The 123582-nt window shown below is 41.8% G+C and overlaps 6 protein-coding genes across 15 annotated transcripts in view; all 6 read right to left on the bottom strand.

The window, feature by feature from the left end:
• Positions 1-2384: 2384 nt before the first annotated feature.
• ahdc1 (AT hook, DNA binding motif, containing 1) lies at positions 2385-23480 on the bottom strand. 5 transcript variants are annotated; one of them, XM_059350730.1, is made up of 6 exons: positions 22949-23480; positions 22199-22370; positions 8525-9817; positions 6683-8406; positions 4341-6087; positions 2385-2606 (listed from the first exon to the last, which is right to left on the bottom strand). In XM_059350730.1, the coding sequence occupies exons 3-5, from the start codon at positions 9722-9724 to the stop codon at positions 4347-4349; spliced, it is 4665 nt and encodes a 1554-aa protein (XP_059206713.1). In that variant the 5' UTR covers positions 9725-9817; positions 22199-22370; positions 22949-23480; the 3' UTR covers positions 2385-2606; positions 4341-4346. The 5 variants fall into 5 exon arrangements, with proteins under 5 accessions (XP_059206713.1, XP_059206714.1, XP_059206711.1 ...); XM_059350731.1 differs by lacking the exon at positions 22949-23480 and adding an exon at positions 22739-22879; XM_059350728.1 differs by lacking the exon at positions 22199-22370.
• A 761-nt stretch (positions 23481-24241) lies between these two features.
• Positions 24242-43905, bottom strand: yrk (Yes-related kinase). 4 transcript variants are annotated; one of them, XM_059349972.1, is made up of 14 exons: positions 43676-43905; positions 36307-36350; positions 34526-34786; positions 33936-34038; positions 31916-32014; positions 31594-31697; positions 31239-31388; positions 29588-29752; positions 28801-28956; positions 28055-28234; positions 27217-27293; positions 26971-27124; positions 26664-26795; positions 24242-25482 (listed from the first exon to the last, which is right to left on the bottom strand). In XM_059349972.1, the coding sequence occupies exons 3-14, from the start codon at positions 34761-34763 to the stop codon at positions 25274-25276; spliced, it is 1767 nt and encodes a 588-aa protein (XP_059205955.1). In that variant the 5' UTR covers positions 34764-34786; positions 36307-36350; positions 43676-43905; the 3' UTR covers positions 24242-25273. The 4 variants fall into 4 exon arrangements, with proteins under 4 accessions (XP_059205955.1, XP_059205952.1, XP_059205954.1 ...); XM_059349969.1 differs by lacking the exon at positions 28801-28956 and having other exon boundaries at positions 24243-25482; XM_059349971.1 differs by lacking the exon at positions 29588-29752 and having other exon boundaries at positions 24243-25482.
• Positions 43906-44788: 883 nt separating this feature from the next.
• On the bottom strand, positions 44789-55811 carry sesn2 (sestrin 2). 2 transcript variants are annotated; one of them, XM_059350582.1, is made up of 11 exons: positions 54967-55811; positions 53034-53099; positions 52337-52525; positions 48927-49109; positions 47983-48210; positions 47657-47789; positions 47452-47567; positions 47240-47323; positions 45961-46067; positions 45711-45855; positions 44789-45442 (listed from the first exon to the last, which is right to left on the bottom strand). In XM_059350582.1, exons 1-11 carry the CDS (start codon positions 55303-55305, stop codon positions 45356-45358), a joined length of 1677 nt encoding a protein of 558 aa, XP_059206565.1. In that variant the 5' UTR covers positions 55306-55811; the 3' UTR covers positions 44789-45355. The 2 variants fall into 2 exon arrangements, with proteins under 2 accessions (XP_059206565.1, XP_059206566.1); XM_059350583.1 differs by lacking the exon at positions 54967-55811 and adding an exon at positions 53745-54120.
• Positions 55812-57493: 1682 nt separating this feature from the next.
• On the bottom strand, positions 57494-62995 carry matn1 (matrilin 1). Its single transcript, XM_059349206.1, has 9 exons — positions 62801-62995; positions 60991-61175; positions 60740-60904; positions 60098-60320; positions 59100-59222; positions 58831-59003; positions 58508-58739; positions 58247-58399; positions 57494-57594 (listed from the first exon to the last, which is right to left on the bottom strand). Exons 1-9 carry the CDS (start codon positions 62886-62888, stop codon positions 57494-57496), a joined length of 1443 nt encoding a protein of 480 aa, XP_059205189.1. The 5' UTR covers positions 62889-62995.
• A 6586-nt stretch (positions 62996-69581) lies between these two features.
• On the bottom strand, positions 69582-81983 carry LOC131985558 (homeobox protein NOBOX-like). Of its 2 annotated transcripts, none has more exons than XM_059350734.1 (9): positions 81753-81983; positions 78299-79026; positions 74999-75158; positions 74789-74895; positions 74405-74559; positions 74176-74312; positions 72926-73187; positions 71052-71368; positions 69582-70225 (listed from the first exon to the last, which is right to left on the bottom strand). In XM_059350734.1, exons 1-9 carry the CDS (start codon positions 81781-81783, stop codon positions 69768-69770), a joined length of 2355 nt encoding a protein of 784 aa, XP_059206717.1. In that variant the 5' UTR covers positions 81784-81983; the 3' UTR covers positions 69582-69767. The 2 variants fall into 2 exon arrangements, with proteins under 2 accessions (XP_059206717.1, XP_059206718.1); XM_059350735.1 differs by lacking the exon at positions 81753-81983 and adding an exon at positions 81519-81671.
• An 11223-nt stretch (positions 81984-93206) lies between these two features.
• The window catches only part of sdc3 (syndecan 3), a 37824-nt gene continuing 7448 nt past the window's right edge, over positions 93207-123582 (bottom strand). Inside the window, exons 2-5 of the mRNA XM_059349936.1 lie at positions 102768-102861; positions 98504-99375; positions 96556-96745; positions 93207-93711 (exon numbers count right to left, since the gene is read on the bottom strand). Coding sequence (XP_059205919.1) covers positions 93545-93711; positions 96556-96745; positions 98504-99375; positions 102768-102861 — 1323 coding nt within the window. The 3' untranslated portion in view covers positions 93207-93544. The remainder of the gene's footprint in view (positions 93712-96555; positions 96746-98503; positions 99376-102767; positions 102862-123582) is intronic.

Below are 123582 nucleotides of genomic sequence, written 5' to 3'. Positions count from 1 at the left end.
TTGTTGTATTTTTTTTCTATAACATTTAATATGTTGATTCCATGTATCCATTTCTTTATATTCCTGTCTTATGCTGCTGTAAGATTTCCCCTTGTGGATTAACAAAGCAAGCTGACAGGGAGCATTCTGCTAATTAACTAATTAATTGCAATTACTATTTTTTCTATCAGCTTAGGACCTCAGCTGGTGTAATGGATATTTGTCTCTAAATGTGAAACTCATGGGTAGCCAAAGAACCCATTTTCATTCTGATATCTTGAGGTCAGAGGTCAAGGAATCGCTTTGAAAATGGCCAGGCCGGTTTCTCCTTGTCAAGTGTCATTTATATCACAAAATAGATTCTACCAATGGATTCCTTAGCTCTAGTATGATATGATAACTGCATCCTTAAAACTCAGCCTACTACAGCCTGCAACTCTTATTTTGCATTCATTTTTTTCAAAATGTTTTCAATATTTCAAATTAATGGTGAAAATTTAATTCAACAGCACAAATGCTTTTATTTTAAAAATCGCTTGAATGCAGGAGAATGAAACGCTGTTTTTTTGTCTAGTGCAAAAGAAGCATTTAGAAAAAAGCTCTGCACCCTCTTCCTGCCTGTCTGTCATGTAGCGTTGTTGACAGTGCGTGTTCCCTTCCACCATACAGTGGAATGTCACAGCAAACACATTTCCTCCGGCCATGTCTGAGTCTATTTAGTCAGCCTGTTGACAAACTGTACACAATATGCAGCCAGTAAACTCTCCCCATCTGCTTTCTTTCTCTCTCACTCTCTCGGTCTGTCTGGCACTCACACGCATACACACAAGCTGCAGATGTACAATATTTGCTCTATTATAGCAAGTCTCCCTGTGAGGACATGAAATCAGCACCGGGTCCCATCCTGTCAGCTCTCTGGTACCACCAGCCTTTACACTGTGACGCTATTCCCTTATTTGGATGAGGAATTTTGAAACAGTACATTTTTGTACATTTTGTTTCACTGGCTTTAGGACCTCTCTGACACTCTTTTCTAATTTCCTCAGTCTGGTTTCTTTCTTCCCTCTTCAACACATCCCCACCATCCATTCCTCTCCTCCCCTCCCTTTCACTCCCTGTCGAATTGTGTCCTTGCCTGAACTCTCCTACTCACAGTCCCAGACAGCCTGGGCAAAGCCCAATACTCAGGGAGGCTCTAAAGCGCACACACACAAACAGGCTCACACCTCCCATAATCCCTTAAAGAAGCAGGATACTATAGACAAGATTACCAATGGCAAGAACAGAATGTGTATTTAAATATTTTGCACCTCAGATACATACATGATATGTAACAGACAGATATACAATTTTTTTTCATCACAAAAACCACCAAACAACACAAGACCACAGAAAAAAGAAGGGAGAGAGTGAAAGAAAGAATGAGACCCCGCCAAGACTTTGGTGTCTTGGGAGCTTCACTCCTTTTGACCCCACAGGCACGCACACACGCCCACACGAACATAAATGCACACATACACACAAATACATGCATTACTGCAGTCACGCAAGCACACCCTCCTCTGTCTCACATTCGCACACAGAAAACAAGAGTCTCTTTGGGGCCGTTGTGTGATTTCAATGTCTCATTCCCTTGTAGTTAAAACAGCAAAACACAGGATGTTGGGTCTCCATGCTGCAGTCCTCTCTCCCCCCCCAGAGCAGAGAAACCATGGCAGAACGCTGAGGAGGGCATGTTGATGACGGACCCTCTGAGTGAAGAGGGTGCCTCTGGCTTGGAGCTGGAGTTGTATGTACAGATGCTGGTATTTCAAGAGCAGAAACTGGTTTAGTCCACTTTTCTCTTATGGGACACAACACAAGGAGTGCACAGAGCGCGACATTTGCTAGGCTCATGATTTTAAAAAGTTGATTTGGGCTCAGATGCGGTTCAGGTTAGGGCATAAGACATAAATGCAAGGTTTAGTGTAGGTTGAGTGCAGAACACAGTTGCTGGTTTAGCAGAGGAGGGGAGGTTGAGAGAGAACAGAGGAAGGAAACAAAGAGCGAGAGAGAGCAGTGCGATCGTCCATATTGCAGATGTACAGAACAGGACCAGAAAGATTTGGCAAGATACAGACTTCTGGGAAACGGAGTCCTCTGTGTATCACAGCAAGACTTGAAGGGGTGAGGAAATAGGTTTGTCTCTGTCCATCAGCGTCTGGTATTCATCTGTCAGCTCCTCTTGGCCATTCCCTCATTCCAGCATAGAGTGTGAGTGAGTGTACACATGTATTATTTTATGTGTCCATGTTTAGGTAGTGAATTAATCTGCTCATGCGTGTGTGTTTGTCTATGTGTGTGTGTGTGTGTGTGTGTGTGTGTGTGTGTGTTTGTCTATGTGTGTGTGTGTGTGTGTGTGTGTGTGTGTGTGTGTGTGTACACTTGTGTATGTGCATGCTTGGGTGTTTCAATTGCAGTTGATCTTGATTGTCAATGCTGGAGAATTAAAGCTTTACTGTCCAAAGCTGGCAGCTAAATTCTCACCCTTCATTTCACAGTCTCTCATAAAGAAGTCTCCTTAACAAAAAAAAGAAGAAAAAAAAACAGAACATTTGCAAAGCTGTAAAAGCTTGGATTGAATGCACCTGGAAGAAAAACAGAGGGAGAGGGAGAGAAAAGGAGGGTGAAGAGAGATGGAGTAAAATGAGACTCAGATAATAAAATGAAAAGCATACTATGAATTGAACCTTGACACTACTTTATAGACCATTAATTGATTTGGTGCTAAAAGACATGCTGTAAGTAATGTGTGCATGATGGTGCAATTGCTCTTTTACTCTGTTTTTATCTATTTTAATTTTTTTCAGCTAAGCAAGGCATGGCGGTATTCTCAAACAGACAAAACAAAATTCCACCGTAGTGGTGAGCCAATATTAACATGTGGTTCATCGCATTTACTGTCAGAGTCTCTTTAAGACTCAACTTTTGACACATCCATCTTCCATTTTTTTGGGTTGCTTTCCAGTGTAGCCAGTTGCCAATGCTAGAATAGTAACTTTTCCTGCAGGATTTTCGATGGGGAGCCATTGAATGAGGCTTTCACCATCTGCATGGACGTGCATGCACATCCATGTTTGAAGAACATCACCTGTGATTGGCTCCTGTCACAAGCTATTTTTCCAAAGCCTAAAAGAGGAACAGAGCCAAGAGGAGGTGCAAAAGTCCAGTTTTCTTCCAGACCACTTAAATTACAGCATGTTTTTTGTTTTTTGCCCAATGATACAAAATTAAAAAAGCTTGAATGCCATAAAAGCCCACCAAGCAGTGGCCAAGTGTATCTTGTGGTGAGCTTCCATGTAATGTCTATAGAAAGCTGCAGCTGCTGCTACAAGCTCAGTGCACTGTGGCCATTTGATTCTGTGGCGAAGTACGGCAAAGTAAAAGTTGTGAATAGTTTACTTGACTTTTGGCAGTAAAGGGAATACCCACAGCTAATCATTAAACAGAGTCCTGTGCCTCCTGTGACATGTTGACCTATTTTACAAAGATTTTTTTTCCATCTGAAAGATACAAAGATCTCCCGGCCGCCAAAAAATACAATAATAGTGTAATTATATCTGTGCTGTATGGAGAGTTTTCAGCGTAAAGTTTCCACATTCCGTATTTTACTTGAACATGTTTTCAGACACAAAATATCATAAAACACGTTCTAATGATCCTAATCCTAATCCTAATTTGCAAACATGGACCTACAGAGAACATAGTAGTACCTAGGAGTATTGCAAAAGCAATAAATAAAGTTACTTAACCAATATAGCAGTTAAATAAAGCTGTTTTGTGAAACTGATGCAAAAAATTACAACTACAAATAGTGCTTCATCATCCAATTAAAGATCTAGTAATGCTCAGCTTTACACTTGTTTTACAGTCATGGAAAAAAAATATTATACCATTGTTTTCTTCAATTTCTTGTTCATTTTAATGCCTTGTACAACTAAATGTATATGTATTTGGACAAATATAATGATAACAACAAAATAGCTCATAGGAGTTTAATTTAAGAGCTGATATTTGAAAGCTGGAAGTGGCTAGATATCAGCTCTTAAATTACACTCTTATAAGCTATTTTTGTTGTGACCATTATATTTGTCCAAACAAATGTACCTTTAGTTGTACCAGGCATTAAATTAACAAGAAAGCAAGGAGAAAACAAGGGTGGTCTAATAATTTTTTCCATGACTGTATCTTTTGGTGGATTCATTTTTCTCACTCATTTTTAATGTCCATAAAAGTATCAGTAATAATGCTCCTATAGAAATTTCTACTAGATTTCCAGGTTTCAGAATAGTCTTGTTTCTACATAGGTTCAATTAACTCACCTGCTGTTACAGGCTGGTGACGCTGAAGCTGTCATCGCTGGCTGTGTCCAGGAGCTGGCACAGCACCCCACCTCCCTGAGCTGACTGGGAGGGGTAGCGGTGTCCCATGCCCTGGTAGGATTGGTGGGACAAGGAGAAGCCACCAGTCTCCTCCTGATGCGGCGAGGAGTCCAGGGAAGGTTTGGGGTAGGGGGAAAGAGGCAATGGGCCCTGGCGGAGGCCTGTGCTCATAGCGTGGGGGGTCAGATCCCGCTTGTGGGGGGGCACGGTCGAGGGAGGGCTGCACTCCTCATAAAGCACAGGTGTTGAGTGGGAGTGGAGGCTTGTGCTGGGGTTGGAGTGTGTATGGGTGGGGAGGTGAGAGTTGGGGTTGGTGTGTGTGTTGTGGTGGGGCTGGTTGTTGGTGTGAGGGTTTGAGTGGGAGAGGGGGCTGCTCTGGAGGAGCGAGGTGGGATGGGTGTTGGAGTGTGAGCTCAGGTTTGCGTGGGGCTGCGTGTTGTGATGGTGTGTGTCATGGGGAGTCGGGTTCATGTGCGTGTGTGTGCTCGCATTTGGACTAGCGAGCGGATTGCCGTGTGTATTTCCGTGGGGACTTGTGTGCGGGTTGCTGTGTGAGTGCACGGCTGTATTTGAGTGTGTGCTGTGAGAATGCGGGCTGGGGCTGCCGCTGTGCGATGTCTGTCCGTACCAATAGGGGGAGCTGCAGTAGCTGGGAGAGTCATACTGTGAGAACTGTGGGTCTTTCGGAGGGGGGCGATGAGAGGGACTCAGTGCCGTGGCACAGAGGGGTGTCATCCGTGGTGACGGAGAGCAAGAGGGAGAGAATGTCCTAGAGGGGACAGGGTGGTAAGTCTGGGGTGGAGGAGGGGTGGGCTTGGGAGGGTAAGGGGGAGAGGAGACACTGGGTGAGAGGGAAGAGGAGGACTCTCCAGGGTATAAGGCTGGATACCGCTCCTCAGAGGAAGGTGTGGAGGGGTGGGCAGAATAAGGGGAGGGGTACTCACAGGGGTCCTGGAGGTAGCTAGAAGCTGGTGCAGGATTGGGAGTGGCCAGGGGAGAGAGGCTACTACTGTCTCCACTGTAATAGTCCAGCCCCTCCTGGAACAGCCCAGACCCCTCTGGACCTCCGGCAGTCACTGCTCCTCCCGCTCCTGATGCAGCAGCAGCCTTTCCCCTGCCTTTGGCTCTCTGACATGGAGACAAACCGCCTCTGCCTCCTCTGGACCCTCTGCCCCGTCCTCCAACCCCTCCCCGCTTAGGTCCAGGAGTAGGCGTTGGGGAGGGACTGGATGGGGAATCAGAGTGTAAAGCAGACCCCCCTTCTTTTTCTGTTTGTGGTTCGGTCCGTTTCCGTCGACCACGACCGGGTTTGCTGGTTCCCCCGCCCTGGAAGAGGACGTTTTGGCTCCAGTTATACGAGGGTCCCGAAGCGCTCTCGTGCCAGTCCATCATCAACTTCTCCAGGCTGGACAGACTTGACTGACCCCCCTCTCCACTAACAGACGCAGCTTCACTCAGTTTGTATGTGCCGCATGTGGAGCTCGGTCCACTTCCTGTGGCTGCAGAGCCAAGATGTGAAGAGTCAGAGGAGGATTCTGATAGACTTTCAGGAAAAGGTGGTCTCTTGGCCTTCTGGGGGGTGTAGTTTGAGATATCCAAGATGTCTTTGGACTCATTGGAGCCATATTCACTGTAGCCGGGGTACTGAGGCCCAAAGCTGTCTGTTGACCAGCCACCATAACCTTGTCTGGAAAAAGAAAGATAAAGATAGCAACACAAATTAGAAAAAAACACTTGATGAATAATAATTTTTACTCCTATTTGTTGCAGTTCCACCAATCATTAAGAGGACACCGTATATGGGTATTTTTACTGTTTCAGAGTCACAACAACAGAAAAAGTTCATTTCATATATTAAAAAAAGATACAAATGATAAGTGGGTTTTCAGTCACCAGTCATTGTCTATAGAACTTTATAGCTCATGACATCATGTTTTAGATTAATTTCATGTTTCTGGTTTTCATGCAGGTTCTGACTATAGATTCCAACCTTGAGTTAAGTAATGTCCAGTATCGACTGTAAATTAGGACATGGTGGACATGATAAGATTGAAAATGATGTCTAGGATGAACCATTTATTTTAAGTTGTTCTCTTTGATTATGCTGTGGTCAGACTTATATTAGTTTGTAAAAAAAAAATACATACAAAGAAAACGTTTAATCTCTTATTCATCAAATACCCTTTCATACCGAGTCAGATTATGTGTGAAAAGGCCACATTTCTTGAATTAATTGTATTACTTTTTGAGTATTTTTTATGAGGACAGGCCACATAATTTACCTGTAGCTCCACTGATTAGAGTTGAACTGTTTGTAACCTTCTGGAGAAGAGGAGGAGCTGAAGGGGCTGCTTTTGGCCACAGACATGTACCCTCCTCCTGGTGATGTGGGTCCTGTTGAATCTCCACGCACCATGGAGGAATGACCTGCTGCAGAATATCCACTGTAGCCTCGCTTGGCTGCTGACTGGTAGCTAGAATAACCCATCTGACCGACAGACCCGGCCTTGCCACTGCCGTGTCCAGATCCATACGCAAAGCTGCAGTCAGAGGATCTCTGTGACACTGCAGGAGAGGAGGAGGAGTAGCCAGAGGAGTAGTGGCCAAAAGAGGTGGGATGAGGGGAGCTAGGAGAGTGGGAGAGAGATGGAGGAGTGGATTTGGGATAGGTAGAGGTGGTGGGGGATGTCTGGGCCAGGCTGCCATAGCTGTATGGAGGCCTGGCTGAGGAGCAATGTGCCTGCGGTGAACCCTCCACCCCAGAACCTGCACCCTTGGAGCTCCACTTGGGGAATGCAGGGGACCAGCTGTGACTCGTAGCTGGACTGGATGGCTCATAACCAGGGTTGGATGAAGCTTTTCTGGGGTCTGACTGTGGGGACGACATGTCCAACAAGTCTGACGAATCATCCGAGTCGAGGAGTGACCGAAAATACCCAGCAAACAGGCCTTGTGAGTCCTCCCCAGCTGGTCCGACCCCTCTGCTCCCTCCTGGACTGCTGTAGGCACCTCCTCTTCCAACCTCACAGGAGGAAAAGCCTCCTCTTGGAGAGCCACAGAGCTGATACCCACCCAAACCCTTGTCCTTATCCATACCCCCCTCCCCCCAGCCACCTGCCCCATTAGGCCAGTCCTGCCCCATGGTCATCCCCTCCCCTTTGAATGCACCATTTTTTCTCACACGTCTCCTCTTGATTATTTTCTCTCCCCCAGATTCAGTTCCTACGATACCCCCTCCCCTACCACCCCCACCTCCACCCGCACCCTTCCCCCTTTTCCTAGGCAATCCATGCTCAGACAGGGGGCTCAGTTTCCGCTTCTTGCCGATGGATTCAAAGAAGTCACTGAAAGTGCTCTTATTGCGCTCACTGCCCCCAACCCCCCCTGCTCCTCCTCCACCTCTTCCTGCTCCCCCTCCTCTGCCACGCGGGCGTCTGAACCCAGTGAGCCGGTGGAGCAGGGTGGATATTCCAGGGTTTTCCAAGGGGGTATGAAAGCTTTCTGGCTCACTGGGTGTCCAGCAGCGCGGGGGAGAGCAGCGGCCAGTGGCAGGGGGCTGTCGGTTTAAAAAGGCCAGTTTGGACAAAACATCCCCATACTCTGTTTTAACATCATTAGTGTCATTAACATAGGATGGATAAGGAGTAGGGAGTTTAGTCCGCCGCCGCCTCTGGGGCTTCTTGGGTTGGTCTCCAGTACCACCAGCATTCCCCGTATTCGGAAGCTCTCCCGGTATTCCCGGCAGAACTTGTTTAGGTGGTCGTCCCCGTCTGCGTTTGAGAATAACAGGCAGTTCTCCGGGAGGGAACATCACCATAACGCTCTTTCCATTGTTCTTCATTCGGAGAAGTGCGGTCGGCTCTCGAGCTACCTCTGAGCCCTCCACACCACCATCACTGCTTTTTTCTGTCCCTGTGACAGTCTCCAAATTGGAAATCTTGTAGCTCTTCTGTCGGCGGCTCAGGCTGACGGGAATACGAGCCACCTTAACAACAATCTTCCTCACCTGTGAAGTAGAGATCAACATGAAACAAATTTAATAAACATCAGTTTCATGCATGGTATGAAATTGTGTGTTATGTCAAGGACTAACTACAATGATATGCAAATATAATTTAACTTACGCCTACAAATCGCCCACGTCTCCGGTTATTGGAGGTAGGCACGCCTAAATCTGCAACAGCTTCCTTCTTCACAGTGAGCAGAGATGCAGTGATGGTGGATGTGTCTGCAAATTGGAGATGAGCAGCAGCACGTTGAGCTAAGGACTGGGCTGCCTGGCGCTGTTTCACACTTTTAGGAGCTGCTTTATGGACAGATTTTGGTGCGGGCCTAGACCTGGATTTAGGTCCAGGTTTATGCCCAAGTCTGGGCCCAGGTTTAGGTATAGCTTTAGGAGCAGGTTTGGGTACAGTTATAGCAAGAGGGATCTCTGTAGGACAGGGAGGCGTGGGGAGAACAGCCTCAACAGTCAAAGGCTCTTCTTTCACCCCAACTGCCACCTCCTCCTCTTTAACCCTCCAGATTTTCTCTTCCAATACTTCATCCTCCTCCTCTCCTGCTCTCTCCCTTCCTGCTCTCTTCTCCCCATCTTCTAAACTTCGGCGGAGGCGGGAGGATTTGCGCAGGTGACAGGGAAAGCGGGGACGTCCGGAGCTGCGGAGTGCATACTTCTTCTCTGCCTCCACAGGAAGAGGAGAGGAGTCTGTGTTGGGGTTTGGGCCAGTAGGGACTGGACAAAAGGTGGGATTGTCTGTGTCTATGGTGAGGACTGGGGCTGCCCGCTGATTGGTGGAGGCAGGATGATTGCCAAGGGCCAAAGATAGGGGTTGAGGTGAGGTTGTGTGTATGGCCTCTGGTGTGAGAGTTCTGGTGTGTTCGGGCCCTACAGAACCCATATTTGGGTTGATATCCATGTGTCCACAATTATCCATGCGTGCGTGTGAAACAGCCTGTGCATGCACATCTGGGTCTATGTGCGTCTGCATGTTTCTAAGTGTCTCTGCAAATGTATGTGTCTCAGCAGTGCTGTGAGTCTCCGTCTGCCTGCGTCGGCAGGTGCTATGCCCCAGCCTCCTCTGCAGATGGAGGCCGTTGGCCAGGGCGGAAGAAGACGTGGGAAAAAGGTCGGAGGTCACCGATGCCAGTCCATCGTTAGAGGGATCCTGGGACCCCTCCTGGAGCCCGAGCTCCCTGGTCCAGAGCTCAGGTCCTGCCAGCCCCTCCAGCCCTCCCACACACGCTTTTTCCTCTGCTTGAGTCCCACCACAGCCCACTGGAGCCCCAGTTTGGCCTGAATGTAGGTGATCTGACAAGCCACTCATTCAGTGGACAGTCTTGCTGGTACTGAGGGTGAAAATGAGCGTTTCTTCTTTGTAGCTGTCTTCCTCTAACAACAGGCAAGAAGATTCAATGACCTGGGGACAGAAATAAAAACAAAATTATCAAAAACATTATCATCTGGATAGGTAAGTCCAAAAATATGTTAACAATTCATTGTTATGACATTTCATAACGAGTACAGATCTAATGCCAGTGTTTAATTAAAAAGCGACATGCCTCACTGTGTGAAAGTGACTGGGAGCATTCGGCTTGATTTAAACATTGCTTTGCTGACTTTTTAAATGAAAATGTAAAAAAATAAATACATATATTTTAATTTGAACATGTAAAATGAAAAGATTATCATACAAACAAAGAGAAAGAAAAAAAGGAAAAGTCAAACAATGGAAAGCTAAAAATAAATAAATAAGAGAAATAATAAAACACTGCATAAATCAGTTTACATATCCAAAAGTTACTGAATTGTTATTAATTATTAAAATAATGAATTGTTCAAAAGCAACTTAGTAAACAAAATCTTTAAAGGACTGTGAATTACAGTTAAAATGCAAACCTTTTAAATGAAGCAATGAATTGGTCAAAACTTCAACAGGATTCAAAATTCCAGTATATAATGTATATTATATATAAACATTGAATTGAATTCAATAGATTGGCCCCATTGTTACTTATACCTGATTCGGCATCCTTATTTCATATAAACTCCTACAGCTGACTATATTGGTCATTGTAAGGCATCAAACACCGTGCATATAAAAATCAAACAAATTTGCAGCACAGATGAAATTGTGGTTGTGTGGTTGAATTATTGGCAATTGGCCATACAGCTAATTTGTAACGCACTCTGTTCTATTAACTGTGCCACCCACACAGCAGCATTACAACATTAGATTTCATTTACCATTCATACCCTGCTCAATTGGTTGCTTTTACCAAAAGGTTGTGGCGCTGATTCTGATTTTGATTCTGAGTTGAGCCTCACTCTGTCTGCCTGACTGGCTCTGTTCTGCAGGGGATCATTGGGTCATCAATACTGCAGTGGAGAGCTCACATACTTCTCTCTCTCCCCTCTGCTCCTGTCTTTTGCCCATGGTTGCTAGAGTGAGACAGCGAGAGACAGACAGACAGACGGACGGACCGACAGACAGACAGACAGACAGACAGACAGACAGACAGACAGACAGACAGATGAATAGACAGAAAGAGGAAGGGACAGGGAGTTAAAGAAAGTAGGAGAAATGGTGAGTGGGGGAGGAAAAGAAAAAGTGTGGAGTGAGGAGGAGGGTGGAGCAGAAAGAAAAAGAGAATAAGAGATTAGTACATGATGTCACAGCACGCATCAGACCAGACTAGAATCAGTATTTTGGTGAGGGCTGCACCATCTCACATCAGACGCTATTATTTTGGAGGATGACTTGCAATATACATTTTAAACTCTAATCGTAGTTAATATTTCATTTCGATGTGCTCCAACAGATTGTCGGGACACATGTGAGTCACTACAACTACTCTAATGGATTTTCAATATGCGCACAAACATACACTGAGGATTGCCATTACATGATGAAGACCAGACTCACAGAATCATGTGCTGGGTGTGGGACTGAGTGAGTTGTGCCACATTTTTCAATCTCGCCATATTTGAGTCGGTTACATGATGTAAAAATCCACAACTCATAATAAGCAATTGAGCTGTGGTGAAAAGCACACACACTCACACTGCATGCCACATTTCACCAAAACTATTGAAATTCATTACAAAGCACTAGACTTGGAGGGTGCAACAAGAATGAGAATGTGTGAATAATCACAACCACCAGGGGGAAGCAGAGAGGTGATGAACAGAGGTGTTGAGAGGATGGAGAGATGAAGGTGACAGAAAGACAGGAACGATAGAGGGATTACAGAAACCCAGAGCAGAGGAGAACTGGAAGCATGCAGGATGCCAGAACCCACACACACACATACACATATAAGTCTTACGAAATCTGGACGACACGTGCTATCAGACTCACACGTGACTTCACGCATGCACACATTCAAACACAAATACAAGCATGCGTGCCACACTTGCACGCATACACACGCACGGCTTGTACTAACACTGTACCACACTCTGCACATACAACACAATCCTGTCCATCAGATCTCTCTGCCTCCCTCTCCAACATATGGCTCTGATTAGGAGGGAGGGAGAAGGACAGAGAGAAAGAAAGAGGGGGACAAGTAGGGGAGGGGGCGAAAGACACGAATAAGTGCACAAATGCGTGAGAAAGTATGAGAGCGGGTGAGAGACAGAAGAAGAAGTGCAGGGAGGGGAAAGATGTGATTGAGACGGGGAGAGGATGGTGAGTGGAGGGATAGACAGAGGCAGACAGATTTAAGAGAAGCAAAAAGGAGGGAGAAAAAGTTGACGGAGGAAGAAAAGAAGGAGGAGTGTGAGAGTTTTGCTGTAGTTAAGAGCTGCATGCATGAAGCAGACCAACCTCAACGCTCTTAGGAATGACACAACTGGGACAAACACACATGGAGATGAACATACACACACACACACAAAACACATACTTTCTTTAACCCCCTCACCCACTCCCTCCTGTGCCCAGAGCTGCCTCCCTGCCTCTCTTCTCTCCCATTCTCACTTTCTCTCTCGTCTAATTAACAGCATTCCCTAATTAAGGCTCCATCTGACCGGTGTATGAGAGAAGGAGAAGAACACATGCTTTAATTAAACATTGCTGCACATGTGCTTACACATACGTGCACACGCTGTCACTCACAGACACACAAAGAGACATGCAAATATGCCCCCACAGCTTCATCCTCCCACACACTCGCACATCGATTTGCACATAAAGACATACATGTCTCACACGCACACACACTTACAGCCATGCACGATCACACACAAAACAAAGACACACATGCAAATATCTCTCTACTGTGCTCGGCGGGGGGCATTCTGACAGAGCTTAGATGCCAGCCAATAAAACGCTCCCACTATGATTCATTGTTTAAGCAAACACTCCTGGCATCTATCAGATGCCATTCCAATATATTCACCGTCATACGTAGCAAATGCGTTTTGGTGCATTTTACTGTGAATGGCTCTGGGGCTTTGGAACACACAGTGGCATAGTATTGTCTGAGAAAACAGCCGATGGTGTGCACTGCTCCCACATGATGATCTGTTGAATCTGTTTCACAAAGAGCAGCGCTCATATGACTATTGTTTGAGAATGTTTGATCTTTTCCTCATCTGCACGTAAAAGTTTTGCTGCTATTGTGTGCTTTCAAGAAAAAGAAACAACAACATGACATGCCACAGAGTTGATGTGAGCACATGCCAGTGTGAAATCAGAGACGAGAACTTGTCATTTTCCAGTTTGGGCAGTTGCCCTGTTGTGCATAGACTGAGAGGAACAATCATTCTGTACATGGTAGCTGTACAGCATATCTATTCTCTTCCCATCTATCTCACTGCCACAAAGGCTTGCAGACTCACAGGCCTGCCAGCAGCAACCCTCAATGAGGAACTAGACCCTGCGTGTGTGTGAGAGTGTGGATGTGTTTGTGCTTGCACGCATGTGTGTGTGTGTGTGTGTGTGTGTGTGTGTGTCTGCGAGTGTGTGCGTGTGTGTGTGTGTGTCTGTGAGTGTGTGCGTGTATGAGTGTGTCTTTCCTGGGTGTGTTTGTAAAAGCACTCACTGAGCTCTAACGGGTGTGCAGTTGTTGCTAAGAGACAGGCAGCAGCACCGAAACAGCATGGGGGGGTGTAAGGGAGGGGGACATGGAGGGGAGAGAGAGACAGGTAGTGTGAGAGAGAGAGAGAGAGAGAGAGACAGAGAGAGAGAGAGAGAGAGAGAGAGAGAGAGAGAGAGAGGTGGGGAGGGGGAGGGGGGGAGCTCCACAGAGAGGTTTAGACAGATAAGAAGAAGAGGGGATAAAACAGAGAGAGGGAGAAAGTGTATGTGAGGCCAGGAGAGAAAAAGAGGCGGGGAGGGGGGGTCCACAGAGACTGAGTGACACCGTGCAGAAACTCAACTACCATCAGCCTCTCGTTCCTCCACACCACAACCTCAGCCCTGATGAACCTGCAGCCTCTACAGCCTCTACAGCCTCCACTGCCGACATGCATCACACAACAATGCACAACTTTTTCAATAATAAATCATAAAAAGACAACTAATGCAAAAGATAATCAACAAAACTGTGAGACAACTGGATGACTAACTGCAAGTCATCCGTGAGCTGTTTTCAATGGAAACAAGCGTGTCATGTGTGCCAGATAATAAACGTCTGTCTGACTTTGTCAATGAAACATTAGACCTTGCATGGCATTACCCAGCATCACTTTAAAGTGGCCACTGAACTGTAAACACTCACTGCTTTGTAAAGTAATCAAATCAAATACTAAACCATGAATTCTAGGTCTTTGAATGTGGAGCTTTATATTAGTTAAATGCATTAAAATGTATTTGTAATTCATACTGATGTGATAAAAAAAAGACTTTAATCAACTTCAGGAGCATCATAAGAACAAACTTTCATATCTCGTCAACGATATATATCACGCAGCATAACATGTTTTATGGTAATTCAATAAATAAATAGCCTATATGTAAGGCTGGGTTATTTTATTGTCTTTCAGGTGAACCATATTGTGATAAATCCCATATTAAGATATCATGGTACATAATTACTTTATCTACATTAGTAATGACAAGTAACCTCAAATTTCTCCAAAAATCTGATGCACATGTAAATATAGTCAGTATACATGTGGAAATATTTATTTATTTAAACCTTTATGTTCATTTTGCACTGCTCTTAATAAATTAGTGAAAAATTCAGTTCTTCTAAGTTGTATGAGAATTATTATATCGTATTAGTATTTAACTTGCATACTTTACAATGAGGTTATTTAATTTAGACCAGAAAACATGCTTTATCATGATATATATTGTGACATACGTCAAGATATGAAATGACCTGTATCTGGATTTTGGTCTTCCAGCTTTATATCTATATGAAATAACTATGTATTAAAGCCTGTTTTTGTATACTCCATACTCCATATCCCCACTATGGTTCACTCCAGCTTTACTCCCACATGTAACAATTTGAAAGTAACGCAGTTCAGCTGCTGTTTTTTTGACAATGCAATATAAATGTTAGAGAAGATTTTATATTATATTATCTTTATATATTTTTGAAAATATATATCATCACTATATTGCCTGGAGATATTTGCTAATTTCAAAAAGTCTGCCATGATACAATTTCAATTTGATTAAATTCAGGAGTCTGCAATCAATATGAGACAATATTATGTATCAGTTACATTTACATTATCAACTCACAAAAATAAACTAAAATATGGTTATACAAATGTATTACTGAGCTCTTCCAGACATTTAAATGAAATAAATCTATTATCTTTAATTAAATAATTAAAAGAGTAGAGATGTATCTTAAAGATATCGTGACTTTGGAATATTGAATTGTTGATCACTGAATCAATGTATCGATCCAGTCTGATGTATTCTTACGCCCCTGATATCACCCAGCCCGAGCACAAACTAAGCAATACCTAGACATCATCTTAAACTGATACTGTACATCAGGCATACTGGATTTAAAGGCTTATCTATCTTCCCACTTTGGGGAAAAACTTTTTAAACATTTACTCAATACTCAGCCAAACAGTGCAAAGTTTTTACTCAACTAAATGGAAGTTAAAAAAACTGATAAAAATTTAAGTTATAAGGTCTCACCTTCACTGCAGTGCATTGTAGCCCAAAAGGCAGAAACACTGAGCAGCTAGAATTTAAGCACATCCAAGCTCAACAGAACTGGGTTTTTTTGAGAGCTTGAGGTGTGAGTGAGTGTGCCAAAGGGGGCGAGGAATGTTATACACATATATTGCACTACTGGGGCCGACATGCTTGCACAAAGATTACCACGAGCAGCCTTCAAAAACAGAGCTGAACTTTGGGCTTTGCTGGGCTGCAGCTCGATGCACGCTCCCGTCAGTCAAACACAGACAGTCCAACTAACACACTTACATACAGACCCTCAACCCAGCCACCCCACCACCCACTCACACTCTCCTTCACTCTGACCTCTCCTCTCTTTCTAACCCACTCACCCCCATTCTGCTAAGAGCCCACCACCACCACCTCCCCCAGCTGCAGGAAATTCCTAATGATCTCCATCATCAGTGTTCGTGCTGTATCTCCTGCCAAGAGCAAGCATGTGCGTGCACACGCGCAACAAACACGCACACAAAGCATATAAATGAACAGAGAGCAACACATAAACCATATGTGCAGACAAACAAAAAGGCCGACAGACGTTCAGACAGACAGACACACATCTAACGTAAACAGACTTCACACAGACCAGATACTGTGGCGGCTAAGCCAAGGATGCACACAGGGGACTAAGGAAGTAGCTGGAAACACTAGTCAACACAAAACCAGGACCCCCCACCCCCATCTTACTGTCTCACTATCTGACTGTCTCTCTCCTGTTGTTTCTGCAGGAACCTACATGCTGTAGTTATTTTAAGACGAGAGGACTGTATTACCCCTTCCTCTTCCTCCTTCATCCCCCCTCTTCACTTTTCTTCCTCACTGTTCCCTCTCTCATCTCTCACACACACACCTCCCGCCCCCAGTTTCTCTCCCACAACACACGCTCCCACTCCCCAACACGCCTCCCTCATCTTCAACTCAGCCTGACACTGTCTCTCCTCTATCTCTCTCACTCTCTCCTGCAGGCAGTTTCCTGGCGCTGCTGATGGCCGCCCCTCAGTCAGGTCATGTGACCAACCACGCCAGCTGGGAACAGCTAGGAGTGTGCACATGTGCGCACTCAAAAAACACATACGGGATTACACACAAACAGGGATACGTCTGGAAACACACACAAAAACATGCAAATACAGGAAGATGAAACCAACCACTTTGGGTGCAAACACAGAAACGCTCACACTTACAGTTCACACAGGTGCACGCACACACACAAGCACACAAGTGGGGAGAGAGGATGCACGCTCACACTGACACACACTCCACGTAGTCACATTGGCAAGAACTCACTGAAAAACCACACATACCGACACACATAAGCACAGTCCACCTCACACACACAGAGGACACACAAACCAGATGCTTGGACCCCGACACACACTCAGACCTTGAGGCCAGTGTTTTGGAGAGGGGCCTCTGTGCTGCGGCCCTGACTTCCTGACTCCTCCTCCCTCCATACTCCTGCTCCACAGTTGCTGTGGGAGACGCTGCTGCAGCGCCCGTTGCCAAGGAGAAGGCTGCTGGCTGTTTGAACAACAATGGCCGCCTTGTGAACATTCCAACTGTAGGTACTGACAGCTCATCAGCCACAGCCTCAACATACACACCACTCAGAAAGCACACGCAGACACACACATGCGTCTCACAATACACACCGACGCTTCACCAATGTACCTCTCGGATTCTTGGCCTGGAGCCTGAGCGAGGTAACACTCTCACACACAAACACAATCAGGCATGCACACAAAAACACACACACACACACACACACACACACATCTGTGCACGCTCTAAGAAATTATGACTTCTGCTGAGAGGATAAGAAACCCTTCCTTCCCTCAGTGTCTACCTGCATCTCTCGACCATCTCTCTCTCTCTCTCTCTCTCTCACACACACACACACATACACACACACACACACACACACACACACAGTGCGCAGTACATTCATCCATCTTCCCCCTTCTCCCCGACTACTCTCTGTCTTTCTCTCTTATCTCTTTCTCTCTCCTCCCCCTCCACAGCTTTCACTCTCTCACTTGCTCTTCACTCGCTCATCCCTGCCTCTCTCTCCCTTCTCTGTCTCAGGAAGTGTGTGTTCTCACTCTCACGCACACACATGTGGAGGACACACATTCACACAGAGAGACAGAGAGAGAGAGAGAGAGAGAGAGAGAGAGAGAGAGAGAGAGAGAGGTGCACACAATCTCTTTCTCTCCTGGAAGGTAGCGAATCTTTTCGTCCCTTGGGGGCATACACTTCCTCAGAGAAGGAGGGAAAGAAGAAAGAGAACTAGAAACAAGGGTGGAACGGGCAAGAGAGGAAGAGGAGGAGGGAGAGGAGGAGAGGGAGAGAAGATAGGGAGGGAAGAGGGTGAAAACTATATTCACGGCAGGGATTTATAGACAGACCCCTTAGTGCTCTGATTATCTGTTCATATTGATGGGACGACATTGAAGCCACGCTGGTGGAACGTTGAGACGGTGCTGAAGCCAAATTGGGTAGAGTGAGGAGGGAGGGATGGGGGGGTCGGGGGTGTTGAGGAGAATCACTAACAAGTCTCTGCTTATCCTCTGACTCACTGTTTTTAACACACATACCCAGACACATGTATACGCACACTCACACGCCGCTAAAAACAAAGATAACACTCTGACGCACGAGCATAAGAAGGCAGACACACTGTACATGTGTAAGTATGTTGATCTGCAGATAGGTGTGTGTGTGTGTGAGCCTCTATGTGTGTGTGAGAGACAGTGTGTTGTGTGCCAGACACTGAAAGATGCTTTTGTGCGTGTGTGTACGTCTGTGTGTCTGCGTGTTTTCCCCATCTCTCGCTCCTCTTTAATAATTAAGCTGATTCTGTCCAGCTTGTTAGGGAGGTACACAGCAGCTTCACACTCTGTCTTTTTCTCCTTCTCATCCTCTCACGCGCTCCATCTCTCCCTCCTCATCCTTCCATCTTGCCGCTCTCTCTTCATTTATCACTCCTTCTCCTCCCTGACCCCTCCATCCTCTCTCTCTCTCTCTCTCTCTCTGTCCCTTCCCCCAGCTCTCCTCTCCCTCTTTCTTCACAAATCCCTCCTGTTCTTTGACCTCTCCCTCGCCTCTTGCAGTTTCAACCCCCCCTCCCCTCCAACCCCGCTGCCCTCCATCATCCCTCTCCTCTTGTCTCCCTCCCTCCATCCTCTGGAGGTGAGAGGTCGAAGCTTCCTCTCCACTGTCAGACTCAAACCGGCTGCAACCAGCGCTGTTGGGGGGGGGGGGGAGTGTGAGGGAGGCAAGGAGAAAGAGGAGATTGAGTAGGTAGGGAAGGAAGGACATATAGGAATAGGTGGGACGGAAGGAGAGAGGGAAATAAGTGGGAGAAGAAGAAAAAGAAGAAGAAGAAGAAGAGGAAGAAGAAGAAGGGACTGATGAGGAGGGGGCCAAGGGGTTAAAAAGGGAAGGAGGCGAGAGAAAAGAGAAGGGGAGATGTCTTCTATTGAGTCAGTGCCTTTGGCGCGGAGGAGCCGTTTTATGAATGTATCGTGTGGGAGGTGACAGAATGGAGCATACAAACACTGCTTACACTAATGCTAAATGGTTGCTGTGTGTGTGGGTGCATCTGTGTGTGTGTATTTGTGCGTGTGTGTGTGTGTGTGCATGCGTGCGTGTGTGGGAGGTGAACCACGTTTACCTGCCTGTGGCGAAAGCTATTTCACTTCAGGTGACGATTAGATTAATAGGAATCGTAAAAGACAGGACCCTTCACTCCAAGGACAAAGTAATTAATTATTTTTAGCCAGTAGCTTGTTGCATGGTGGAAAATATTAAAAGTTGTAAAATATTCCTGAAATGTCCAATTACTAAATATTAAAATAGGCGGTATTATAGGATATAAAGATGTTAAAAATAACAGCAGACCCTGAAAACCTTGCAGTACAGTTTTACTCTGATTTGGAAACAAAAGGAGATGAAACATTTATATCATTTGCATCTAAATATTATGCTTAAAGCCATCTTCTGATTGCTCTAAGCCATGAGAATATAGCTCTAAGCTCTAACCATCCAGATTTTGTCACTATGAATAGATTGTTTATGTGAATCTGTGCCCTAAAATCATCAGTGTCTCTTGTATTTTGGGAGGCATTTCAAGTGCTGAGTAATAATGGCCTGACTCATTTACAACGCTGGCGTAAATTCCCTTTCCCTAAATGGCAGCAATATATCTGTTGTGAGGAGTTCAAAGGGGAGTGCCAGAATGATCTTCAGCTGACTTTCACAAAACATCTGTATCAAAAAAAAAAATTGACAAATCTTGCACACAGCCAGAAGCCAAATTCCTGAAATGAGATGCTTTGTAGTTATAGGAGAAGCCTGAGATTGTTTTTGGAGAATTAGCGTTTGAACAGACTCAGTCTTGGGAGGCTATCCTTTCTGATTTAGATGACTGAAGCTCCGTCTGGTGACGTGGTTTATATGATGTGTAATTTTGAGCAGAGCAATATCATGATATGAGACTAAATATCGACTTGAATTTTAGATCACGTAATATCGTAACTGTTGTCTTTTCCAGGTTTTAATGCTGCATTACAGTGAAGTGATGTCATTTTCTGAACTTACAAGACTGATCCAATCTTCTCTTTCCCCCACTTAGTAATATCTCATTATAATTATTAATGAATAAATATTTTGTGAGATCTCCAAGAGTCAACCCTGTATTATCTTTGCAATACTGATATAAAGGTATATTGAATTTCCGCCCAATCGCTCAGACCTGCTTAGGTAACTTAAGTAGAGCAGCAATGATTACTGAAATGAAAATAAAAAACTATCTTCATAAATAAATAATCTTTAAAGTCATTTTAATGCAAAAATGGCTGGAAATTCCGTCTTCAGCCTATTGGACTCTGAGAAACCTTTACCTACTTAGTTAATAATGATTAAATCTTGTTAAAAAGTTAAATGTTTAAATATTTTGTGAAAGCACAGTGAGACAGTCAACCCGACAATATCGGTATCAAGACAAAATTAATTTTCTCCCTATCGCTCAACCCTACTTAGAAACTTCAGTAGAGTGGCAGTGATTAGCAACTTATTGATAGACATAGAAATAATAAACTATTTTAAAATTGAAATAATCCTCAAAGTAATTCATGCAAAAACGGCTGGAAATGCTGTTTTCAGCCTCTTGAATATGGAGATTTCCTGCTTTTCTCTGCTTTATGTCATATTAAACTGATTATCTCTGGGTTCTAGACTGACAAAACAAGACATTTAAAGATATCAGCCAGGACTTTAAGAAAATGGGAGGGACATGCTTTACTTTTTTGACATTTTATAGACCACCAATTAATCGAGAAAATAGTCAGCAGATTAATTGATAATGAATAATTAAGTTCCAGCCCGAAACTTAGTATAAAATGATGCATTATAGGACCACAAAGAGTTTTAATTGCTGATTTTGTTTCTTTCGCTAATCTACTTCATGTTTAGACCTGATGCATCAAATCACGATTCAACAGGTTGCACCAACTTCCCAAAACAACAGGAAATCAGAGGAACTCAATAAATATACTGTACCAACCTATGTTTAATGTGCATGTGTGTGTGTGAGCATACATGAATATGTGTGTCCATTCTGTCTTCTCCATCTCCATGACGACCTCCATATCAAGAGGACATCTGACTACAGCAACCTCACATGCTGATAGGCAGAGAGAGAAAACAGGTGATTGGTTGAGCTGTCGGCTGTCATATCGGCAGGGTGTATCTTTGTGACACTGCAACACACAAACACACACGTGCACACACACACGCACACACACCGGCTTGTCACTGCCATCAACCCACACGCCTACGAACTGCAGCAAGGCGCAAACAAAAGGTACTTACACACACACACACACACACACACAAACACACACACTTGGAAGTACATGCATGCTTACACACACACAATTGCAGAGACAAACACACACACACACACACAGCTTTGAGACGAGATGTGGTGTGTTAGGTGCGCTGACCCTGCCAATGAGGACAGGAGGAACATCAACGGAGCTACAAGGCCGTTGCTATGACAACTAGCCCCAATAGGAAGCACAATAGGCCTAAGCTGTTATATGTTCACATTCTCTCTGTTTGACACACACACACACACACACACACACACACACACACACACACACACACACACACACACACACATGCACTCAAGACAAGTCTGACAGACAGCGGCTGCATGCCAAGGTAAGGCCATTTCCTTTTCATTCCAGCATTCAGATGGTTGAAATTATTCATTATGTCCAAGTGGACCTGCCAATAAGAAAACTCACTCTCTAACCAGCGAGAGAGTGAGACTGGCTGAGTGTGAGACAGAGAGACAGACAGACAGACAGATAGACAGACAGACAGACAGACAGACAGACAGACAGACAGACAGACAGAGTATCATTCTGCATACTAACAGCACCTGCACCAGGGCAGCCTGTGCACGTCTCTGAGGGGCCCTTAAATAACGAACTGTCACTGCCCAGACATCGACATTGACTCCTCTCCCTCTCTTCTCCTTCAGTTTCTCGTGCACTCTTTCTTCCATAGTCCCCCCCGCCCCCTCCACACACACCCCCATCACAGACAAGAGCTGATAATCACCACCATGAGTACGTCGTGTCTCTCCAGCACACCAGTCCTGTTGCCACTGCAGGATGTGCTGCTGCTGCTGCTGCTGCTGCTGTGTCCTGCCTAACTGCCCTGACAACTCAGGGGGGCTGCTGGGATGGAAAACCCCGGGACTGGACTGGATGCTTGCTGGGACTCTTGGTGTCTCCTGTTTATATATAAAGCAAACACCTGTCCGTCATGAGGAGCTGGGCTCACAGTCAAACCTCTGGTATGTGTCACTAATAAGTCACCCACAGAGGTACAGTCTATGGAAGGAGACAACAAATAAACAAGACAAGAGTGTGTATCTGTGAATGTGTGCGTGCCACCAGTGTGACAGTGCCTGGGGAGGTACTGTATACTGTTGCCCTGCCAACACTGTACATATATTCAGTGATAATGAGGCTAATAGGTGAGAGGATCGTAAATACTTTTTTTTTTTTTAAACAGGTGGGGGCAACGGGTTCACTGCGCGCACATTCAACAACATTATGTGTGTGTTTGTGCGTGTCTGAACATCATTTAGGACCTCACCACACACGCTGCATGCCCACAGTCAAACCCAGATGACCCAGCAGCACGAGCGGTAAGAATGCAGAGCTCCGTGTGTCAGCGGCACCGACGAGGTTAAATGTAGAAAAACTCAAAAGGAAACGTAGCCAGAGGTGCGCAGCACAACTGGCTGAGCGGACAGTAAGCAAATTTTTTGGTGTTGTGTACACAAGAAGCAGCACGCGCACTCACCAAGGGAGAGACAGAGAGAGAGTCTGGGGGGCTGGCGCTGCCTGGCTGCTGGAGCTGTTGCGGTGTCAACGCTGGCTGGCTGGCGGGGCTGTGGGCTTCTCCTCTCCCGGGTCACGGAGCTGTTGCCTTGGCGGCTGCAGCCGTCAGCGCGCAGCATGTCCCCTTCATTTGGGCTCCCCGCGTCGGAGGGAGACAGCCCTCCCACATCAATGTAAACGCTGTCTCCTCTTGTCGTCGCGCGCCACCGTCTCGTGCGGCTCAATGGGAAAACCGCTCCTCTGGCTCACACCAATATCTGCACCAACAAAGATGGGAAAGCAAAAAACACAAAGGAGGAAAAAATGTAAAAAATTGGGAGCAGGGACGTTAGTTCACAGTCTTGTCCCCAATTAACGTGCTGACATAACCGCACTCGAGCCCTGTGCTCCGGTTTTGGTGACAGGCTCGGGACTCCCCAGTATGCGGGAGGCGAAAATCGACCGTGCGCCCGTGCGTCTCTGCCTCTGCAATTCCAGCTCTCTGTCTCTCGTGCGCCCCAGTCTCCGCTGTGCCTCTCCAACGTGCCTGACTGTCAAAACCATCCGGGCACCCGTAGCTGGCCTCTCTTTACACCTGTGGAACTATGGGAACAGTAGTTTGCTGAGGACTGAGAGATGGAGCGAGCGTGAATGAGGAAGACAGTGAATAGAGCGAGATACAGACAAGAGTGGGAGGAATTTCAGAGGACTGGTGATAGTTGCTAGTGCCAGGGAGGGTTATAATAACGCTGATAACATCATATAGTATTTAATAATAAAACATAAAGCTACAAATGAGTGGTAAAACCTGGCCTGATGCAAAGCTATTTCAATTTAGGTGAATTTATGAGTTAATATCGGTCATACAGCTACACTGAAGTAGCTCAAAGATTTGCTGTAATTATTTTTTCTACTAATTGTTTTTGTTTGGAAATGTTATGTTCTGTAGAATATAAAATATGGACAATTTGCTTGAGGAACAAAACACCTGAACAAGAAACATTACCACAGAAATTTCCATCAGTAAAATCTTAAAACATGTCATAAATGTTTAAAGGCAGCCCAGAGGAAAATATAATACTTAACGCATTCAATAAATGTCCACAAGTGTTGGCTCAAGCAATAAAATAAGGCAAAAATCAGAAAAAGGTCTGCACACTGCAACAAAATTGCTGGGAGCTTTTAATACACACCTGAGAGCTGATTCTTACCCGTCTTTGACACAGCCTATGATATCACATTAAACAAAATAGCACAAATGTCCTAATACACACAGAATAAGAGACATGGGTCAACCCGAAAAAGATATTTGATCTTTATTACAATAAAATGACAGGGGAATCTCATAAAATAACATAAAGGTTACAATCTTGTCCCAAAAAACAGGCTTAAAACATTATCCTCTCAATCTGACATTGTTCTTTCTCCTTCATGTGTAACGTTTCCCCTCCCAATGCATGAAAACTGTATACATGTTAGATAGATATAGAAGTCTTTGTGATGCACAGATATATCTGCCTTAAATTAAAACAGCAAAAGAGACAGTTCATACAAAATTGTCATACAAATTATCAGACAAACAAAGAGCATTCCTTACCATCTCTCCTCTTAGACTTTACTCATATTAAAAAGGTATTTTAAATCTAAAACAGCCCTTAATTTGACCACATTAAGGCACAAGTTGGTGCAAGGTTGAAATCAGTTCCCCATTTCGGGTGTTGGACATGGATCCGTTCAACAGCCTTTTATATACGTCTGTAAGATTAGTCATCAGTGCCTGTGTTCATAATTTACCACAAGGGTTCACAGGGTTCATGTCTGAAACCTGTTGCACCTTCCATCCTTTCTGCATCCACATATTTATCTCAGGCAAACAGCTGGAGCGCTGAATCGCTCTTTCTCGGAAACAGAATTCAGAGGGACCTGAACATATATGGCAGTTGAACAAATCATGTACCAACTAGACTTCCCCCCACCTCGACACAACCATCTACATCTTCTTTCAGTTCCTTGTTGTCATGGTTACAGAGTAAAGCAACATTACTGCAAGGCCTGATCAGCAGAGCTCCGACTCGGCTCTCCAACATGGTTGTTCTGAATGGGCTGCAGTGATCGATAACCAAAAGGAGGAAACTGTCTTTAAACAATGAAACAAGGCAACGATATGTATCTTAATATGTGTGTGTGTTTGTGTGTGTGTGGAATAAACACAATGATAAACATGTATTATGTCATGCCTATCAGTGTATCTGTCATTATTTCTATTTGTCCATTCATTGCTCCACATGTGTCCGATACGCATGTGTGGTCACAGGTTGTCTCCGGGCTGGTACTGCGGCTCCGTGGCAGTGAAGTAATCCTCCAGGAAGGACTGCAGGTACTCAAAAGTGTGCCTCTCATCGGCCTCACGCCTCCAGCACTGCACCATCAGTTCATGGAGCGAGGCGGGGCAGCCCGGGGCGCAGGGCATCCTGTAGCCCCTCTCCACCTGCTCCAACACCTCACGGTTGTTCATGCCTAAAGGGATGGAGGGGGGGGGGGATGTGGACGCAGGAGAGTGGGGGAGGGTTCAGAGACGGACGGGCGGATTGAAAAACACATGAAACAGACAAAAAAGGGAAAGAAAAAACAAAGTCCTTAGAAATCTTGAAAACAGCAGTGATGATAGTCACACACCATACAATGCAGAGATGACACAGCAGCAACCTTTGAACAAAAGGTTCGGCTCTTTTGTGGCCTTACTGAATTACATCAGCTTGGCTGTTGAAGTAGGACCTCATACCTTACTTGATTGAATTTTATTTAATTGTATTTGTTGTGAACAATGAAGTACTTTGTTGGTTTCCCTGTTTGTTTTTCTTAGAGGAGCTGAAAATATTATATACTATATACTATATAATATAATATACACCTAAACTAAAAACCCATTTAATTAGTCAGGCTTTTATGTATTGTTTTATAATTTTATGGTTCTTATTCTGTTATTATCATTGTTATTTATTCTACATTTTTATTTGTTTCATCAACATTATGACTTTTTCATACTATTTTTTTCATTAACTATTTATACATTTCAACGTCCTGATTTTGTCAAAATCAAATATATATATATATATATATTTATCTAGTTCATGTATTATTTTTAAGAATTAGAATAGTATGATGAATTGATAGTATGATCTGTGTGGCAGGTAGGAGGGTTAGGCAACTAATGGTTATATCACGGTTGATCAATCTGTTGATTATTCCCTCAAATAACTGATTAGTTGTTTGGTCTATTAAATGAAGGAAAATATTGAAAAATGTCTGTGAATGGTTCCCAAAGCCATAGATTACATCCTGAAATGTCTTATGTTGTCCACAACTCAAAGATATCCAGTTTTCCACCATAGAGGAGTAAGGAAAACAGAAAATATTCAAATTTTTAAGTTTAAGTTTTACTTTTTTTTAAAAGTTGGTGATTAATTTAATGCTTGACAACTAATCAAATCATCGATTAATCTTTGCAGCTCTTGCGCCCCTCCTTTACCATCTACTTCTGAAGCACATTTAAGCAAAGCACTGAAGCCCAGTGCTGTTATGCAATTTGTTCTGGTTGAAAATGTAAACAAACCCTCAAACACTAACAGAAAGTAACTGCCCAGGACGTTGCTGTAAAAAAATCTTGTTTCTGCATGAGATTGAGAATGAGCCAGTACCTGGGTAGGGCACCCGTCCCTTAGTGATGAGTTCAGTTAGTAGGATGCCAAAGCTCCAGACATCTGACTTGATGGTAAAGCGTCCATACAATGCAGCTTCTGGAGCCGTCCACTTGATGGGGAACTTCGCCCCTGAAACCATGGCAACACAGTGAAGATGCATAATCATATAATTAGGATAAGTTATGTATAAAAATATAGACACGGAGGCAGAGGCAGACTCTTAATCATCGCATTGTGCAAGCGTGGCTCTCTTCATCTGTCACACACACACACACACACACACACACACTATCTCATGCTGTACCTTGTCGGGCTGTGTACTCGTTGTCCTCGATGAGCCTAGCCAGGCCAAAGTCAGCGATCTTGCACACCAGATTGTCTCCAACAAGGATGTTTGCTGCTCGCAGGTCACGATGGATGTAGTTCATTCTCTCGATGTACGCCATTCCAGCTGCAATCTATAAACAGAGAGAGAGAGAGAGAGCTCAGAAAGATAGTAAAAGTGTGTGTTTCCTTTAAGTCTGTCATTGCGTGTTTGTGTGCAACCAACCTGTGCAGCCATGTCCACAAGTTGAGGCAGCTTAAGACTCTGCCCCTCTCCATCTTTTAAGAAGTCCAACAAACTTCCTGAAAAACCAAGATCGAAGCATCATGACTGGCCTTGTTGGATACAAAATATTAATCTTTAAGAATATAAGTGCTTGTAAATTCAGAAAGTGGCATATTTTATTGAATATTTTACTTTTATTTATTTAACTTTGCATGAATACATCTTTTCATTCTTTTATCTACTTTTTTATTGAACATTAGAAGAATGTTTCACCACCTCAACAAAGAAGTCAAAGGTCAGAAGAAGAAAAAGAATAGGGAGGAATTCAGTGCATTCAGTAATGGTTTCAATGCAAGATAGAGTGTTTCTGAAAATGTTCTCCGTTCACTGAGGCAGGAGTACCAATACAGAAGCTAAGCATTATACTCTTGTGGACGGACGCAGCAGATAAATGTATTTTAGCTACCTTAAAAGAGAAATGAAAACCAATATCAGTTTCAGTGTATGCTATACACTTAAACATTTTTAACTTTACCTCGCAGAACTCTGGAGTTGCTGATCTACTGCTGCCTCCCATGTTCTGTGAGGTAAATTTTTTTGTCAAAAGTGTCTGGTAGTAGTGAAGTTCCTAAAATACATTTAGCTTTTTGCATGTTTACTATTTTGTTTTGAAAATGTATTAGTAAAACAAATTTAGAGACCGTGCAGCCTTGACTGTGGTATGCAGGCTCCGTAACTTCAGTTTTATCAACTATGCAACTCATTAAAGGAAAGAAAAACTCTTCTTTACGCTGTATCTACAGCACATCGTAGGATGACAGTTTACTCTGCCTGATACCTTGGCTCATGAACTCGGTGATGATGTAGATGGGCTCTTCAGACACAACGGCGTAGAGCTGCACCAGCTTGTCGTGGCGGAGTCTCTTCATGATCTGAGCCTCCTCCAGGAAGGCCTCGGGGGACATGGTTCCTGGCTTCAGAGTCTTCACCGCTACCTTGGTGGTACCGTTCCACATGCCTGGCATAGAGACAAGGAGATGTAATGTACACATGGACACACACACTATGCAGGCACACACACCATTTTCCTGGCAAACCGACAAAATGCCTGTATAGATGTACATGTACTTGGTCACAAACACCTACACATACAGACATAAATATCAAAAATAGATGAAACAAGGTATACTATATGTACGCTCTAACACACACACACACACACACACACACACACACACACACATACACATTTCTGGTGCATGCAAAATATTTAGAGAGCATGCATGACATGAGACAGAGTGATGTTAGCAGGGAGGGAGGTCTTATATCAACACCTGTAGTACCTGAGTTACATAGAAAGTTCGGCTGGATTCAGGGATGACTTTTGCACGACACTGTGTGACAATTTCAACACATCAAGCGCCAAGCGATATTGGGGTAAAAACATCAAACTTTACTTACATACACTGACATAAATTACATTAAGCGTTGACATCTTTACTACAAGACAGCAACGGAGGACAACGCTGGACAGACAGTTCTTCCTCTAAGGCTTTAGAGGGCGTCAGAGGTTGGTGCTCTCACCCATCCAAACGTCCCCGAAGCAGCCCTGTCCCAGCTTCCTTTGCATGGACAGTGTTTCCCTGAGCACCTCCCAGGCGTCCCGCCCGAGGCCCATGGTGAGTGGCGTGCTGTTTATACAGGGCTTGGTCAGGAAATAGCACAGCCCATCATTAGTGCCTGTCAGGGGGAGGAGGTGGTGGCCAAGGAGGGTAGAGATGTAGAAAAGGGAAAGGGTGGAAGTAGGTGATGAAGAATGAGAGACAGTAGTGTAGTGTGGTTGGGAAAATGGAAAAAAGATGGGTGGGGGGGTGACAAAGAGGTGAGGTGAGATGATGAAACATGCACATGCATGTGCAGTGGAGGAGGGGAACAATTTTGCACACCTGGATGTAAAACAAAACCACATTTTTATTCATTAACTGCTGCCTCTGTGCAAGTGTGATCACACACAGGGATTTAATAGGGATTTATTTCAATGCTGCAGTTTTTATTCAACACACAACATTTTTTTAAAAACGGGTCCATCTATCAACTGTGTGTGTGTTGTCTGTTTTTGTGTGGTCCAATCCACAGGTAGAGTTGTTGCAGGGTAGACAGACTCTGAACAACACAGACAGATAAACAGGGCTTTAGTTTGTGAGAGTGGAGGTGTCTTTACACCAGAGGTGCTTACTGATGTTCTTGTCAACTGAACAAACCAAGACTTAAATGCATTATATGCACATGCTCATCTTTTAATACTTTATTTAATCCAGGTGTGCTCCTGCTGTCACCTCCATCCACTGCAACACAGTCCCATTTTTCCTACCCATCCAGACTTCTCCAAACTGGCCGTTGCCCAGTTTCTTAATCAGCTGGAGGGATTCGCGGGGAATCTCCCACATATCCTTGGTCTTCACCGATAAGTCAGCCAGCTTAGGCATGCCCCGCTTACAGCTGCCAATCAAACGGCAGCACAGTCCCGCCGCTCTCTCTGAGAGAGAGACGAGAGACAAACAGGCAGGCGAAGGAAAATGGAAACAAAGAGGGAAAGAAAACAGAGGAAAAAAAGCAGCAAATGCAGATATAAAAAAAAAGAACAAGACAGGTTGCTTATGTGCCACTGACAACAACTTTTCAAGTTCCTGATTCCACAAAGTTTGGGACATGTAGATATGCATTAAAATAAGAATTCAGAGGGAATATTTACCATAACAGAAGTTCATCATGATTTATTTATTTGTACAGTTTTAAATTGAATATATGTCAAAAAACTATTTTTCATTTATGTTTTAGATCATGTCCAAACTTTTTGGAACAAAAACGCACATTCTGAGCAGCAACATTTACAGGTATAAAAAAATGACATACAGGACAATACAGTTCATAAGAAGAACAAATAAACACTGGTGAAAAAGTCAAGGAAGCATGTGGCCAAATCTTGCAGGTTGCCTTTGATGATCGTGTCATGAAAAGTCACCAACTGCAGAATGTTTGCTGTATCAACACACGCCACTAGGGGGCAGATTTACACTGACAGACAGCAGAGGAAGTGCAGGGTGTGAACGCTGCTTGTTACAACAACTCTGAATCGAGCCTAAAAAGTCACCAATAGTCAGTGCTGGAAGAAGTATTTAAATCCTTGATAAAAAAAACCTTTATTTAGATAGTCTGCCGAGAGATAGTTTGTACAGCATTTCTAATATTACAGCAGCTTATTAGTTGAGATTCATCAATTAAACTGTTTCACTTTGTCTGTAGAGTATATGTGCCAATTCATGAACACATATTTTCAGAATAATTTATTTCAACTTGAAATACTCAGTCAACCTATGCTTGAGTGACAAAGCAAAACATATTGAAATATTACAAATGATCTATAAACTATAATCTTTTCTTCTTCTGTTTGGATTTACTTTACTTTTACTTTATAAACATCAACAAAGACGATTCATACCTACACTATATTTATATACTCTATAACCTTGTATTGTATTGTTTTTGCACCTGTGTTATTCTATTTTAGCCTCTATTTTAGTTGAATTTGAGTTTTTATATGCATTTAAATGTCTTTTTATGGGGAAGTCCTTTCACACTTTGTCTTGGTGCTTTTGTGAAGCACTTTGAGTTGCCTTGTTGTTGATATGTGCTATATAACAGACCTGCAATAATGCATCATAATTCATAAACTAAACTCAAGTAGCATCATATGGAAATACCCAAGCAAAGTATCTCTAAACTTGTACAGTAAAAGTACTTACTTCCCCCCACTGGTTATGGTCTAATTACAGTAAGAATCAAGTAGAGGCAGAATTAGGCTCAAATTATCTCCTGCAGCTGGGCAGCGAATGACTGATCACAGAGTCACAATAAATTGTAGATAAAATTCATAGAAGCAGGAGCTTTAGAGCGAGGCGTTGCATCAGAAAAGGGGAAGCAGAAGAAAAAAACGGATAAATTTGTGTCAGTGTGTGTGTTACCTGTGTAGTGCTCTACCAGCTGCTGCACTGTGTCAAATTGTGATCTTGTGGTGATGTAGTAGCCACCATTGTCTAGTTTACGGATCTTATAATGTTTGACGTGGTCTCCCTTGTTGTCGTCCCAGTCACGAATAGACAGAGAGTAAGCACCTGTAAAGGGAGAGAAGAGAAGAGAAGAGAAGAGAAGAGAAGAGAAGAGAAGAGAAGAGAAGAGAAGAGAAGAGAAGAGAAGAGAAGAGAAGAGAAGTCACATATGTACAGAATTGAACCTGAAAAAAACAGAATTAAATGTGTGTGTGTGTGTGTGTGTGTGTGTGTGTGTGTGTGTGTGTGTGTGTGTGTGTGGCCTCTTTACCCTTGGTGGTCTCGCTCTCTCGTATGAGGAAAGTCCCCCTCTGGTTGCCATGGCCAAGCAACTGTCTCTCCGCATCCTTCCTCCCCATCTTCCCAAAATACCACCTGTCACCATGACGACAACACATGGGTCACCACAGCAACAGCCCACATCTGTGACCTCTGACCTCAGACATGCATGCATGTCAATCACATGCATGTCAATCACTAAGAAAATCTTTCAACCTAAACTGTCAGCGCTTATATATATTGCAGGAGACGTACCTTTCACTGCCGTGTGTGTGTGTGTGTGTGTGTGTGTGTGTGTGTGTGTGTGTACTCACTCTTCAGCCTGTATGGAGTCGACAGGAGCTACATAGTTGGAGGGGATGTAACCCGAGTGGCCTGTGTCCAAGGAGCGAGCCTCCCACCAGTCACCCTCTCTGCAAATCAAAAACAAGAAAAACACAAAATGTCAGTTTGTCAAACAAAATTAGAGATACATTGTGACAACAGAGCCAGTTTACAGTTTGAAACGACACATGATGGAGAATTTATTGTTCATATAGTATTATAATAATTTTAACCATTTTGCCTCCCTTTAAAAAACTCCATATTGTTACCTTAGGGTAGCCTGGGTATACCCATACTGCCTTGCGCGCTCAATTTCGCTTTGAACCTGCAGACAGTCTGGAATCTATGGCCGTTTCTTAGCCCTGTTTTAGGGATCCAATCACAGAACGGGGAGGGGCAGCAAGACGATGAAACGTACTACTCGACAGACGGAAGCTTGTAGTTTTGTAGTTTTCTTACAGATCCAACATCGAGCAGACGCAAAGCTCTCTTTGGATCTAGCTGTAGACAGTGTTCTAGATAGTTTAGAGCCAAATTTTATTTTAAAAGAAGAACAACGTTTGACTTTACACTCCTGTGTCACCACCAAAAAGGATGTTTTAGCCTTGCTTCCGACAGGATTTGGCCAAAGCCTAATCTACCAACTAGCCCCGCTACCGCTCGCTGCTGTAACGCCGGTGATCTCGCTACGAGCCGGGGGACAGCGGAGCCGCCGAGAGACCCGCAGCAGCTCGTCTGTTGACCATAAAATCAGTGGATGTGTGTGGCTGAATGACATGAGGGGAAATAAGGCGTAAAAATAAATAATCTTGCAGAAAGCGAGAACTGGAGAAGCAAAGCAGCAAGCAACACTCTCTCACAGACACACACACACCAACACTGCCAGTAGAATGTGAGCTGAAACTACAGAGCAGCCAGAACATGCTGCAGAAAAACGTTGCAGAAGCAGAATTGAGCATTTTAGTCTCAAAGTAGAGATGGGCTAGTCTGGCTATGTAAACATCAGTCATGTTCATGCTCGATGCTTCCTCGAATTTCTGTCGCTCTACATACGTCATCTGGTATAATTGATACGATAGGCTAAGAGCTACCTACAGACGCTTTTGATAGACATTCGTAGCGCCCAGTAAATGGCTCTGGAGGATCGTAAACCACGCCTCCTCTACGGAGAAATGAATAGCTCGTTGCCAGACTAGATCTCATTTGTGATATAGTCTGGCATTAGCCAGGCTAACCTTAGGGGACAAAATGTCTACAATAAAAGTTTGTTTTCATAATAACATTGTTTTTAATGCAAAATACCAAAAATTGAATAACCCTCTGTATACTAAATTCTCACAGGATATTTCCCAATAGCAGAAAAAAAGGAAAAACTGCAGTTTTGAAGCCAGGCTGTAATTGAAAGCCTGATATAATAGACTGCATGATTTTATGCTGTAATGGTCATGGGATCAAAAATTCAATGGGACATTTTTGTCCTTATTGGTCTGATTGTCTTTATTTTGGCTACACAGTTTCTCTTAGAATTTATATCCGAGCTGAGGTTGAACTTCCAAAATATGGAGAGAAAAAAAAACCAATATCCTCGCCAAAATTCAGCCCATATGCACTCACACTGCCAAAATAAATGAGAAATTAAAAATAAAAGAAGCCAAACATGTCCCTTGAGATACACAAAGATTAAACAATGATGCAATTAAAAGGGAACAATGAAAATGGCAAAAAAAAAAAAAACTGCACTATACAAAAAACCTGTCTTAATAGTTCAAGTGCAAAATGCTCTTTAACTACACCTCTAATAAAAGATGTTGAGATGAGAAGGAAGATAAAGAGCAAAAGTGTGAACTTGGCCAGAGTAGCAGTAACACCTCCGAATTAATAAATAATAATAATAATAATAATAATAATAATAAATAATAAACATCATACATCATAACAGGTTTTAGATTTCCAGAGAAAATTTCTCTCAAATGAGCAACATCTGTTAACAAATGTTATATTTGTGCTTACGTGTTGTTGATGATCTGGAATTTCTCTCCTTTCTGAAAAGTGAGGTCATCTTCAGTGCGAGCTTCATAGTCATATAGAGCTATAAAGAGGGTAACTCCGCCACCTACACACACACGAGAAATCAGTTCCCAGTTATAAACATTAGTTCCTAACTAACTGAATTTTAAAATGCACCATTGCACAAAACCATCACTGTGTATCTGAAACAGTGTCATCACTTTAGGCCAGTGATGTTGCAGAAGAAACTAGTGATCAATAACTCTTTCAGTGTACATACAGGCTAGTGAGCAATGTTTTAAGAAAAAACTTTGGTACTTAAAAAAAAGATTTTCTTAATTCCATGTTTGTCATGTTTATATTATATTTTGAATGTTTTGGTGGACAAACATTATCAGAGCATCATAAAACGACTAGATTTTCCTGTATTTTTACAGTAGAAAAGATATAAATCAAGAACAGAAACAATTATCACTAGGTTCACCTATGGCGATCTGTATTTGTATAGTGATTTTCACCTTTTTCAATCTAAATAATACTATGATGCTTTATAACACACACACACACACACACAGACACACACACAGTCTTACTTATGATGCCTCCGGGCCGCTGGTGTGTGTTGGTGTTAGGGAAGATGCCGCTGGATGGGAAGCCCTTGTTGAAATCTGGGATGGTCTGCGTGGGGTCGGGACAGTAACGTCCCTGAGTCAAGGCCGTGGACAACCCTCCATCTGCGTTGCTAGGAGACAGGTCTGTACCGTCTCCTGCTGCTGATGTTGCTGCTGCTTCTTTGTTGGACTTCTTCTGCTTGCAACAGGCACACCCCATAATAACCAGCACGGAGATGGCGTCTTTGAAAGCAGAGTTAAAGAGACATGCTGTAACTTTTTCGATGTGTAAACGTCAAGTTTTCTTCTCTTTATTGCTGCTTGATGCTGAACAACAGTGATTAAAGCTTTATATGATTTACAGAAGCAGTTTTTTTATTAGTTCAATATTATTATCTTTATTAGCAATGTGTTTACAAAGATAATAACAAAGGTCAGTTATTACTCTTTGTATTATGAATTTTCAATCCACTGGGGTTTTACATTTGTCAACATTTAGAGCTGAGAAAAACAATTAAAAAATCTGTGATATTGTGAGATAATAAAAATCCGAGTGGGAACTCTCAGGCAGGGAGAGAGAGAAACCTACTGCAAATATTCAGCAATGGAACACAAAAAACTAAGGTACCAGAAGGTAGAAAAAAATGTTGGTCTACAATTCTCATTGGACTGAATTGGTGGTATCTTTCAGGCCGGTATCCAGTTCTTGTAATACATAAGGTCATGTCCTAGAAACACCAGATCCTACATTTCCCATGATGCCACTTGATAACATCTTTCACTGAGAGCTCACACCTATGAAACTCCTCACCATCAGTCTGTAGTAACAGCTTTCTATGAAAAATTTTAATTCTCAGGCCTTAGCCAAAATAATAACAACCCTAAAGACATCACTATGACATCATCAGGGTCATTCTGTCAAGCTTTGGAAAGCTGAAAAAAATTACATACCTGTCTTCATAGGCTGTGCAGAATGGACAGCTTTAAAGCTCCCAAAAAGTGAAAATTTAAAAATCTCAATCTCCCCCCTAGTGGCTGTGTGTGTGTGTGTGTGTGTGTGTGTGTGTGTGTGTGTGTGTGTGTGTGTGTGTGTGTGTGTTATGTCAGATGTCAATTAAATGTCTCCCAAAGATGGTTTGTGTCATTTTAGGTTGTTCTTTAACTTGATGTGCCAGATGGTTATACACAAATCATTGGAAACTGTTTCAGTATAATACATGGCAGGTGATGACATCACCAGTGCGCCTGTGTCCGTATCCAGGATAGTTTGGCTTGATTTTTGTACAGTGGGAGGACTGGATACACATCTTTCATCTTTATATACAGTCTATGAGTTCTCCTTGTGAAAAGCAAACTGGATTTGATGTGTAAAATGTGGATAGCCCCTTTAATTACAATAACTGCATCATAATTACTTGTGAACAAGTAAAAAAACACAACAATAACCTAGAGGACATAAGAAATAACATATATATGAAATAAGACATAATAAACGTAAGAAATAAGAACATTTTAAGGCTACTATAAGTCATTAATTTCCCTGTATTTCTGTCTACACAACCTGAGACTTCAAACACGGACTGGTAGAAAGTGAAAGCAACACTCATCAACAGCATACAGGGGGTCAGTAAACTAAAGAGAACTGTTAAGAGAGAAGTAACAAACTTTTTTTTAAAAACAACTTAACTTCCCTCAAGCGGGAGGAGGCTGAGCGGAAGTAGGGCTGAAGGTAAGGCGGGAAGGAGAAGTTAACTTTTTCTCACCTGATGTCTTCCTCTGTCAGATCATCTGTCAATCACCATCGCCACTGGAAAAAATAGAGGGAAGTGTTGAGTGACAAGGGGCGGAATGAGAGAGCGGGGCAAGAGAGGATGAGTGGCAGAGAACCGGAGAGGGAAAAGGTTTTGGAGAATGTGAGAAAGGCTCAAGAGCGTTAAAGCGTGAATAAAGAGATGCGTGAAGGGAGACGCGAGGAGACAGAGAAGTTCGAAAAAAGCGTAGACAGAGACAGCTCGAGATAAGGAAAGACAGACAGAGAGATGTGAGGTTAGCCACTTCCCTTTTTGCTGTGCAGTTTCGAGAAGGGGTATTCAGTCATTCTCTCTGGTCAACAGCTGCATGTGTGTGAACGTGCGTGTGTGTGTGTGCGTGTGTGTGTGGGTGTGTGTGGTGAAATAGACCTGTAAATGTCATCACTAGACAGAGGTAACCGACACTAAGTGACAGTCACTGACACTGAATTTCACAAAGATCATTGTGCACACATGTACGCAATCCTGACTTCCAGTTTCGGGCGAACAGCACCGCTTCAATAGAAGTTGTGTGGACAAAAGAAAAGCTGGTGCCAGCATTAAGAGGAAATAACATACATAGAAGACTGCAAAACATTTTAATTGTGTGCCGAGAACACGTGGCTTCCCTGATCAACATGACTGTTTTCTTCAGAATTATTTTGTCAGGAAAACAAATATGAAATGCCTTGCTCAGGGACATAATTCATAGCACCAGTAAACAGTTGGACATTTTGGGAAACTCTCTTTTTCACTTTCTGGCAGTGAATTAGATGTGGATTAATACCTCACTCATTGGTACAGTACATAATAGACTACATAAACATACATAGACACTGAAAAAAACAAGCAGCAGACTCGGGGTCTGAAACATTTGTTTGAAGTCTGTTTTTTGCTAGCCAAAATTAGCAAAAGAGAACATTATGGGGATAACTTGCTAACCAACCTTGCTAACTAACACTAGTGTTAGCTGGTAACTTAGTGCTTGCTCCTGAAAACAGGACCTGGCCCCAACTGGGCTTGTACTTTGTGTAACCGCCCCAGCTCCGGCCTCATGTCAAAGTATGGCCACCTCTGGCTCCAAAAACCCAAAACAACGAGGTAGCCCACACACTTCTTTTATACTGTCCATGGGGGAGAAACACAGCCAACTGGCTCTCTCCAATTGCAACACAAACCACCAACCGGCACTCCGACAGTTTACTTGCATTCAACATGTAATATATTTTTTTGATTTAACAAAAATAACCTTTAAAATGATGCATAGTAACACAGCAGTCCTGTAATCAATCCTACATTTATGAACTTTATAATGTTCAATTTTTGTTGGAACTTGTTTTGAGGGAATCCAATTCAACTACAGCTGAAACGAATAGTTGACTTGTTGATTAGCAGGAAACTAAGCAAATCTAAAGCAATCTTCAGGCTAAAATTATAGAAATTCCAAATTTCAGCTTCTAAAATGAGCATTTTTTTAGTTTTACTTTTTTATGTGTAGATTAAATATCCTTGTTCTGGAGTTTTGGAGAGTTGGTATAAGCTATTTTATGTTGTCAAGTTGGGTTTAGAAAGTTGTTATTGGGATTATTCACTTATTTTTATAGACATTTCAGTTGATTTGAAGATTACTCATTAACACTAAATGTATTTATGTACTGTACAAATATGAGAAAAACCTAAAGTAAAACCTTAACACAAGCCTCCAAACTGTCTCTAAGACTGTTTTAGTCTGCATTACTGTTAGCTACTGTAGGTGTTCCCAATAAACTGACAAGTGAGTGCAGTTTCAAACTGGCAACCGTCAAGCGGACTAAACTGCAGCCTCCCCACCTACTGAGGAATGTGAGGAAGTCACACACAGGAAGAACACTGCAGGTTATGGCAGGGAGCAACAAAACAACATAAGTACTTCACTTTCATTATGAAAAACACCAGAGCTCCCAGTGAACAGTGTCTGGTTCGTCCCATCTACACCACAAGCTTTAAAGCAACAAAGGCTATTATGGGATACATCCAGGAGAGTGAAGAGCAAAATATGCAGAAATGTTACACATGCACGAGCCTGCGAGCACATACACACTCATTCACTATCAGGCCGGCCATCAGGAGAGCTACAGGAAGTTAGCCCTGTTAGAGTTTCCTGTCCACCCTTCTGGTGGCTCCCCCCGTTTCCTGGAAACTGAGGACGGAGTCCATCCACACACACACACACACACACACACACACACCAAGCAGCTGCAGCACCACAAACACACACATCTTCCTCTCTGTTGCTGGTTTTCTCCTCTCCATGCCCACACCCTTCCAACAATAACCTTTCATATTCTCTCTATCCACTGGACCAAAGCTGCTGACTTTCTTTTTCTGACAAACCTCAGAAAAGAGAAGTGACAGAGGATGAAAAAGGCCTCCTCCCTTTTATCTTTATCTCACCCCTGCTCTTTCTCTCATCTCTTCTTTTTCTGCCTTTTCTAAGATTGGCAGAGGACCACAGGAAGGCTGAGCACAATAACAGAGATATGGATTCACATTAGGGATGCAATTTACGATTATTTTCATTATCAAGTAATCTGCCAAATCCTTTCTCAATTAATTATTTGCCTATAAAATGACAAAATGTCAATCCTAGTTTCTCTAAGTTCACAATGTCTTTAAATGTCTTCAAAAGATATTCTGATTAATACGATATAAAACATAGAAAAGGCAGAAATAGCTAAAAACAGCATTTTCTGACATTGTTGCATGAAACACTACTTTTGCAGTTAATTAAAGTCAAAATAGTTGGCAAAAATACTTTCTGTATACGGCCTAATCGATCATTATTATGTCTTTCAGGACGGCCATTGTTCTCCGTTGGGTTCCTGTTTATCAAATTTCTGTCTTCCTCTCTGCACACACAAGCTGTAGCAGCACCTGATAATTCAGTTGACCTGAGGGGTTTATACATAAAGGAGATATTTCAACTTGAAAGTCACACTTGCAGCAGAGTGTACGGCCCACTGGACAAAGGCTTCACCAATCAAGCATGCACAGAGAGCCAAAATATGCAACTGTGCACCAACATGCTGGCATATAAGTCTATTTATACAGCACCTTTGAAGAGGAGAATCACAAATAACCTGTCATGGTGCGGAATCAAACAAAAGTTGAACAAAAATCAACGTGTGTGTTTCTTCAACCTTGTCTGTACTTTATGAAAACTCAATAAGCCACAAACATTAAAGACACTAGAGAAAAGTGCATGTGTGGGTGGGTGGTAATGGGTGACAGGTACTTTGGGGACACACATGCAAGTCGGCACACTGCAGACTTGTTGCTACTTTTTGGGCGTGTATAAGTGACAATTACACCAGAGTTATTTAAGAACAGTTAGAGTTCCTCTTTGCAAACAAACACAAATCATCCATGCACCATGATGTTGAAAAAATTCAACTGACAGGAATTACTTGGCTATAGCTTAAATGATGTTGCATAATTAAAGCTGTAGCGTACATAAAAAAAATAGAATTAACAAGCTGACGACAATGTTGCAATCAAAAGGCTCTTCAGTCATGTACACACACCATCTTTCACCTTATCTAAAATATGCTTTTCTTTTTGCTACCAGTTGCAAAACCTGCATACGGTGTAACAATATGGTCATTATTTCTCCAGATACAACTGTTATTAACACTTGCCTCTTGCCACAAGCATACAACTTCACTACAAAAACAAACAAATTCAAGATACCAGTACTGTCTCTGTTAGCTGCTTTAAGACTTCACTTCTCAGACTGGTTGCTTTCTGTCACAGCTGATTTTTTTATAGCAGCAGGCAAAAATAAATAATTAGAACACAGAAGCAGCTTCCTCTGGTGGGGAGAAGTGCGGTATTGGTTTGTATCCGCTACCATAGGCCCCTTTACAGCACAAACTAAAAAATCATCTTTTATCAGGGACCTGTGTTTAACTTGCAAAAAACAACCACTAATACAAAAAAACATGCAAAAAGTAAACATTTTTCCCTAGGTTTTGAAATACCCACCTCCGCACACAATGGAACTGTACTGAATTTCATAATTCAGACTTGATCTGAAATACTTCCGACCCTGAGAAAACTGTCAGAGAGTTACAGGGAAACTTACTCACTGCTTAATTTTCAGCATTGTCCCTCAAAGCTGTGAGCAACACGAATTCAATTACATTTACTTCCATTTTATTGGGGTGGAGGAAATACAGAGACTGATATCTCTCTGGGTAAATGAAACCAAAAAGTACATTATCTACCTGTAAAATGTAGAGCTGTAGAAATATAAAGCATTAAATGGAAATAATCTAGTAGTAAACTATAAGTAACTCAAAATTGTACTTAAGTACAACCCTCGAGTAAATATATGTTGTATACGTTGTACTCTATACAAATATATTAATAATTCTGACATACAAAGCATTAGCACACATTTAGTGCACGCTTATAAAATCACAATAACATCACCCTCCATCGTCACCCTCACAAACATCCAAATCCAAATGACACACCCTTTCCTGCACAGTGGACTGCAGATAAGCTGCTCCCAGCGGGGAGTTCACTGCAGGAACACAGAAAAACACACACAAACGATTGTTCGGATTTGTAAAGTTTCTGGACTTTTACACCACTTCTTTCAGGAATTTCTCAAATCCTCCTCTTTTCTTGTTTCTCCATCTCTTTTCTTACCTTTTTTTCTCTCTCTGATTCTGTCCCTCATTAGCAGGAAGCCCCACAGGATGCAGAGGGTGAGTGGAGCAGGAATGATAGGACAATGGGAAGCAAGCTGTCACCGAACCCTCACACGCATAACACACACTCAAGAGTACACACTCAGAAAGGAGCGGGAGAGAAACTGGAGGGGGTGGGGGCAATGGAAAAGTAAGGTGTCTCGGTCATCGGGACGTCCTGTTTCCACATGAAGTCATCATATCCTCTAGATACAAAGGACTGAGGTGGCTTGTTAGGAGGGTTTACATGAATTAAGTTACAGCCGTTCAACAGTTTAATACTATTTTCTTAAGCATTAGGGGCTTAGGGCCTGATGCTGTGGGTGCAACAAGAAGTAGAGTCCTCGGGTGGTCCCAGGGCTGACCAGAGCAAAGCCGCTTTTCAAAATGACGGAGACTCCCTCCACCCAGGGGTGTCTTACATCAGACTAGGACAAGTACATAAAGGGATAGTTGGGATTTTAAAAAGTGGGGTTGTTTGAGACAGTGTTTTACCTACATCATCATGGTACCAGCACAGTAGCTAAGCAGTGTGTTGCTATGGATGGGGGCAGCAAAACTAGTTTTATCCTCCTAAACAAAGGTCCACCTTAAAAAATATATAAATAAATATCAGCTTGCATGTACACTATATTTAGAATATTTTCACTGCTTTACCTTGCTGTCAGCCTTGTTTATGTTTACATGGGTGAAACTGAAGTTGTTACCTATGCTTTCTTTAATCCACCAAACTCCATTGAGAAAAAAGTAATTCTACCTCAAAGAACATAGTTAGCTGGTCTACCGATGCCCTGATCAGTAAGTTTGTTCGCGTTATGATGCGACTTTGGCGTATCGGAGGAACCCTTTATAACATCAAAGTCACATAATTACACAAACAAAGCAAATCATCAAGACAACAGTAGACCTGAAACTCCTGTCTTCAGCAAGGTAAAATTTGTATTTTTGTCAATGGAGTCAGGGGGATTTGGCTTCAGTTTCATCTGTGAAAAGTTAAAACAGGGCTGACTGACAGCAAGGTAAAGTATTAAAGATATTCTAAATATAGCGTTCACCGAAACTGATACTGATGTTTTTTAGATGGGCCTTTTTTTAAGGGGGCTAAAATACCTTATGCTGCTGCCCCCATCCACAGAAGTTCATTGCTTAGCTTCCATGTCAGTGCTCCTGTCTGCTTCTCCAAACTGGGGGTGTGCCAACCGCCCTCTACTGTAGGTAATACACTGACAGATAAGTACCTCATACAACCCCACTTAAAAAAATGGACTACCCCTTTAACTGTCACAACCTTCAGCTGCTTGGTGGGAAAGCTGTGTGACGATGTTGACGTCCATTTCTTAACCCCCCCCCCCCCCCCTCAACTAAAGAACATATCCACGCCCCCTTCCTTCCTGCATGGCCCTGGGGCTAAAGACAGGAACTGACCTCGTAAAGAAACAGGAAGTGATGAAGTCCGGCTACGGACAGCCTAATCGCGTTTTTTCCCATCAAACCCTGAAAATTCCACGACAACTCCTTCACACAGACTCCTAAGGCGCCTTGAAATCAGTAGTGAAACAAAGATTAGTGTTGATTATTTAAGGGAATGTGGAATGCAAACTCTCTGCAGCTCATCATAACAAAGAAATAAACACCTACACCTACAATACGACCACACTAAAGCCACAGAAACACCTCAGAGATGGAGATGTTAAGGAAACATTCAGCCTTTTCCTCAAGGTGGTTTCCTGTAGGCGCTTTGCCAAATAAATCACAGTCACATTTACTAAAATATTCTGCCTCTGGAGCAAATTCAACAGGGCAGACATAAGGCCTTCAAGCTTAAATACTTTCAGGATTTATCTAAGAAAAAAAATAACAAATGTGCAGAACACACCCAGGTGGAGTCAGCCTCAAATCCAGACCCTATAAATTCTGGTTTGACCCTTTGACCTTTTAAATACGACAATAAATGTTATATTATCTTATAACTAATACTCCTTGCCTATAACTAATAGGTTTCAGAGATCCCAATTCAAAGCACTTGTGTGACTAAGCTCTGTGGTAAATTCATCTTGTTCAATATTGCAATGTTGGCTGTTTGATTTCTAAATATCCCCCTTTGTGGTCTCTGTCCTGCACAGATAGTGGAAGTGCTGGTAGCTGTACTTCATTAACTTCTCATAGGCAAACTACCCATACTTCCTTTTATGTCACAGCAAACACTCCACTCTTACCCAATATTCATAAACACTGACCTCAGAGTTCTGAATCTATTTTAAAAAAGGTATACAGGGCCCTGGGGCGGTGGGCTGCTCAAAATACTCACATAGGTTTGTTTTGGGGTCCTTTAAACCACCTCAGTTAAACACAGTCGAGTTTCTCACAGAGATGTGAACTAGACTACAGGCGACTTCCTCCACTCATTCAGAACTAAACTGAAAAAGTAAAAAGTAAAATTTGATAAGCGTTGTGGGCTACCTTATCATCACACCACAACCACTTATAATCTTTTAGGTTGGTTCCCCAGTTTGCTGGCAAATAAAAGACATTTCTATAAAAAACAACTACTCTTTCTTTAACTACAGTGTAACACTATGAGTTCATAATGATAAAAAGAGACGTACCTGACACAAACTACGTCGTTATCCCGGGGATCCCTGGTGTCCCAAGGTGGGTGTCAGCGGTGTCCGGTGTCTCGCGCAGCGCACGGAGAAAAGCCGCGAGCTACTGATCTCGAGCAAGTGAAGAGAATTGAGCGCGCGCCTTGTCCGGAAGGCTGTGGGAACGAACTTCACGCGCGCAATAAAGTCCACCCGAGAGGCACGCGCGCGAGTAGTGGACAGCTGAAAGATGACATATGACAGAGGACTATATTTAATGGAAATACTACTATTAGTCTTTTCTACCTTTTAGAAATATGGACAATTTGCCTTTTCCACCTCATGTATGGCGAATGTAATGCCAATAATTAAAAGTATAAGGGGACATCCCACAGTCACTATCACACGGGAGTTTCCAACAATAATTTAGACGTTTTAAGCAAGAAAAAAAACGGTAGTAGCGCCAGGCTGCATCGATCAAGTACGATAAATTAGACTACTTGACATAAAGGTGGAGTTGTTGCATTAAGTACACTAAAAAAGGAACCGACTTAAAGTTTTGTTAAAGTACGCGCCGTTTGTAGCCCTAACACACCCAGAAAAACAGCTGTAACTGTTACTGATGCACTCCTGGTGTGATTTCACTCTCAACGTCTAATGCAGGGTGAGATGTGAAGCACGCACTGCCTGGTGTGAACTACAGGAAGGCTGAATGAAATGTGTGATATCCGCGTACAAAGAAAAAAAAAAGTGTTCTTTTTGCATTTCACTTTTCTTTAGTGCCGTTATAACTTTGAAACTAACACCAGATCACGCACATTCAGCTGCAACTTGAGAAAAAGGGAAAAGGATATTGCCACACTATTATAATTCACCTTGAAGAGTGACTTGGCAAAGTGAGCTGTGGTGACATTTCACATTTCTTATAAGTCTTTGTCTCCATCTTGTGGCGTGTCAATGCAACTCCTGCTGCAACACCTGCATTTTATTTGGTTATAAAAAGAAAGGTAGGTCTCAAAATATAAAGTGCCTTCTTTTTAGCTTTTAAAACAGAATACAAAAATAAAATAGCAGATCACGGAGTAATGTTTTCTCAGATTCTGTTTGCCATGGGTCCAGACACAACACAAGTCACGGTTTTAATTTTGATAACAAATTAACCTTTTATTGTATATAAAAATACAAGTTATTTTGTCTTTTCTTAATCTCAGCCACAGACAGAGAGGCCTGAGGCATGAGTAGTCATGATGTAGTGAACAGTGGTTGTCACATTATCAGCCTGAACAGATATGTTAAATGAACACCTGAATCATGATGATTATTGAGAAATTTGAACCTGCCTACCTAGCATGTAGCTTGTAGATAAACATCTGTGTGTGTGACTGAAACATGTGCAAGATATTCATAACAACACTTGAGGCTCAAGTGGGGGAACACAACCTGATAAACTTCAGTGCAAAATAAGTAACAAATATTTAAATATCAGATATTCCAGTCGCAAAGCAGCATCAAAACATTAACACTGAAACATAAGATATGCATATACAAACATTCACTGTAGTGTGTGTGTCTGTGTGTGTGTGTGTCCATGTGTGTGTGTGTGTGTGTGTGTGTGTGTGTGTGTGTGTGTGTCCATGTTGTGTTGTGTTTTGGGCTGTGGTACGTCACAGCTGGCTCAGCATCTGCAAAAAGTGAGTGAGTGCGTCATCTCATATAGTGCGTGATGGCTCGTAAGGTATAAAGAAGGGCTGCTTGGAGGCGGGCTTCCATCACTATTAGGTTCGCATGAACCTGCAGAACAAAAAAAGAGTGAAAAAAGCACATCATTACCTTCAGGTTACTAGGTGACACACTTTCAAGTCCTGTCTGTAATTTAAAGCCTCCTTGTCTAATGACATTTAAAAAAAAGCAAGGTAAAAAGAGAGGAAACGATGAAATGTCAAATGATTCATTCTTTTTTGAGAAGGTACCAAAGAGAGACATCATGTTAAAATGTCAAATGATTCATTCATTGTGGCTGAAGAGGCAAGGTCAGGTGCGTGTTTGAACTCGTCCGTACCTTTTCAGAGTGTCTGAAGTGTCTCCAGAAGGCGTGGTAAACGCGTGCAGTGGTCTGCTCAGGGTGGCAGGCCATGGTTTTAACAAACACCTTCAGAGAGCGCTCCAACAGCACGTTCACGCTGCCGTAGTCGTAATCATCGTAGCTGCACAGATATGATGATAAGTAGTAAGGAAGTGGCACAGCAGAGACAAAAAAACACATTATAACTTTGTTGATTGCATGCTTTCTAACAGTGTGTGGTACTGACCGTATCCCGTACAGACAGTGGATGTAGTTCCACAGAGCTTTTCTCAGAGTATGAGTGTCCACATCTTCATGCATGGCCATCCTGTGGTAGGTCAGGTTGCTCACAACCTACAAAGACACAATTTATTCTCATTATTATACACTTAATAATATAATTATTATAATTATTGAAAACAGTATTTTGCAGCCAGAACAAGATCCTAAGGAGGACAACCACTTGAACTTTTTGCCATTTCCCCCCTAAATTCTACTAAATTTTGTCATTTCTCAGTTGTGACAATATAAAAAGCACAATTTCACCTTCTCAGACAATTTAATATAAAAAAGTCCAATATTTCACTCATTGACATATGCAAACAGAGAAAATCTTGCATAACCAAGTTGGAAACCTCTGTTCTCTAACACACATGTAGTCACCAATCACTGTTTTTTCCTGAACACGGAGTAGTTTCACTGCAACTATGTAAACAAGCAAGTATGCCCACATTATCTCACCCTGGTCTTGGTTTCAGCTACTTGGCAGTGTGCATTGCTCACTTATACTAACAAACATACACACATGAGGATATTTGAGCAGACTTTGGGGCTGATTCACCTCTCCCGACAATCGCAGGAGTTTTCCTGATTTGAGGCTGGTCTGAACAGGTTATTTGTCCACATAAGGAACAGCAATGGTAATAAGCAGGAACTCGCAATAGCCAATAAGAGCACCCTGACTGGGAATCAGTGGGATGGTGCTCACTCATGTAGAACAGAAACACGGCTGCTGACAGCACCAACAGAACGTTTGTCTCCCGAAGGTAGGCAGACAAACACAAAAAACAATATTTCAAACTCACCTCCAGCTCACCCTGCAAAATGTACAATTTACGCTTATTTCGTCTTCATCCATTGTTTTGTTTCCTTTTTTTTTGTCTTCCGGTGCAAAACATAGCAAACGCAAATACAACCCTCTGACAACAACAGTCCGCCTCCATATTTGTTTGTTTTCTGAAGTCACATTTGATCATTCAAGTTTCTGTAAGATTCCAAGTCCCTGGAATCAGCACTGAAATAGTTTAAGTATAAATGACAAGTGTGTGTGCTCCGATGTCCTGAGTGTGTATGCGTTCTTGTGATTGAAATAAAAAAAATATTTAAATCCTTCCGTTATCTTTGTGCTCTCCCACTAGTGTGTACCAGGCATTTAACCTCCCTGGAGTCCCATGTTATTCACACACCAGTCTTGTGTAGTTTTTATGTTGGTTTATTGGTGTTTATTAGCTTAAAGGTGATGGTACCTGGAATTTTTCATCCAGGTGCTGGCCCATGTCAGGCAGTAGTCTGTTGACCAGAGAGAAGCCGTGGTCCTCCCATGAGTAGTCCTGAACACATGCAACAACAACAAACAGGAGTTTAAAACAAACAGTTATCTATCACTGTTTACTAGGGAAAAAAGTGTAAACATAATCAATTTGAATACACAGAAGTGCACAGAAATGCTCTAAACTACCTGGGCTCTCATGGTGGGTGGGGACTGCTCTCCTCTGGGGGCGAAGTCCTCGTATCTGAACTCTGGCTCCTCCACCAGACGCAGCACCAGGTCTGGCGGCGCTCCACGCACCACCGCTAAGCAAACACCACAAAGAGGAAGTGGTGAGTAAACAAATGCCAACCAAGAGAATGAGTGATCATGAGATAAACAGATATGTTTGTACCGGTTGGTATGCTCTCGCTCCTCTCTCTCTCAAAGCGAGTCACCATTTCCTCCTGTGTGCACTCCTCCTCCTGCTGCTGCAGCTCCACCATCCTCTGCATCAACACCTCCACCTCCATCGCTCCGTCAACCAACTGAAGATTAAAAAAAAGAGAGTGGTGATTGAGGAATTTACTTAGTAGTCAGTAAATCAACAATATGAAGGGAGCTCAATCTGGTGTGACTGCTGAAACAATGCTGGTATCAAATAATTCTTTGTTGCTCTCCCGTTGACACAGGGAAGTTAAACTTGTCAGACTTGTGGTAAAAAATGCCTCTTTGACTTACCTCTTGCCTGCCGTCCTCATGAGCAGGGCTATGAGGGCTATGAGGGCTACGAGGAAGGTGACTGGGAGATGGAAGTTGGTAGGTATAACCTCCAACGTGGTCGGGTTCAGGGTTTAAGCCGCAGCCCCACACAAAAGAGCAGAGTGAGTGAGCGTGTGCCATCAGGACCACAGCATGGATGAGTTCAGCCAATGACCAGCGAGGATCTGCTCCGGGACACACCAGCTCCTACAGGACAGAGGGGCAGGTGTTGGTTCAGGGAAGTTTCATATCACAGGGTTGTTAGTTGGCAATGATGGTTAGTTGGGTGAGGGACTTTTTATCCAGCACCGTAATGTGGCCAAAACTTTGTCAAATACTTTGGTTCACAACCAAATCCCTGCAAATCTAATGACATTCAAGAGGTTACGATCTCCTTCAGAACTCCGACTCCATTGACAAAAACAGTGATTTAATTCACAGGAGTTGCTCGACTACTGCTGTCTTAACTATTCAGTTAGTTTTTGTTATAATGTGACTTTGGTGTTTTATCATTTTTAGGTGAAAATATTCCAAAGATAGCTGATTAGCTTGCTCCTGCCTTCTTGTCTGGGAAAAACAAAAAAGGCGAGCCATCCCTTTAAAAACAGGTACCCATGTTAGCATGTTGTGTACCACTGTGACAAAGACCAGCCTATAACCATCAAATACAGGAGAGGATAAACTTTAATAACATCACAAAACACAAAAGGAAAGCCTTTAAAAAACATCACAAAGTATTTATTAATGGACTGTTGAATTACAGTAGAATATGACATACAGTGAGTGAGTAATTATGGATACAGCCTATGTCAGAAATCCAATGTATTAAATCATATCATTACATGATGACAGACAAGGCGCAAACGAGAGAGCAGGAGAGTGAGAGACAGGGAGTAAGTGAGTGAGTGGGTGTTGTGTCTGACCTGTATGTGCTGCTGTGTGATGAGCCAGGGTCTGTGTGCCAGCAGCTTGTTAAGTGTTTGCAGGCTGCGGAGCTTGGTGGGAGCATGCTCGAGGCCGCTCAGCCAGCTCTCCTCCCCTCCAGCCTCCAGGAAGCCAGCGCTGTGCTGCTGCACCACGTACGAGCAGTGGTGTCGAGCTGCAGCCTGTGAAACATAATCAACATGGTGCCCCAGACATTAAAAACAAAGCTCAATCGCTGGTCTGGATATACAAACTACATAATGCATAAGAACTGCCCGTGCTCATAAATATAAGAAGGGCTTAGAGGTTAAAGCAACAAAACTAAATTTCTCCACCAATAGATCATTTTGAGTCTAATGACTGGCATTTCTGAAGCAAAAGGGCAGCTAATGTGATGAATATATGAGCAAGAGAGTCATTAAATGTTTATGGAGAAGATCACAGTCTTTGGCAGACTGTGTTAGTGGTTTTGAGATGATACAGTAGCTGGATAACCCTCAAGCTGCGAATGACCTGCCAAGTTTTTTTTTTTTTGCATCACTCTCTTTTCTTTTTTTCCATTTTGTATAGATTTTAAGTTCCTTTTTAAATTTTCCATGGCTTCATTTCTATGGCAGTTGCATTTTTGCACACATTCAACTACAACAACCTCTTTAATGCATCTACAACTGTTTGCTGGATTATCTACAGAAATGTTTTTATAGATTTTAATCCTTTAGATAATCTATTTCAGAAGGAAATTCCAGTCTACCTTTACATTTGATTGTAAGATATGCATCGATAGTATTGACAGGATTTCAGAATTTGACACAAAGCTAACTACAGATAACATATGAGCTGTATTGTGTCACCCCCTAGTGACCTGCCTGACGAAAACTATGTGAAAAAGTGAAATACTAAAAAAAATAGGAATTTAGATTGCGGTTGATTAAGGATCAAGTGCTGACAATAATCATTACTGTGTGGTTGCCACTGTGAGTGGCACACATAGATCAACCTTATCTCCATTAATGTTATTAACTGCAGCTGTTTCCAACCAGCTATGGCACTGTGGGAGGTTGCAAACGTAGGAAAGCAGAAGTGTAGTGATATCACTTCACTAAAAAAGGGCCACGTCAGCCCATGACCCAGTCAGTAAAAGCAGTGGGCTGCAGGAGAAAAAAAAGCACTACAGCAATATTAATATGACTGTATAACCGCAATACTGGTTTTGTCCAACTACAAGTGGAGGCAGCAATAATGGTATCGCCATAAAGCCAAAATTACCAGGTGCCTGTGTAAAAAGAAAGATATCATAAAACACTTCGGCACACTTGACTTGGTCACAAAAAGATAAAATAATAGCTGCAGGGTCTGCCATTACTGTGAATTTTTAGGCTTTTATTAAAGCGATGTGTAGCCAGTAAAAGGATACACTCACTGAATCTGTGGCCTTTCAAAAACCAATTACAGGCTTTTTGGCATTTGTATGATATAGATGCAAATAAACACAAGAAAATCACAGGATCACTACATCTTAACTGCTTTACTCATAAGCTGATGAATTACAGTAGACGTTATGATGTAAACCGCAGTGTCACTGCTTGCAGCATTTATCTTTACACACAATAGCTGTTTATAGTAATGTACAATTTTAATGTGCACTTTGATTTATTTTTATTTTCTTATTCCAACAGCAAACCCAATGTTTCATTTAATTATTCTAAATTTTATTTAACGTTAATTTTATTTATTTTTAATTATCTATTATTACGTTGGAGCAAATTATATATGAAGAGTGACCAAATACGCGTACATTCAGGCAAAATTAATCTACTACAGTTCAGGGCACAAAGGAGATCTGCACATTGTTAGGCTTCACATAAATAGTTTATTTTTCATTCTCTTTTGAAGGCAACATTTTGATCTATGAGATCTTCCCCAGGCAAGTGGCAGAGAGAGAACCAGACACTTCTTGTAGAGGCAATAATCAACTTTGAGTTGATCATATTGAAAGAGAAATAAACTATTTATTTAGAGCCGTGTGCAGCCCTACTTTTTTGCCATGCAGCACATTATATGAGGAAGTAACAATATAAAGAGACTAGTAATGACTTTACAAAGCAATACACCAATCAGTATAGCAATAAACAGAATCTGTATCACATTGGGGACTCTTTATTGTTTTGTTGACTAACCCAGCTGGTTTCAATTTGTTATACGCAATCCAGCTATAGTGGTGCTATAGCCAACTACTAGAGATTTTGCTAGCCTCAGTATTTTATTTAAGATGTTGAATCTTTTGCTAAAAAGCAGACAATCATGCCTAAGGCTTTCACCTTGCCATGACACCATACGTTTAAACTTTGATACACTACTAGTACAAAAAAACACTAATCCACCTATGTAATTAGCAATGCAAAAAAGGGAAAAAAATGTAATTTGACCATATAGCTTTTTTTTACTTTTTGAAAAATAACAACCTGCACATTGTGCTGGTACAGAAAAACAGAATACATGCCAACCCAGTTTCCCTGTTGTTTTATCTGTTCATCCTTGGGTTGAAAATGCGCTCCGTCTCTCTCTTTTTATATAGCTTCTGTCCTTTTAATGCTATAATTAACAGAGATCGTGCCATTTTAAAAACCTGGTTTTGAAAAAGTAATAAAGCATCAATACTTCTGACAACCCTAATCAAGCCTTTATTAAAAGCTGTCCTTGTTGAATGAGTTGTTTTAATTTTAAAAAGTACTACTGCTATAAATATGTTTTATTACCATTTATTATATTGTGCTGTAAGGTTCTTTTGTGTACATGAGGCCTTTACTGCAGTCACTGGTGGTGATTTGAGAGCTCTGATAGGTTTCACTAATTAAAAGGAAACTTTGCTATCTATATTTGTAGAGCACCGTCACTGCATCCTGGGCTTAGCGCCACGCAAGATGGAGTGTTTTCTTTCCTAAAGCAGAATGATAATGAGTGCAGCCAGACCATGCTTCAGCGCTGACAAAGCACAGTGGAGATAGGTCTGGCTATGGGAGACACTTGCACTAAAACAACCACAGAAAGACCATGGTAGAAGGCAATGTTCCTGTAGATATGGAAGAAAAATTATCTTAATTGTGTAATGCTGGAATCTGACCTTGGGGTCTACTTATATGAGCCAGAATACAGTATGAGGGAACTACTGCGTATGGAGGAGAGAAAGGGTGCTATAGCTGAAAGTCAAGCTCTGCCAGCCAATGAGGAAAGCAGAATGTGTGCAACAGTGCTTTTTTACTAACATTAGCCCTCATCAAGCCTATCCAATAGGAGTAGCCTTGAAAGGCAACAAGCCCAGTGCATTCTGGGTGTTTTAGGTTTTGAAAATATTTGCACCTTTCCTGCTGTGAAATACTTATTTAACAATCCTATACCGTGGTTGTCTTACCATAAGAGCAATATAATGTCTCCAGTGACGGGGCAAGGGGCCGTCCATCTCTAACAAAGCGTGCTGGGTCCTCAGGAAGCAGCTGAGGTAAGCAGGGTGCAGCGCCATCACCATGGTGATGTGGTCCACGCGACCCAATGAAAGGAAAGATTCGATAAGGATGTCCTGGTCTGGTCCGTTTTTCAACATCTGAAGAGGAAAAGCAGGAAAATTACATGTTTAAAAGTAACAGCTTACATTTTCAGCTTGAGGACACATTGGAAAAGATTCACTTCAAAACGTGTCTCAGACTGAAACAATCAGCCCTGAAGCTAATACAAGACATTCTCCAGTGGAAAGCTTCAGAGTGAGTCACATAGGAAATCTGCATTTTTAGTCATCAGCTTTTGCAACATATATCTGCCATTTCTCTTGATGACATGAAGCAACAGGCACTGCAATATTGCAGCAGACTAGTTACACCACCTATACTAACACTGATTTGACTGTTCAGCATGATATCAGCCTGCAACAAGCCCCTTAAAACCTATGGATCTGACTTGAGGCCAGCTGCGTGCCACACAGAAATCCACTTTAAAAATCACATCTCTTTAATCAAAAAACATTGTAGGGAAAAACATTTTACTGGATGACAATGTTTAAACAAAAATTTGGAAATCAAAACTAAGCAATAATATCTTTAACAGGCTATACACACCTCTTTTGCTGGAATAAAGGCACTTGGACCTGATGCCAGTGCCCGTGGTACTTCCACTCCTTGTTCCTAAGACACAGAGAGTTAATCATACAATTCATTTCCTATTAATTTGAAAATTATCTTCGCTGTAATGTGTTTCGTGTACTCTGGTAAGTGTCACAAAATAGTGAAAAAGCATGTTAAAATTTCTCAAACCCCAGGAAATTGTTGTCAAGTTGTTTGTTTTATCTGATCAACAGTGTAAAACGTAAAGATATTGAGGTTACTATGACATAAGACAAAAAAGCAGCACAACCTCACACCTTTGAATCTTGAACTAGGTCATGTTGGATGAATTTTCAAGCAAAATGCAGATGAATCATCAAAACAGTCGCTGATTATTTTGATGTCTGACAAATCGATCGAGTCATTGTCTCAGCTTTACATCAAAAAAACTATAACCTCTATACATTATTTAATTAAAAATGTTGAGCAAACAACTATAGATTTAGATTGTCAACAGATCAACGTGATGTTTTTCTCTTAAAAACTTAAAACAATGTTGAAGTCAAACTAGAAAACTATAAAGAAAGAAAGAAAAAAAGAAAGACAGCTTCAAGCCCCTTGAACTTGACTGACTTCGACTGTAGCGACTGTGCTGTAACTGGAGAGGCTGTTTCATAACTCACAGCCCATAAAATCTGTAACCACCAAACCATGCATTTAACTCACCGACATAATCGGAAAGCAGGCAGCAGAATACCGCAAGTCACAGCTTGTCATTTCCAACAGAGAGGAGAAATAAACTGGAAAGGCGTCAAACGCAGTTGGACTTTTCTCATTTCTAGAAGCGACAGTGGGCTGTGAAAAGGCTCGGGGGTGTGTCTGTCTGATGTGTTTTTCAGGGCACCGGGAGGGGGCGTGTCCGGCCTGCTTGTTTGTGCACACCACCGCACAGTCTTGCATCACCTCATACAGTTCAACATCTGATGAAATAACCAGCAATCTGATGGAAAGTGGTAATCAGCTGATAACTGTGGCCGATCGGCTTCACAGTTATCACTATTAATCAATCATTCACTTCATCTAGGTATTTCATGATAAGAACCAGGAGTAAAAGTGCTAAAAAATAATAATAATAAAGAAAACTCCTGTTTGTTAACATATTTCTGGTTAGAAATCGTCACCCTGTTAAAATAATCGCCTAACACAAAAAACTTCACCGAAAGTGCAACATGACATTTATTGATCATTTCACTCAAAAAGGATGTAACAAAGGATGGCTATTGGCATAGTAATAACACTGTGTGTAAATTATGTAACTTAAGAGAAATAAATGACTTAGGCTATTTTTTTGAACATGCCTTTGTGACTTGAGCAAGATATGGTAACACTTTATTTTGAAGGTGTCTACATAAGAGTCACACAAGCCTGTCAGAAACATGACATGACAAGTATCATGAGCATTAATGTTACTTTAAAGTGTCATTAATGTTCATGAAACACACCATGTCATGTTTATGACACGCTCATGTCACTCTTATGTAGACACCTTCAAAATAAAGTGTTACCATATCTTGCTTAAGTTACAAAGGCATGTTAAAAAATTGCCTAAGTCACATTTTATTTTGACTTAGGCATAATAAATCCGCTTAAGTCACACACTTGACATAGGCCATTATCTTAAAGGGGTAAAATCACATGGTCTGATCAACTGAGGATATAGGCGATTTTACCATAGGTGACCGGAGTCATGAGATGATTTAGGCAAAAAAAAAAAAAAGACTTAGGCGATTATTTTAACAGTGTGACGAAATGTTTGTCCCATGGCTGAATTAGTCCCCTCTGCTCTGCTTAGATTAGAGAAGCAGGAGAAGCTGCATCCTAACATAATATATATTATCCTTACATAATATATATTATCCTAACATAATATATATTATCCTAACATTACCTGTGCGGTTCGCAGCAGCTCAGTTGCTCTCTCCCGGACCTCCCCCAGTGGACACGACCGGGACAGACGAAGCAGCTGTAGGAGTGTTTGTTCACTCAGCCGTGCCGAACCGGGCCGGTCCAGCTTCAAACCTGCCAGGACCGCTTGGTTGAGCTCCTCCAGAGCCGCCGCTCGCTCCTCCTCGTCCCTGCTGCACAGCCTTGCTAAGCTTTTCGGGCCAACGTCGGACTCTGACTCTGACTGTTGGCGACGTGAGCTGCTGCCAGAACCGGACCCTCGCCCCGGTTTGTTGTCCCCGTTAGCCTTGCAGGTGAACCCTGCAGCGGCATTACTGGCCATCTCTTCTTGGTCCCGAAACCCCTCGCGTGACTCCTGAAGCACCTGGTTGAGCTACCTGACGTCACTGCTAGCTTCTGTTAGCTTCAGTATTAAACTACCCGTTAACGTTAGCTTGGTGAAGACGTTGGTGCTCCTATTACCGGACCCTGGATGTGTCCACTGCCTGTCTTCAGTTTACTGCGCAATCATCTGTTCCACAAATCATTGACAGAGCTGCCTAATACCCGGCTACCTGGCCGTGAAGACGGTCTGCCCGGTTAGCTTGCTAAGCTAGCCTAGCTGGTGTTAGCAGATGCTGCAAACTGTTCTATAGCTAACAACGATGGCTCAATAATAACATAAAAACCCTGTTAGCCAGTAGATTGTGATTGTACTGGACTCCCAGACATGAGCATAGTTTCATTTAAGTTTAAAATCAGCTTTCATGAGGCACCAATAAGCAATTTTCAGGTTCAGTTTCATTGGTTGATTTCGCTCAGCTGTTCACAGTTGGAAAGCGTTTTTTTTTTTTTTGCTCTTATGCAACGTCATCGTGACGTGGTCGAAACTTTTCACTAATGAACTGCACCTCAAAGTGCATTAATAAGTATCAACAAAAGTATAATGCAATACAAACAATGTTTATATTTCTGCAACATTTAACTAACTTTAATGTGTTATAGCAAACTTTCATCATTTGTTGCTGATTGCTCATTTGTTATGTTTCTGCATTTAAATATTTGTTATGAAGTCAGAAGAGCTGCAGGCGGGGGTCGAACCGGCCTGTGCTAACCACTAGACCACCGTGTAGCCCAAATTAATGGGCATGTACAGTAAAGTAATAGAAAATTATAAAATAGATAACATGTTGTACATATACAGTACATGCTTGCATGTTTCTAGCAATTACTAGTTTGCATGACTGTAAGTAGTCAGTAGTGTTCCTCAATCTATTTTATAATCAATTAATTATGTACCGTAAAATGTCAACACTGATAACAATTGTGCATCATACTTATCAGCCTTAGGCAATGTGTTACATTAGCTCTACCCTCCATTTTATGATATGAAAAGCAACAAATTTACTGTTTACATTACTTCTATGGCTGCACTCCGATGCAAAACCACAAATCCACACTAGAGTATGGATCCTACTTTGATTTGGTACTGATCATTGTCACCATCATCAGAATTTGAGAGGAGTTTATAAATGACTGCTGTTGTAGAAAATCTCTAAATTTAAACAGTACACCATTTTGCTGTGAACACCGGTCAAGCCCTTGTGGTCCTTGGAGCCCACAGGAATATTCTTTGTATATTGTTGTTTATATTCAACTAAAAATGTGTCAAAGGTAAGAACTGCTTTGTGTATGTGTGTGCATACAATTTCACAATTTATAGTATTTACTTCCTGAATCACCTTTATTTAGGAAAATAAAAACATCAATGTTGTACCCTTATTATCAGACATATCTTATATTAATTTACCTGTATATATATTATACCATATATAATATTAGATAGCGGTGGGGATAGGAGAAGAAAGTTGAAGCAATCAGACGTTAGAGGAGAGAGAGAAAGATGACAGCGTCAAATAGAAACAGACAAGTAAAGGTGACGAGCAGCTCCAGACAAGACAGACTCTACTGGGTTTTTTGGGAAATTCAACATTGTGGCAGGAACAAAGAAAAACCCTTCAGTGTACCGTCACCGTTTCCCTATGAGGGAAGACTTTTATTAACAAACACACAGGCTGGCTATGGAGGATGACCTTCGGAGCGCACACACAAAGGCGTGGTCCCCATGGCAACCGGCGCTTCGTGTCCCAGGAGACCCAAGGGTGGAAGAGGTAAGGCCGAGAGAGGAGGCGGCAGAGGTGCTTCGGAATAGCTCAGGATACAAGCAGAGGTCAGGGTTCACATACACACGGATTCCTCTTCAGTATTTTACAGGAAGTAAAAATTGTTTGTGTGTGTGTTTATGTGTGTGTGTGTGTGTGTGTTTGTATATGTGTGTGTGTACGTGGGTGGGTGTGCGGAAAGAGTGGGATGTGAGCCCTCAGACGATTTTGTTCTCCAGCAAAGCGATCCTCTTCGACATACTGTCTAGTAAGATTTTGTCAAGGACGCCAACAATGAAGACAAACAAGACAGAAAATATGGTGACAACATTAAAACCCTTCCTCCCAACATCATACTCTCACATCATTTCACCCGCTGGAAAGGATATATTTTTTTGTTAGTGCCTGTAGGGCGTCTTCTACTTTCTTTTGGAACTTTACAAGGGAGTCGCATTCGCAAGGGTCCTCTTCTGTGGGAACAGAAAGCACAAGAATTGAGTTATTGTAGCAGCATGTATAGTAAAATGGTAATGAAAATATTTTAAATGTTAATACAGGGATGGATGTTAATATTTTTAAGCACACCAAGGCCCTAATTTTAGTGACCTAAATGTAAACATATGTAAAAGCAATACAGAAAAGGCAAGTTAATGCATTTTAACACAGCCTTCATTAACTATGATACTTTAATGACAATATCTAATTATTCTAATTGTAAACTCAAGTTCTTTTTTATACACATTCTCTTAATCCACAGTCTGCCTTATTTAATTTGTGCTAGCAGGCTTAGTAAACCCATACTTCACTTGCAATTACATATAAGTAGCGAGTACTGTTCGCTGTTTTTGTAGAATGCTGAACTTAAAGGTGCGAATAAAGCAGGATGTTTGTGGTATTGTAATGTTATGTTTCTCGCAATATTGAGATTTTCTTTATTTAACTTAGAAAGGTAATTCCACTGATACAGTCTCATTCTCAAGTGAGACCTGAACCTGAGACTTGAGCAAAAACGTGGTGGCCACAGGGGATATTTGGTGGCCAAAGAGTAACTTTTTGTGGCCACATGGCATTGGATCTTGGTTAAAGTCGAACCCAGATATGTAGATAGTTATCATGTGTGACCTTGACAGATGTTAATCTGCAGCTTCTTGGCGATCTGGGACATGGCCTTGAAGTCGGCGGTGTAGAAGTAGTGCTCTCCAGTTGGCTCGGAGGCGATCTCTTTCAGCTCATCCTCCACTGCATTGCCAACTCCAACAGCGTACATCTTGAAGCCTGTAACATAAACACACACAGGTTTACTTTATCTGATTGGTAAAAGTAGGCTTTGCATTGTAGCTACTTAGAGGACACCCATGGTTAAAAAGTAATCTGTCCTCTCACCATGCTCCTTGGCCTTCTTAGCGGCATCCCCAATGTAGTCCTGGCTGCGTCCATCAGTGAAGACGATGCCCACCTTGGCGACTCCAGGCCGAGCGCCCTGACCGAGGCTGAAACTGTTGTCTGTCAAATAGCGGAGAGCCAGTCCTGTCATGGTTCCCCTCTCCATGTAGGCCATCTTCTTCACAGCGTCCTTCAGGTCTTTCTTGTTGTTGTAGCGGCCCAGGGGGAACTCCTATTGGAGGGGAACAGAAACAAGATGTTGATACAGAAGAGTAGGAGGTTGATTATCAGGTGACATTAAAATGCCAAACACGGACACTTGCCTGTTTGACTGTGCTGGAGTACTGAACCAGTCCAACGTGAGCCTTGCTATCAGAAACATCCAATTTGTCGACGATCTGGTTGATCCACTTCTTGACCAGCTCAAAGTTCTCAGGGCGCACGCTCTTAGAGCCGTCGATCAGGAACACCACATCTGTCGCTGAGTTGCTGCAAGCTGGTGATGTCAGACACACAGCAGGGCATGTTACCGTGGTAGCACAGTGACCACACATGGACAATTACCTTCATACACACACATGCACACACTCACCACTGCAGCTGCGACCATTGTCCATGAGGGTAAAGCCATCTTTGCAGGCACACTTGTATGATCCGGGGCTGCTGATGCATACCTGCTCACAGTCATGATCCCCGGTGGCACACAGGTCCGACACTGTGTGTGTGTGCGTGCAGAACACACGTACACACAGCAGAATTTATGTTGAGGCACACACACACACAGAGGTGGGGGGTGGGTGGATGGAGTTAGGAGGAGAAAATGAAACTATGTCAGTGTGAAAACGGGAAACTCTAGAATGATTTTTTTAATGATCCACTGCGACCAGCTCAACAATTTGTGTGGCTGATGCATGAATCCAGTGGATCCTTAAAACAAACAGGTGGGAAAGATTGGAGCAGCCTCAAAATAAGATCCAAAGATCTGTCTGTTTCTAAATGTGAGGCACAGGCTCGTCCAATAACAATCCAACACTGCGATCATGCGGCTCTGCCCTTGGACGAACATCTGCAGCGATATTGGCTGCTGCGAACTGAGTGGCAGACAGCAGTCAAACCTGCTGCAGACTGGGAGAGCCAAAGGGCATCACTAATTAGAGGTTTAATGATTGTCACTAATGGATCGGTAATTACAGAGAGATCAGTCTCGCCTCTCGTTTATTTGAGAGTTGACTGAAAAGCAGGAGCAAATTTCATTCCTAAAGGTTGTTCCTGCCATAATGTCCTTGTGCACTGGGAGTATTTAATGAGCATAATGGTTAAATGAATACACTGTTGTCTTGTTGAGGACAAAAGGCAGGAAACGACATATAGGAATGAAAAGATGACAGTCCTGACACCTTACCCTCAGTATAGGGGGGCCAGCAGACAGCTCTCTCCACAGTGATGAAGGATATGATGATGACCCGCCCTGACAGTAATTATCTTCAACCATTTAACCCTTGTTTATTTCAATCACTAAAGACTAATCCCTGCTTTCTGCTTCCTTCTTTTTCTCACACTTTCTCTTTCCTCTACCTTCTCCCATCTTACCACAGAAGGCCTCCTGGAACTTCTTGGTGAGCTTCTCGATGACGCTGTAGCTCTCCACGTAGTCCACATGGTCATCCAAAGGTTCGCTGGCCATCTGCTTCAGGGTGCTCATGTCCACACGGCCTACACCGATGGCAAAAATCTCAATACCGGCATCCCGTGCACGCTGAGCCACATCCTTCACATTGTCCTGGGGACGCCCGTCTGTCACAATAATGGCAACCTGTAAAGGAACAAGAACAAAATTATTGACAGATTAGTTGGCTGCTAATTGCTATCTGTCAGCATCCGCTTTTATGTCGTCCAAAATTGTTTTTTTTTCTTTACAGAACATATAATGCAGAAAACAGTGCTTGTGTTGATTGATAGAGCATGTGTTAGGTATTTTTTTAATTTTTTATTCATTCTAATTTTTATTAATTTAATTTTTTGTTATCATTCATTGAATGCTAATGCATAATAATTGTAAATATATTTTAATAAAATTAAAATTGCAAAGTGAACTCCACGAAGGAAAACTTTTTTTTTTCAGCTCCAAACTTCACTATATCACCTGCTATAACGATAGGGCTCTAAAAATTACATAAATGATCATAATGGTATAATATGTTGCATGAATGAATGCATGTAAATGTTTCTGACCTTGCTGATATCAGGAGATTTGACACGAGCACCCTCGGCCTCACTGAAGGCCACATTCAGGGCAAACTGGATGGACAGACCGGTCATTGTTCCAGTGGACAGGGGCTCGATCTTGGTCACAGCCTTAACCAGCCCGGCTTTGGTGCGGTGTGTCTTCAGAGACACCTGAAGTTGAATAATAGCAAGGTCATTAAATATTCTGACAAATAAATAAAAACATTGCTCAGTGCTCGTTAAGGCCAGCCCCATACCTCGCTCTTGACACGGCTGGCGTAGTTGACAACTCCCACACGGGTGGCGTTGGGTCCAACATCCAGCCCCTCGATGACCTTAGCCAGGAAGACCTTGACCTGCTCAAACTCTGAAGGGCGAACACTCCGACTGCTGTCGATGATGAACACAATGTCTGTGGGACGAGTTTTGCACATGCCTGCCGCTACACATGAAAGAACAGAGAGGAGGTTATTATGTATTCATATGTTAATAGTTTGCATAACAACTGTACATCCAAAAAAGGATGCAGAAATGTAGATTAGGGCTCAAAAATTAATCAAAATCACAATATGGCCTACTGCAAAATCACAGAAGGTGCTATAATTTGTTAAATACTGTGTTGCTGCAAGATGTCCTGGCCGACATATTTTATTCTACAGACTTAAGAAAACAACTTTGTTTAGTACAGATCCCTACAAAAGTCACACAATCATAATTTCAATATGTTTCTCAATGAAAATGAGAAACTTATGTCTGATTTTCTATGATGTAACAAATTAAAAGAGATTTTTTTTTAACATCGTTCAGATACAGAAATTAAGTTGATGAAGAAAGCAGGAAAGTCAGGAGGATGGGAGGAGCATGGGGAGAACGGAGGTATTGTGAGGAGAAGGGAAGGCGGAGGGGATGGAGGCTGGTGAGAAAGTGGGAGGAAACAAAAAACCAGGATGCAGGGAGGCAACAGAGGTGGAGAGAGGAGAGGGTGGAGGGAGATGGAGAAATCTTTGGCAAAAAAAACAAGGATGAAGGACTGAGAAAGTTCTAATGAGTCACATGCTTTTAATACATTTAAAATGACTTCTTAGATTATTATACATTATAATAAAAATTATAATAAAAACAACTGAACAGAATCAGGAAGGTGGTTGAAACCTCAGAAAAAGTGGATCTTGTGTTAATATTTTCATTGTATTGATGCAAAACTTTTGGCTGTAAAAGCTTTAACTGTTCAGCTGCAATCACCAGATAGAGCTAAAACACCCAAAAACACACGTACACAGGACTCAACGTAATATATGCCACTTATTCTTGCTTATTCTTGTGTTGTTTCTTGACTTTATCCTTGCTTGTGTTGTATGATCTCTCAAACGTACGTCGTCGCTTTGGATAAAAGCGTCTGCTAAATGACACTGTAGATTAACGATTGTTTGCATCAGAGAGGATGTTTTGGATTTTCAGTGAGGGTCCAGGTTTGTGAATCCTGGTTAAATGAATCGCTAAACTTCCAGTGTCTGTTCAACATCACTGATCTCCCTTCTCACCCTTCACCTCTCTCCCTCCCTTAAGTTTTTCCTCCCAGCAACTTCTACATCACACACACACACACACACACACACAGAGTGCCAACTGCCACGCTCCATCCTGAGACAAGCTGTGCACGTACACCTTCTAACCACCAGACACACTGAAAAAATATAGAAATCAATAAAACTGTGGAACTGTTTTCTTTGCAATTATCCAGACCAATTTCATGTAAAACATGATTAAGCAAAATAAATACTTTACTTTTTTGCATTCCTCTCAACTCTTCAATTCTGTCACCAAATGTATTCCACGCTACATTTATCATGGATATATGGAAAAAAGGCTGGAGGATATTCTTCTAAAATGCTGTCACCTCTGTATAAAGTCAAGCATTTACTAATCTTCATCGTTGTGTTTATTGTCCCCAGAATACTTTTTTAAGGTTGAGAAGTTAAAAGTCAGTGTTAGATGTGATGTATCACACCATCAGAGACTAAACTGGAGTTAAGATCAACTTTAAGGGTGAAAGGTCATCATTCTTACCCATGGCGGCAGCTGTGCGGAGATCAACGGTGGCCTGAGCCCCTATGAGGCCGAGCAGCAGCAGGAACAACGGCGGCGTAGGCGTCATGGTGACAGCGACAGAGGGGTGACGAGTAAACGCGGGGGTCTGAGTGCGGTCCTAAGAGTGAGAAGCCAGAAAGGAGACAGAGCAGGGCGAAGGGAGCTCCAGGCGAGGGGGACGTCCACAAAGTGAGACTGAGTGACTCTGAGCTGCAGGTTATCAATGCATGTGCTTCACACACTCAGCCCACAGACACCCCCCTCTGTAGCTGAGGTGTGTGCGTGTAAAGGTGTGTGTGTGCGTGGGGAAGCGAGGGAAATACCTGCTCTGGGAGGACCTGAAATGGTGGGCAGGGAAAGACAAACACACCTTGAACTGGCTAGGATGGACAGGTATGTGTGTGTGTTGGAGAAAGTAGTAAAATGTGTGTTGTGTGTGCGCTCCAGTACCTGCGCGTGTACAGTATGTGTGAGTGGCTGGGGGTACAGGAGCGGCTGGGGTTTGGTGCAGAGTGCGCGCCAACGCAGCCGCCCCAGGTTGGATTTGGCCAAAGCTCAAATAAACACCAACATGAATTCCTCTTTTCTCCCCGTGTTCCCTCGTATAGCAAACACACATTTATGGTGCGGAAGTGAAGGAGAGCCACCGTACACAGCCCACAGTGTTCCCGCCGCTCTGCACGTTGGGAGGTGTGTGTGCATTTTTGCATAAGCATGCATTTCTGTAGAACTCGAAGTATTTCGAGCCAATTCCTGGATCCTTAGGTTCAGCTCAGTTCAGCTCCTGAATTATACGAAACATTTTGTGTTTTTGTGTCACTTGTTGATCATTTTTTGATCATCATCTTTCCTCAGAACCTTCTTACTTTGCATCTTTGTAGATTGGTAAACCCCTTTTATATGCATATTTCAAGAACAGTTCACACAAACATAAAAGTAGAAGGTAAAGATGGCCTGACTGCAACCACATAAAAAACAACTCACGCCCTGACTCTTCTTCCCACCTATTACTCTCCTCTCCACTGTCAGGTAGGCGGGAGGCCCCGGCGGAGTAAACACAGTAGGAAAACACACTTTCATCAATACCCACATACACATCTTTAATCTCTCTATAGAGTCCACATACACACTAAACAGAGACCCCTCTTTTCCCTCCGATATCCCGCTCCACCCGACCCAGCCCTGCATTCCTCTCCACCTCCCCTTCCTCCTCCTCCACACACACACACACCTCCACCCACACGAATAACCTGAACAAGCCGCAATTGAGGGGGTAAGTCTGGGAGGGGAAGAGGAGTTGGGGCTCAGGCTGTACAGTAATGAGCCAGACAGATTTCCTACTGAACTGAACAAGCTGTAAAGTCAACAGTGTGTGTGTGTGTGTGTGTGTGTGTGTGTGTGTGTGTGTGTGTGTGTGTGTGTGTGAAGATGAAAGATTTGAGATGTTATTCCTGGACAGCTTGTCATCTCTTGGAGTGGGCTTTTTGGCTTATAAGAGAAGACACAACATACGTACACATATTTGTGGAAGCACACAAACATATACAGTAGATTCACAAACACACACAAACGGTTATGTAACCCCTCGTCTGCTTGGCGGGCGCGACAAACACAAACATAAGGTGGACGAGCTTTACCTGCATCCATCAGCATTTGTGAACTATTTCACAGCGCCATGAAATTCAATCATTTTTCATCCGGTGTTTACACATGATTAGAGTTACATGGTAATATATAATGTGTTGAGACATGTTGGTTTAGAAAAAAAGGCCTAAAATGTCTAAAGGCCTAAAATGCATCAAAATGTAAAGGTCTCAAACCCTTAAATGGATCAAAAAGCTTTGGAATCAGAATCATTCCTATACGAATGTTAAATAATGTGTTCATGGTAATCAAGCAGTCTGTTTTGAGTGTTCATTTTTGTTCTTTTCACACATGACAACATATGGAAAAACATTAAAAACCTATAGTGCCGCATGGTAATGAGTCTGCTTTACATCTGGCTAACTAAGGCTGGTGCGAGCTCGTCCTCGCCCCACCGGAAGAGCAAGAAGCTCCGGGAGCTGGCGGCTTGAAGGAGGGGGGCGACGTTCATCTGCAGAGTTGCCCCAGGCCACATGTGGTTTACTCTAACAAAGAGAAAACAGTCATGGTTGCTAGTGATGGAGACAGTTCAAAACAATGTGCAGAGAGAAACCCCTGTGGTTGAAGGCGCCCTCATCAAGTGAATACATGCCTGGAGCCCGGACGCAGAGCTGGGCCTTTGATGAGGAAAAAGGCAGAACAATTGGCAGCAGGCCAGTAAATAGCAAAGTTTCCAGTTTCATTACTTTATATTCATTTGATAAATATTAAACTGAAATGGTTATCTGCACGAGAAATAAAGAAAATCTGAAAATTGTCTTATTCTAATCATATGCCGGTAGTGATCAATGCCAGAAGGACAGTTTTAATTAAATTCACCAAGTGTCAGAAAGAAGTAAAAATACTTAATTTTGTCCACCAAGAAAACTTTAAATGCCTTATTTTCTTTGACCAACAGGCCAAATCTTGTCCAGTCTTGTTTAAGTTTATGTGGCGGGACTGAAGTGGTTTCGTTCTCCCTCTTCAAAGACACCAGACTGTATTGACAAAAACAGTCATTTTTACACCACAGAAAACGAGAGTTGCTGGTCTCCTGCTGCCTCTGACTATTAGTTTGTTTGTGTTATTGTCCGACTTTGGTGAGTCTGAACCACTTTTAAAAACACGAAAGTCACAAAATAACTCAAACAAAGTAACAGATCCAGGCAGCAGTAGACCAGGAACTCCCTTGATCCTTCTTGTACAGCGAGTTAAAATTTTGTTGTTGTCAATAAAGCATGGTGGTTTTAGGACAGAAAACCGCTTCCATTCCCCCGTATAAACTTAAAGAGAGGGTTGTGTGACAGCAAGGTAAAGCGCTAAAAATATTCTAACTATAGCGTACACTTAAACTGAGTTTTTTCTTATGTGGCTAAAATACATTTTGCTGCTGCCCCCGTCCACAGCAGTAGATGGTTTAGCTTCAGTGTCGGTACTCCTGCCTGGGGGCATACTGGCCGCCATCTACTGTAGGTAAAACACTGACTATTGATGAATTACCTCAGATAACTCCACTTCAAAAAAACTATCCCTTTAAAATCAGCCTTCCTCAGCACTAATCATATCACATTTTCAAGTTGTGAAAGATTGTGTAAATTTACTAAAACCCCAAAAGTTCAGATTTTACCCACTTTCCCCTTCCACCTCTCTCATTTCCGTCCAGTAGCAAAACATAAATCTAATATAAAGACAAAGCATATTTGCTTTTTAACTGAAAAAGGAAATGTTCCTGTAAGTCCCTCTTTTACTGCCAACAGCCAAACCACCTCGGGGAGCTCAGTTTAGAGAATATTCATCACAATAGCACTGCCAGACCCAAAGAGCAAATGGAAACAAGTCTAAAACAAACACATTCCTTCATCTCAGCCACACTGCATGCCATTAGTCATTTATATACAAGGCCACATTCAAATAACAACTCTCAGCAAATATATTTACTATCAACATAGTGAGGTGAGATATTTTATCTCTGTCAAATCTGGCCCTTCCACTGTTTGTCTTAATGTTTATACAGCGTTTAAACAGACAGAACTATTCATGTTATCCAGTAAGTTGTTGTTTTCCCCAGCCACTCTCCCTCGAGTCCCCTGTTCCTACGAACCCAACACAAGTCTATTTGTTGTATCTTTTCAAAACAAACCTAAAAATTAACGCGCTAATTCCATCTGAACCAGAGAGCCAAAGCACTGGAGGATCTCCAAACCGTGTTTCTGCTTTGTTCCCCAACCAACATTATTACTTCCAATCATTTATATCAATAAACTTTGTCCACTAATATCAATAAACTCCATTACTTGAGTGTATCAAAGCTGTGTGTGTGTGTGTGTGAGCGTGTGTGCATGTGTGTGTGCGTGCATACAGTCACAGGGTTTGGAAAGACTGCAAGGATTTCGTGTTTGACCACATCCATAAATATTGAAACAAGTTCCCTTTCTTCAAATCTCAGAATACTGAGTAAATATTGACACGGTAGAATCGGGGTGGACAGAAGCATCCCATACCTGTGCTTACACACGTTCACATATGCACATACATGCACACATTTACAGAAACACACACACACACACGTGCCCTCCAGCTGTGCTCTGAGCACTCTCTGTTCACACCAGGGAAGTCGTGGAAAAATTAATTACAAAGTTAAACCTACATGAAACCTTCCTCAGTCACACATGCAGGCTTACTGTCACATGGACGCAAAGAAAGCTGAAACTGTGCACACAGACACGAGATACACACAGCGATGGGCTTCACCTATACACAAATAAAACCAGAAAATCCAGAGTAGAAACTTTGCTGCATTGAGTTTGAATAGAGCCCTCACATGCAGGGTTCCATTACTGAAATGAATGTGTGTTTCTTTTATGCAACAGAGTTTGAGAGATGAAGTTTTTATGTGTGTGTGTGTGTGTGTGTGTGTGTGTGTGTGTGTGTGTGTGTGTGTGTTTTGCGTGTGTTTATGCTGCGCTCCTCCTGCCAACAGTAACAGCTCAGTAGCCAGTGAGCAGGAAGAGAGAGGTTCATTAAAAACCCAAATACAGCAGTTACATAACCAACAGTTCTGTTCATCCCAGAACCCCTTGTGCTACAAACACACTCCTCCCTCATCCCCATCTTCTTCTCCCTCCCACGCCTGCTGGCAGAGCCCACCCATCATCCTCTTCTCCTCCCATAGCAACAGCTCATCTCAGCTCTCCTCCCTTGTTCCCAGACCAACACACTGCCTCCTCACTCCGTCTCCCCCTCCTTTATCTGCTCCCCTGGTCCCTGCCACCTCCTCCTCACTCTCATCAAACATTTCCTTCTCTTACTCCCACATCATCATCCAAGCTTCACTTCAAACTTTACATACAGCAGGACTACGAACCAGGAATATTAACTAGAGTTAAAACAAGAAAACTTTTTGTTTTACTTTCACTACTGAGAGCAAAAATGACACGATGGTCCCAAACGTCTTTTCTAGTCTCAGGAAAATGCCTTCAGCGCTTTCAGAGGCGGAGTTTCATACAGGGATTTGGTTTCCACAAGCCGTAACAACTGACTTGCATACTAAGAATAAACAGAGAAGTGCAGTTAGTGTGTGAACACAGCAGATGGCAACACAGATTAAGGATTTGGGCAGTATCACTGACTGTCTGGGATACCTCTACCCTAGAAATGACTCTGTCCTGCTTCCCTTCCATCGGATTAGTGACTGTCAGACACCCCCAATGGAGGGATGTCTGAGAAACCGACATGCTGTTAAATAAATCCCAGCATGCAGTCATCTGATATGAAGAAACAGTGCCCTCTTGTGGCTAAAACACAGATATGAAACCTTATAAGCGGCATAAACAGAGGTTCCCAACCCCAGGGCTGTGGACTGTTACCAAGCCGTGGAACATTTGCAACCAGTCCCAGAACGACACTGTATTATTTAAAGGCATACTAGGCAGGATTACTTGTTTTGTTTTTTCTTCTTCTTTGTAAATTCAACATTTAAACATGTCCCACCTCCTCAGTTTAACAAAGATGAAAGCAAACCTCCCGATGATTTAAAATGGGATTTCCCTTCTCTTTTTTTTCGCCTCACTATATTTACTTTTTTCAGCAATTTTTCCACTGTTTTCCTAGCTTTGTGCCCAAAGGGTGATGCTCCATAACGTCCCAAACATGTCAAAATAAAAAGTAAGCATTTAAATATAAACAATAAAGTTTCTAGGTCTAACACTTTATTTCTAGTCCCCCTATTTAGCATTTATAAGCTGTATATAATAATTTCATACTTTGTTTATAACACACTATAATGTAGCTGTAAGGATATTTTTTACATGCTTAGTAATATAAAATATTTGTCAACAATTATAACATATAATAACAATGAATTACTAATAACAAATTCAATATACTTACTGTGTAAGTACTGTGTTTTACTATATTGTCATCATTATTTGTTTATACACCAGCCTTTTACGTTCTAGTTGTTGACAAATACATTAATATACACTCATATCAGCTTACAACTACATCACAGTGTGTTATGAACCATGTGTTACATGTTTATATACTGTATGAAAATGTTAATTACTGAGACTTAAAAAATAAAGTGACCCCCCTCTCTCTCTTGTGCACTTTTCGCTGTCATGTTCTTACCTTATATCAAGGCTTATTTATTTGTTTGGGAACCAACACAATCAAAATGTTTATGATTTGTTAACAGGCATGCATATACTGATGGGGTTGTGAAGAACAACTTTGTCTAAAATTAGGCAATTTAGGTTAAACTTTGCTGGTTTTCAGCTAGCTTCGTGTCTCTGTAGTGTGGGTAGTGTATGCAGATGAACACTGTTTGGCCTTCCTCCATGTTGTCAGCGCCAGAAGCTCCCTGTGTTTTGCGTCATCTGTGGACTTTTGCTGGTAAATGAGCAGGAAGCTCTGGGCATTGGCAACATGGAGAGACGCCAGACACAATTCATCTGCATACACTACTCACACTGCAGTGACACGAAGCCGAAAATCAGCAAAGTTTCCCTCTAACCCATCTCCCACACTGTTCTCCGTCCGGTCTGCAACAAAATTCTCTCATTAATATGAATTCTTGGAGCAATACTATGTGGGAAACTGCAGAATTAAATCTTAGCAAAAATAGTGCAAAGAAAAGTTTTACCAGAACAAGGAGGATTTATTGCAGCCAAGCTAAACGCAGCCCAACCCAGCCTACTTACATTAATATTCATACTGACAACATCCTCATAGTAATAGAAATGGAAAACAGAGAAATACTCATATTTACAAAGGATAGATTAACACTTCAAACACACTCTCACACAAACAAAAGTGTAAGAACTCAAAAATGTATAGGGGAGAAGTCGCAGTGGAAGTGGCTGTGAATTTCTCGGGGGCTGTCATACTCAATCTTGACATAAGATGGCACTGGAGAGCTGTGTGGAGAGGCAGGGCTGACCTGAGAAGGCAGCAGGGATGTAGCCCTGGTTGGAGTGATCTCCGCTCTGAGGCGAGAGGGCCGCAGGGTGGACACAGGAGGGAGGACAGTGGTGCTGCTGCTGCTGCTGCTGGTGTGTGTATGGGTGTGTGATGAGCGCTGGGAGTTGGGATGTGGGGGCCCGTGGTCCCCTCGGGCGAAGAATGAAGGGGGAGGCAGGGTGGTGGAGGAGGCTGGCTGGTGATCTCGTGCACCTCCCAAGCTGCCGGGGTAGGTTGGAGGGCACTGAGTACGCTGCTGGTGGATGGCCGGCTGACTGTACATGCTGCCCCACGGGTACGACTGGTACGCTGTGATCCCACCTGTAAGGAAACACACAGATTCAAATGTGAAAACTGAGCTTTAATGGAGTTAATTAGGCTCAAGTTCAGGAGCAAGACCACATGTTACACACCCTTCTTCCCATCATGTGTCTATAAATGCCTTTTACCTTGCATACCTGTTTGTTTTAATTTCCTGTGCCCCATCATGACTCTCACTTTTTCATCTCTCATTGGTCCGTTATGTGTCGCAGAGCCCAGGAGCTACAGTGGCTCTTCCTCAAAGCCTTCCCCATCCCGCAGCAATCATTCTGCTACATCATTCTCATCTGCTGATACTGACTCATACATTTCATATTCAATAAATAGTTATACTGGCGCATCCTGCTTTCTGAGTGTAACTAATACTCTCCGGGATGATTCTGGCTTGGGACCTTTGTTGCACGTCTTCCTCACATGTTATTAAGTCAGTATCAATAAAAGGAGAAACGACAAAATACATTTTGTCCCTTAATAATGCAGTCCCTGATCAAGAACTGACTGCAAAACAGAAAGAGTGGGGATTCAGGAGGCCAGAAGCAAAAGTGGTATTTTTATCATGTTCTTTCGTCGATTACATTAACATGCACAAAATTTATTTTCCTTCCTTTTCAACTTTTGTCAGAGTTTAACATTCCTTTTCAAATGTCATGTTGTTGGCTTGTGGTTTGCACACATATTTAATATTCCTACTGAGCCGTTTATATAGCTAATGAAAACAAATATATATTTAAATATATATTCTGCTAATATTCCTGTTTACATACCCTGACTAGGTAAAATACCTGATAGTATTTTTTCTAAATAAAATGTCATCCCAGTGACTCACCGTGATGACCAGTCGACTGCAGCAGGATTTGGCCTGCGCTCTGGGACTGGAAGTAGGCGTGGCCTCCATTGGAGTAGGTCACCATGCCAGTGGAGTTTCCTCCGGGGCCAAAGGTCAGGTAAGAGGTAGGGTTGGAATCTGGAGGGTTAGGGGTGAGGTAGGGGGAGGGGGTGAGGTAGGCCATGCGGGGCAGAGATGCTTGAGGTTGGTGCTGGGGCTGGCTGGTGGGGTAGGAGGTCTGGAGCTGGTAGGACAGAGGGTTGTTCTGCTGAGCTGAGGTCAGGTAGTCAAGCTTCTCCCCAAAGTCAAACAGAGAACTGAGGACAAAACAAAGAAGAATTTAGACAGGCACACACACACAAATAAATATGTATAGTTACTACAGAGATACTTTTATGGTATATATGGTATGCTCAGATACTTCCATATATTTCTGATCCAGCCTGTCCTTATATCACTCTAAAACTACAGGGCAAGGAGTAACATGAGGGGGTGTTTGTGAAGGCTGAAGGCTGCACTGTTCGCAAAGCAGTGAAAGAATTGTGACGAACAATAACTTTATCCACAAAGAAAGAGCACAACATAAATAGTTTGTGAGACTTTGATAAATACAATGATCATTTTATCACTCACATCAGCTATCGGTCATCACAGCACGCTAACAGTTCTCACACACACACACACACACACACACACACACACACACACACACACACACACACACACACACACACACACACACACACACACACACACACACACACACACACACACAGCCATGTCAAGTCCCATTGACAATGAATGGTGTTGTCTGTGAAGCTACAGAGATTTAAGGCTAACATACTGATGTTCAACTGGTAATGTTTGCCATGTTTGTCACAAGTTTCATGTGGTGAAAACCAAAAGTATTGGACAAATTAAAGTTTTCCAGAGACTCCCGCTGTCACCACAATACAGTGGAGGTCAATATATATTTGCACTCTAAGTATCCAAAAAATATTTAAGCATGCATTGTGGACTTTTTAACTACACAAACACTGTTGGCTTCTGCTAATGATGCCTGCAGGTGAGCTAACAGCATCTCCCCCACCCCCAGGAGCGCTCTTTTTTAAGTCTTCCTGTTCAAATAATTGCAAACAGGCATGTTTTAAGTGGGCACTGCACAAGTATTTCACAAATACCAGCCTGTCTAAGAGCACTAAGCAAGCTCCAGTTCAACAGTGCAGGAAAGTCGCTGCAGACACCAGGCTGACAACTCCGGTTTACTGTGAAATAGAGAGAGCTCTCTCTGGCAGCGATAGGCTTAATCAGCGTTGTGAGAACTCGTTTGGAAAGGGCTTGAATATAATGGATGTTCATTTATATGTAAAAGTACTGCACTCAAGCTTCAAAAGCAGCATCGTTTTTTCTCTACAGTGACTCCACAGAAACACTGACAACCAATCAATAAAAATAAATGAACTTGTATTTTTGTTTTTTTCTTCCGTAACATGGGTGAACTGAACCTTCAAGTCTCCTAACAGCCGAACAGGAACATTAATTGATATTCATTGTTTGCTTTTGTATTGTCTTGAGTTGGAGGCGAGTTTTTTTTGCTGTGCTTTGATACATAATTGCAGTCAACAATTGTAATTTTGTACAAAGCAATTACTAACAGAGATGTCTCCCAGCATGATCTCTCAAATATTTCGGAGCGCCAGATGAAGCTGACTCCCCACTATTACAGGCGCCGTCTGAGGCATCATTAGATCAGTATTTCACAGGATCCCTGCTCCTGTCTGCAGATTCTGTCCCCCTGTCATCCTTAGTGCTCGTTGTCCCTGTTCAAATCATCTTCTAGTATTCATGTCATGTCTGCTGTGAACCGAGCTGACCTGGTGTCAGTCTGCAGAGACTGGGTGTCACGATGGGCCATGGCGGAGCCCCCCTCCAGAGCGTCCAGGAACAGAGGTGGAGTGTGGGCCAGGGTGTTAAGGAGAGGTGGGGTTGGGTTGGCAGGGTTGTAGGTCGTTGTGAAAAGGGGGAGACTGGCTCGTCGCAGTGGGGGAGGGCTGTGCATGGGGCGGGGGTGGTACTCTGCCAACCCCCCCTGAGATGAAAGCTGGTGCTGGCCCATATCTCTCATTCTGGATTGACCTTGAAAATGACACATGGAGATTAAACAGTGAGATTAAAGCGAGGCTGTGGTTTGATTTCTGGGGAATTTTACTATCAACATGTGAAGGGGAAGGTGTGAGTTTAAACCTAGCTACATTCAATTCATGAATTATTACAGCATCAAGGTATATCTTATTTTAATAAGTGTCAAAATGGCTTATCTATCTACCTATCTTCGTTCGGTGTATATCCTCACAAAAATCACACCATGATCGTTTTAATATATTTTTCAATGAAAGTGAGAATAATAATAATAATACAAAAAAGATCATCGCAACAGCAATTTCAGTCCAGTCTGTTTGTCCAATTTGAAGATAATGCATGATTGTCATATAATCAGATTTAGATTAACAGATAATACAGTTCTCATATTCTATATTAGATTATTGCATGTTTTACATTTGTGTTGTTTGCAGATTTTTTATAAATATGTTTTTGATTTTCCTGAAACATCATAACTATAACTCTCATGATTAATTTGTTTAAGTTTATTTAACATTTCAGCAATTTCACGTTTTTTTCTCCAATTGTAAGGCATGTGCCAGAGTATTTGCACGCAGCACAACACCTGTCCTAATATAGTGTTTAGGGGTGATACCTGTGCTAATAAACAGTTAGGATCAAGTGGGATTAATCATTCGGCACACCTGGGTGAGAGCAGATTTGGACTGCACCGAGTGGACTTTTTTATTTTAACAGAAAATCTAAAATAATAATTATAATAATAATTTCTGAGAACTTTGCAGCGTAATGTTTTTTGTTAAAGCTCCAGCTGTGGAGAAGGTACCACTCCCGTGCTACCTGATCCCATTTCACCAGTTAGTAAACCCTGACTCCTGTTAAGTCAGAGAAATAGGATAGCTCCACAGAAACTAAACCTATTTTGAATTGTATTTATGGAGCACAATGACCTTGTAATGAGCATTACATTTTGTATAATTGTGTACATGCATGTGGAGTTTAACACCTGGGCTGTTGAGGCTGGCCAGCAGGTTGCTGTAGGAGGGCGGAGTCTGGTTGGACTGGGCGGGGAAAGACAGGGCTACAGGGGCGAACTGGGGAGGCTTGTTGGTAAAGTGACTAGAAAAAGAAGGCACTCCCTTACTGAAAAAGAGAAAAAACATAAAAATTAATACATCAAATCAGGTTTACACCATGTGCAGACAAAAAAAACCAGAGGGATAGTATTGTAATACCTGTTGGGTGCCAGTGTGGGCAGACTGGGATTGATTTGGTGAAGTGGGGGGCTGCTGCTGCTGCTGCATCCAGCTCTGCTCTGTCTGTGTTCAACCCTCGATGTGATGGAGCGCTCCACTTTTCTCCACTTAGCCCTGCGGTTCTGAAACCAGACCTAATTCACAGAACCACACAGAGGGGGACAATAAAATGGATATCAAGAAAAATGTCTGAGGATGGTGGCGAGAAAATATAGGGAAACAGGACGAGAGGGGAGGTGAAAGAAGGGCATGAATGCCGAGAAAGAGAGAGAAAACTTAATTCCCTGTTTGCTAATTATTCTTTCTTGTAGGGGGTGCGTCACCAGATAGACAATAAGTAAAGGAGTCAGGGAAACTTCTAACCATAATCCTCTGAGGTGTGACACCAACTGAAGCAGCGATGACTTTCCTCTTGTCTGCGTCAGGATAGTGGTCCTCCTGGAACAAGGCCTCTAAATGCTCTAACTGATCTGCACGCATTTGCACATGCACACAAACACACACACCACATGAAGGTCAACCATTTGCAAAATCAAATCTGAACGCACCTGGACAAACTGACAGCTCGGTTACCGGTACTGTAGAGTGTTCGTGTCTTCTTCCGTGCAGGAGGAAGCAGGCAGCTGTCCACTGTCTCTAATCCCGGCAGCAGAGGGAAGCTCAGAGCCCGGCCTCGACCCCTGCTGCTGTATCGAATGGATCGTCGGGTGGAGTAAACCTGGGTTATCTCCATCTGCCATGAACCACACATACAGTCACTCATCTGGTTAAAATGCAATCAGTTAAATATTGTTTGATTCAGTATGTTTTTGCTTAAAAAAATGTGTGTTTTTTAATGATGATTTTTTCTCTTTTATGAAAATGTTTCAGCAGATGTCGAAAGCGGAGGTGTAGACCAAAAAGATGTTTGTCTGCCAAAACAACGCTGAGGTGCACCGAGAAGTGCACAGTTGAACATTTCAGCCCACAACGAGCAATGCAATAATGATTTTCTGCAAACAAAAGTTGGTTCACAGCTTCAAAGAAGAAGTATTTAATTTCCAGTTTTGTCTTTGTGCCTCTCATATGTGATGCTGATATATCTATACCAGGGATGCACCAATATATCCACCGATTTATTCACCTTGTTGATGGCCAGAGCTCTCTGTACTAAATAGGCTCGATGCACCACAAAACATCCAATATGATGCACTCATCGGCCACACTGGGATTTTAAGGTTCACATTTGCCTTCCTGGTTTATTTATACTTTTATTATTAAGAGCACATTTGAGGCTTCAAATCAGGAGAAATCAAATTTGCATTATCTATGTTAATTTGCCTATGATTATCTATTATTCTGGGTACTTTCCTTAAAATACAGATTACCTCGTGGTGTAGGTGCAGCCAAACTGTCAAGCGAGGATAAATTCTAATACAGAGTCCCCATTTCCCCTACACATATTTTTCACAGTTAGATCAAATGATTTGACACAGTTTGACATTTGTCAGATTTTGCTTTGCAGATGTGCTTTTTCCTATACTTCAATAAAGCTCTTTCCCCAACTGATCCCACCACACCACACACTGAGCCACATATTAAAATCCAGGATGCCATTTTCACAGCTGCATCGTTAATATTGCAAAAGGTTGTAGGTGTGCATAATTTCTTACGTATTACTCTGTAATTATACATGACAAATGAGTTATTATTAGAAACCTGGAGACCTTCGCATACAAACGTATTCTGTTGGGTTGAAGAGGTTAAACCTCGTGCTCCACAACCAAACATTATTCAAACACACAGAAGTTTATTTTAAAGTCTTGCAAACATTCCCAAGTTTTCAAAGATCTCAAAACTGTCAGGTTGAATTTGGGGAAAATGTGTTTAAAACGAAGCTGCAGACATGCATAATATTTCCATTAGATTTAGTGGTGCAGTCATACAAAACATGGAGAATTTTAGTTAGAATATTCTGATATTACATAACCATCACATAGCTTAAATGAAAAGTGAGGCAAGGTGATACAAACACACTCAGTGGTACAATCTGATGCAACTGTTCTGACATCAAGTTGACTTTCATGATGCCTTTAATGTTTCAGTTTTTCACATGGAGGTGTTAATTTGATCATGTGTTGTTGCACTGGGGTCATAGGTAGTGGTGGTGTTGCTTTATATTCAGAGGTTTCTTCTTATATTCTGCACCTCTAAAACATCTGAAACACCTCTATAATGTAGTCAAGTGTAACACCACCTTTAACAATGATGTCAACAATAAACATTTAATGTCAAACAATGTCACCAAAACCTAGACTTTACATGTCTGCAAGAGCAGATTTTATGGAAGAGCTGTTGTACGGAATTGCAATTGATTGCAGAGGTGTGTCTAATAAAAGTAGCCGCTGAGGGTGTAATATATGTAATATGTCTCACAGTCTGTGATAAGATGCGTTTTCCAGTTGTAAAGCCACTTAAAGGGGAACTATTCCAATTTAACACATCAAAGTTTGTTTACTGGTCTTGGGAAGTATTGCATATGTAAAAAATAAATAAATAAAAAGTTGCACAAATCCTCTTTTAGCTCCACAGGGAGCCGTGCAAAATCGGATAAATTGTGTCAGTTTGGTCTGAAGACTACAGGTTGGAAAATAAAAACAATCTGGGGCCATGGACTTAGGAAGAAGTGACTTTAACAGACCTCTTTAGCCACGTCTCATATCTGCATGAGGCGAGAGGTCCCAGGCGACACTAACTGCCACGACAGTAGCATAAACACCCGAGAACTCCAACTGAACTGTCATGAGCCAAGGTGCATTATGGGTAGGCAAATGGTTGTGGCAAGTGAAAGAAATTGTGTAATGAAAAAGATGTTATCTCTGGTTTTGCTACATCAATTTTGATACTTACAACTGTCCACCACATGTTTACATGCACACAAATATTCCTCTATTGTTTCAATTATGACAATGTTTTAAATGTGATACAGGTCATGGCCTTATTCTGTGTATGTAGTATTTTCCATATAAATTAGCAGCATTCATTGGATATGAATCAGTAAATGCTCCTACTTTTAAACATTATAAAAGACTTGGATAGCCAAAGGTATTTTAAGGTTTTGAAATATCGCAAAGCCAACCTTTTTTTTTTAGAAAAGTTGGATGAAGAATGAAAACAGGGAAGCTGTGTTTACACGGTCAAATAAGTCCAGCACTGCTGGAAATTTGGAAAACAAATCCTATTCTGATGCAGAGAAGCAAAATAACACAAGCAGCTCCAGCCGTTCCACTTGTCCATATTTTGACGAGATAAACAACATGTTAGGGCATCAACCCCTGTCAAACACAGCAGAGAGAGCAGAGCGTTTGACGTTAATCAGCGTATGCATGGCTGCATGTAAACAGGAATATTGGTGGCATATTTATTTTCATTTCACTGTCATGTCAACAGCTTAGTAAGAATAAGTGGTGTCTCAGAATAAGATTTTTATAGTTTAAATCAAGTCAAGTCTTGCCCATAGTTGACTGATCATCAAATAGTTTTTTCTTTGGTCGTAAGAGTAGCAACGTTTGACTCAATTAGACTGAGAGACTGGAAAACAAATCAGGCTCTTCAAAGGGACCATTAAACACTCGACTATTCAGGGTCACCCCTAGTAATAATATTATCTTTTTTTAGAATATGGGGGGGGGGATAAATATTTTATGCACATAAACTCAGCAAAACAATGCTTAGTAAAGTATTTTTTAGGGGGAAATAAAAGGAAACAGTGAGTGTTGAGGAGTTAAAAAGCTGTAAATAAGATCAGGCTCAATGTTGTTCACTATGTCTGATCACAGCTCCTACAGTGTTAAGTGAGCAAGTGTTTGATAAACAATGACAGTCTCTTCTCACCTCGAGAGGCTGCGGGCCGTGCTGGGGGACACTGTGAGGCAGAAGGGGGCTGTGTGGCCTTTTTGTCCCGTGAGGCTGAGGAGGCGCAGGTTGGATGGGGACTGGAGGCTGTGAGGGGTACAGCAGGGGGAGAGGGACCGGGGGGCAGTACAGCCCTGTCCCCCCACAGCCCAGGTAGACAGGATCAGACAGGTCGCAGCTGTTCATCAGTCCGATGGGAGGCTCCGACAGAGCCAAGCTCTCCTCTGAGCTCATCATCTCCTGTATCTGACTCTCCTTTTCCTCCTCAAAGCGCTCACTAACATCTTTTAAACCTCTCCTGTTTCTCACTCGTTCACTTTGCTTCTTCCCTCGCCTCCTCCTGCTCTTTCTCTTCTCATCTTTCTCTTCTAGAGTTTTTGTCTTTTTGTCCTCTCGCTTATCAGCCATTGTTTCCTTCTTCTCAACCTCCTCCATCTGTACCTCCTGTGCCTCCTCCGCTCCCGGCCCACTCTCTGGCTTCACCTGCTCCTCCTCTTCTCCCTCTGTCGCAATCAGTTCCTTTTCTGACATAACTACTGTCTTTTCTTTCTCCTCCCCCTCCTTGTCCTCTCGGTCTGTCTCCTCTCCAGACTTTTCATCCTCCCTCTGATTGAACACTTCCTCCTCTCCTTCCCTCCTCCTCTGCCTCGCTTGGTCATTCTTTGTTTCCAAATCCTCCAGTTCCTCACACAGAAGGCTTGGACAGTCTGGAACAGAGTGAAGTCAAGTTATGTGAAGCCTGGACCTTTAATTATTAAGATTACATGGGGTCAACTATCTGTACTTTGCCTCTATTATTAATCCAAATCAGACCAGAAAAAAACTTCTACATGATTTTGTAACATGCCGCAGTCAAATTTCCTAAACATTACACACGTGCTTAAATCACCAAATTAGCTTGATCTGCCTTGGCCTTGCTCCAGTTAGATTTGTTTAAAATATCAGGATCATTATCTGTCTCTTGTATTCTTGCTGTGCCGAGACTCAGTTCATGATACGGTGAGACTGCCTTCGGTTTTAATGCTCCCAGTTGCAAGCTCCCTGAAGACTCTTATTACTTTTAAAAGCAGCCTTAAAACATTTTTTTCCTGTTGCATTTTCAACGTTTTCAGTATAACATCCGTTCTAATAGAATTATTTATGTGTGTGTCTTCCTCAGTGCTTGTTGTAAACGTCTGTTATCATCATTATCTTTAGTAGTAGTAGTATTTTCTCATTGAGTTTTTTGTATCTTTTTACATCTTTGATTTGCTTTCTTAATATTTATGTGAAGGACATTGAGTTCAGTGTATATAATTCAATGTATAAAATAAATTGACACTCTTTGCATATCCACTTTATTAGGCACACCTATTTAACTTCTTGTTGACTTGATGCATTTAGGCATTAGGACATTCAAATTCAAACCAGCATTGAAACGGGGAAGAGAGGTGTTTAAGTCTGATGGCGTGGTTGTGGGTTTCAGAAACTGCTGATCTACTGGGATTTCCCCATCTCTGCAGTAGTAAAGGCTGCAGTTTCAGGACAGCACTTCTAGGACCAGTTTCTAATGATACTGCCCATCATTGTCAGTGGATGAATAGCAACAGACATTGACCACTACAGCATTAAATGGAGTAGCTGTCATAAAAAACAACATTCCTAGAAATGTGGTCTGCAGACGTGGTCCTGAAACCACAGCCTCAAGTTTTTAGAGCACCTTTGGGATCTTGTGGCACAGGAGAGTCGTAACATGGATGTGCAGCTGACAAATCATGTCAATATGGTCAATATTTTTCCAGCACCTTGTTAAATCTATGCCACAAAGAATTAAGGCAGATCTGATGGCAAAACGGAGGTCCAACCCAGTACTAGCAAGGTGTATCTAATAAAGTGATCAGTGAGTTAACGATGGCACACGCAATTGAAATGATAAATGTGGTAATTTTCCTCGGTCTTAAATAGGGTTGCAAAGGGGCGAAAATTTTTCCGTAAATTTCCAGAAACTTTCCATGGGAAGTTAAGCTGAGGAATTTTGGAAATATGCAAAATCAACTAAACTTGACATTTCAACAGATGTATTTGTAAGTTGAACTTTATCAAGTTTACCTATTTTATTGAACAATCAATTATTTTATTGAACAACAGAAACACTGAATGTTGAATTAATTATTGCTCATCTCCCCCCAAACCCACCATTCAAAAATCAAGAATAGTAGAAATATTCAATTGTACTTGGATGAAATCTGGTTGTTTTAATCAACGTTATGCTAAAATATATTTTCCACAACTATGTTTAAGGGCCAACTTTTCCTGTTAATTCCCATTGAAAGTTTCCAACTTTGAAAATTTCTGGAATTTTGCAACCCTAGTCTCAAATATGTTGGTTCTGAACCACTTTATATGACGGATACAAACTGGTTGATAAGGAGTTCCTGTTGGCCTATCTTGATTTATTTTTTAAATAATAAAATGACATGTAGTATTGTTGTCAATATATCAATATTATATTATATCCTGATGAAACTTGTTATTTACACCCATATTCACCTTTATTAATCTGCTGATAAGTTTTTCGATTAATTGATTAAACCTTTGGTCTATAAAAGGTCAAAATAGTAAAAACAAAAGAATAACCATTGCAATTACCCCACAGCATAAGCGGACACTTTCAAACTTCTTTTTATTAACTGTACAAAGCCTTAAGATATTCAATTTACTCTCATAGAATATGAAGAAATACAGCAAATATTTATATTTAAGGATTTGGAACAAGATACTTTTGGCATTTTTGCAGAATCAGATAAAAACACATTTCAGAGGTTCATCTGTTAGAGGGCATGTGGACTTATTTCCTGTTTATCTTAAAACCAGGCTGTGGCCTTGTTTGCAACTGATAATTAAAGATAAGATATATTTTATTCCATCTTATATTATAGGCTATGATAGCTGAAGCCACTGCAGGCTGTAAATACTGATTATTTCATTTGGAAGTGTGCATATAGTGTAGGAAATCACAAAATGTTGGAGGAGCCTTTTCTTTCCATATTTCCTGAGTCATGGTGACCCGGAGGTTGAATAAAACCTGATAAACGTCATCCTCACGAGGAGCTGCTGCCTGCCGTGACTTAATTAGTGTCCCAGCTGTGCCTGCGCCTCGTGCCACCTCACCTGACCGTTAATTAACTCTGGGCTGCTAGCTGCAGCTAAACTAGCTCACCTGTCCCCATCTCCAAACACCGGGTCGTGAATGTTAATAGCCGAGTTTTAAATTCTTAAACTGTCTCTGTGGAGCTGAGTAGCGCGGGGAGCTGCACCTCTCAGGAAAGATTATGAGCTTTAAATACACGCAGAAAGTTTCACAAGTCTTTCAAAGTTTAGAAAAAGACACAGGAAATGAGTAGAGGATGTCCGTGGTCGCCAATAAACCAATAAAGCAATTAAATGTCCTTACCAAACTCTTCAGCTTCACAGTCTTCCTCCATTGCGACAGTAGGAAAACCAATAAACTTGCACTAATAATCAATTAAGCGACGCAGGGTCACGGAGCGGATTGCTCCAGGACTGCAGGCTAATGAGGCTGATTGATTGATTATTACCTGCCGCAGCGGTGTGACCGACAACTATCGCGTGAAGGGTGAGACTGAGCCAGCCAATCAGAGGCCAGAACAGGCCCAATCACAACCTGTAGACACAATCTGACCATGAATCTGACACATGTAACATTAATGCAACCTGCCCTGAACGAACTGACCCTCAATTTACAGCATTTTTTTTAACCCTATAAAGCCAAGTGTATTACATTTGATACACAAGTTTTTGAGACCTCTGCATCATCAGTGTGATATTTTTTTTCCTGATAAACCTGATGTATACATGTGTTGAAGATTTTAAAAAAACTGAGCAACAAATTGCACAAAAATACCAGATGTATCAAAAATGATATGCTGGTTCCACTGGTGGATCAGTCATTGCAGCGTGAAAACTTCATATCAGCAGATGTATGATGTTGTGTTATATGGAAAAAAATATTTTGCATGTTTAAGGAAAATGTTAAAAGGAAATTCAAAGTTTTAGGATAATAGGATAAAAATGTTGTGTCCTGACCTGATGTGTCAAATATGATACAAATTACAATTCATGTATGCAAATTGATATTGTTTTTTTTCTTATTTGTCAGCAGATTCACTAATCATTCCAGTTTTAAAAAATTAGAATTTTCTGGCAATTATTTCATGGTTCAGGCTTTATAGGGTTAACTGTATTGTTTGTTTGTTTTTCACTGAATGTGACAGGTGTTATGGCTTTGAGTTTCACTTAATCAATTTATTATGTTATTTTTTGCCAATTATTCTATGTTCAGTCATGGAAAAAAATATTAGACCACCCTTGTTTTCTCCTTGCTTTCTTGTTCTTTTAATGCCTGGTACAACTAAAGGTACATTTGTTTGGACAAATATAATGATAACAAAAATAGGTGATAAGAGTTTAATTTAAGAGCTGATATCTAGACATTTTCCATGGTTTTCTTGATAATGATTTGGTTATTACCAAGAAAACCATGGAAAATAGCTAGATACCAGCTCTTAAATTAAACTCTTATGATCTATTTTTGTTATATTTGTCAAAACAAATGTACCTTTAGTTGTACCAGGAATTAAAATGAAAGAAATTGAAGAAAACAATGGTCTAATATTTTTTTCCATCACTGTATACGTCAGCCTTCACATGTTATCAATGTTACCTCATACAATAAATTTATTCTAATATGATATAACAGCCATATGCAAACTATTATATGAGCAATTTGACCTTTAAAATAAAAAAAACATATGCTAAATGTTTTGCATGTTTTTTGTTAATTTACAGAGCTGAAAGCATTGACAGCTGTGTAGATTTGTATCTCAATTGGTTTTATCTGGTTGAATGAAGGTTAATTTAAATATATATATATATATATATATATATATATATATGTATGTATATTATTCAGACTTTCTGTAAATTGCTGGGGCAGGACCAAGTCATTGTTTTGCAAGTCCCAAGAAAAATGTAGTTCTCCCCAAAAGGTACATTGAAATGCCACCCATAGCCACTAATGACCCAGATTTTACTGTAGATTTTTCTTTCCTCATTAATCATCTGATGACCCCTAAATTGAACTAACTCTATATGAGGTTGTAAAGCTTAAAACTTCAACCTCAAAAAGCTACAACAGTAAAAAAAAAAAAAAAAAAATACAGGGTCTAAAGGTTCATAGTATAATTATCTCTTCATGACTTCTGTAGTTTCACTACAGTGTGCAATAATAATTCTGTTGGGACTCGTGTGTGTAGTATAGCAATGAAATTGACTATTATTATCACAGTTCTTTTTTTGTATAGCTGGGTATTAAAAATAACAATCCATGAAGCAGATAATGAAAAAGAATCATTCCACTGAGAATCACATCACCCTAAAATTATACTGTAGGTTAATAAAAATCTAGGTTATTATGAAATTTGAGTCTTTTAAATGCGTTGAATGTGTTTTGGGTTTCCAGTGCAAGTTGATTCAACTGTTAAATACTGAAGGAACTATATGTGTCCTAAAATCGAAACACACACCTTAAAACAGCAGAAAACTGAAGCAATGTGAAGGTTAGTGAAGCAGGACAACGGGGACTGGAGACAGTTGGAGGCAGCAGGATGAACTCAGTGATTTATTGTAAATAGCTTACACAGGTGGCAAGAGTCCAAATAGCTGTAGGTCCAGCAGGCAGGTAACAAGCACAAGACAAAAGAAAACCATATTGCAACTGATGAACCAACAAGGGGAACAAGGGATCTGGGCCGGTATATGTGGCTGGATCTAATGAGAGGGAATGAGAAGCAGGTGGGTGATGCAGGTGAGGAGGTTGGCGGGGCCAGACAGAGCAGGTGAGTGAAGTGGACGCAGGTGTGTAGGTGGGTGTGGCAGACAGGTGATGGGGAATAAGGAATAAATTGTGAAAAGAAAGGCTTTACGGCTGAAGAGTATCAAGACTTTTGGCCTTGTGATCCCTTAAAGGCACACTATGCAGGAATTGTCTATTAAAAACTTAACATTACATGCATAGTGTCCTTTCAAAATAAACTTCCATGTTCACAGGAAACAGTTAAGTTAAGGTAACATACTGCTTGTTTAAAGGTGTGGTATTCAATTCTGGAGAAAGATAGCTGATCATTAAATCGTATTCCCAGGTTGCCAGACACAAAAGCTTTGCTATCAACCAGGCGGCAATCTCCGTGTCTGAGCATGGAGGCCAACCAGGAAGTGTCTTAAGCCTGCAATCCACCGAAAATTCCAGCAGGAGGTGCTAAGTTTGGCTGCAAAAAAGGAGTCGCTGCTCAGTTTTCTGAGGTAAGAAAGATACATTTTGTTTTTGTTTTTTTGCTAGCCAAAACTAACATCCCAGTTAATGCTCCAATTAATGCTAACATGAATTAGCAGCAGCTTCTCTCAGTCGGGTTGCCGGTGTAGAGAGGCTGTAGTCAGTGATCAGATCCCTCGCGCTCCTCTATAGTCCAAATATGGTCTGCTCCGCGTATTGGAAACAAGATGGCGGCGCAAGATGGCGACAAGTAAAACGCTGAATTCGAGGCTTCCAACGGGCAGTCCACAAACCAATGCGTGATGTCACGGTGACTACGTCCATTATTTATCTATGCTATCAACCCAAAGCATCGGTATTTGAAGACCCAGGAATGAGACTCAACTATCATCTATCTTGTTTCAGAATCACATATCACATCTTTAAGGTTAGGAAAGAAGAACAGGGTTGAAAATAACTACTTCCATACTGAACTTGTGGACACAGTTATGTTAGGGAGGTAAATTACGTAGAACATGAAGAAGTACATAAAACGTACATTTACAGGTGAACAAACACTGGTGTCCAAGGTCAAAGCCGAGGGTTCAGTGAACGCGACCCCCAGACTCACTTTAGTTTTGGAACAAGCTTTATCTGCTGTTGGTTCACCTCAATATATTTGAAGGGGTGGGCTGGATACCTTTAACACAAAACAAGCTGTGATTATTTCAACCAAAGAGGGATTTTAATTGAGGCATTAAAGGTGAAAATGTGCTGTAATTTACTCAGAGAAAAAAAGCAAAAGATTAAGCCTAAATATAAACAGAAAGGGGAAAATACAATTAAGAAGCCCATTAAAAAGCTGGAGTTTATAAAACCCAAATGTGTTTTTGTTCTGCTTTCCTCTCCAGTTAATAATCACCAAACACCTTCAGTATTAAGCAGGGAGTCCTTGTGGGGGTCCAATGCCCCAAATCGGCAACTGCTGCTGTAAATTAAGGAAACACAAAGCAGATCCTTTGACCCTCTTTTTCCACAAAGGCCTAAAACAGACCAACTTAAAGTCTTAGATAAAGTACACATTTAACAGCACACTATCTGTTCTTCAGTTCTATACATGCAAGTTGTGAAACTGCACATTAAAATTGGGTTAAAATCCATTTTTCTTGCTTCAGTTGTTCCACTGTTACCCACCAGATGGGGTACTGGCTGGACCCTCAGCACTTCAACCTTCTTCTGTCTCCCCCAACTACCGTTCAGCTTCTGCTCCTCTGTTACTACCCCTCCCAAACAGAACAGGGCTCACATAAAACCCCCCTCATCCTCTGTGAGAAGCACATTTCCATATCAGCAGCCCACCACTCAAGGCCAGGACAGCTTGTTGTTTTGTCTGGATCCAGTGAAAAGCCATCTGCAGACTCCCTGGTACTCCTCCACATCAGGTGACCTTGGTTTTTTATCTGGTTTGATGCAAAGAATATATATATAGCTCTATTTAGATTAATTTCCCTTCCTGTGTGTGCTCACAAATCCCCACAGACAGTTTATCTAATCACTTCATAAGTACATTTTTATGCAATGACATAAGAATAATAACATCTCTAGCTGTTCCTCCCATGAGGGTCTAGAGAGTGTAAGAGTTCACAGAGTGTAAATAGGCTGTTAAGAGGCTGCGATCACACGTATAGATATATACAGTAGCTCTGTCAGATGAAGCGTCTCGGCATACAGGGTTGCGTGTAAAGTTACTGGGTCAGAGATGGTCTGAATGCCGAGCTAATGCTGGTGTGTGTTAACACCAGAGTGAGACTTCATGTCTGCATGCGAGATCCTTTGAATGTAGGTTACTAAAATATATATTCTCATTCTGAGCAGCTGTTTTTTTCTTCTTATCACACTGTTCTAAGTGTTTCACTGCTGAGTGAAGAACAAATCCTGGGCCTCTAGTTTGAGTTCGATCCAGCACCAGGGGGGAGCTTAGTCACAGCCAACACCAAGGATCTAAAGGGTCAGAAAACATGCAGTATTTTTTCACTCACATTGGGGGTATCTAGTAATACAAATCAAATCATTGTTTTTTGTTTATTTTGTATAGATTCATACAGAATAATCCCCCATCAATCATCACTTATGACCCACTAAAAGTGTCTGGCAGTGTCTCCATCTGCATAGATCTTTTTTCTGTTTCTTTTGTTGTGTTTGGGATGTTTTTGAGCATCACTGTTTGGGCACAACATTACAAAAAGCTCACAAACACCAAATTGACAAAGCTCGTTCCAATACTAGTATGAATCTGAAGTTTCCTTTCAACTTACTCCCAACTAATAAGACGCCGACGTTTGGTCAGTGCCCCTCTTTGACAGATAAAGACAGACAGCCTTTAGTGTCTGTATGAGATGCACCAGTCTTTTCATTAACTTCAATGTAAACCCATCTATATCATTATTAGACAGTCTAAGAAACAAAGAGTGCCAAAGTCCAATTATGGTAGGCAGGAGGGGTTGTTGATGGGACATAGACACCTTTTACTGACCGACAAGACCAGCGTTAATTCCCATGTGAAGCCAAAAGGTAATGTTATGTTTATTTGACCTGTAAATTAACTTTTTTTACATAGTTATGTCATGTTCTACATCATGTTCTACATCACATATGTCACCAATGGAACTGTGTCCAGTAGGTAAGTACGGAGGTAGTTGTTTTTAACCCAAAATCATGTTTTTCCTAACCTTAATCAAGCTATTTTGTTGCCTTAAGTTAATGGTTTTCTGTGAACATATACGTTTATTTTGAAAGACACTATGTAAAGTAAGACGCTGTCCCTGACGTGTCCAAACAGATGCTAAAGGAGTACCAAGAGCTGATCTGTATCTGATGCCGAAAGGCACGGACTAAGAGCTGGGAGCGAGAATGTGCTGTTGTGTTCCCTTTTATTTTAATGGGTTTCATTTTCATTCAACAGAAATAAGACATATAACACCTTACAGCATAACACTGTAAAGCTCAGTATAGACAATTGTTTATGACAGTGATTTATGTATCTCCAAGAGTGCAAAATATCTGTTTTTCAATATCAGAGACATTAAACAAGTCAATTAATAAAGACGTGGTTAAAGGTTAAAGGTTGTTTCTTGATACATCATATTTTATTATTACCTGATCCTCAAAGAGGCCCCAAAAGGAAGAAATACCCTTTGAGTCCCAACATTTAAAACCTGAATCTGTGAATCTTTCACCTATTTTGAGATTGGGAGGAGGGGCTAAATTTGAATGAACAGTAAGCGAAAATTCCTGCGTCGTATGTCTTTATATTTTGAGATATCTCTCTTTGAGATGTATTCCTCCGCCCCAGCAAAGTGGAAACAAATGCAATTTCATTTGTAACGCTCATTGAAAATCACATCTAAATAATTCAACAGTAGTGTGTCTTTCCAGCAACAATGTCCCGGTTACGTTGGTTTAATCCAAAGACCTCACTGACAACAGTTCTAACTACATCGTACATGACTTTCTCCCAAGAGATGTTGTAATGTTGACAGCCTGTTCTCTCAATTAGCAAAAGTAACCAGGACAACATCTCTAGAAAGAGATGCTGTCCTGGTTTGGAAATGCTATAATTGCTATAAGCACGACAACATGTATTAAAGAAGAAGCAGAAATGTCAGACAGATATTAGGAAAATCAAATTAAACCTACATGCATGGCTACATACAGCTACCACTAGAGGTTTTATCTTTGTTCTTTATGTCAGTGAAGTGAACATTAATCTATGTAGAAATTAAAAACCACAGCTTTAATTATGGGCTGAAGTGAATACTTGAGTCAAAGACATTGTGCTTAACTTAAATACTGCTCAACTCCATGTAAAAGATACATTTGATGATAATGAAAAGGCATTCTGACTTTTTTGTGATCTCATTTCAGTCCTCTTCAATTCTCTGTTGCTCTCCACTCTTTTTTTTACACAGCATGAATAATAAGAGCTTCCTAAAACAGAATATTCTTGTGAATTATTATATAATGTATTATGTAAAGTCCTTCAATCCATTTACCCATTATCTTTACCTGCTTATCTTTCAGTAGAGTCGCAGGGGGCTGCAGCCTGTCCCAGCTGACATTGAGCAAGAGGTGGGGTACACCCCGGACAAGTCATAATTATATTAATGAACAAAGATGGATTACTTTGACCCCTAGAGGCTCTGCAAATTCCCAGGTACACTGCATGTTAATTGGTTTTAGTAATTGAATTTATGGTGCATTTGTTAGGGAATTAGTGCAACTAAAGTACGACATCAACTAAAGTGGGTCTGGTATTGTTGCCTAATCTTTTAGCCTTGTGTCTAAATCAATATTATGCTAGTTTATATTTCGCATAGTGCACATTCCTAAATCAAGTTGTGTTTAATCAAATTAGGAAACGGACACCCAGAATATCTTGAACCAGGAAGTATTTTCCAGGACAGAGGTACTAGTTGGTTTCAAGGTATTCTGGGAGAATAATGAATCTGAACTGTATTGTTTGGTTTGTTTTGTACTTAAAGGAATAGTTCGACATAAAGCAAATTGCTTGGAATGAGATGAGAAGATCTATACCAGCTGCCGCCAATTAGCTTCGCTTAGCATAAAGACTGGAAACAGGGAGAAATAGCTAGCCTGGCTCTGCTACCACCTACCAGCACCTCATATATTATTCAGAGCAGACTGAACATTAAAGGAAAAGTTCAGATTTATTGAAAGTTGTATGAGATTCATGTCCACAGTCAGTGTATTACCTTCTGTAGATGTCATTCAGCAGGACGCCGGTTTACACCCCTTTTCGACCAACACAAACCCAGTTTAGACCTGTGCTGGGCTGGTGCTGGTTCACAAGTTCCTTTCCTTTTCCACAGGCTAGAGAGCCACGTCATCATACGCGTTACTGTATACTTCTGGAAACGTATCCCCTCTCCTCGACTATAATAACAACAATGGCGGACTACATTGTCTCTTTAAAAATGTTGCTCCTGGCTTTGCGAGCCTACATTAGCATTCAAAGACGACTTGTAAGACACATTTGTGGTCGTCTTGATTGCTATGGATGGCAGTTACGTTCTTATTTACACTGAACATAAGCCTTTGTTGTAAGCTAAGGATTTCCTGCTAATTCTAGCCTGTATCGATATATATATATATATATATATATATATATATATATATATATGGACGTTTACTGGTTTGGTCTCATAACTTTGAACCTTTCACACTGTATTTTCACTTAATGACAGTTTATTTGAACATTTTGTTCATAAAAATGTCTTGTTCAGCGTTTGGTTGGACTAACAGACACTACAGGTAAGTAACGTAAATTTTGTTTTGGTTTTTTGCTAGCCAAAATGAACATCCCAGTTAATGCTCCCGTTAATGCTAACATGAATTAGCAGCGGCTTCAGAAACAAGATGGCGACACAAGCTGGTGATGAGTGACTGTGAACTCGATGCCTCAAATGGGCAGTCCAAAAACCAATGGGTGACGTCATGGTGACTACATCCATTATTTAGCAAGCAAAGAGTTGGTGCCACTCTTGAAGTAGTTTTCGAGGTGGAGAGTCATTTCTTTGGTTGTCGAAACGCATAGAAGTGGTCGAGATTAGGCACCAGCTCCAAACCGGCCCTCGAACTGCCTTGGTGGAAAAGAGGTATAATTGAAACAGACTAAACACATTTAAAGATTTGTTATGAACACAATTTAAAAAAGCAAAACAAAAGAGGACATATTTACCCAACCAGGTTTTTTTATTTGGAACAGAGTGGCAGATTAGTGACAGGGCGGTGGCGTGGAGGATCCGCCTCCTCTCGCTCACTCAGCCAATGACAGAAACTCAGCCTTAAAAAAATGCAAATGTATAAAAACAGGAATGGGAACAGCAAACATAGAGTAGTGTAGCCTCCGTTGGGCTTCACACACACACATACACACACACACACACACATTAACCGCACACATGCATACCTACACTCACACACGTACAAATTCACCCTCTCACAAACGCACACACACGCACACGTCTTATTTGGCTACGCAGGCTTAGATGGGTACAAACACACATGATTACACTTTGACAGTCACTTTAAAAAAGACAGTACGTGTTAAGATCATTCCTGCCTGTGAGAAAGTGGCGTGTTGTCTGTCCGTCTGTCCTGCGGCATAGAGACAGACAGGCAGACAGTCAGACAGTGAAAAGACACAGTCAGTGTGTGTGAAAGCCACTGTGAGGGACCAGCTGCCCCTCGATCAGCAGTGAACAGACGAAACACTCGCAGACACACACACACACACACACACACACACACACACACACACACACACATGTTGACAGGCTAGTCAGTGTACACAAGAGTCTGCTGTGAAATACCAAGGTGAAGCACTCACGCACATACACACAGGTGGCGCGCTTAGATGAAGTGTAGACACACACACATAGTCTCACACTGGCGAGGGGGCAGGCGACATACACACACAAGAGTGGAAGAGGTGTGTTACCTGTCTGTGGAAGAGCGTGAGAACTGCTGGAGTAGGTAAACACACACTCAACCACAGTACATTCCAACTTTAACTCACCCCTCTTTTCTTTCAGAAATACACAAAAACACACACAGGCATCCACACACACCCAGACAAGTATAGTTTTGACTCCCATGCATTTTTGTTCTACAGTACTGAGTATAATAGAAGCTACTAGCCCAGTCGCACTGGTGTGGTTATTGTTACAATCTCTTAGATAGAAGCACAGCCCTCCTGTCTCCTCACATTCCCAAACCGAAACCCCTTTCCCCAAATGTTTCCCCTCCCCAAAAAGAGTCCAACAGCAGGTTAAAGTTGACCCCATGAACAATAATTCTCTGATTTACCTCATAACCAAAGCGTTAAAGGTGCACTGTGTAAGATTTGGCCAGAATTTTAGTTTAAAACATTCTAAAAATTGAGCATTAATCTAAATTTGTCAAGAAGAAACAGCTTTGATGTGATATCAGATATCAGTCCATGTATTGTGTTTCAGAGATATCTACTGAAATTAGCATGCTAACCAGCTAGCCCGGGCCCATAATGTCTTATAATTCTGCTTGTGTATCAAGAGGTCTTTATTTTTTAGTTTGGAAAGTTCATCATGCATGTTTGTGGACATTGCAAGGTGTATTGTGTGTCTAAATGTACACAATCTTGGTGAGATCTTAATTCTCTTTTTTTTTGGAGCATTTGGCCAAGTTTTACACATTGCATCTTTTATGACAAGAGTGATGATTCTGACTGAATTAGCACATCTGGGATCAACTTCCCACACGGCTTCAGACTTCCCATTTTCAATTAAAGCCCCTCTCGCTTCCCAGAGGCCCCTCCCATCCCCAAACAGAGAGCCAATGGTGGAAGAAAAAAAGAAAGTGAGGCATGCAAAAAAGGTGCATGTGGGGGAGATATCGGATGACATGATGACTAGAGACGCAGTTGTGCTTTTACACAAACAGACCAAACTCTAAACCAACCGGCAACTGATCGATAACTAATCAATAACATATTGAAACCACCTGATCTCGCTCGTATCACAAATGATGAAGATCAACAATGACGATGATGACGATGAGGATGGGTCTGATATGTGTTTGAATGATATGATTAACAGTAAAGTGTGTGTGGTGTATTTAAATGCACAGCAAGTTATATGTCTGCACTGTGTGTGTGTGTGTGTGTGTGTGTGTGTGTGCGCGTGTATGTGCGTGTGTGTGTGTGGTTGACGAGAGCACAGCTCATCTAAAGTGATGACGGATGTGATGAATAAAAACTCTTCATGATCATGCAGATGGTTAGTGATGCCAGAAAGGATACGCTGATATTTACATATAAACTTTTTTTTTAAACTGCTAAATACACATCCTCCTGTTTAAGTATTATTATTATTATTATCATTATTATTACGGTATTATCATTATTATTATTATTATTCACCATCCAGCCCAAAACATTAATATATTATTGGTTATTATTACTATCCGTAACTAGTCTTTGTACAGCTTAGAGGAGCGGATCGGCCACATGAGTGAACCTCCGGGCGACCAGCCAATGTTTCCGCAGCGGCTCCTCGACGTTGTGAAACACACCGAGGGTTGAGCACTGTTTTCTGGTTGGCCGAGCACAGAGAGAGAGGTCAGAGCCACCTTCGAGCAGATACGAGTGTGTGCGTATGCATGTGCGTGTGTAAGCATGTGTTTATGTGGCTGTATGGATATGTGTCTTTGAGCACCAGAGGGATGGAAGGCACAAAAGAGACCTTTCCTCTCACCTTTGACCCTGGGCTCTGTGCGGCCAACCAGACGCTCTGTGTGTTTTTAGGGGGTGAGGGGCAAAGTCGAGGCCATCGCTCTCTTTTTCTTTTGTGTCTAGCTCGGCTCGCCTCGCCCCTCTCCTCTTTCTTTTTAACCTTTTCTTTCCATAAAAACAGAGGAGGAACCTTTTTTGTGCTGGAAAACACAGGTTAAGAGCTTGTGTTTTGTTTTGTTGTTTTTTTCTTACAAAATAATCATATCATTACATACAGAACAAGAGAATCTGTAGAATATTAATAACAACATTTACTTTAAAAACATCTCGTGTGTATGTGTTATTTTTTCAGAATATATTTGGATTTTTTTTCCTTTTTTTTTGTCCTCTTTTTCATTTTCATTGAAAAGAAAGTTCCAAGTCCGCAGAGAGAGAGGCGCTCTCAAGTGTTTCAGAGACGAGAGGAGAGAGGGATGAGGAGAGGCGAGCAGATGAGGGGGAGGCGACGAAGAATAAGAGGAGGAGGAGGAGGAGGAGGACGGGGGCTTAGAGTATCTTTCTCTCTTCTCTCTCTCGCTCTTTCTCTCTCCCTCGGCGTGCGGTGCGTCTCTCTGGCATACGAGTGTTATGCGTAAAACTCCTCCTGCTTGTCTGGTTTCTGGTAGGTGACGGTGGCCTGTTTGGGTTCCTCCAGCGTGTAGCTGCCCTCGTCCTTCTTCTTCATCCTGTACACCAGCAACATCACCAGGAAGGCTGCAAACAAGGCGCCCACTACTCCTCCTACTATCACCGCTGAAGGAAGACAGACAGACAGACAGACAGAGAGACGGCGTTAGTTAAAAACCTTCCACAACATTACAGATCCCGAAATACACAGAAATACCATTAGAGTCACGGTTACATCCTGCAGCAGACTACATCACTACAAACACGCTGCATCAAACACTCCTAGTCTGAAAGCAGAGCAAAGCTACCACAGCATCACTATCACCTAGCTGCTAAGTGAAGACTGATGAGCCTGAATGTGCCAACATACGTTCTGTGCTGCCAACAGCTTTGTGCTAAATTGCAGCCCTGCAGTGCTACATGGTAGTTTAGCCCGATGGGGCTGGTGTAACCAATCCGCAGCTGCATTTTAACACCTTCTCCTGCACACATCGCTAATGAACTCTCGCTGAGTGCGATAGATTAATGTGCGGTTATCAAATAAAAAAACCCTCCCCTCGTTAAAGTAATTGGTATCGATGCCAAAACGGAGAACAAACTGTTTATTTTAAAAGAATGCTCGAGAAACACTTTGTTTCCAGTCATTGTGTGGGAGGTGTTCAATTTGTTTATCCCTTTACTGCCAATATCAGAGCACACAGGCTGGGCTATTTAAAATAACAAAACTTTTTCACCATGCACTGTCACTGCAAAAGTAATGACCACTCTTGACTTTTCACACTTTTTCTTGTAATTAAATCTGATAAAAAAAAATGTTTAATTGGTTTGATTTTCTTAGATCATGCAGTGTTATACTGTGTATAAATATGTAGCATACTTTTATCATCCCTGATTTTATTATGGAAGTGTTACCGGACATAAGAAATATTAATTTCACCAACACTCTTGCTTTATTGGTGGTGGGGAGATCCTTGCTGACATTGGGCGAAAGGTGGGGCTCACCCCAGATACATCGTCAGGCTACCGCAGGGCGGACACTTAGGGTGCTATTTATGATGCCAACCTGTCTCCTCCTTCCCTCCCTCACGTCTTTTCCTCACATCTTAGCTCCTTCCAGGAGGAAATGAGGGAAAAATGTGAGGAAGAAATCCGAGGACGGAAGAACAAAAGCCAAATAAAAAATCTTAGGTTCCATAGTGTCAGTCTTAAGTGACGTCAGTTATTTATAATGTTACTGCACAGCTTTATGACCTGTCAAACTGGCTGGTACAAATGTCCACAGTACCCCTTAAGAACTATTTAGAAATCCCAAGGTATAGATCGATAGATAGATCTATTACAACCATATAAAAGTCTTACATATTCATGAAGCCTTTATTGATTTAGATATGTAAATTGTTTAATATAGTCAATTATTAGTGTTGAGTTTAGTAATTCAATATTTTAATATTCCTTTTAAATCAGCACAAACAAACTCCTGCTTTTTGTGATGCCAACATTACACTTTGCAATTAAATAACACACAAGGTAATGGTGTCACATGTCCAAATGCAGCATGAATTAAATTTGCATAGGTTAAAACTGTGTTTTCTCTCTGTAATCTCCTCAAGAAGCCTCCTTTCTCCTCGAATATTCAGGGTGCATTTAAGGGAGTGGAAGATCCCCCGTGATGGCAGAGTGGGAAAGATTTCCGGGTCACAGGAGGAGGCAGGACGCGACAAAGCATACATTAGCATAATGAAAAGCACCCGTGGAGACAGACAACCATTCACTTAAATTGGCAATTTAAAGAGACCAAGTAACCTAACCTGGATGCTTTCGAACTGTGGGAGGAAGTTTAAGATCCTGATGGAAAACCACATCAACAACAACATGCAAACTTGACACAGAAGGGCCCAGTCGGCCAGCAGATTCAAACCATGAATCTCACTTTGAGGTGACAGAGCTAACCACTGCGCTGCCGTTGCTGGATAGATTCATGCTTGTAAGAACTTTGATGCACCCACTACAATTCTGTAAAACATTGCGTAGACTTGGGGTGAGGGTAAAAAGGAAGAACTGCAATAGTTTTGATGAAAAACAATGTGAAGAAAACACAAAAACAATCAAAGGGCCACTTGATCTGAAATATTTGGCTGGGGCAAAAATAAGCCTGATTGAAATGATAATTTTATTGTTTCCTTTATTAAAACTTAAAACAACTGCACCTTTTTGTACAAAATATAACACTGCATAGATCCAGAAAGGGGATATACAGTATCATTTATCACCTTTCTGTACTGCCAAAAAATATATATTAAAGCCTTCTGAATCAGTGTGAAAAGTCAACGGTGGTAAATACCTTCATATGTTGTGTTCTTTAACATGTTATTGTGTCGATACACATATAGCACAATACATGAGCGTATGAGTGTGACTCGACAAATGTGACTGATTCTATCATACAGACAGTCTAGTCTAAAGTTGCCTCCTGCTCTTTACCGATGACCAGGAAATCAGCGAAAACCACAGCCAGCAGTCCACCAATGAAAACAGCTGAAGGAGAGACAGAGAGCCAGTCAGGTCAGGGAAGTTGGCTGCTCCCTCACTTTCTACAACAGCTCTTTGGGATGAGGACAGGGGGGCACTTGAAAAGAAATTGGATTTACCCAGAGGGAAAATGATGGGAAAAACAGGGGAGAAAGGAGGGGTTGGATAACCCAAGAAGAGGATTGCTTGTTCTCGATGGGTCGAATGGGGCTAAGCAGCACATTCACTTATGGTGATGAATCTGCACTACGTGAACGCGAGGTAATGCCAGTTTATCTTACCAGCTCCCAGAAAACAAGGAAAGAATACAGGAGGCAACAGGAATACGTAATCTTTTGGTCTTAGAGGTGGTTACCAAGTGGTTAATTGGACAAAGAAGCACAGCGAAATGACTCGGACAAAAACACACAAAAATATTAATTTACTGACAAATGTTCCTACCTATCAAGACCTCTTTCCTCTCCAGGATGTTCTTCTGTGGCAGCTGGGCGGCGGAGCTTCCTCCGTCCACTGTGTTACCAATCAGATCAGGTTCCACCGGTATTACACCTCGACCAAGATCGTTACGCCGATCCTCGTGGATCTCAAAGTCTCCACTCGGCCCTGCGGCACCAGCCTCGTTGTTAGCCTCCTGAGACAGAGAGAGAAAAGTGAGACTGACGACAGGAAATTTACATTTGATGTAATCACATTTGTTCCACGGAGCCGCTACACTGAAACTTATCCAAACCAACACAAACAGAGAACTTTCCATGGCACATGTTTCCCTCTGAAACAATGAGCCTCTGTATGTTCTCTTTGGAGGAAAGTTGCATATTGTCCAACACATATACACACTTCATAAAATGTGGCAGCTTAATTACAATGTGGAAAACCAGACAAATCTGAGTGCATCATGCTTTAATGCAGAACGGCTGCAAATAAACAGAAGCACACCAATCACAGAAATTACTCTGGTCTGTAAATAATTAAGCTGTCTGTGTTAAAGAGGCAGTCAGGAGAAGGGCTGTGTATCAAACCTGAATACTTTATTGCTACAGACTGAAATGAGTGCTGAAGTAGAGAGTATTGAAAGAGCTTGTATGTGAAACTTTGGTCATATTTCTGATCGTATTCACTGATTCTTTGATCAAACAGTTGCTGATCTAAATATTATATACACTTTAACCATGTTTTTACCATGTCTTATGACGAGAAAGCCCGTATAAATAAAATTCTACATCACATTTTCACTGCAAACTTGCACTCAGGCAGATTCTCACAGTCCATGCATACACATAAACACAAGCACACCGCTAACTTGAGCTACCATTGATGCTAAAGCGCCAAATAGCCAGTTAAGGTGGGTCACACACTAGCCCGTTTCGTATTTTATTTTCACATTGATCCGGTCTCAAACAGTCTCGCCAATTTAACATCTCTGTTACTACCTCCAAAGGCGGTACGCAGCCGGGATCACTTGGTCCCCCCATGACGCCTCTGGCACGTTCAGATTAAAGGTGAAACATCACAGAAGTGTAAATATCGAGACTTGTCACAGCTGTCTGAAAGGGGCTACTGTCAGCATATAATGTTCAGAGAGCTGTTATCTTAAATTAAAGCTGGCTATGTTTATTGGGGTTTCAATGTGTTGGTTTTTAAGTAGTTTGCTATTTAAAATGTTAGAAAATACATCTTTTTAGCCAAAATGTATATATCAGGGTCCTGTGCCACAAAAATATGATGATGTTATCAAGATAACTTAATGGATTTGCTCACGCACACTCCTAAACCTAAGTCACTAATGAGCTCAAGACTATTGCTACAAGATGGCTGTTATTTACATTCATTTTTTATCATGAAATATTATTTTCTTAATATTTATGTAGCAGTGTTATGTGTGTGTAAACAAACATAATCTGGTTTTGTGACCCAAATATAGACACAGTTCCTATTCTAGGCCTCACACTCAAAAAAATAACTCATTGGATGAACTCAATTCAATTGTGGGCAGAATTTCCATCCAACAAATATATGTAGCCCAACCTCAAAACAAGCGCATCGATGCAATATAAAGTATTTGAGTTAATGTAGCTCACTTTTTTACATTTGGTCGAACTCAAATTAAAAACATGTATTTATTGTATTTAAATTGAGTTACCTCAACTCATTTATGTCAAGGAGAGCTAAAATAAAGAAATTCTGTTCGTTCAACTTAAAAACATAGAATTGGAAAACTGAAACTCATTCTTTTTGGGTTGAAGGGAAGGACAGGGGAGTATTAATACATTTTACACTTCTTAAACCACTTTTGATTTGATTTTAATTGATATATTTTCATTAGACAAACAATACATTAATGTGTCACATCTAAGAAGGGCTTGAATCATTTTTTTGAGTGCAGTCTCACCTGTGTGGTTGTGGGCTGCTGTGGGCGGGACGTTCTCTCTGTTGGCACCGCCTGGGTTGCTGTTGTCATGGGAACCCTGGGCCTGAAGGGGACCCTGGTCTTGACAGTGGTGGCGGCGGTGGTGGTGGTGGTTGTGGTGGCAGGTGCAGCGGTGGTGGGCTCTGGGGTGGTCTCTGCTGTGGTGTACATGTCTTCCTCGGTGGTGGTCTCCATGTCGAAGCCTGGGAAGAATGCTGATGGTTCAGGTGACAGGTAGACGTCCTCTTCTTCCTCTTCTTCTGTGGTGCTCAGGTCATCCGACCCGGCAGAGGGCACTGCGCTTTCTGCAGGGCTGGTTGCAGGGTTGCTGGTCACCACGGGGAAGGCGGCGGGGGATCGTGGGGCAGCGGTGGTCTGGGCGGCTGCGGCCCTGATTCGCTCCAGCTCTCTCTCTCTTTCAAGCTCACGCTCTCTCTGCCTCTCTCTCTCTTTCTCTCGCTCTCTCTCACGTTCCCTCTCTCGCTCGCGCTCTCTCTCCCGTTCCCTCTCTCTCTCCATCTCTCGGACCCGCTCCCTCTCTCTTTCCCTCTCTTTCTCCCTCTCCAACTGTCTCTCCTTCTCCAGTTCCCTCTGCCTCTCTTCATCTTGCTCTTTCTCCCTCTCTAACTCTCTTTCCCTCTCCTTCTCCAGCTCTCTTTCCCAGAAGATACCGCTCTCTCCATCGGCCTCGGTGGGCAGCGGGGTGGCGGTGGGGTCCTCTGGGTTGGGGCTCGGTTCAGCTGCAGGTGAGGCGGAGGGGGCGGGGCCTGTGGCCTGCGTGGTGGAGAGGAGGAGGGGCTCCTCTGTGGTGAAGGACACGCCTGCTGATGTTGGCCTTACGCTGATCTCAGGAACTGGAGAGGAGAAGAGAGGATGTTTAATTAGAAAACAACAAGGAGAGGAGTTAAAAATGTAAAAAATTGTACACATCTTACTCATCCCGTTCATCACTGCTGCTACCCGCCCACACACTCACACACCCACACAAACACTAAATCAGAAACTGAGACTACGGCTGTGTTTGAAATCAATCCCTTGGACACTCGTTCACTACTCCCTATATAACAAACACTCAATAATTTACCGTCTACTGAGCTGTAAATTGAGATTTCAGACACCTATAAGTCACCTTCACTTTGCAAAATCACTAACAGGTGTAGTGTTGCATGACTGTATTTTTTGGGATCTATAAAATGTGACGCACTACACTGTGGGACTGTTAACAGAAAATAGTGTGCTTGCCACGGACAGTGCTTATTTCCTTTCATTGTGGAGATTTTTGAGGACACGATTTCATACATAAATCTCACACAGTAAACATAGTAAATGTCATACATTGTACAGAAAATGGCAAGAGTTTTTTTTAAGATTATTTTTTGGGTGTTTTTGCAGCAAACAGGACATTTTTGAGAGCAGAGAGATGGGAACAAACAAGGTTGCTGGCTGGATTTAGTATGTTGCCGTTATATGGCAAAAATGCTATATAGACCACTAGACTTCTATTAGCATTTTCAGATCAAAGGGACTTTTTTGTAATTTTAAGAGCCCCCCTTTTTATTATGTCTACATCACAAGAACTAGGAACATTATCAGAATTAGGAACAGGAAGTTTTTTAGCTCCCATTTCAGAGTAGCTACTCTCCCAAGCAGCACAAGAAGAAATTTGAATGACGTAAGTGGACAGTAATTGGTCCAGACATGTTAAGTGTAAGTTGATTGGGAACTAGCATTTTTAAAAGCCTGCTAGCCGCAAAAACAACAGTAAACACAAAATGTAAACAATGATTTACTGAGCATATATGTGATGGAGGAAAAAGAATGAGATTTTGACTTGTCGGCCGGCTTTCGCCATTTTAAAGTTCCTCCAGGGAGGCTCCAAACAGTTTGGTCCCTAAGCTGGCTTAAGTTGAAAACAGTCTCTCTTCACTTTTACACTAAGCTGACATTCTTTTCACCCAGAAACGGAGCTGGTCATCATATCTTTTTATAGCGGATAAATCCGAAAACACCTGCCTTGTGTTTGAGTGTAAATAAACAGGGAAAATAGAGCTTCTGGCAAACGATGATGTAAGCCTGGTCAAGGGGAGTGTGGAAGCAAAGAAGAAGAGGCGGTCAGGCACTTCAGTGTTGTACTTCTATATGTTCGAGGAGGTCACAATGTACAGGCTAAAAAAAGAAAAGTCAAAATCTCTAAAGCAGAGGCAGAGATATCCTGACTTTTAGCCAAATTCTGATCTAATACATTCCAGTTCATCTGCAAGTGAAAACATTAATGGGGGCCCACAGCAAACTATGGATTGCAGTATGATATGAGTCAAAAAGGCTGGAGTTTACATCTCCCCAAAATGCAACTGATATTTCACGAGAGCCTCTTTGCCTGGTAAGCACTCACATCTTTTAAACTCCATGTCCCTTGAGGTCCTTGTTGACATTCCTCTGACATTTGTAGGGTTATTTTTCCAGACTTGACAAATCAGACCCACGGAAGACATTATACAACATAGACTGAGTGCTCTCCATAACTAGTGAACTGACCTTTGTGTGTAAAATCTGTGCAGTGCTTCTTTAAGAAGACAACTGTCTGTCTGGTCTCTCACTCGTGTTAAATGTCAATACAGCCAATCACGCAGCACAGCTCTGTTTGTTTTGTCGAATGACTTCAGGATCATAAAGTGGAGATTTTATTGACGAGTCAGCTCAGCAATCACGGTCGCAATCAAATCACTATTTTCTGCTCGTTTAGCTGTCTGACAACACAAACAGAAAAAATATGTAAATGAGAACAGCTACAGTAAATTGTGAGTTTGGCTGTATTTAAACATGGAGAGCAGAACAGAGGTTTAACCAGCTGAAACCAGGCTGTCTGTCCCTGTTCTCACCACCAGATGTTGTGTGTGTGTGTGTGTGTGTGTGTGTGTGTGTGTGTGTGTGTGTGTTGATGTGATGTGCCCTTCTGTTGTTGGCCAACTGAAGGTACAGAAAAAGTGTTTTTCTTTTGTTTTGGTGCTTTGGAGTGTGAATTTTCACAAAAACGAAGTGGAAAAAGCTGAGGTGGAGGAGCTGTTAAAATTAGCTGGCTAAGTGTGGACATTGTAAGAGGAGAGGAGAGGAGAGGAGAGGAGAGGAGAGGAGAGGAGAGGAGAGGAGAGGAGAGGAGAGGAGAGGAGAGGAGAGGAGAGGAGAGGAGAGGAGAGGAGAGGAGAGGAGAGGAGAGAAGAGAGAGAAGAGAAGAGAAGAGAAGAGAAGAGAAGAGAAGAGAAGAGAAGAGAAGAGAAGAGAAGGAGATGATGGTGCTGACTGATCCTTTTTCTTCTTAAATCTCATAATAGTATTATACCACCTTTCATTTTGTTATAGCAGCGAGGCTCCCTGGGTTGAAAGAGAAACAAATTGAATTTACAGGCACAAAGACATGAAGGCTGACAGAGGAGCTGGAGAGGATATCGAAATATGGACTCGAACAATGCAGCTGTTGTTAAACTTATCAGACGCCTCAAAATGCCACATTCTGACGCAGCGGTGACACAAAATGCACATCCGTCTGTTGTAAATGAGCTTTTCCTTTGGAATCAGACGGCTCTGTATCACGGTTTGAGATAAAGCAATTTGCCGGGCTGCTGTTTCAACCACAGGGGGTGCCTCTGCTGCACTTGCCTGCTCTGAATTGTAATTTATTTTGAGCGCACTCGCCACTAGCGCAGTGCCTGAACAGAGGGCAGCCCTCAATGAGTCATGCTTAATAAGGAGAGCCATGCTCAAGCTTCAACAGCCAGATCGGAAAATTAGACTGAATTACACCAACGTGATTTATGTTAAGTAGGTAATTCCTACGAGCTAGGCAGCCAGCTCGCTGAAACGCAGACGTACGCTTACAGATAGGTGCACACAAGTGTCTAATCTGTGTTGACTGTAATCAGATTAGGGCAAATAAGATGTAGGGGAATCCAGCCCAGGTTGATGTTTGCTAGTAAGGGTGTGTCTGTGTTTAAAGGTGCAATAAATCTGTATCAAAACCTGCCTGCCGATCCCGACGGTCTGTTTGTATGTGTGATTGTGTCTGCCTCGCCTCCCTGCATGTGCGACTAGAGTGACTTTAACTTGAGGACACAGAAGGGAGGGGTGGGGGTGGGGGTGGGGGTCTTCAGGGTCAGCAGATTGAAACCCAGCAGCTGTCGAGCTTGAAAGAACGAGGGCGTGAGTGTGTAACCTCTCTCTCACACACACACACACACAGACACACACTTACAGCCAGAGCCGGAGCCCGAGTAGAGGTCCTCATCGTCGTAGAACTCGTCTCTCGTCGAGCCTTCGTCGTCGATTGACGGCGACCAGGTCTGTCCCTGTAAGAGACACAGAGATGATGGAGATTAGAGTTATTCATCATGTCATTTCATTTGAATAGAGAAACCACTTTGGCAGATTACATGCACACACAGACACGCACACTGAGAGGAGGAGAAGGCAGCATTATGCCGGACAGGGTAACATCTGTCTGTCTGTGGCTCCATGGAGGAGCATAGTTAATGAGTTGATCTAAAGCTGGGATTTTGGCAGAGAAACATCAAAGCCTTTAAGGAGAGAAGGGGTTTCATTCGGTCTCTGCTTACGTGTCAGTTACAAGTGATGCTCAGCCTGTAAAGCAGCAGAATAAGGAGAAACGGTTAGCTTTTGAACTAAGGCTGCTACTCAATTTTCTTTTTGAGTTAGAAATTGTGAGACTATAAAATGTTGCAAAGGCTGAAAAATGCTTATTTCACATTCCTAAAGTCAAAAGGTGACATCTTCACATGTCTCATTTTGTGCAACCAACAGTATAATACCCAAATATATTCAGTTAAATTAAATTAAACTGAGAAAAGCAGCAAATTCTTACATTGAAGCTTGAACAAGAGAACATCAGTAATATTTCCTTTAAACTGGTAGTCAATCCAACTACAACTCTAATTCCATTAAAGTTGGAACGCTCATGTAAAACCGTATACAGTCTATGTGTAAAACATACATTTAAAACAGATGGAAAACAGTGAAAAAGACTCAGCCGTCTACTGCCATGCTAGCATATCTGTGAGGCTGTACTCTTTGACATTTTAAGGTGACCAAAATATAATGAAAATACTCCATGGTGGCAACATGTCAGTCACAACGTAACCACGCCCTAAAGCTGCTCTGCTTTATCATCTATTATAGTCTAAATGAGGCCAAAACTTACGAAATGAACACCATGATGAATTGCAGAAGTCTTGAAACTAGTGATTGAGACCATAAACCGATTAGCAAGTGAGAAATAGGATCATTTTTTCATAGGCCTCTATAAAATCTGACTTTATTTAAAAGCCAGCAGAGTCACCCTCTGCTGGCCAATAGAAATAATGCCGTTTAAAGCACTTCTGCATTGGCTTCACTTTTCAGACCCAGAGACTAAGGTTTGGGCTGAGCAGCCTTTGACCTAAATGCTTACTGTAGCATGCTTACACACTCACAATGACAATGCTAGCCTGATTTTGAGCAGGTATAACGTTTACCATCTTAACCATCTTAGTTTAGCATGTTAGCATGCTAACATCTGCTAGAAAGCGCTTAGCACAGAGATAATAATCTATGACCAATATTGTATTAACAGCAGAACAAAGTTTAGAGATGGAAAGACTAACTTTAAGAAATAGGGATCAAATACATATTTGGAATAAGTTATACTGTAAAGAAAGGCTGGTAAAAACTGTGGAAATATTTAATCAAATTAAGGAGATGAACTAAATGGTCCCCTCCCCAACACTAACACTCACATGCATACACACACACAGATTCATGAACACGCATACATGCACCACCCCTTATTTTCTCATTCGTCTATTTTAGTATATCTTAGTATTTATTTTTTTGTGTGTGTCGTTAGTTTGTTGTTTATTCATTTTCTTGGAGATCCTCATTTGGGGAATACCAGTTGTATATACCTTGTATATATTTTTGTCTGTTTACCCTATGTTTTGTTATTTACTTTGTGAATATATACCTTGAAAAAAAAGGGGGAAAAATGCAAGGTACAATATTGTAAAGAAAACGAAATGACTGATTATGTTTGTGAAAGTAAGAAGCCTTTCAATAAAGTATTAAAAATATATATATATATATATATTGTTGTCTATTGTCTAATGGGTCCTCCCTGCTCATCGCAGCACCTAAATCCAGGCTTTTTTCACGTATATCTGTGAGGGGAAAGCTCGACCTCAGTCAGGGTCAGGTAGGAGAGATTAGCTGTGGATCGTTCAGGGGGTGAACCTCTGAAGTGAGTGACCTCAGCCTCCGGTCACTTTGAGGCTGATCCCTCCTCTCTCTCCATTCATCTCTTTCATCTCTCTCTCTTTTTCTTGACCTCAATCCCACATCCCTGCTATCCTTAAACACACACTTTAGCACTCAGCCATCACACAGGGTCAACTAATACCGCTATCAAATGCATGCACTTAAGAGACACCGCCCGTACTGCAGCGGAAAGATACATTTCATACAACAGTACATACCACACTGTGTTTCAAGACATGTTTCAAAGAGGACTGCACCTGGACTGTAATTGGCTAAGGCCACTAGCAGGTCCAGGTTCTGGATGAAAATGTATCCCCAGATAATGAATCCAATTATTCTGTTAGGAAATATACATATATTTAAAGCTCAATCAAGAACTTATCTGAATAAAAGTTTCCCAAAAGCTAATATCTTTTGGTAATTTCTTCTCATTTTATTTTTTCCTTTTTGTCCAATTGTTAATTTGTTTCTAACTTTTTTGCGAGGTACCGTAAGTACCATAACTGTACTTGTAGACTGCATCTTTAACAAGTATTTGCGGGTAAATTTATGTCATTCATTCACTCATTTTAAAATACTCTCTCTCTCTCTACTGATTTCCAACAATATGTTAAATGTTTCTCTACTTTTCTACTGTGTTTTTTACTTTGTCATTGATACAATGTTCTTCAGTAAATCTACTCAAGAACTGCACTGTACAATTTATTTTCTCTTTCTCTTATTTTACTTTATAGTTTTACTCCAGTACATTTATCTGGCAGCTGTAGTTTCTGTACAGAGTACAGTATAAAAAGAGTCGTTAAAATAATCTCAAAAATAAAATGTTTTTACACATTATAGCACTCGTAAAAAAAACCCCAATAATGATTAGATTGGTTGTTCTGTTTTCACATAAGTAAAATATTCAATGCAGAAATTTGCATAATTTATTTTAAGAGCGTTGCGCAGCTATTTTTTATTGAAGTAAAGGACCTCAATAATTCTTTCATCACATCATTTTGTGCCTTAATTCAGTTCAGTTTACATTAAGTAGTCCGATGTTTCGAAGGCAAGAACAAAGGGCTCAATTTTGCTCCAGGTATTGGAAAACAGTCAGTCCACTGCTGAAAATGTGACCAAAACAAACTTATCTCCTCTGCAATCTTAAGCCCATCCTGAGGCCTTGTAGAGCTGTGTCTTTGCTAGCCTATGTGATGCTAATTGCATACACACACGCACACACACACACACATAAGCAGAGGCTCCTCCCCGGCTCCAGACAGAGGAAACCTGATGCCTTTAAAAGCCAATAAAAGCATAATGGAATCTAGAAACCCGAGCATCTCAGTCCATCACATCTCAGCATGAGGTGGAGCTGAAACGCTATATGTACCTCCTGAAAATGAAATTGACTTGAAGTTGTTTGGAGCCTCGACACGGCGAGGATATGATCTTTGCAAAGCGGAAGCATGAGAGTGTGTGTGTGCGTCACGCTTGGAGTGTAAATGTGTGTGTGAAGGCCTCATGATCCTCGAACCCAGAAAGTGTCGAAAAGTACTGAAAAGAAGTTTCAGTCCAAGTATGGTGCCAATGTGTGTGTGTTTGTGTGTGTGTGTGTGTGTGTGTGTGTGTGTGTGTGTGTGTGTGTGTGTTGTATTCCAAGGATCGGTTTTACAATGAAGGCCGTTGCTATGGGCAACCCTTGCCTTTCACAGAAATTCCCATCTCCCAGTGAGAAGCTCCGAGACACACGCATACATCAGCACACACACTCACACACTATATGAGCTCTAGCTACATAAGCAAAAGTGTTATGTAACGTCAAATAAACAACCCTAAAAACCAACATCAAAACAGTCTGCTCCTCCAGCTTCCCCGCTCTATCTGTCCCTCCCCCCGCCTCCCCCCGGATCCACACACTCTGTGCCAGTATATCCCCGTCCTCGCCCCATTTTCCTTTCATCTTAAACTCCCTTTTCTTATCTCGAGGCTAGCCCTCTAAGTTCAGCGTGACCCCCCAAAAAAAACACATACTTAAATAAACACACACCCAACCCCCAAGGCGACACCACAGCCCACCCCAGGGGCCCCTTTAACAAGTCCCCTATACACACAACAACGTCCAGGACTTATAGCTGCTGAAGAGGCCAGTCTTCCCTTTTTCTGTGTGTTTAAATGTGCATCATCTATATTTACCCTAACCTTTAACAGAAATGTGTAATCACCCTCTGTGTCTGGCATGTTTAATTTATGAGACGATATTATAAGTGTGAATTCAGGGTATGGCGGGCAGTAGTGCGTCACTGTATGTAATTACAGTGTGTGCGTGTCTGAGTGGGTATAATCACAGGTTTTGTTTGCGGTGTGTGTGTACAGGCACACAAATGCCCCTTAGACCTATCTGTGTGGGTGTGTGCGTGTGTTTTACGTGATTTCGGGGGAGTCGAATAGGGCCAGCTCTGCATTTTGCCTCTGTTTCAGGAGCTATAAACAGCTGTACTTTCTGCCTGAGCCACATAGCTAACTAACCACAACGAGACACAACGAGCTCTCCTCCACCGCACGCATAACCCGGGGCCAAAATCGTCTGTATGTTGCCCTCAATTTCCCTCCGCCACTGCATTTTGTTCCCATTCGTTATAAAAGGAAACTGTATAAGATGACAGCCATATTCCACTGGATCTGCGGATTGAATGCAATCCTGGTTTTTGGCAACGTATGAAGCACTGCCATTGTAAGACATGCAAGTGCCAGTTGGAGTCATTTTAAAACAATCTGGGCGCTTTGGAATATATAATTATGTATACTTGTGTAAAAGGAGACGGGGAAGACATCGAATTGAAGCAGAAAAAGAATCTGTTAGTTGGGGTAATGTCATGTTCTGACAAAGCAAACACAGGTGCACCCTCTCAGGGGTATTGCAACATTCACAGTGACTCAGGTAGAAACCTGATCTGAAGCTGACATCAGGCTTTATACTATGCATTTGATCCTATAGCCGCTCCGTTAGTGTGTGTGCATGTGTGTGTCAGCTTGTTTTACAGCTACAAGGGGCTGGATTTTATACCTGAGCTGCTGCGGTTTCACAGATATTAACATTCCACAGGAGATGAATTGTTCCAGATTTTAATTTAGGATCAGAATGAAGAAATGCAAGATTATAAGTGTGTGAGTGCGTGATATTAAAGTGGCAACACTGCAGCAACCTGGTGATGAGAAGGTGTGTGTGTGAAGGTTATTTGACAATTACCAGCCTGAGTGTGGGAGAGAAAAAGACCATGGTGTGTGTGTTTTGTAGGAACAATGGGCGTATGCAGCTCAGCTAACACTTAGATGCAGGAAGTCAGATAACAATAGGATGTGGAGGTAGTTATAATAATCACATTAATTCAACAAAGCAGGTTTTACACACGCAAACACACACACAGCTGGTAGAAGATCTATGTGACCCAAAGATGGGTTTTTTTTTTCTGACTGGTCCGGTTCAGTTCAGAGATCCCCTTCAGGGCTAGCTAGGCAGATAGAGAGCTTCATTGTGATTGACTTCAAATGCATTCCTCAGTAACCCGAGAGGCTGCGGCTGCTGATGCACAATGCCTGGCACACACACACACACACACACGCACGCACACACACACACGCACAAGCATTTTAAGCTCCTGATACTGTAGACGCAATGCTGCTCTGCTTTGGAGAAATAATCGTTAATTGTGCTTTTTAATATGTGAGATTTTATCAGAGCGAATGTTCTCGGCTGCTGCAGCATCTCTGAGCTCTCAGAACTGTGAAGAATCATTTGAATACTCCCTCTGCTTTCTGGCACCATCTGTGAGTCCCACTCCGTCCATTTACTGCATCCACAGTGAAGGGGAAGAGGGAATAGAAATACAATGAAAGACATTGAGGTCACGTCCATTGTATTGTTTTTCCGTGTCCATTTTTCACACCACACTGTTCGCTTAGGAACAGAATAAATCAGCTTCAATATTCTCTCAAGTGGCATTATAGATATTAGGGGGGAAAAAAGTCGATTACAGTATAAATCTCAGCACGCTTCAGCCATGCCCAAAGAGCTTTAACCTCTGTATGCTCTGTCATTACACCACCAATCACAGAGTCCAACAGCTAGCGGTCTGACGACAACTTAGCCTCTGGGGGCAACAGCCAATATTTCTGGGGTTAGCCAGTTGACATCCGGATAACAGATATCCAGGCAAAGGCTCTTCTGTACGCAGGTCATTGTGGTGGCAGCCGGATAATACCCACAACCTATCAGTACACAAAGTCCTCTGACTCTGCAGAATTTCGTCCTGCCTGAAACACACGGACACATCTCACGGCCACAGGAAAATGTATTTTCATTCATTGCAAGCCGCACTTTGCCACACTTCGCCGATGATATCATGTGTTTTAATAATTGTCCTTTAAGTCAATCATGGCAATCTCATAACCCATCAGCTATCAGTCTGATGATGATTTATCATAAAAATGCAGATCATTTTGGGAAAAGCTAAACTGTTGGACTACAAACAGCAACCAGAATCCTTCCAATACCAAAAATCTTGTCCCATTGTAGATATTTGTTTATAGAGATTACCAATGATGAAGGTCCTTTTAAAGTGCGATTAACTTGGCGTCTCCCGGATGATGACTGAGGAGTGGTTGGTCCAAGGAGGGCAGACAGTTGCTTTGGCCACAAAAACAAGGAAAAAAGCAATGACTACAGACAATGTAATTAAAAAAAAAAAGTGAATGTGAGATAGAAAATCACAGCTGCGCTTAACTCTGAAAGCCAAAGAGACTGAAACAGAGATCTCCAAGACTGACTTTAATAACTATTAGTGTTCAGGAAAGTTAATTTCACAGCAAGATTAAAGAAAAGTCAGAAAAGACAAATAAAGGTGAAAGAATATTTACTTTAAGCATCTTGCTACTCAAATTTATCTTGTGACTGTTTGCAGGGGTCAAGATTCCAGTTTATATTCCACTGGTTCCATCACATAGACAGAGCCACATCCTTCAGCTTAATGTGTATCATTGCTGCAACGAATGGCTTAAACTTCTATGTGGGTGTCCTGACTGAGCTTAAGTGCTGGATGTCAAACGTGTCAACCGTGCACTTGAACACATCATGACAGCTCTGGCTAAAAAACAATAATCATCCAGCAGAAATTTGAGACCCAGATCAGCACTAAAATGAGGTAAAGTGATCTTTATGGGCCACATTTCTAAACCTCCCTGCAGTTTAATTCACTGTAGGTGGAGCGCCCACGCTTCATAAAGCAGCTGCTGATTCACGGCCGTCTCTCTGTCTGCTGCTCTCCAGAGCTGACCTGCGCTGATAAGAGGTGGAGGGTTTTTTGCCTTGCTGCTTGCTGAAAGAAGTGGACCGTTGATGGCTCTTTATCTGGAAACGGTCAGACTGCTCGGCACATGCCCTCTCACTACTCACACACTTACAGGAAAAACTGCAGACTGTTTACTGTTTGTGTTGTTCCACACCCATCTTTTTTTCCAGAGTGAACCTGTCAGTTGTGACCTCTAATCTCCCTCCATCTTCTGCTTTTTCGCCTCGCCTTACTCTCCGCCCTGCTCTTCGTCTGCTACCAGCTGGGCAGCTTGGACGGCAGCCAGCTTGGACGCTAACACACTTACAGTCAGACAAGGAGATGCGAGAGAGATAGAGGACAGGCAGTGTGTGTGTGTGTGAGTAGGTTACCAGGTGACGGCCTGGTTAAGACACCTGCCACCTTCAGCAGAGATTAACACAGAAAGCCTCTGCGCAGTCACACACACTAGATGACACCTTACAGCACACACACACAAGGAGACGGTCGGATGTCGAGACAGTGTCTTGTAGCAATGACGTCAGGTGCACTCCTGTAAACCTTAAAACAGTGAACACCTGCATGCTACAGCAAAGGGGGTCAAAGGAAACCTGTCTCAGTCCATCTTAGTCCATATTCCCTTTATTCAGGGACAGATAGTGAGACAATTTGCCCCTGGGCACATGCTTGCAAAAAGGCTTCTCACTGGAGCATACCTGCACATTTTTGGTGGGTTTGCATGTTTTCCTGCCGGTTAAAGTTCTGTTATTGGTTTAAGCTTATTTGTTCAAGCTTAAGATGAAGACAGGCTGTCTCAATACTCTCTATATCTTCCTGCCACAATTTTATACAGAATTTACCAAAGAAAACCAGCAAAAGAAAATGCAATTGATGTGTGTTTTCATCCACTACTGGTATGTGAATATTGGGAATTATTTTATCAACATAAACAGCTGGGGCCACTAATTGAAAGAATAGCACTCATAACACAAACAGTGGAAAGCTATGTGAAAAACGTGATGGAAATATGGAATTTCTGTTTGTTTTAATGTATTCTTTACAACGTTGAAGCCTCATTGCTCCATAGAGAGCTGCTACTTTCATCTCCAGAAGAGGCTTCAGTGGACGTTGAAGCTGCATGCTTCATGTGTCATGATTTATTTGCTAATTTGTTTCCACTGCATTTTTTTTGCGCTTTTTAAAAAATGTGCAATGTAATTTTCTGCTGCTTGGGGTTTCTCAAATCAAAACAATAACGAAAGACTGGGTTTTAGGAGACTGTGAAGGGATCATGGGAGTTTTTGTTTCCACCAGTCAGATTAGGATTTCTTCAGTGTAAATCATTCAGGAGGTTATCCACAGAGGTCTCCTCCTCTCTAAAACCGAGTGATTAAAACTGGTGAAAACACTGTATAACACGGTTTCATGTTAAAATTCATCCCGGAGGAGCTGTGAGCCGAGCTGCTGCTGATGTTTGCTCAGCTTGTTTCTCTGATAGCTTAAGATCCAGGCGTCCAATGACTAAATTCCTAGTCCACTCAAAATATATAAATAAAAATGGCCAGTAGTTTGGAAGTATACTGTAAAAATTATGGCTTAAAACTTGATTAAAAGTCAATTCATGACAGCTTATAGCAAATAAACATTACAGGTTTCTCAAGGTTTGAAAATGTGGGAAACATTTGGGATTATGTCAGTGCACAACTCACAAAATATATTGAAACTTCATTACTAATTTTGAAGTAGGCTTTATCTAGCCTAGGGATGAACTGTGCAGCTGTATTAGGAAATCATTAACAAGTAGCATTAAATGAATATCAGATCAGACTTCACATCAACAGATATTTGATATTAAGGTTAAAATATCTATACATACCTCATTAATTAAAAATCACACTTATTTTGGCTCCAACTGACAAAAGTTCCTCCCAGCTCACTGTGGAGGCTGTGAAGCTATTAAGCTTCTAAATAAGAATGCAAGATTTTTCACACAGTAAATAAAATATATATAATAATCTTCGCCCTGAGGGTTAAAATCATTCGGCGTACATCAAAATTATTTTCCAACTTTATTCCTAACACTTACATATACTGTCATAGTTTAAATGTCTGTGAAGAATGTCTCCTCCTGTGAAATAATAAGTATTTACAGCCCCCCAGGCCTCGTCATTCAGCACTAAGCCCAGTAAAATAGCTCCAGATTTTTAAGTTAAATTATCATTTAGTGTCAAGAGATTCTCTGCAGTAACAGCTGCAGCGGGGGGTCATAAGCAGGCATCACTTTGTGTTTGCAAGACGGAACCCGCTGAGCAATTTTGCACTGATTAGCTTAAAATATGGGATGTGGTTATGGGGGGCTAAGATTAAATAAGAGTACATGGGGATTAATACAAAAAGTATGCAATATGTCAGTATTTAGACTAATTTGGGGCAATAAACACAAATAAAGTTTGATATCCGTTGCTCCTTGTGTTGTTTGTAATAATCTAAATCTGCTATTGAGCAGCAAAAATATCCTTGTGGACATGCTGCTGTAAGTGCTGCTGAGTGGGAAGGTAAAAACATTGATTTAGTCTCCTGCCAAACACATTTCTGATCTTGTTTGTCCCAGTTTTTCACACACGAGTGCTCCCTGTGACCAATGAATGTGAACCACCGAGCAAAACCTGTAAACACGCTCATGTACACAGCCAGGAAATGAGTGAAACACTTTTTCCTTCCACAACTATTTTGAGTCTTTTCTGCTGATCAGATTCCTGATAGTGCAACCGTGGCTGATCCAAATTGCATCCACGTTGGCCGTATTCATTCCCTGTACAAAACCTGTGGGAGGATGGCATTACATTGGCTCTAGTTTATTATTCCAGCTCACTGTGGCCCCTAAAGCTGTCTCAGTGCAGCACCAAACCACAGCTGAAAAGAATCCAAGCACTAATATTATCTTTCTAATATTATCTTTCTCCACTGAGTTATAAGGACAAAGATGATCTAAGTGATGAATGCCCTTATGGAAAGTCACGCTTTTGCTAAATATGGTATATGGTTCAGTGAATGGCTTGGTCAGAGAGCTGCAGGGACAGAACAGGTGCACAGTGGAGGGAGAAAAAATCTTGCATCTGGATCACTGGAAGGCAATTTAAGTTCATTTTAATGCAGGAAGACTTCCAATATTTATCTCATATATCTGTGACAAAACAATAGACTCAAATCCATCCATGACAACGTTCAGTGTGCCTTCAACAGAGCGCAGCATTACTTTAAAGCAGTCAAAGGCTTTTGCATTCGCTTCATTGTTAGCACGACGATTAATCCTCATTAGGTGGAAGGCTGCCTGCACTCCCTCTTTTAGAAAACTGATTAAAGAGGTCATGATGCATCTTAAAACTGAAAAACAGAGGTTCACTTTGAATAAATCACTTGAAAAATAAAATAGAATCTGTTTTTCTTCAATTGACTGTGTGAAGAATCCTTTCTAGCATCGCTAACGTCGCTTATAAGCAGACATTTTGACCTCTTGCTAACAAATACATTTTCTGCTCTGTTTTTCTATAATTGTTGCTCTATATAGTAGCTTTTATTGGAGGTGGCGGAGTCTGCCGTACCTGCATTGGATTAAAATTGCTGACCTACGCAGTGGGGATTCACAGGAAACAATGCTTGCATGTAAACCAGTGTTAAGTAATCTTATCTTATTATCTCATATCTACCTTCTGTTTCTGCAGCCATATCGAAGATGTATTAGGTTACACCTAATGCAAACTAGGGCTGAATGATTTTGCAAAATATATGTAATTGTGATTATTTTAACTGATATCGCAGTTGCAATGTGAGTAATGGTATTGGAGGGGATATTCATTTAATGTATTAAAATGTTCACGGTATGATTCTTTGAGAGGATCTGCAACTAACAAACATTTTTCTTTGTCAATAGAATATGATTTGCAGGCCAGGACATCTGCTACTATGCTTCATTTAAAATGGTATTTTGACACATTTTAATTAATTTTTTAACAAAAATATTATGCCTCAGATATTTTGAGGTATTGTTTCACAATGTAGTGAGTACCTTTGCAGGGTCATATCTGTGCAAAAGCCCATTTTCATTCCAATTCAACAATTCACTATTCATTGTATTCTTTTCTCTCTAAAATCAGTATCGGCCTCAAAAACCCATATCGGTCGGGCTCTACCTGTAATGTCTCAATATCTAACAAAACGAGCAGCTGACACTGAAACTCACCGCAGACTCAGTAGAGGTCACGTGACTGTGTAGTGACACATCAGCTGGCCCGAGACCGTAATGGACTGGAGCTGTGAGACCGCCACACACACACCACACACACACTAATGCTGTCGATGCTCTCATCTCTTGGCTAGTATAGGGGAGCAGTATGATGGGAGGAGGGGTGATACAGAGACAGAGAGACAGAGAGATGTATATCTGTATGTAGGACCCAGCTGTTACACTAATCTGACAATCCAACAGGATTAAAGACCACATCTCAAGGCTAGCTTGCACACACACACACGGAAAAACACACGCAGACACACACATACACACAAGGCCTCTCTGCGTGGAATCCTCCTCCATTATATATGACCTTATGAAACATGCATCGCAGAGTGAGTGTGTGTGTGTGTGTGTGTGTCACTGTCCTCCTGCCAGAAATGCCTTGAGATTCTGACACAACTGCTGCTCCCACACTCCACAATACACCAACTTACATTTGTGTGCTTATGAGGGTGTGTGTTGCGTTCAGGGAGCCAGTGTGTGTGTGTGTGTGTGTGTGTGTGTGTGTGTGTGTGTGTGTGTGTGAGAGAGAGTGTGTGTGTATTGATGTTTATTTGGAGAAATGTTGCAGGGAGAAGTGAATGCTGCTGGTTGGCTGGTGGGTCAATGAGTGTGTTTTTGTGGAAGCTTCTATGAAGTGCTGGAGAGAGGAGAAGGAGCAAGGCTGAATGCGGATTTATATGTTTGTGTGTGTGTGTGTGTGTGTGTGTGTGTGATTACAGCCTGGCTCAATGGGCCTATTTCTGCAGGGCCAGTGGGAGGGCGTGGCGCCTGTGGCTGGAACTTTTCTCGTGTTTCTAAGGAACTTTTCAAAAGGGGCTCAGAAATGTGGCTGCGTGTGAGAGAGAGCGCCCCGCAGACCATGATGCCTTTGTATAGCAGAGAGTGAGAGAGAGGGGCACTCAGAGTACACTCAGAAACGGTAATCAATGGTCTCTTCTCAGCCCGAATCGAAAACCTAACACACACACACACACACACACACACATAAAGCACAATCCACACACAAACAGACGATGATGAGAATCACATTTCTGCCCATATACACTGATGTGAATCACAAGGCAGCATCATATAATTACAGCTTGCGTAATCAGGCTAATGACAGTCATGCGACTTAACAGACCCCAAGGAAGAAATGGCAAGGAGAAGGAGAGAAACCAATGCATAAAAAGGCAGAGTTTTAGAAAGAAAGAGGTGCAAATGGAGAATACTTGAGAGGAAAAAGCAGGGAGTGATGATGGGCTGGATGGACCCAGAGGCGAGGGGGGGCGGGGGTAGAGAACGAGAGAGGAGTGTTTTTGTCTTTGATGCAGAGGAGAAAAATCCAATCAGCCCGTTGTAATTCAATCTGGAATGGAAAGATGCACCTTTACGAATGTGTGAGTGTGTGTGCAGAGGGCATGATGCATATTATTATCATGCCATACCTCTATTTTTCTCTCTCACACACACACAGGAGGTAAACAAATTGCTGCTCCAGGGGCCAACCGGGCAGCTGACCTTGCTATGCTCTCTTGGCTCCCTCCCATTGGTTGACTGATTTTAACGAACTGGCAGCCAATCCCGAGCCTTGGAGCGTTTTACAGCCAATGACTGCAGGCCAAGGGACTGTGAGCGGAGCCAGATACTCGATTGATTCTTCATGTATCATAACAGCTCTTGATATCGAACACTAATTACGCAGGTTGTAAGATCTGGCGGAACATAAGGCGAGAGCAGCATATGGTCTCTGTCTTAATGGGCCAAACATACTGAATGCTTGTGACCCAATCAGATGTTTATCATGAGATCCTGATTAGCTCTAATGAATCAGTGTCAGAAGACTTCAATGAATCATGAGCTTAAATGAAATAAGTTAGGAAATGAGACATTTGCTTTGTCAAGATTTGTTTCAATGAATGGATCGTGTGTTGTCTCTGCGGATGTTATTTTGTAGTTTGCATCATCTGATATGACTGAGTAAGGCGGTGGTTCCCAGCCTGTGATCAGGAGACACCAAAAGAATCCAGCAGGGTTAACCCTTTAACACACTCACCAAATACCATATATTAAAGATTTCTTTTGTATTCTCTTCTGTGACATACCTGAATAATTCATGCCAAAATGACATCACCAGTGCAAGATGGCAACACGTATATCCAGGATATTGTGAATTTAAATATTGTTAAGCATCATACATCTTTATAGACCGTTGTTGGGCAGACCACATTGACAGAAATGCAATCTCTGAACCCATTGGCTACCATCTCACAATAATATAGCTTTTTATGAGCTTGCCTTATTATTAATTTGTATGTATATGCAAATATACATTTATAGAGATGAGCCAAAATGTCATCTGGGCCCAAAACTCCAACAAAATTTGTTATCAGGCTATCCTCTGGCTACACCGGAAAACCGGGAAATATTAAACATTTTCCCCAGAGGTTAAATCACCATCACACTGAGATTGGGGGAAAACATTTTGTACACAATTTGTAAATATTCGTGGATGTTTTTTTTTACAATACACTCATGACATTTTTGTAGACTACAAGAATCGGTGATGAACCAAAAAAAGAAAAGCCAAAAGGTCATAGTGGCTGAAGGTGCAGCACTCAGAAACATTTTGTGTGGCCCCTTCATGCAATGTATTATATATATATTTATATATGCATTACATATATATATATATATATATACCTTAGCAGGGAAAATCTGTCACTCACTACAAATGCAACTAGTAATGCATGTATGCTCATTTGCTTTCTTGGTAAACAAGTTTTATCGTCACGCCTATTAGGAGACAAAACCAAAGCCAGCGCTTACCAACCATATCTGGCAACCCTTGCTGTAGCACTGGGATAAACTGTGGTTCATCAATAAATTACTCCAACACGTAGCTCCCCCCTCAAACCACAAATTGTCAGCTTACAAATGCACAGAGCAGGTAGGTGTAAGCAAGCAGATAATGAGGATTAATGGGTAAAATGTGCAGAACAGGAGTTCCCCGTTGCCACTCAGACAGTATTATCGTCCTTCAGCCTCTGTTAAATCACCTCATCTGAAAAATAAATATTATACCAAGCTTCAGGTGCAAGCGTGTTCATCCATTTCTGATTGTTCTTTAGCAGTGAAGCTTCATCCCTCGGTAGGCAACATTACTCACTGACTAATTAATTAAGAGGTGGGTTTAAGAAACTAATGGCTGGAGAATGATTGTCTAACACACAGATTAGCTGAAGAGTGCTTGGTATAACAATTGGTGATCATTAATTCCTTGATACTGTGTGCCAGCCTTAATTAAAGTGTGATTGTGGAGCTTGCAAGTGGTCAGTGTCGGAGTAAACCAGTGGAAAGGTGTAACGTGGACGACAGGGAGATATATGGGTTATGATACAATCTTGCTCTTACAGCCTTCCTCTCTCTTCTGTCTTGGTGTAATCCTGTCCAGGTTGTTCTCTCCATTCAATCCGTCTCAGCTGCTCTAAGCTCTTTACAGGCCTGCCTTAACCACCAGTCTCTCTCTCTCTCTCTCTCCCTCTCTGCTGCTAACGGATACCAATCCACCCCATCCATCTCCCTTTCATTTTCTCTTTTTTCTTCCTCGTCAGCTCCTCTGCTCTTTTATCATTTCACTCTACCTAAAGCCAATCCCTCCCCACTCATCTCACGCTATTTTTCTGATGAGCTACTCATATCCTTTTACCACTTTTATATATTAACAAATTCTATTCTATCCAGTCTCGCCTTCTTTCCACTCCACCTCTGCTGCATTTTGTTCTTCTATCCAATCTGCTGCTCTTTTTTCTCTCTCTATCCCTCTGCTGCACTTTAGCCACCACCCCTCCTTTAATATCACTTTTGTCTGTGATTGCCTCTGACCTCATTCCCCTTTCATTCTCTTCAAATCTCCTCTCCCTCCATCTCCACACAATATATAATCACTTTCAAATCTGTCGCCACACCTTTTCTGGTCTGTACAATTTTTTTGGGAACATTTCCCAAGAGCTGTAAGACGTCAAGGTGCAATTTATGTTCAGCGATTACTAAGCCAAATATTTCTCCTCACAATTAGGGTCGGTGTGGAACCTCAGTACTGTGGAATTGTGGGTAATAAGGGGACTGAATGACGTGCAACAAAAAATAACCAAACTGGGGACATTGTAATCATAGTCTATGGTGTGTCTCTTAACCACTCGGTTACCATGACAACTAAACCACAACACTATTTTGGTACTCCTAAAAATTAATCTGTGGCAGTGAGTATAGAAGGAGAGAGGAAAAACTGCTCTGATTTCTGAAAACCTTTGATTGGAGAGAGATAAATTAACCCAATTGTGAACTGGAAATGTATATCATGTATTGCATTCTTCACTTCTTTTATTCTATCTTGTTGATCATCTTGCAACTTTGCCTGCTTATTGAACCGTGGTACTTTTTCGTACCACTGAATCATAATTATTCTTAATTTAGACTGCATTTTAGTACTATATTAAACAACACAAAATCATAATAATCAACTATTTGATAATCAATTAATCATTTCAGTCATTTGTCAAGCTAATACGCATCAGCATCAACTGTGAGGGTTTTTTATTTTTATAAATTTAAAAAATTAAACTTTTGGTCAGGCAAAACAAGTAATCTAAATACGTTAGCTTGGACATTTTAGAGAATAACCTAATCACTTGTGTCACTTATTATCTAGCGTACTGCTTCTGTGTAGAAAACAATTAACATATGACCATCTTTTGTTAAATATAAAAAGGGTTTTGTAGAAAAAAAGGTGTCAAATAAAAGCATTAGTTTGGTGTTGGTACTAAAACTCAGCCAAATGCTTTAGCAAGAATAATAACTGGCATATTAATAAATTATGAAAACAATCGTTAGTCTCCGCCCTAACAGTAAACTGTAACCCAACTAAATAGAACTGCTAGTCACATTTGGGATGATTGAGCTACATTTAAATTGTCAGCAAAGGAATTAATGTCAAAAGAAGTTGTGCCTCTCCACTATCAGCGCCTCCTCCTCCTCCTTCTCCTCCTCCTCCTCCTCCTCCTCCTGCTGTCTCTAATGTTTCAGTGTTGTGTGACCTGTCAATCTGTCATGTGTATCTGCCTCAGTCATATCATGTCCTGTCAGACAGACACCCCACTCAGTGCGACATGGGAGACAATTATCATGTCACACATATGGCTTAATAAACAATACAGTCGAGGATGCACACACACAAACACACACACACTCTCAGTGTCAGTCAGCCTTTCAGACCTTGGTCTCTGTTGGCTAAGATTAGGGCTAATCCACAACTGTTGGAATGAAAGATTAAGAATGAATCACCTGCTGCCACAACCGTGCAAGTGTGTGTGTGTGTGTGTGTGTGTGTGTGCGTGTGAATGGAGGCGTTTATAGAAAGGCCCGATGGGAAAGAGAACCTGCTGCAACCACCAAGCAATATTACAGAATCCCTACACTCCCTCCCAATCTCTCTCTCTCTCCCTCACACACACACACACACACACACACACACACACACACACACACACACACACACACACACACACACACACACGTGCACGCGTACACACACACACACACACACACAGCTCATTAGCTTCAATGGCTCGTTCAGACTGCAAACGCCTTTGAAAGAGCCCTTTAAAGCACTAGAGTTCAAAGGTTTACTTGAGAGAGTCTGCACAAACACACACACATTCTCACACACACACACGCACACACACAGTGGGTTTTAGTGTCTGTATTTAATTGGATCGATGTTCTTCCCTCATGACTTGCCCATAATTGAGGGGACATGAGTAACATGTGGGAAGCCTTTTGTTACTAAGTTCCTGTTTATTAAAACAGGCAGAATAAAAGAGGAGCTCTGCAGCGACGAAGGAGGAGAAGGAAGAGGAGGAGGAGGGTGGGTGGGTGTAGGGTGTAGAGATGGATTGATGGAGAGAGGAAAAACGTTGCAGCAATGAGCTCCTGACCTCGTTCACTCCTCTGTCGGGACTTTGGGCTAAATAATTCAAACACACACATACACAGTCACATGCCTTTCGCACACAGTATTTCTCGCTCTCGTTCACACAAGCAGTCTCCCTGTGCTCCTTCATCGCCTCCTCTGCTTCTCTTACAACATGTAAACACACACATGCAAAAACACACACCTATATAAAACTCCCCCCTTTGTGCAGCACTCAGGAAGCTCCCTCCGGATTTGAAGCTTGAAGGCCGGATCTATAAATACTCAATTCCTGTGTCCATCCTATAACCAAGTGAGCAACTAATGATCACACAAACACACATACGGTGTAAAAAAGAAGAAGAGTAGAACTCTGTCACACTGAATTTTAATGAAATTATGATGGAATGTAACCGCCCACAGATAAGACCAACTTAATATAAAAATAAAACTGTGATTAATTATATTTCTGCCTTGATGCAGTTCATGCATCAGAAATGGATATCTGTAAATCAAAACTGACAAAATCTCTTTGTTATCACAGAAAAAGATGACATGAAGGTCGTGTTTGAAAATAGAAACTGTGGCGCTGACAGATCAAAGACAGGACGAAATGGAGAGATGACAAATTGGGGGGCAAAAAAAACATGTATCCAATTATGTACATGCATGCATCTTGGAAAATCAAACAAAAATCATTCTACTTTTCAACTTCAGGTGCTGACCTGAGCCTCTCATACTGCAAACACCAACACCCCACGAGACCTGAGAGCTGTTAGGTGATGGAAGTACTTTCATAAATGTATCACCAAACAGCAAGCCATTCAAATTTTCACGCATATAAAATCTCTTCCATCTAGATTGGGCTTGACGTTGTTCCCATTTTACTTGATCTTTACCTCTTCCTGCAGGACTTTAAAGACAATCCTTCGGGACGACACACTCTCTATCTTCCACTGTGTCTTCATTTACAAGCACTCTCTACCACCATTAAGTGCAAACAAACTTAGCAGGCTTTGAGTGGCCATAGAGGCCATTTTCAAAGATGTGCTCCCAGAGGAAGAGTGATAAAATTTCTAGCTAGAGACAGTCAAAAACCAATGACATGCAGCCAAGGAAACTAGTTCCTTGAACAGAGCTTCAAAAGCAGGAAAGATAGTGTGCCATTAGTGGCCGACTGGAGCGAAAATAACAACCTTGTTCCAAGGTTTCATCACTTGTTTCTGAGTATATCATAGAAAAAGATCAGTTGATCATGCACAGTATTACTTCATGGCCAAATCAATACCTGTCAAATGTCTATAAAATATGAAAAATAGAAAGATACTGGAGTCCAAAGTCATGATAGCAATAGATCAGAGATGAGCAGTAAATTGTCCAAGTTAAGAGGCTGGAAGGCTTTTTTTAAAAACCCATTTTATGGTTTTATCAGAAAGTAAAGTATTGACAGAAATGACAGGAGAAGGATGTCCAAAAGCTGGGGACGATAAGATTGTGATAGCCTTCCACCAGGGTACGTAAATGATAGACATTTTTCAAAATAAACCATCAAAACAGTTGGTAATATAATATTCTTTGACTAAACAATTCAGATTTGCAACTCATTATCATTTTCAGAATTGATTAAACTGACGATTATCTCTCTCCGTTAATCGTTTAGTGCATAATTTCTTTTTTGCAATATAACATGTATTGTCAAAGCGACATAATAATGTTTATTATATATATTTTTCTGTATTTAAAATTTCAATTGCAATGTCAAAAATTCAGCAGTCAAACTGTGTTAGAGCTATATTTCTGTCATTTTGATGCTGCTTTATGCTCTGATCCTGCCATGTGAGAGCAAAGCCAGAGTGAACAATAAAGGAGCTGTTTTGCAAAGATGGAGTATATAAAAATAGGCTTTACCATGTGGTTATTTAATGGTATTTTGTGCGTGTCTGAACTACTAGAAAACATAGCATGTTTTCTAATAGTTCAGACACGCACAAAATATCATATCATGATATATATTGTTATCGAGATATGAAATGACCTTTCTTGGAAGAGAAGATTTTAGCCATATCTCCTGAGTCCTAGTCTGAGGTGACAAATATCTTGTTGCGTCTCATTAACAGTTTAATGCAGATATATCGTTTGATATCAAAGATGACAAAATAAAATCAGTAAATATTCACATTTAAGAAGTAGGACCAAGATAATATTTGGCATTTTTTCTCTTTCATTAACTTTAAAAAACTTGGAAAGCAAAAAATAAGATTCATTTTCTGTCAGTTTACTAATTAATTGTCTAATTATTATAATCACTGCGGATCCATCTCCATGACAACTAGGAAACTCCATCTGCCGATGAAGACCATTTGGTCAAACAACTATTTTGAAAAACAAGAATGAACATTCATGAGTAATGGTCTTCAGAAAGTTGTTTCTCCAACAGACTCAGATTCAGCTGGACTATAAATTGTGGCTGAAAGTTTTCCCCAAACAAAAAGTTCAAGTGACAAAACTGAGCAAATGTAAAGTTGCTGACAAAATTACCATCAACAAACAGGCCAACAGATGGAGAGGGAGATGGATGGAGTTGCGTGTTGGAGGTCAGATGGGGGCCAGCCTCACAGAGCCCACACTCGGGGTCTGATCGGGAGTGTGAAGGCCCGGCCTTATCACGGCCTCGGCCCGCTCTTATCAGCTGCCTGTCGGGAAACATACATTCCAGTAGTCCCATTGGACCACATTGGGTTTCAGCCCAGCATGACCCCGCCCATCCGGCCCTTCGTTAACCCAATTACCCCCATCGTTACAGAAATGCCTGAAGAAGGAGAGAGTAGTACTAAAGACTTACAAATACACTCATGAATAAAAGGTCTGAAAGTGATGATACAATTTTAGCAGCGTTAATATGCTGGTGGACAGCATCTTTGATTCTCACTCTGTCAAACACACACACACACACACACACACACACACAGGTTTGTTAGTGGGAAGGAGGCGCCCTGTTTTTGAGGTTTTCATTTATAGAGAAAGCTCTGACACACAGAAATCCCAGAATGCTTTGTGGTTTTGGGAGCCGGTTGCAGCGTTTATGCTCTCTAATTTAGAGTCCTGTAATAGTACATGCACACACACATGTACAAACACACACACCCACACGACTGTCCTCTCTTCACTTCTATATTGTTAATTTATTGTAGTGGAACTGACGACAACAGAG

This window comes from Centropristis striata, chromosome 14, assembly GCF_030273125.1.
Source record: "Centropristis striata isolate RG_2023a ecotype Rhode Island chromosome 14, C.striata_1.0, whole genome shotgun sequence".
Lineage (NCBI taxonomy): Eukaryota > Metazoa > Chordata > Actinopteri > Perciformes > Serranidae > Centropristis > Centropristis striata.
Note: the sequence above shows the minus strand (reverse complement) of the source record. Positions and strands in the feature narration are given on the sequence as shown.

Excerpts from the sequence above, each read along its gene's own strand:
- ahdc1 (XM_059350730.1), bottom strand. The coding sequence starts at position 9,724 with ATGAGTGGCTTGTCAGATCACCTACATTCAGGCCAAACTGGGGCTCCA. Across the intron at positions 8,407-8,524 it reads GACGTGGGCGATTTGTAGGC|GTGAGGAAGATTGTTGTTAA; the intron begins GTAAGTTAAATT and ends TCTACTTCACAG. Across the intron at positions 6,088-6,682 it reads TCTAATCAGTGGAGCTACAG|ACAAGGTTATGGTGGCTGGT; the intron begins GTAAATTATGTG and ends TTCTTTTTCCAG.
- yrk (XM_059349972.1), bottom strand. The coding sequence starts at position 34,763 with ATGGGGTGTGCCTGTTGCAAGCAGAAGAAGTCCAACAAAGAAGCAGCA. Across the intron at positions 28,235-28,800 it reads CTTCGGGGACGTTTGGATGG|GCATGTGGAACGGTACCACC; the intron begins GTGAGAGCACCA and ends TCTCTATGCCAG. Across the intron at positions 25,483-26,663 it reads GGGACGGGTGCCCTACCCAG|GCATGAACAACCGTGAGGTG; the intron begins GTACTGGCTCAT and ends CCATCCCTTTAG.
- sesn2 (XM_059350582.1), bottom strand. The coding sequence starts at position 55,305 with ATGGCCAGTAATGCCGCTGCAGGGTTCACCTGCAAGGCTAACGGGGAC. Across the intron at positions 52,526-53,033 it reads CCTTTATTCCAGCAAAAGAG|ATGTTGAAAAACGGACCAGA; the intron begins GTGTGTATAGCC and ends TTTCCTCTTCAG. Across the intron at positions 47,324-47,451 it reads CACCCACCATGAGAGCCCAG|GACTACTCATGGGAGGACCA; the intron begins GTAGTTTAGAGC and ends GCATGTGTTCAG.
- matn1 (XM_059349206.1), bottom strand. The coding sequence starts at position 62,888 with ATGACGCCTACGCCGCCGTTGTTCCTGCTGCTGCTCGGCCTCATAGGG. Across the intron at positions 59,223-60,097 it reads GTTCCAGGAGGCCTTCTGTG|TGTCGGACCTGTGTGCCACC; the intron begins GTAAGATGGGAG and ends ACACACACACAG. Across the intron at positions 59,004-59,099 it reads CAATGGTCGCAGCTGCAGTG|CTTGCAGCAACTCAGCGACA; the intron begins GTGAGTGTGTGC and ends TGACATCACCAG.
- LOC131985558 (XM_059350734.1), bottom strand. The coding sequence starts at position 81,783 with ATGGAGGAAGACTGTGAAGCTGAAGAGTTTG. Across the intron at positions 79,027-81,752 it reads CTGTGAAGCTGAAGAGTTTG|ACTGTCCAAGCCTTCTGTGT; the intron begins GTAAGGACATTT and ends ACTCTGTTCCAG. Across the intron at positions 74,313-74,404 it reads CCCACACTGGCACCCAACAG|TAAGGGAGTGCCTTCTTTTT; the intron begins GTATTACAATAC and ends TCTCTTTTTCAG.